Source organism: Chenopodium quinoa, unplaced genomic scaffold, assembly GCF_001683475.1.
Source record: "Chenopodium quinoa cultivar QQ74 unplaced genomic scaffold, ASM168347v1, whole genome shotgun sequence".
NCBI classification, from domain to species: Eukaryota; Viridiplantae; Streptophyta; class Magnoliopsida; order Caryophyllales; family Amaranthaceae; genus Chenopodium; species Chenopodium quinoa.
Genome location: NW_018744828.1, coordinates 1 through 130,593, shown reverse-complemented (window position 1 = coordinate 130,593; position 130,593 = coordinate 1). Strand labels below are relative to the sequence as shown.

The window sequence follows — 130,593 nt, the reverse complement described above, 5'->3', positions numbered from 1 at the left end:
GTTTTATGGCGCGCTCGGTAAAATATAGCTATAGAGGTAGTTGTTAGCTGTGATGGTGGTTGTTAGTTGTATGTGTAGCCGTTAGTTGTCAACTAGCAACTAGCTGCTAGCTGTGAAAATAAATAATTCAGTATGAGTGTTTGGTAAACTAGTTGTTAACTGTAAAATCTAATATATATATAGGCATTTTGCTTGTTTTGGTTTTGATTATGTACGTATGTGATGTTAGGGTGATTTGAAAACAAATTGCAATTGATTTGAACTTGATTTGAGCATGTTTGAGTATATAAGATTCAAATATTCGAAGGGAGGTTGCGGTCACCAACAGGGATAATGGGGAAAGGGATGGTCCACCGGCGGTGGAGGTAGGTCGCCGGAGGTGGGGGGATCTGGGCGGCGGGTCCGATGGGTGAGGGGGTTGCTTCCAAGGGAGGGGAAAACGGAGGAAGAAGGGGAAGGGGTGGTTAATTAGTTGGTGGTTGGGGTGGTGACTTTTTTATGTATAAATTAAATATAATTATTAAGTAATTGGGTGGGTTAGTGGTTAATTAGAAGAAATGGGAGGAAATTAGAGGCTAATTAAGTTAATTAGAGGATAATTAAGGAAATAGGTTTCCTCTCACAAAAAATGAACGTGGTGGTATTTTTTAACCAAAAAGCTTTTAAAAGGTTTTTTGTTTTCTTACAAAATGGTGCTTTTAAAAGTTTTTTTTTTTTTTACAAATTTGCCTTTTATTTGATTTTTTTTTGGGTAAATTTTATATATTGCATGCAGTTACTAGTGTAGCTCACTTGCTTTATCATTCTCTCTCCTCTGCTAAATACTACCTCCATTTTTTTAGTTGGCACATTTTGACTTTGTGCACTATTCACAGAACTTACTTTGACTTTTTCTTTGTGATTTAATGTTAGATAAAGACATAGTTGTGTGAGGTCTTGTTAGTTTCGTCTCAACATCTAGTTTCCGAGTATAAAAATTTTATAATTTTTGCTCTTACGCAATTAAAGATATTTATATTTAAAAGTATACGTTGGCAAACTTTCCTAAATGACATGTGTCAACTAATGTCAACTAAATATAAACGGATGAAATATTTAAATTTTCTCTACTAGGCTTGTAATAACTACTTACTCACCATTAAGTATAGACTTGGTGCACTTAGCGTTGATTACAAGGGTTGGTCAAAGGGAGGTATGTCCAAAATATCTTTAGCGGATCATCAAGGTCAAGTGGATTGAGTAAATTAGAATAACCACCCCAAGCCTACTATTTATTATTTATAATTAGTGGCAATAACAATTTCAATTACATCCACATGTCCATCTTCCCAAACTCTAGTTAAGTGATCTATTGGGCTAAGATGAGCTATTAGACGTGTCGTTATTATACTCGTAGAAAAAAAAAATTATATGCACAGCTTAATTATATTAGCCTTAAAGGCACCTAATTAATGTGAGAGGGTGTAAATGGTTGATACCAAAATTAGTTATTTCCCTACCTTACAAAAAGTAGAAAATAACTCTTAGGAATAGTGTGCTATCAACTATGCCCTCAAAAATATGTACAAAATTATGTACAAAAATGTATATTTACTTTTTTATCCTCATTAATGTGTTTACTCTCATTAATATATTTAATTGGTTTTTTTTCATTAAACATACCATCAATTACTACAAAGTTTTTTTTTAACAAAAACTTGTAATGCCTTTATTTTAAATAAAAAAATTATAATGTTTTTACTTCATATGTTATTATTATTATTTAAAAAGGAAAAAAAATGTATGTACGAAGACTTTGTTTATTATCACGAGATGAATTGTTTTTACTCCTTCGTGGTTGCTCTTCTTATTTACAATTTTGTTGTCCTTTAATTACAAATATTGTTATGGTTTATTAGCTTTTCAATTGTAATTATTTGATGGCACGCACATAAACAACGTGGAATTTAAATGATATTCATATTAAATAATGATATTTGAGCAGATGTTATCAAGAGGTATAAATAACTTTAAAATCCTAAAATCGAGGGAAATCGATCATAGAAAAAAAATATATATTAAATATGGAGAGAATTTAAAAGGAAAAATATAACTAAGTGGTTATTGCTTTAGTATTAGCTATAGATATAGATATTAGATGGTCGTAGAACATTGAACTTACATTATTAAGTTTTTAGCTACAACGAACATTTCACATATTATTAGTCCGTATGACCAAACTCACAAAAAAATCATTTGAAGAAAAATACGTTAAGTATTATTGAATCATGCAAATCAATTAAAAGTTCTAAAGTAGCTTAAGATATGAAGGGATGCAAATCAATTAAATATTATTTAATAATAATTTTGAAATAACACTGTCAAACTTTTAAGGGTTTTAACAAATAATTGTCATTAAAGATTTTGGCGGCTTTTTTTTATACTTCTACAAAACCATTACATAGGCACATAAACCAAATCGTACGTATTAAAATTACCAGGTCTACCACCCAAACCAAAGGTGTAACTACGCACTAATACAACTTCTATGCAAGAGCTAACTCTTTCGCGCGCATCGCGCGCGTAGGGTACCCTAGTTTTAATGAAAATAGAATAAATAAATAAATAACTCTTTATAAATCGATGAAAGTGTATATAAATATTCGTTAATGAATTCTTGTATAACTACAATTTCATCAAAAAATATTTGAAAATTAAGATGTCTCAAGTCAAGACTCACAGTAAGGCATAATTGAGGGTGCTCACTCAATTTCCGGCCTATCTTTCTTCCACTCAATTTACAGCCTTTCTTCCTTTCTTTTAGCTTTTACATCTAGTAGAAAAGATAATCAAAGAAAAACTCTCATTACCTCTTTGTCAACGGCAAAAAAACTTTTCTTGAATTCTGTAACACCCCCAAATCTCCTTCTACGGAAATATTAGTATGATACATATAATTATACCGTAGAGATAGACTTGAGCGTATTACCCCCGCGTGATTACGCAAGGCTACTCAAAATACTTAACTCAACAACAAAACTTGCAGCGGAAACTCAACTTTCTTTTATTAATACTTATAAAAATAGTAACATGGTTATGAGTGCTCAAAAATAAAGACAATACCAACATTCCTAAACTAGATGAAACAAATCCCAGGACTCCCATATGCTCATTCATGACTCGACCTGAAAATAGTCAACACTGCTTAACATTGCGATAAACAGGGCGAACCAAAACAAATAAGAAATACGGATTAGCAAATTATGCTAAGTACGATAAGTGCAAGATAGTGTAAATTCAATTTATTTGCAAACATGCTTTTAAAACCAATTCCAATAAATTCAAAACTCATTATTCCAAAACCGATTCCAATGATTTATATTCAAAATAATAGTTAATAAAACTAATTCCTTTATTAAGAACCAATTTCTTTTAATCCAATTCCTCACCCAAGTGTGCACACCCCCAAGCTAGTCTCTTTATATTACAATTCAAGGTTATTCTCGAGGAAAGACCCGATCATACAAAGTCCAAGGCCTTATCAATAAACCAAATCCGCATAGTGGGATTACTAACATGCTTATAAAGCATTTATAATAATAATTCAATGGTTCAATATTTAATATCCAATATTTCCAATATAATTAAAAAATCCTTTTTTAATTAATTCCACATGCTTTCAAATTAAAATCAAACCTTGTAAATAAATACTTGAGAATAAAATCTCATATTAATAACTTTTCAAAATCAAACTATCAATTTAATTCATTCACCAATCAAATCATGTAAAACATGTTATTCAAACCAATCACTTTCAAAGATATCTAGCCATCTAAACGTACTTTGATGCTTGCTAGAAAAACCACACAAAAAGAATCTAAAGAACTAGTACTAACTGTTGCCACTCCCAAACATTTAGTAGTTGGTAGGGCTCGAACTTATGTCACAAGGTGAGTTCCCCACCAACTCCACCAAACTTGCTTATATATATATATGTATATAATTCACCACAAAGTAGATGTATACGACGGGAAGGCGGAGGTCGATTTGACTGATTTCGCCGGCAAAGATGAAGACGAAGATGACGACGGAGGTCTGGGTTGGTTTTCAAGGAGAAAATGGAGGAGAGGAGAGGAGAGAGAAAATAAAGAAAAAATTGTGATTGTCTTCACCGTGCGGGGCATGCGGCCAGCCACATATAAAATTTTGTGCTATTGTTGGCAAAACCGCTACTTCGGTTTAATAAAACCGCTACTTCACCTAAAACCCTTCCTTGTGGTAGCGTTTTATCCCAAAACCGCTACTTGAATGGCGGTTTCCTCATTATTCCTCGTCAATTTTATTCACTGTTGAACTTCTCATTTTTATTTCTTCCTTACTCTCTGCCATTGAAGCGTACTCTGAATTCTCCATTGAAGCGGCTTCTGAGCTTTCTCTCCGCCATTTAAGCAGCTTCTGAGGTAATAAGCTTGTTTCTTTTCTTAACCTTCGAATACAAATTTCGCAATCTAGGGTTTCAATTATCAGTATAGTCAATTTAGGGTTCTTTTATGATGGATTTAACTATTGATTGTTAATGCTGAATTTATGATGATTTTAACGAGCAATGCTGTTGCTGGAATATTGCTATGTTGAAGCTAAGGGATATTTATGTGATTTTTCGAGCCTAATTTGATAATTGAGTCAAATTGATTGCAGGAATTTGTTTATAACCCTTTGATGCTAGGACGGAACTATGAAAATGGATCTTTTTTCCCGGGAACGGCCTCCCATCGTGCCCTGGCTCAGGGACAGGCCTGCCAAGAAATCGGATACATACACATTGATCAAAACGAATTTTCATATAGGAAGTGAGATATTTTGGCCCTATTCTTTTCATTTTTAAATATATGTTATGTTTATGAAGGTCCATAATTTAGAGTATCATCGCGATTTGGTAGATTAGACATTTATCAAGCAATTCTTGTTTGGTTCCATGAATTATATAGATTATTTATTGAACAAAGGAATCTGTAATTTGGCTTATTAATAGATTGGATTCCAAGCAACGTGGTTTTCGACCTTTCTGGTATAACCTGTTCAGTCACCTCTTCATTTTACATACCTCCACACTGCATGGTTTATCAGCTCACCCTCCACCTCCACCTCCACCTCCACATGCCTTATTGCCTTTGGAATGCGACAATCCCCAATGATTGCTTACTTGGGTATATTCATCGGTCTATTTGTTTTACTAGCTATTAACTTTTTATTTCAGCTGGTAATGGTTAGCTATTATGGGGTAGTTGTCACTTGTTAATGGTTTATCTAATAGGTTGATCAAAAGTGTTAAGCAAGACTAGTAAGTAGTACGTAGTAAAAATATGTGAAGGAAATGATTGATTTTCTAGCCTTGTCCGCGTAGATGTGTCTCATATATTCAGAAACGCGGTGGCTTTAGCTGTGAGTAGTTGCCATGGCCCATGATAGAGAATTAGAGAATGGTTTGTTGGAGGAGAGACGGAGACAGTTTTATGGAGAATCATATCTATTCTCATTAGGGTACTTTTATAATGAGACATCAATATGCAATCTTCAAGTTACTGAAGTATTATACTAAATATAAATTGTTTCATAGGGGATTAATAAATACTACAATTTTGACTTTTTTTGAGGGAGTAAACTTGTTGGACTACTACAAGTAGGCTTAGAAGAAACCCTCTCCAACTGAACCCTTTTTTTTTTTTTTTTTTTTTCACATAATAATAAAGCCGAAATGCACCCTGAACTATTACATCACCCAAATGAAATATAAAAATCTGAATTTCTTTATCCTCTTTGATCCCATCGCTACCTAATTTACCCCACCCCCTCATGAACTGAAAGGAGAATTATACAAGTGAATTGGTACTTTTTTTGGTCCAATAAAATTAATTGGGTAGTGAATTACAAACCCGTACTGATTCTCATACTGATGAATTAGGTAACACTGCTATGATCACATGTGTTGCTCTACTAGTTTACCTATGGGAAATGCAAGATGATTCTAGTCTTTGGATTGAGGATTGTATACTCGTATAGTGAGATGGAAAAGAATGTTGCTGATAGAGTGATAGGTATTACTTATATTAAAGAAACACGGTTGAAGAAGTCCAGTGATTTTCGAAAAGTTTATTTAGTAATTATGTTTTAACTGGTGCTCCTTGTTAAAAGCATTTAGCATGCTTTGCTGCAGCTCATTTGTTAATTTGGAGATGACGTGAGTATGGTGAGAAGTAAGGACTTTTATAAAGGTGATGTGATTTCTCTTCTTCAGTCGTAGTTTAGGCTTTTCAAACTTTGATTTGATCAACAAAAGTATCCTAAGGACAAAAGTAAGGCTTTTATCTAGAGAGGTGAATAAAGATAGACATATTGACTGTTGCATGAGATTTGGAAGTATCTATTATTGAAAAGGGTTATCACTGCAGATTTCTGGGGATAAAGAGCTCTAATCTGAACTTCTGAAGTCCAAATTCTTCTGGTGTGATCTTGTCTTATTGGTCCTTGAATAAGTGTACTCTATGCCATGTTCACTGAGCTTAGTACTTAACAAGAAGTCTTTTGCCGAGATTCCTAGTTATATAAATGTTGCAATCCCTTAAAGTAGATTTTATAATTCCTCCTAGTAAGGGCATCTGGCTACCTCCTATTATATCCAAACCATCTTATCTTAGTCTCTCTCTCTCTCTCTCTCTCTCTCTCTTCTTGTTTTTTTTTTTTTTTTTTTTTTTTTTTTTTTTTTTTTTCCATCGCTTCTTAAGTATTTACTTTTTTTCTTATCAACTACATCAATTTGACCTCCCATTTGTTCCTATCAACGACCATGTCTTTGACGAGTAGACGTAGACTTATTATTATTTCAATTCTTCTTGGGTTCATCATTTCTTCCCTTGCAATCCTTTCACCTTTACTTATTATAATCATTTCCTCCAACTTACAAAGCAAGAGAAAAGGGGAAATATCATGCTCGAATCCTAATTTTTATTTATTTCTATATAGGGCCATGTTTTATGTAAACTTTAGCAAGGCTAGATCCCTTTTCGTCTGACTTTGCCTCTTCTCTTCTTAACCTATACATACCATCTTAGTCTCATTTATAGCATCATTTCATCTATAGAAGCTATTCCCACCTTATCTCTTATCCTTTTATTCTTGACTCCATCTCTTAATGCATGTTCTCACATGAGCTTGATCGTAATGAGTCTGAGCTGCACCCATGATTTTTAATGGCATTTATTATGGTTGAGTACCTATTAGGCATTCTCCATAGGAGGCACCCAATTTACAATGGATAACAGATTAATCTATCTCTCCATTACATATTTAACCCCAAATATATGAGACACTGTACTTTCATTTTATTACCTTCTCCAGTAATATCTTAAGGTCTGCGGTATCCCACATGTCCTCTAACTTACTCTAAGTTCTTTTTAATTCTTCAAAACAAGAAATCCATTGATTTTAAGGTTTCCCTCCTAATTTTATAACTTGTCATTGGCGCCTTCTTTAGTCTTGGAATCTCATACACTGAAACTGTAATCAGAAAATAACGTACACCATGGTAATGCTCCTTGGAGGCTTGGATTGTTGTTCTTAAGCTTGTTATTATTGTAAAAAGAACTTAAAGTAGGTCCTATCAGTCTATCACTGTGCTTATCTGGGCTGATGTGTCTATATTTAGTCCGATTAAGAAGCTTTGACATCTTTACTTGATGTGAAGCTCATCTAGAGCTGTACCTTTTCCATCTTTGATGCATCTCACCTGATCAGGTTTAATGATTTCACCGTAGCCCTCACTAATCTAAATTGTGTGCCTTTCTTTCTTTTTGTCCAATTATTGGTATAACAGTTAATATGCCCTTATTTTGTCTGATACAATTGTTTTCTTCACCCTTTTGTTAGCAATCCTGTACTTGTTCTTGTTTGCTACACTTTTTTTTTAAGAAAAAAAAGATATGTTGTTACCTAAGACGTTGTATGCCTCCCTCCTTGATATTTTGCCCTGAACTTCTTACCGCCTAAAATGATTTGGACGAACAGTATCAAGTATCTTGGGTTGTATCACCTCTTTGAAGGAGCCAAGGAGGGACACTTGTAGAATTGTTTAATATGCTAGAAGAGAAAAGTATGGACTATAATATGCTTGTTAGTAGAATGTATAAGTTTTATGCTTTCCAATGCATTGAACATTTAGCACCAATTTTCATCTATCACTAGGCAAATTCACACTGGAACTGTTTACTTATCTATAATAGTATATTGGTAATTGGTAGATTGGGTGTTTCTTAGAATTAGAAGAAAATGTTACTCCCTATAGAAATGGAAAATAGAAATGTTTATTATAGAATTCTAATTTGTTTTGTTTGCCGCAGATATATCCTCAGATTTGACTGTGATCTCGCTATATCTGCAGCTGATTCTATATCTTTTGAGGGCAATGTTTCAACTTTTCATTAATCATTACAATGAATTGAATAGTGATAACTTAGCTGATTATTGCACATGACTCTCTCCATTCTTACTTTTTTTTTTGAGTGCTTTTGATTAGTAGTTTGGTTAGTTGCCTTTGATCAAGAGTTCAACATAAAAACCTTCTGCAATTAAGGCTGCATTTGTTTACCTTTACCTTCCTTTACCTCATCCGAGGGTTGGGGTCTTGTTAGAGACATAAGAGTGATGAACTGATATGGTATTATGGATTTTGAATGGTTTGTTAAAGTGCATTTTGGCTCCCTCCTATAAGAATCAATTTTAATTATGTAGTGACGGGTGCTCCTTGCTAGATGGTTACTCACTTCATGACTATTTTATGGTCTATATTTGTCTTTCATCTAAGTAAAAGTGGAAAAATCTTTAGTTTATTGTGGTGTGAAGCTGTGAGGAGAAGAAATAAGGATGTAATGATAGGAACAGAATTACAAACTGCATATTAACAACCTTACTTGTTTATCACTTGTCTAAAGTTGCAAGTTTTAAATTCCTCTCTAATCATTCTCACTTGTTGGCGACCTGTCAATTTGATACTCGTAGACATCCCTTTTCATGTTCAACAAAGTGCAATTGTTACAGAAAAATTTGTTCTCTTTATCTATAATGTATTTCGATTGAATGGCAGGTACTTTGACCTCTATAGTTGTGAATTTAGTGATTAATTGTTGTATTTTCAATTGTAATTTGTATGGATAACTTTGTTGTTTGAACTTATTGGATCCTCTTTGACCATGCTCGTGGTGGTGGTACCTACTGTTTGCTTATCTCGTTGCTATTGTCATTTTTGGTATTGTTATCCATGTGTTTGTGTTCGTATTTTGTGACAATCAATTTTTACCATTAACATTTTATATGTTTTTCAGGCACAAGAAGCAGAAAGAGGAAGATATTGTCATTTGTGAATGCAAATTCAATCCTAGTGACCCTGAGAGTGCTTGTGGTGATGGATGTCTGAATGTACATACCAGTACAGAGTGCACTCCTGGTTATTGCCCTTGTGGTGTAGTTTGTAAGAATCAGGTGATTTGCCGTGCTTCCCATCGTCATCTATTATGTCATTAGGATGTTTGTTTGTGATATCTTTACTTCTCCGTTCCAAATTGGGCTTCTAAAATAAGCATATCTGCTCACCTGGAACAAAGAAAGAGTTTGAAAAAGTAGGGAAGGAAATACTCTGGCTGATTGTACAGATAAATTTTATTTAAATCATAATGGCACTAATGACGGGCGCACTTCCCCTTGGTGCCATTGTATTGGAGTTTCTGAGTTACATTTTATGATGTAAAGCGTTGCTGAGATGCTCTAATTTATCCCCTTACCATCCCTTCACATAGTTTCTTAGAAATTGTCATGTAGTGAACTTTCTTTTGTTGGGTATTATGCAGTCAGCTTTTACCATTGCTTACAACAAGTCTCTTTAAGAATTATCTGTGCTATGCATGCCCAAAATACAAAATTCTGTTTCCTCTCTCAATTCCTGATATGCATTTGCTTTACAGAAATTTCAGAAATGTGAATATGCAAAAACCAAGTTATTCACAACCAATGGTCGTGGATGGGGTCTTCTTGCTGATGAAGAAATTAAGGTATTGGTCATTTAAAAGCTTAAACAACTTTCCATCATTTTACTTTTGACTTACTCAGTTACTTAAGTTACTTTACCAACACTGTATGATCGGGTTCTGATGGCCAGTGTGTCCTTTTCTACGTGTAACTCTTGAAAGTGTTCCTACCTAAGAATGAGGTTGCTCTACTGCTTTTGATGACCTGACACTTTTTATTATGTCTTTCTATATTGATTTTTTAAAGTGAATTTATGACGGAACTCAATATCTGTATAATTAATCCATGAAATTAAATGTATGTGGATAACCCTTTAAAATTAAATGTATGTGCAGTTTTTCTTACTTGCGTTAGTTATTTGTTTTACTTTGGTGTCAATGAAGTGCCACCAGAATCTCATTTTTCACAATCTATTTCATTTTTCAATCCATCTAACTCCTTGGCTCAATACCTCAGGCTGGACAGTTCATCATTGAATATTGTGGTGAAGTAATCTCATGGAAAGAAGCTAAGAGTAGAGCTCAAGCTTATGAAACCCAAGGTATGTTGTTTGTCTTTGGCTTTGGTAAATTTGAATTTAAGTTCCTTGAAAACCTGCTGTTGTTGGTTGGAGGTTGCTTAATAAAACTTGGAATTTTTCTCACGTCAAGGTCTCAAGGATGCATACATTATATCTCTTAATGCCTTCGAATCTATTGATGCAACTAGGAAGGGAAGCCTCGCTAGATTCATCAATCATTCATGGTGAGACTTACGCATAGTTTTATGACTTGTACAATCCAAGTATAATCCTCTCACTGCATTCTCTCTTTTACTTTGATTTCACAGTCATCCAAATTGTGAAACAAGGAAGTGGACAGTGTTGGGGGAAATAAGGGTTGGCATATTTGCTAAGCATGATATTTCAGTTGGAACAGAACTAGCATATGATTACAACTTTGAATGGTATGGTGGTGCAAAGGTGCGGTGTCTCTGTGGTGCTGCTAGTTGTTCTGGATTTCTCGGGGCAAAATCTCGTGGTTTCCAGGTAAATTAAGTGATGATTGGGAGGTTATGAGTGCTATATTCATGTGTCGCAAGCATAAGCTGTTTTCATGGTATTATAACTTCAGATATATTTTAAAAGAATGCTTAAAATGCAGTACATAAATAATTTCAACAAAATGGGATGTTTCAGATCTCTTGAATGGATATAGGCAAGTTTTTTGTTGTAGGATATGTAATTCGTATCAGCTAGCCACAAATAATCTAGTAACTTGGCTCCGTATAATCTATCTTGGTAAATTCACCCATATCAGGCAATGCCTGGACGTAATTAGGATGGGTTTCTTCTACTGTTAATTCTGAAATAAAAGGGGGCGGAGTTTTTCCACTGCAGATACTGCTCTGTTGGTGATTGCATTTCTGCAAGATGCAATATATGTCAATGTAGTCATCACCTGTTTTGTGTTTTTGCGATTTATATTACTTCCAATGAAAAGTTTCTTATATTGCTGTATTAAGCTAATTTTTTCACTCTTTTATTCACACAGGAAGACACGTATCTGTGGGAAGATGATGATGACAGGTAACATCTGATTACAGACACTAACGGTCTTGTGTGCAGCTTTCAACTGTCTTTTTTTTTTTTTTTTTTTTTTTTTTTTTATTTATTTTCTATTTTTTATGTAGCTTATATCTAATCTGAAAATCTTTGTTGACAAAACTGTTTTCCAGTGATCTTGCTCAATCTGTTTCTCATTTTTTCTTTTTAGTTTGAAGCTTCTACTCAACATTTTAATCAACTACTGCTATCTTTTTCTCTCCTTAATGTCCCCCAGGACTTAAATAGGCATAAAAGACTTCATATGATTTTTCCTAATTTATTTTTCATGCTGACATTTCTTTAGAGCTAGGTTTTCTGGAATATTCCATACTTAAGCTGATTAATACCTATAGTTTATTGTCGGAGCCCCTCCCTAGGCATGCAATTATGGCTCTTATCTTTTTGTGTAGGTCTATCGTCTATGTCTTCTATCTAGTAATTTACTTGTGCTGTTTTCCCTTTCTTTTCCTCTCTGGCAATATGATAGTTATATATTGTCAAATCATGTATATGGACATTAACATGTCAGCTTTTTTTTTTTCCACAGATACTCCGTTGAGAAAATTCCTCTGTATGACTCAGCTGAAGATGAAGCTTCAATGCAAACGGTTACAAGTACAAACTCCTCCAAAATTGAATTTATGATGGATGCCGATCATACAATTGATTCTACTCTGCTGAATATTGATCCACTTGCTTCTATTCCAGCAAATGGTCTTGCATCCATCTCCCGAAATTATCCTCTAGCTAAGAAAAAGCTAAAACGTTTGCCCAAGGGAAAGTCTAAAATTTTGGCACAAAAGGAATTTAATGCTAAGTATGTTGTCTCCCTTCTAGAAGCAAAAGAAGCACAACAAGAGATCCTGATGTATGAGGTATAAATTGGAGACCTGACTGGCTTTTTCATAAATTTTCAGTTTTCCTTAGCTGCATCTGACTGGTCTAATAGGCTTTAGTTTTAACACATTCTTTTAATTTTTCTTAGTCTCATGCTGGTTTCCTATCATATCCGTCTATGATGTTAAGTGAAGTGTTTTTACCTTTCTTGTGCAAGTGTATTCTAGGTGCCTACGTGCTTTTGCAGTATTTACTAGGTCTAAGTAGTTCATATGTATCTCCATTGGAGTATTGTTAAATTTTTGGCTACAATAATCGAACGTACTACTGCCTTGTTTTTGTGTACGATTACACTAATTCAGCCTTTTCATACCCTTTGTAAACAAATTGTCTTTTGTGGGCCATTTACAAAAAAATCTTTGTACTGATTTAAATTGGTTGGGGGTGACCGGGTGAGTGGTGATGCCCTTCATCCTGACTACCCAACCTTACGTGAATGTAGACTGAGTTGTCACTGTTGCTTTGCTTTATCAGGGCTGCATAACCAATGGTTAATACCACATTATGTGGGTTCAGTCTTTGACTTTATTGATGTTACATGGTTTTGCAGCCTTTTTTCACCTTCTTTTTGGGATTATATGGCGGTAAATCTGGCAAGTGTAGATTAGTAGTCTTCCGGGTTCCTTATTAGGTTATTTTTAGTGGTTCTAGCTGTTTCTTGTACAATTTCTGATGACTGTGCACTCCCAATGCAGCTTAGTGCTAGCATCCTCAACCTACGTTTCCAAATTTAGCAATTACAGTTGTATGTTCTGTTCCTGAAATTCCAGCTTATAAAAATTTGAGTTGTCATAACTAGCTGCAGACAGATTTTTTCCGGGCTTTTTGTCTCACTTTTTATTGTGCAGGAAATGAAAACTGATGCAAGCTCCAATCTTGAATCTTTGTACAATGAAATAAGACCCGCTATTGAAGAGCATGAAAGAGATACACAAGATAGTGTACCAACAAGTGTAGCAGAGAAGTGGATAGATGCAAGCTGTGTAAAATTGAAATCCGAATTTGATCTGTATTTCTCTGTCATTAAGAATGTCGTGTGCGCTCCAAAGAACTCTCGTGACGTCAGGCAACCAGGTAATGATATGGATAATGGAGTTATGCTGTTGACTAATCAATGATATCATGCATACTGTTAATCTAACCTGTAGTTTCAATTGTTTCACATTAAGGTTGTAAAAATGAGAAGCGAATAGGAATAGGTTTGCCAACTGTTGTAGTTGTAGGCAACCTCATTTTTATCTGTTGGGAGTAGACACTAGACAAATGTACATTGCAATTATTCTTGTCCTGCAGAATGTTTTTTTTTTTTTCAAGAAAAAAAGTAGAGGTTAGGAGTACAAGATGTAAGATTTGTAATTATATGTGCGAAGAATTAGTAAATTTACCAATTTGCTTGATTGTTCAAGTTTTGAAACGATAACTCCAATTAATGATTACTCGTTCATTGGATTTAAAAAGAAGTTACATTATACTCCCTCCGTTTCTTTTTTAGTAGAATTTTCTGGGCTTTTGTAATTTTTAGTAGTATTTTTTTTTTAATTTTCCAGGAATTTATCTGTGTTGAATTTTATGCTTATTTAGAATTTTCTGGGCTTCTATTGTCGTACTTGTGCTGACTTTTCTAACTGAAAAGGATTTTGTTTTGGCTTGGGAGCTTGTGAATGTTGTGATGTTCACTACTTTGGATGTCTGAAATCAGATTAGATTCCTTACAAATTGTTATTCAATATTCACAGTACCTTTCAATTGATATACTTTTTCTATAATTTAGTAGAACAATTGTGTTTAATTGTGTTATTGTTAGATGATTGGAGCAGCTATATTGCTATAAGAATTAATGAAACAAGTCGTATTGAAATATAATACTTCGTGTTCATGTTGATCATCGATAATGACCTTGAATATGAATCGAACCTAATGAAGCCGTATCAACCTAAAATTAGAATTGGATTACTCCTTTTCACCTCTCTGAACAAGGACGATAAATAGACTGAGCCTTTACAAATGTACTTCACTACTTAGTATGTTATAACCACATATGTAGCTGATGATATTAGACTGTTAGTTAATTTACAAGATCTCTTGGATATTATGTATGATAATAATGATACTTTTAGCTTTATTGTTGCTAGATTATTGGTATTGGACGCTTGTGTTATTGCGCCCTTAACATGTACTACGTAATAATGGCCATTGTATTTGAGTAAATCCAAGTTACTCACTTTGAGTAACATGAATTGTTACTCAAAGGGCATGTTAGTAATTTTCAGTGGCATTAGTAAGGGCAAATTAGGACAATTTTTTTTGTACTCAAATTGAGTAGAAACAGTGGTGTGGAAGAAGCAACTTCAATGGAGCTCAAGACCGGCCTTCAATGGGGAAATTTAGTGGAAGAAGACGACACCCCTACCATTTGGGGTTAACCTTCTCTAGTGACTTAGGAGGAAGAAGACCATGACAACAACTCCGATTGTGGCTCTCCGGTTTCTTTCGATTGCTTTTGCTTTCTCTCTCCTTGACCAGTGCTTTAGAATACTATTATTTTTGTATTTCAAAGCAAGATCACATTGCCATTTGAGTAACAACCTTTGTTACTTTTTATTTTTGAAGACATCAGCCTTTGTTACTCATTATGAGTAACCAGGATGAACTCACTTTATTTTCCTCTTTTAGAATAAGAGTTTAAACACGGTTTTTAACCAACTCAAAAACAAACATAAATAAACTTGTAAATTAAAACAATTGAGTTGTTTGTGTATGAGTGTGTGTGAGCTAAGAACACGTAAATATTCAAGGTAGACTCAACTTTTTTCTTTTGACGAATTTTTATTCAACCACATTTATTTATTAGTGAATTAATTAGTGAATAAATAATGACCGAACTTTTTACAAATATATTGACTGATAGACAACCTTACACGTAGCCGAAGAACAAACAAAGAAATGGTCCAAACTATTGCTTAAAAGTTACTCGTACTCTACCAAGGGAAAGAGTAGAATTGGAAGACCACCCTTAAATTCTCACTTCGTTTGTCTTCATTTGCAAAAGGTACAACACTGACCGTTGACTTGTTGACTTAAAAAGTCAAAGTTATCACCTTCCTCGAACCTACCTTTCTTTTACTATGATCACTCCATTGATTGAAAACATTCTCACTCACACAATATTAATCCTATTATTAGCTTCCATTTTTTAATTTCTCCTCAAAAATGGATCAACGTCTTGAATTCTTCATTGCAGGACTAGGTTGCTTCATTCTTCTTATGTCTCTCCCCCTCCTCCTCATGATCCTATGTGCTAAATGCAAACCAAACCACCACCGCCGCCATCGTAGCCAGCTCCCCGTGTCGCGTTCTACCTTGCCACCCGTCGATGGTTCGCCCTATATCTCCACCTCCTTTGATCCGGTTCTTTGCCACCTCTCCATGCCTGAGCTCTTCGAAGCTACGAACGGGTTTGATCCTAAGCTCATCATAGGGGATGGTAGTTTTGGCCTTGTTTATAAAGCTAAGCTACCCTCCGGTGTCACTGTCGCGGTTAAGAAGCTAGGGGAGGATGCTTTCCAAGGGCTTCGTGAGTTTAGGGCGGAGATGGAAACCTTGGGGAGACTTCGTCACCAGAATATTGTAAAGATTTTAGGTTATTGCGTGTCGGGTTCAGATCGGGTTCTTATTTATGAGTTTGTTGAAAAAGGGAGTTTGGACCAATGGTTACAAGACATGTCATCGTTGTCATTTAATTCTTGGTGGGTCCCTTTGTCTTGGGATTTGAGGGTTAAGATTATTAAAGGGGTGGCTGATGGGCTTGCTTTTTTACATGGACGGGATGTTGCAGTTGTACATAGAGATATTAAGGCTAGTAATGTGTTATTAGATAATGAATTTGAGGCTCATATTGCCGATTTTGGTTTGGCTAGGAGGATTGAAGGGGCTAACTCCCATGTTTCCACCCAAGCCGCCGGGACCATGGGTTATATGCCTCCAGAGTACCTATGGGGTTACCCGAATGCTAGTGTGAAAGGTGATGTGTATAGCTTCGGAGTTTTAATGTTCGAGGTGGCTACAGGGAAGCGGCCTAATTTGCCCGTTCGGGACGACGGATGTGAAATTTGGATGTTGGAGTGGGCTAAGAAAAAAATAGGTGAAAGAAAACATGTTGATGTATTAGACATTAGTGTACCTAGGAAAGACTTGAGAGAAGATGAGGTTTATGAATTTTTTAAGATTGCCAATTTGTGCACTAACCAAAGGCCTAACGAACGTCCTTCTATGTGCAATGTTGTGGAAATGTTAAATCATATTAGTGTAGATTCTCAAAAAGTGTAAGATTATATGTAGTTTTGAAAAAATAAAAATTATTTTAATAGAATTCAAGTTGCTTAAAGAAGAAACATAATGAATAATGAAGTATACATTTACAATAAAAAATGATATGTAGTTATTTTTGTGATCTGACTTGAATACCTTTAAATGATGTAATCTGTATCAGTGTATGATATGATTATATCCTATTGAAAATTTGTAAAAAAAATTGCATTAATATTTCAATTTCTCAAGGTAAGTAACCTAGATATTGTCTTTATGTTTGGTTTGTAATTGTATGTGAGTTACGATAACTTATCCGTGTTCACATGGTTTGCTTTAAAATAAAAAACTGGAAGGGAGAATATATTTAAAGGAGGTGGTTTTATTTTATTTATTTTATTATTTTTTAATAAAAAAACCAAAAAAGCATTATCAATGAAATTAAGGGATCAAACATCCATGAGTACATACGGATCAACCTCTTGGGAATAGTGATTCACCCAAGTTTGTTTAGCATAAAAAAGAATGAATTTAGCATGATTATGAGCAACACAAATTTTATCTTGCCTAACATGGGACTAAGAAACATATTTATAACTGATACTCCCTCCTCCCTTTATTAGAAATCTATTTCTCACTTCAAAAAAAAAAAAAAAAACTATTTCTAACATATTTATTATCACATAATAGAGAGAAATATGCTTCTAATTTAAAGATAGAAGGAGTACATAAAAAAAGAATTTCCCAAATATAGTGTCAATGTCAGTTGCAAATTTCACCTCCTTAATTCGATAAGCGCTCAATGACAAACTTGCAATCTGATTCATTTCCTCCATAGGTGAGGTATTTTAAATGACACTAAGTTCTCTCGGTCTCTCCTAAAGACCGAAATATTGAAAAGTAATCTATATGATTCAGAATAATTGGCTCATTTTGAGGCTCATTTTGACTAAACATATAGACAATAATATATGAAAAATATACATTAGTAAAAATTATCTAAAGCTAATAGTATTAAAATGGATAAAGTATACTAATTAATGAATAATCTAAAATGGCTCAATTATCTTGGAACAAAGTAATCCTCCCACCGTCTCATATAGTAACTATTTCAACTAGCATAGTTTTATATTATTTATCCCTGTTTCATACTATTTGTAACGATTAGATTTTTTTTCTTTACTTTATGTCAAATCGTTGCAAATTATATGAAACATAGATAGTACTTATTTTTTTTTAATTGTGAAACATTACGCACAACGAACAATAAATCTCATTGATACAAAATACTACAACAAAACATAGAATTATGAGACATTATTAAGTCATCTTAATACAAATATTATTTTTTATTTTTTTTATTTTTAATAATATTAATTTTTAATAATTTTTTGTTACTCATATTAAATAATGGTCAATGGCCTTATTTGGCAAATGGCTGTTGGCGGTTGGCTGTTTATTGGTTCACTTGGCTTGTTTGACCAGTTGGAATGTTTGGCTGTTTATAATGGCTTTTGAAATTGGCTGTATAAGCTGGGTGTTTATAAAAGTGTTTGATAAATTAATTGTTGGTTGTTGGCTGTTTATTTGATAATTTGTAGGCCAACAAGCCAAAAGCCAACAAAAAAACTACTCAAAGCAGCTTTTCCATTTTGGCTTAAAAGTCAGGTTTTTCGCTAACTAAAAAACCAATTACCAAACACATTTTTTGACTCTTTGACTACTTAAAAAAGCCAAAAGCTAAAAGCCAAAAGCTAACAAAAAAGTCATTAAAAAGCCAATTACCAAACATGGCCAATATTAATATGAAATCGGTATTACAATAATGGGACGAAAGAGATTTTATTAGTCATTAGGTTATAGCCTATTTGTGACATATAAATACGTTGTTGGTAATTCCCCACATTCTCTTTGGCCGAACTCTCTCGACCTCTTCTCCTACTGAAGAGAGTTCTCTGAAATCTCCATTGAAGCGGCTTTTGAGCTCCTTAGGTAGGATTTCTTTTAATTTTAATTTTATCAATAGTCGAATATCAATTTTTCAAATTAGGGTTTAGTATCACTCTGTTTCTAATTTAATTGTAATTGCTGTCAATTTAGGGTTTATCTAAGGTTTATTATTGAACTATTGATTATAATTCTTGAAGGAAGTTCTGACTGATTATAAAGAGAAAATTTGTTGTTTGAATGTTCGTATGTGCAATTTACTTTGATATGAATTGAAATTCTTTATGTGATTCTTCGAGCTTAATTTGTTAATTGAGTCAAATTTGGTTGCTATTGTGTTGTAAAGTTTAGCCTAAATCATATAGAGCTGAGCCAAGATGAGCTTACTCGTATTCGGGTTTTGCTTGAAGCTTTAGCATTTTTAATGAACAAGAGGTCAAAATTATTGAACCATTTCATCAATTAAGCCTAATTTCACAGGCTTTTGTTGAAATTCCTTTTATGTTATGATCAAAGCTTTGAAATTGGGCCTTTTCTCTATGTGCAAAGGGCGGCCGTCTCTCTGTCCCTGGGATGGGGTAAAAAAATGTGAAGGGGGACAGAAATGCAAATCGAAGAATCATAAAACAATATAAGGGGTGTACTGGGTTCGTGAAGAGCTTATGTTCATGATGGTAGTTTGAGGTCCGAGTCCTCCTAGAAGCAATAGTTTTGTAAGTGTTTACTTATTTGCAAATTGCGAAGGATACTACAATGATAAATTTACCTTTAGGAAGTATATGTATTCGTGGTATTACAATGGAAATTGAGCTCGGAGTTTGAGGGTGTTTGAGTTCTAGAGAGTACCCGTGACACTTTCGGTCTAGGTACATGAGTACATCCAAGGTTAATTTTTGATTGGCCTAAAATGGACTCTGCAATCTTATGTTTATCAATCTGCAGTATTTTTTTTTTTTTCGTTGTGTTTTGGTTGTTGTTACAAAGTTTTATTGCGTAGTAAATGACTGGGATGTGGTAAGAACTGAGTTAAATCTGAAATAAGGAAATTGTACTTCAGTTCTGCTTCCTGAATTGGGATCTTGTGTATAGGGTTGGATTGTACACTCTTGAACAAATGTATACTTGTGATGTGTGTTTGGATGAAGGCTGTTTTTAAGAGTACACTTACAACACCATTAGTTTATAAGAGAATTAGGTTGAGATTTAGAAGATGTAACTATCTTAAGATCAAATGAGCGAGATTATGTAATTGAAGAGGGTAGCTTTGAAGATATGAAATCACTTGCCTGTCCTGTTACTTTTGTGTATAAAAATTGTTCATATAATGCTTTTGAAGCTTTTCTTCTTTTGCTGGTCGATACCATTTGGTATATTGGAATGTTCAAGAGAGCTAGTTAGGATAACACTAGAAATGTATTCCATCTTTTGCTTTAATGATAGATTTCAGTGTTGGAATATCAATTTGTGCCTTGTTATAATAATTATTATTTTTAGGCAAAATTTGTGAGTGATAATTAACAAGTAAATGGTTTTATGATATGTTTTTTTCCAGTTTGTCTCTGGAGCAGTTGAAATAAAACGAAAATCAAACATGAATGCCATGGAAGTTGAGACATCAAACTCAGCATCCGCTTCTCTTCCATCAAAGCCCAAATTTGGGGCTTTGAGGGCTCATGAAATGTCTGATGGTCACCTACAATTCAGAAAGGTGAGTGTTCCTCCTCATCGTTACACACCCTTGAAAAAAGTGTGGTTGGAAATCTACAACCCCATTTACGAGCAGATGAAAATTGACGTAAGGATGAATCTTAAAGATCGCAAGGTTGAGCTGAAGACAAGGGCTGACACCCCTGATGTAAGTAATCTGCAGAAGTGCGCTGATTTCGTACATGCCTTCATGCTTGGGTTTGATGTTACGGATGCAATTGCCCTTTTGAGAGTAGATGAACTTTATGTAGAATCATTCGAGATCAAGGATGTTAAAACACTTAAAGGTGACCACAAGTCTCGTGCTATTGGAAGGCTTTCTGGAAAAGGAGGTAAAACAAAGTTTGCCATTGAAAATTCTACAAGGACTCGCATTGTAATTGCAGACTCAAAGATTCACATTTTGGGGTCTTGTACAAACATTAAGGTAGCGAGGAGCTCACTCTGCAGCCTAATATTAGGGTCACCAGCTGGAAAGGTTTATTCGAAGCTTAGAGCAGTCACTGCACGACTGGCAGAGAGATTTTGAGATTTCATACATCAATTTTTGCAAGGATAGGCTGCATTTTTGTTTTGGAGCGTGAGCTTGTCTCCTGTCCAACCTTTGGAAGGGGAGGCGAACTACAGCATGTTGAGGATTGTATTATGATGATAATCTTACCGCTCAAAGCCTTGTTATGTTATGTTATTTAACTTGATTATAAGTATTATTGACTACAGTAGAGATGATTTTGTGGTGTTGGAATATTTATTTGTTAACTATTTTTAAATATGAAATCATTCTTGTTACCTAGGCTATGCATGATTTTGATTTGGTTATTTTTACTTGGTGTATTTGAGATTATAGATTCAGGTACTCGTTTCTTTGGCCGCTTAACTTCACTTTTAATTCTACTAGATAGATGCAAAGATTGCTCTGTTTCGTGTTGTGACTTATATATGTCCATGTGCACCAGAGTTGTCTAAGCTTGACACTAACTTAGCCCACTAGTAATGATACATGTTGCAATTTTCAGAAGGGCAGCCCAGCATAGTCTGAGCCATATCACGCAATTAAGTTTAGCACCTGAGCCATGAGCCATGCAATATTTCGGGTTGCCTCACCTTGTGCCATTGCTATATATACTTTGGACGATGGTAACAAATCTTACAATCTTATAATGATATAATACGGCAAGATATTACATTTATCAACAATTTTATTTAACAAATATTAAAATACATGTGAATGAGAAATTTTATAAAAGCATAGTATTTAAACCAAATCCAACGTTTTTTTAAGCATATAAATCATCATCGTCATTTACGGTTGCAGAAGTCTGATTGGCATCAAAGCGAAATTCAGACCCAAATCCTCGAGAGTGCTGCAAGGTTTGAGCAAATGACTGATACTTTTGTATGTCAGCATCACTAACACTCCTACGTGCATATTTCATCGACGCTTCAAAATGTGATGCCTTGATTTCGGACTCTTCACTTTCTTCTTCCATTGAGTTAGGATTCTCAATTCTTTTTTTCTCCTTCTCAATGTCCTACCAAAAAAAAAATGATTTAGTTCACAAACTTGTAGTCTTAATGTCTTATACATGTTATGCCAGCCTAAGACACAAAAGTTAACTAAGTTTTATGTGACAGATAGTTAGACGACAACTTAAGACTCAATTGTGAAGTTGAGAGTTAAAAATTAGCAACATACCTTCTCAATATTTTCTCTGATTGCGTATTTGCAAGCACGTTGGCAGATTTCGGTAATGTCTGCACCACTGAAACCATTTGTATACTGCGCTAAAGCAGCAAGGTTAACATCCTTGGAAACTGGTGATTTCCTCAAACAAGACTTGAAAATTTGAAGGCGGGAATCCTGATCAGGAAGAGGAATGTAGATCAACTGATCAAGCCTTCCGGGTCTTAGTAATGCAGGGTCAATAATATCTGGCCTGTTTGTTGCTCCTATGACAAAAACTGTTTTCTTCGCATTCATCCCATCCATCTCGGTTAGCAATTGGTTCAACACTCTATCAGCAGCTCCACCAGCATCTCCAGATGAGCTGCCACGCTGAAATTTTTTCAAACAAAAAACATTAGCTTAATAAGAACATTGATATATAATAATTAAGCCTGCAACAAAACAACAATTCCATAATGGACATTAATCCCTCACCTGTGTAGCGATGGAGTCAAGTTCGTCGAAGAATAGAACACAAGGTGCTGATTGACGAGCCTTGTCAAAAATTTCCCTAACATTTGCCTCACTTTCTCCAAACCACATGGTCAGCAACTCGGGTCCCTTGACACTGATGAAATTGGCTTGACATTCATTAGCAATCGCCTTTGCAAGCAATGTTTTACCACAACCGGGAGGACCATAGAAAAGAACACCTTTGGAAGGTGACATTCCAAACTTCTCAAACTTTTCTGGGTGCTCCACAGGATATTGCACAGTCTGCAAACAGAAACATGAAGGTGTAAATATCCAATAAGAAAAAGAAGACATTGACTTGCAATATGCCAAAATCTTGTATGAATAAAATACCTCTTGAAGCTCTCTTTTGACAGTTTCCAATCCACCAATATCGTCCCATGAAACATTGGGAACCTCCACAACCTGCCACACACAAAAATTGATCAGATTTTACAATTTCAGAAGACAACAAAATAAAAGCAACAGAAAAGACTTCCCAAATTTCACAATACAGTATTCCAAGGTCAATTCAAGTAGTATGATTTCAGGAAATTTAAAAGCGAAACTTACTGTTTCACGCAGGGCTGATGGGTTGGAAGCTTGCAGAGCAGCTTGAAAGTGCTCATTCGTGACAGCCATAGAGTTGAGTACCTCAGCATCGATTGTCTCGTCTTCTAAGTCAATGACATCCATTTTCTCCCTAATACACTGAAGAGCTCCTTCTGTGCAAAGAGCAGCAAGGTCTGCACCAACATAGCCATGGGTTTCGTTGGATATTTTTTCAAGATCAACCTGAAAACAAATTAAGCAAATATAAGTTGATGCACAATGAACTAACTACTCTGGTATTCAAACCTCAAAAGTGGCTTAATGCAACATCAAAAATACAACAAAATACACAACTTACATCTTCTGCAAGTTTCATGTTCTTAGTATGGATGCGAAGAACTTCCAGCCTCCCAACTTGATCAGGAACTCCAATGTCAATCTCACGATCAAACCTTCCGAATCTTCTAAGAGCAGGATCAATACTGTTAGGACGATTAGTAGCACCCATGACAATAACATGAGCACGGCTCTTAAGACCATCCATCAACGTCAACAGTTGAGAAACAATGCGCCTTTCAACTTCACCATTTGTCTTGTCTCTTTTAGGAGCAATTGAATCAATCTCATCAATAAAAATGATAGCAGGGGCATTCTTCTCAGCTTCTTCGAATGCCTTCCTCAGATTGCTCTCACTCTCTCCAGCCATTTTCGACATGATCTCCGGTCCATTAATCAAGAAAAAGAATGCTCCAGTTTCATTAGCAACAGCTTTGGCAATAAGGGTTTTACCAGTACCAGGAGGTCCATACAGCAGAATTCCCTTAGGTGGTTTAACACCGATAGCAGAAAAGAGCTTAGGATGTCTAAGAGGAAGTTCAACAAGCTCGCGAATCTGAGCCATTTGTTTCCTTACACCACCAACATCATCATAACCAACTTCATTTAGTCTCTCCTCATCCTCGCGCCTAACTGGTTCACCATCACAAAATATCTCGGTATCAGGAGAAACAATACAGTATTCTGCAGGAACAGTCTCAACCACTTTAAACTCAACACTTCGCATTCCTCCCCTGACTAAGAATAGATCACCTTTCCTAATCGGACGATAAACATCTATGAAATAAGCTGTTTAAAGCACAAACAAAACCAAAAAAAGGTCAAAATCCATTAGAATAAACAACACAACTACACAACATAAGAGATAACTATAACTATGATTTTTGTGCATTGTTGCATAAACTTACGCTTCAAATAAGCATCAAACAGGTTGCCTGTTACACCTTCAATAGTATCATCGACTGGTAAAATATGAACTTTTTCACCATATTTTACATCTGATATCTCATGGACAGAAACAACATCTCCAAGGCGAACACGAAGATTTGTCCTCACAACTTTATTCATCCTAATCTTGCATTCTTCACACCCTTCATCTCCCTGTATAATGCATATTGTATTCTTCCTTACCTTACCCTGTACCAAAAAATATAATTTTTCAGAACTAAAACTTATATAACAAGAAACAGTCCAACATACAAATCGACCGAAAATTACCTTAATTAACACTGTATCTCCTTGAAACAAGTTGAGTGTATCCATGATAGCAGGGTTAATAAAAACCAATGAGTTATCATCAACGGTTGCTTCATCAACGATCAAACGATTCGGAGCCTTTTTTCGTTCAAGGATTGCAGTAGAGTATTTGTCACTTTTCCTGTAACAAAATCAAATGTACATAAATACACTACTTTGTAATATATATTGCAACTTAAAACATTGGAGATCATAATATATAGGAAAATTTGATAATTACCACCAACTATTGTTGCCAAAATTGAAAATACCACCTCAAGTTTTTTTTTTTTTTTTTTTTTTTAATTTTACCACCTATTTCCAAAAGTTTTCAAATTCCCACCTTTTTGCCGCATGGCGTCATCATGAGACCCACACTTTCGTTTTCCCTCTTTCTTCCCTCGATTTCCCCTTTTCTTCTACTCCCTTCTTTCAATTTCATCTCTCAAATTTGATTTCAAATACAAAAATTTCGCAAATTAGGTTATAATTTCTACAATCTAACCTACAACGAACTGAATAGAGTAGTTTAATTAGGGTTTGGGTAATTAATTTGGGGGCTTTGCTAAATTCGAAAAATTAGGGTTTAGGAATTCATTAATTGGATGAATAACTTGACAATTAAACATGTAATTAGGGTAAAAACATAATTTAAATGGGCAATTAAACATGTAATTCATAAAATGTTAGTGTTTTCGCCCCAATTACATGTAAAATTAGGGTTTATGAATTCATTAATCACCACTACAATGTTAGTGTTTTCGCCCCAATTACAAGTTTAAATTATGTTTTCCCCCAATTACATGTTTAATTGTCCAATTTATCAATTCATAAACCCTAATTTTTTGAATTGAGCAAAACCCCCAAATTGATTACCCAAACCCTAATTAAACTACTTAATTCAGTTCGTTGTAGGTTAGATTGTAGCAATTATAAGCTAATTTGCGAAAATTTTGTATTTGAAATCAAATTTAAAGATGAAATTGGAAGGAAATCGTGGGAAGAAAGAGGGAAATCGGCATGATGACGTCATGTCGCACAAAAGGTGGGAATTTGAAAACTTTTGGAAAAAACTAGGTGGTAAAATTTTTAAAAAAAACTTGATGTGGTATTTTCAATTTTGACAACAATAGTTGGTGGTAATTATCAAATTTTCCTAATACATAATTACTAACTGTAACTGAATTATAAACATAGAATCTCAAAGTAATGCTAGTCCAAAAAAACATACTACAAAGTACCATATAGTTAGTACCACATAATTAGTAAATTCACATTAATCATTTAATTATGCAAAAATTATATGTATAAAGAACCAATAAAACTGACCATAGTATAGCAAATTTTAGAAATTACTCAACTTTAAAGTCCTTAAAAAAAAAAAGTTAACAATTTTGGAAAGACTAATGTACATGTACATGAACTCAGTCGATTAAAAAAAATAAAGAAAAAAAAGAAAGAAAGAAAAAAGACTTCCAATTAATATCAGATTATTCTGAAGCAAAATTTAATGCTGAAAATTATTTGCATAATCATCAATTAACCTATACTAAAAGCGAACCTAAAGTGACACTTGTCATGATGCTATAAAAAATTTTCCCACCTTTTTTTCTTTCCTTTTTTTTTGGCCAAATTTTAATAACTTCCATTTTATAACCTACCATGATACTTATTTCCATTTTGACAACACATTTAATCCAATCATACTCCATTAATTTTTTTTTTCAAAGTATATTTTATATACTATAAATATTTTAGTTACAAATATACTAACATAATTTAAAATTAAGGTATTGACATATATCATCATCTAAGATTATCATAATAATATTATAATTTTTTTTTCCTCCGACTTCAAATTTATTTTCATTAAAATAGGAACAACAATTTTGGTAGGATAATTTGTATAAATCTTACAAATATACATAACGTTTATAAGAACAGCTTAACAAAATCATTTTATTATATTATACTCCTCCATTTTTTTATAAGTTATAGTTGGATTTGCACATTTGTTGAGACACAACTTTAACCATCAACATCTTTAATTAGAGACTATTGTTTTGTTACAAATATTTTTTTTTGGATAAATTTGTTGAATTAACACCATTCTTTATAAATTTTGTTGTAAAGTTTAATTATGACCGTGCATGGCACGGGATTTAACCTAGTAATCCTATAAAATCTAATGATAATCATCACACAAAATCAAAGCGTAAATTCAGTTTTTTTTTTTTTTTTTTTTTTGGCAAAAATCCAACATAAAAACCCCATAACTATAGCAAATCATACATCATTATTTAAATAAAACACCCACAAATTACATCCGTCAACTATATTGAATTAAGATCATATTAACACAAAATAACAAGTAAACATTAGAATAATTTCGAGAGTAAGAAATCGTACAAAGAAGGTTGGGCATGATCAGAAGAAGTAGGATTAGCCATTGAGGTTGTGAGTATTGTTGTTTTACGAAGAATTGAGAGAAATATAAGAGTTCTTAGAATTTAGTACAAGAACTTCAATGAAAAAAAAAACCAGTAGTGAAATTGAGGAAAACTGAGGTTAATAGAGGGGTATATATAGGTTATTGAGGTCGGTTGGTTATTTCCTATTACTGATCACTTTGGATTAAGTATTTTAGTTTAAGTCAACTTACAATTCTTAATTGGATTGAAACACATTTACCCTTTTCTTGTTTCTTTAATTTTATCTGTTTGTGATGTTAACGCATATTAGGAAACTTTTATTAAACTCTAGAAAGTCGTATAAAGGTTTCCTAAATTATAATTATAACAACTATATTTAAATTTATATCCTATCATATAATAAATAAAATAACAAATTTATCTTTTTTTTTTTTTTTTTTTTGACATCATGATAATATCAAATTTATCACATAATACAAATATTTGTTTCAAAAAATTCAAAGAAACCGTACATGGATTTCATCTAGTGACATACTATACGAGAATAATAAGACACATCATCGGTTGTATGAGACAGGGTAGAAGCTAGACATAAAATAATTTGTTGTTTGGACTACAAATCTATTATTCCTTGAATTTTGTTCCAGCTCACTTCGTTGCAAGTAAAAAAACAAATGTACATGTTGATGTCATATGAAGAATCAACATTTTCTATTTGCATTACATGAATGCCAAAGGCGATTTAGCAAAATTGTACCAGTAGAATGTGGCGATTTAGCAAAGTTAAGAAAGACAATTAAGAAGGTTCAAAGTTTCAAACCTTTCAAACAAACATATTGAATGAAATGGCAAAGAAGCTTCATGAAAGTAGCCTAGATACAACACAGAATCCTTACCCCAATTCCATTCAAACCCCTCAACAAGGTCGAAGACAGCCAGAAAGCAGAGAATGTAAACAGCTAAGAGCCCAAGGAAGCAATTTAGAAATTTATGCAAGTAAAATCCCATATACTGTGACAAAAATGGATCAGAATCCCCTAACTGATGCCTATGCACTTTCTGATAGCCTACAGATCTTCAACGGTATCTCTTCAGAGAATCGGCAGTCTACTTGGATCTTGCATCAGTCCAAGCTTTAGCAATGGCTTTCTTCAGTTCCTCATCCCCATCCTTGTACATATTCTGCAAAATTGAGGAAGTACATGTTAATGCAAATATCAAAGCCTATGAACTTCAGAAATAATTCGAAGTCATTCCTGTAATCTCACTAAATCAAGCCCAGAACAACAGTATAGCTTGCAGGATTGCCCATTAATCAACACCATAATATACAACAATGTAAAGATTAGAATATACATTCATCAGATCCATTATGCCAGCCATAGGATCCTTTTCGTTGATTAGATTCGGCTTCAGCTGCACAAAACAAAATAAATAAATAAGAAAACCACACATAACAATACTTGAATATTAAAACTTTAACATGTGATTGGAAATCATTTTCATAAAATTGATTTTAAACTTTCACCACCATTGTAATTTGAGTTTCTTAGTCAACAAATAATATTTCACAGCCCAAATGGCATGCAATATAAAATGAGGATAATCATAATATGTTTACTTATAGTTTGACAAGGGAAGTCTCATGCCACATTGATTATAGCATGTGTACCCCCAGAGTATTTCAAGTTCATCGTGGATATTGATCACCACTTAAAAGTTAAAACCACTACTAAAGTACTCCATAGTAATGAAATTTTATTCATACATGGTTAGGGAAGGAGCAACATACCATGAATTGTATGATATAAGTTATTTACAAAGATATAATTAATACTGTCTATTAAACAAGTCAAAAGGCTAATATGAGACAGTACAAAAGTCAGCTTAAAAATTTTAGACAGTCGCCTATGATTTTGGAGCATAAAATTATGGCCTAATATTTTGGGATGGAGGGAGTAAATTACATCATAGTAACAAAAAATTACCTTGTCCTCCTTGTAATGCAGATCTTGCCATTTCCCTTTCAAAGCTTTAACCAAATGTACAATTACCCTTGTGGGCTTGACTTTGACCTTGATTTGGACTGGAACAATATCTTTACTCAATTTGGGTATGGCAAATTGATAATTTTTCCCCTGAACATCATGAAACTTGAACTCAATAGAATTTGGGTTTATGTTTTTCTCCATCTTTTCTTGTTGCACTCCCTTTAGAGACAGATGTATCTGCAAGATGCAGATATGAATATCAGTATCCAGATTTAGAAAGATCAATAGGTGTAACGGAGCTAAAAATTTTGTAATTACTCTTCATCTACGAGACCTAGGTAAGGACTACTAATAAATAAAGAGCGCAAAGCTGGGCTATTATGAGGTGGCATAAGGTTGATAAAAAAATTTCTACCTTGAGAACAAAGTGCAGATCCTCACCTTTACTTTATCATTGTCCTGTTCCCAGCTAAAAGATGGAAGAGTAGAATAAGTCTGTGTTGGAGAGTAAGGAACCTTTGTCGTTGCCACAGGAATTGGAGTATGATGCAGGGGAGCTGAAGAAGAAGCCTTTTCTTTTGATAACTATGCACGAAAAATGTCATAGACAATCAGAATCAAAATAAAGATCTAATGATTGTAGAACCAACAGTAAATGAAGCAAATTACCTTAAAATGATGATTTAGCTATCTGATAATTTGAGATTTGTACTCATGATTTCCCAAGAAGGTCATTTAAACTGTGTATAAGGTAAATATCAAGATGAAAGACATAAAGTAGATAATGATAGCCCCTGAATTCCTGAAAGCAATCTTATAATTCGACCTTTCGAATGCTACTGCCCAATCACACATTGGCCTTCAGCTACCCAGAAAATGGCTAAACTCAATACATGATAATGATAGAACAAATATACACTCTTCAACAGTCAAGTATGGGTAACAAGCAGTAACTAAGTTCACAACACTTAAATCCATACTCCATACTTTGCCAATGCTTGCAACAGCTGAAAGAAAGCACTCATAGCCAGATATATTCTCAAACTTCAATTCTATATGTAGAATTCTGTAGCATACTCGGATTCATCATATTACATCAAGTATCCATGTCGAATCAGGGATATAGGTAGGAAACTTTGTTCCTTCATTTTTTACCAAAATCATGAATTCTTCACACAAAATAGTCGGACACTTGACATGTACCCATGTTAGACATGGGTACTTGAGTTTGAGCAAAATTGCCCAGCCTGTAACACTATACAAATATCAAAATTAGATTCTTATACATTATTGTGTGGACATGGATTAGCACACAGTTTGAACTAAGAGAAAGGCCCAAATGATACCATATTAACATAATGATGTTTACAAGAAATCTATCATTGAATAACATTTCAATAAGAATGGAGGAAGTAAAAAGCCAATTAACATGTTTAACAAGTAAATAATCCATGATGCAAGCTTTTAGCAACCGCATGCTTCCCGCAATGACTAAGTTAACTGTCAAGGAGTCCCTACTACTATGGTCCTCTTAAGATAGTCATGGTTAGGCCATCCTATTTCCCAAGTTCCCTCGAAAGCACACATCCCATGGCCACAGGTATCCATGGTTCCCACCAATGTAGGATCCATAGCCGGTGTTGACTAAGCCATGCTCGTTCTTTCATGGGGCGGTCTCCATAGTCTCCACCATGAGAGATGACAGATATAGTATCATGAAGCACTTCCTTGGCATTCAAGTAATGAAAACCCAAGGAAATAATATTCGTGAACCAAAAGAAATATGTCTTAAATATCCTAATGAAAATATCCATGTGAATTAGAAATACTACGTAAAACATATATTGGAGTTTTGTTTGTTCCATCAATTCACCCAGTAATCTAACATTTAAAATTGTGAAGAGGATCTGACAGAGTGACACAATATGGCCTATATCCAATTCCACAAGAAAAACAGAATTGAGGGATCAAGTGGAAGGAAATGAAGAATTGTTTGACTACTATAGCAATGTTTGGGTTTGCACAGCTACATACTTTTTTCCCATATACAAATATATTCTCAAGATGTTCTAATAACCAGCAGACTTTGGCACTTTCTTTGACTAAGTCGAATACATGTCAGCCACCAAAGCTGTCTCGGACTGTGGTTAAGAAAAACACTTATTGATATCATGATCTGGGTGAACAGCAACTTAAATAAACTAAGGTGTTTTTTTTTTTCGGACGTGATTTGGACATAATTTATATGAAACTCAGTTACCAGAGCAGAAATAAGACTTAAGTTTGATAACAATTACATTGTAAGAGGAAAATTGCAACGTACAAAGTAACATATGGTATTCCAAATTGTAGAAAAAGCAAAGTGATTATAGGAAAGAATATCCTAAAGACTGAAAATATGTCACTTCAATATGCCCAATCAAATCTAAAAGCATTCTTTATTACAAGATTATTTATAATAGGTGCTTCATTCAACTCTACTTGTCTCCACGAATGTCTCCAAACGACAAAAGCCGTCAATAAGGTGTTCAGGTTTAAACTTACTAAGGACAGTGTGGTGTTGTCTAAATTTTAATTTTCTAATCTGTTACGCTTAATATAGTCTGACTAAACTTTAACCACTATTTTACAATAATGTACAATAAATTACATTAATATGTGGGAACTTATTATTCAAATCAATTTGCACGATGTATATTTATTTAGAGAGCCACAAGGGCAGGGATGAGAATCGACCCCCGGACCTAATCACTTGAGCTATCCCTCACTCTAAAAACATCATCAATATGCAATTAGAGATATATAGTAATAAGTTAATGAATATTAATAGTTCTTGACTGATCAGATTAAAATATTTATGGTCTGGTTCGATTTTGACAAAAATAAGTATGGAGTAATAACAATTTCTTAACCATTAGGTTAACCATCTAAATTCATCATTTATAATTGACCATTCAAATTTAGCAGCATTTCAAATCAGTAACAAGGCATTTAAACTGTTCATCTATACAAACTAAAAATTGAATATTATATCAATAACAAATCTTAATATATGAACAAAAGCATAGAGAAGTTCACAATCATTTTCTTGAATTTTTCCTCAAAAGCAAGAATTGATTCCATCAAATTATATTTAAACTTCAAAATTTATCTGAGCTTGAATTGCATTCATCTTTAAAACTGAAAGCAATTATCATTGCAATTGTAATTTATATACATGTAAACAGCAAAATCAGGACAAAATATATGAAAAATTGAAATTGAAATTTCAAACACAATACTCAGACACAAACAATTATTTAATTGTATTTCTTTCAAAAAGAAAAATCACCAATTCAAACACAATAACCCTAGATATCAAAATTTACTTCATATAACATATAAACAGAAATTTGTTAAAAAGAAAGATGAAGAAGAACCTTTTCTAGGTTGCGAAGCTCTTCCAAGTCCGGTGAAATATCATCCGCCATTTTTGCTAAATTCTTCTCTCAAAAAATTCAGGGTTAATTTGAAATGAGAAAATTGATTGACTTAGAAGATGATGAGTAGAGTATCAGTTTGAAGTTTAGAGCGTAGGTTCTAGAGAGTTCTTAAGAAGATGATACTATTCAGTGGGGCGGGTCAAGTAGGAGACCCGCCCCATCCCGTCATGGTGGTGGTGGGACGGGGATGGGTCTCGGTTTGGCAGGTGGTGGGACGGGGATGGGGATAAAAACCATACCCGTCATGGGTGATGGGGCGGGGGTGGATTTTAAGTTGTACCCGCCTCATTCCCGCCCCACCCGCCCCACCCGCCCCACTTCGTACCCGCCCCATCTCCACCTCATACCTACATCTATATATCTTTTAAAGTAAAATTACATACTTTTATTCTATTTATAAAATAATTACATAAAATACAATATTAATTATAATACTTTGTACGACACTTATATTATAACACAAAAATGTGTATAGAATGTTTTATTTTATAATTCGTATTAATTATGTAAGATTGTGTATTTGAGATACGGATATTAGGTGGATTTTGGGTGGGAATTAGGCGGATCTTTGGTGGGGATTAGGTGGGGATGGATATCCAAGTGGGGGGTGGGGCGGGGATAGTTTTGGAGTTGTACCCGGTGGGGCGGGGATGGGGATGAAAATTGGACCCGCCGCGGGGATGAGGATGGGGATGGGAATGAAAATATTAGGTGGGGATGGGGATGGGAAGACCAACATCCGCCCCGCCCCGCCCCGCCCCATTGACATCCCTACTCATGAATCATGATAGTATGATACGTAGTACAATATTGGATTTTGGTGTATGTGTTGCACTGCTCCATAGTTATCATGTGTACCAATGTACCATGCATCACTAATGCTCCCTCTCTGTTTCCAAATTTTAAGAAAATTTATAGGTTACTAGTATAATAATAAAAAATATTGTTGGTAAGAGAGAGAAATAATATAAAGTGGTATAAGTGTATAACTGTATAAGTGGGATTGGTAAAAAAGAAAAATAATAAAATATTTGTAAAAGTGAGGTTAGTGGAAGAGAGAAATTATAAAATAACTAATTTAAGCTCGTGTCATGCACAATAGGTAGTCTATTTTTTGTAGAAATATCTAATAAATAAAATTTGATAAGACATACACAATTACCCATCAAATATAGAAATTATAATGTCATAATCTATATTAATAGGCAAGCATAAAATTAAATAAAAATGGATTTTTTGGACTGCCTAAATCTGAGAATTTTTTTTTAAAAAAATTGGTTTGATCTAGTCTAGCTAGGGGCCATATTAGTAAATACTTATTATAAATAAACTTTTAATTAATAAAAATAAAAAATTAACCAAGCAACATATGATATTTGACTTTTTCGTAATATTAGACTAAAATTAATTGATATTTTACCTTTTTCCTAGAATTAGACATATGATATAATTGTCAAACACAACATTTATTTTATAGTTATACTATACTCTACAATTCCTTAATTTGTAATACTATATACGTAGTAGTAAAATCTCAAAAACAAAATTATAATTAATTTGAATTTATAGTCATATTGAAATTGAATTAAAATATTAGCTAGAGGAATTGAAAAAAAAAAATTAAGTATTTTTATTAAAGTAATTATTTCTTCAACATCTCATACAAAATTATCTTATAAAGCGTTATATATAATTGTATATTCCCTTTAACATGCAATATGGCGATCAACAATAAACAATAGAATAAACAGTATTATCTTTAGTCAAATCAAAGTATAATAACCTTAATCATGATACTAGCAATAAAAATAATAAGAGTAAGTAATTAAATAAACTACTCACGTTCCACGCTTCTTTAAATTGCGACATCATGAATAAAACGTTAGTAATTTCAAAGAATAATAAATCAAATTGAAATTAAATTAAAGTAGAGTTGATTTGGTCTAAACTCTCAATCATTTCTATCTTTCACGCCTTGGTTTAATTTATGTACGGAACTTTAGATATTGTATGAACTCTGGGGAGTGCTTAAGGGAGGAATAGTGTGATTAGGAAAATAGGTTTAAGGCTTAGAATAAAAGAGAGGGTGGTCATGATGTGTGTTGGTGCCCCGAAATTGTGAAATCAGCCTTGTATTTATAGATGAAATGTGAGGGGTGGTACAAAACCCTAGAAGTGAGGCGCCGCAGAATAATAAATTATCGTGACACGGCATAGCTACCGTGGCACGGTAAAACTACTATTGCACGATACCTATAATTCTATTAGTTCTGAAGGTCAAAACGGGTAAAAAGATAAAACTGGGTCAACCAAATTGTTGTGGCATGGCAATGTTTGCTGCGGCACAACAATGTCTGCAATGGGGCGACATATTATATTTCTGGAATTCCGTTCAAATTCATTTTTATCTTTTATTTTACGTTAAGTACGGGATAATTAGGTGCCATTTCAGCTATTCCAGGCCTATTTTAAGTTTAGGATTTTAATATTTATTAATCGAGCTCAAATAATAAATAAAGGAAATGGATTATAAAAAGGTTTAGGCTTGATAGGCGTGTCGCGTACCTAACAAAAATAAACCTAACTAGACCACTACTATGTAGACGGGCAAGCAAGGGTCGGATCCCAAGAGACTATGGTTCAACTAATTAAATAGACTCGAGCAATTACTAAGCAAGTAAACAAATCAAATGAATGAGAATCAATAACTAAAGAACTAAGTAAAACGATTAAATCAAAACAATATGACAAATCAATGCTAAAAACATCCAAGATCAAGCTTCACCACGAATACAATTAATGCAATAGTCATTCTACCCCTAACACATAATTTAATTGATTAAAGAGGAAAAGTAATCCATGAATAATACCAATGGTCTCTCTCGAGTTATCAATGGCTTCTCTAATCACAATCAAGCCTACTTCCGTGGAATCATGTAAATTAAAGACCTTGAGCACATTACTCTAACTTCCTAATCATCCATTCAACTACTCCCGTGATGAACTTCAAACCCTTAATTGATTCATTCAAATCCGTCAAAACCCAACTCCTGTTGCGATTAGAACAAAGGATTAATAACAATACCAATTATCCCTAATCTAGTATTGGCGTAAGCATAATCAATTAAGCATATAAATTACAATTATTATTAGAGAATTTAAAGAATTAAATCATGCATTAATCATATTCGGGATCCGCTAGATCTTGGAATAAAGAAACTACTCACACATATTAACGAAAGCAAAAACAATATTCAATGAAGAAAACATAATTAATAAGCAATTAAGAGTAAGAGAAGAAATAAAGATGAATACCAATTGCTTGAATGAAGAAAAGTACCAATTGTTGATGAGTAAAGAGTAAAACTTGAAAGTGGAATGTAATATAGATCTAGAGAGAATATTAGGGTTCTAATGAAGGTTTTAAAGCTAGAAAATAATAACTAAGTATGTTAAGTCGGGGTTTACAAAGGGTATTTATATCCCTTAATTAAGAAAACCCGAAAAAAATAGGAAAACGCGGTCTTCGACACTCCGCCCGGTCTGACCGGGCAAAGCCGCCCGGTCGGGCGCGAGAAGCAAATTCGCCCAGTGCTTCTTTATCTAGCTTCCTCGCACAATACTTTGTCCGCCCGGTCCGGGCGGATGGAAGTTGAACATCTTCACACTTCCATCTCTTGTGACTTCTCTTCTTTAATTTCCTTCTTCGCCCTGGCTGCCAGGGCAATGTTGCCCTCCAGGGCGGACACGGGTAAAATTCTCCTCCATCATAATAAGCTTTCGTGGCTATCCAAAACAAGTCCAAATCATCCGGAAATCTTCATATGCCTACAAAATCAATCAAATAGACCAAGCCACACTAGAGAGGAGGATATTAGCGAGAAATAGCTCCGTAGAGCTTAGAAATCATACGAACATAGCTATAAAATGAGGGTAAAATATGGTATAGAATGTGTACATCAAGGCTATAAGGAAGAATTGGACCATGCTTTAATTTGACTAAATACTTGGATTAATTTGTAGACTGTGTTTGACTGAATATGGATTTTAAGCACTTTCGAGATTAAATACTTAACCCGATTAATAATGGCGGTGAAAAATTATTCATCATCGGGTTTGATTTTGTGGAGACATTTTTAGGTACCTACAAGTATTTAAGGCAAAACCAATTTAAGAACGACACATGTCATTTTTTGATTGGAAATTTCCTACCTTTTAAAAACTCTCTTTTTTGTTAAATCTTCATTTTTTTCCTATTCTATATTGCATTTAACATTTTTTTTTATTATTTACACTACGTATAAAGGTGATGATATATTAAAATATACTGTCATTCAACTTTATATACTACCTCCGGTCCAAATTACTCACAACTTTGGGGTATTATTTGTGAGATATAAAATATTCCAAAGTTGCGAGTAATTTGAACCGGAGGTAGTATTTTTTTGATAGTTTTTTTTAAAGGTGATATATTAGAATATACAGTCATTCAACTTTATATATATTTTTTGATAGTTTTTTTTTTTGCTCCAACCGGGATTGACACTTAGCTTAGTATGTGTTTATTGATTTTAATAACATTGATATTTAATAACTATAAATATAAATTAATCCTTAACTATTGCTAAAAAATCACTTAAATTTGTTGTGCCAAATAGGGACGGATGGGTATATATAAGTACGTTGCATGTGTAATAATCAACACAACTAGTGAGTATGTAGCTCGAGCGTTGCCCGGATTGCTATTGTTATAGACGTGCAATCGATAAATTTTATTACAGGCTTTTTAAACTGACATTGTCATTGGCAAACCAAAATTGAGTTATTCTTTTGAGTAATTTTTTCCTTTTTTTTTTAATGGTTCCTATGGTTTGCATTTATATATATATAATTTTTTTACATATTAATAATATGGATTTTTTGACTTTTACCAACAAAAAAGTCCCGAAAATTGTTTTTTACAACCAAAAATTTTAAAAGTTTTATTTTACCACCCAATTTTTTTTTTCTAAAAACTGTTTTTTTACCACCTTCCGTCAAGAAAACTGTTAAATTTAATTGTTTTTAAAAAATCTTTGATTTTCGTGCTCAAAACATGTTCATAGGTTTAGGGGGACATTTTGGGCCTACGGGTCCAATTTGAGGTCATAATTGACAAAAAAAATATTGAAAATGCCTCGTTTTACGTTTTCATGCAAATTGAGGTATTTTTAAACATGCAAAAAGAATCATTATTTGTCAATTTTAACCTCAAATTGGATCTTAAGGGCCAAAATACCCCTCAAACCCCTAAAGACCATGTGTTTGGCACGAAAATTGAAATTTTAAAAAATTCCATTAGGTTTTTGACGGTAGGTGGTAAAAAAAATTTAAAATTTTTTTTGTTTGTAATATAAAACTTTTAATTAAAATTTTTGACAGTAAAAAAACAATTTTGTGATATATATATATATTTTTTTGTGGTACAAGTCAAAGAATCCTAATAATATATTATAGTTGATTATTGGCTTAGATGATTAAATAGTCATCTTTGTTATATAATTATTAGATTGGATTGCTTTTCATCTCTCCTCGTTATTTTTTGAAGGGGCTTCCATCGGTTTTAACCGGTGGAAAGCCCTCGGTGGAAAGCCCTGACCAATCCTTGTCTTTTTAATAGTTTTTTTTAAGGTTTATGATAAATTGATAATGCTTCCTCCTTTTGGGAGTTGAGGAACTTTTCTCCCTCGAAAGAAGGGTTTTCGATCTCCCTCGAAAGACAAGGGTTTTTCAACCTCCTTTGAAAGACAAGGTTTATCTCCTCATTTTGGGGGAGAATTTTCTTAGGTTTGAACTCCTGAAATTAGATCTAATTGATTGTCGTAAATTTATTTCGTTGGTGAAACATTACGCAAGATCGTTAGGGTTATCAAACTTTCAAATACAGTTGGATGAATCAGAAGGAAAATATCCTCATGGCTACAAAGAATTGTTAAATTGTCTCTCTAATAAGGCTGTATTTACCAGCGATATAAGCGCGAGATGTTCCACAGTGCAAGTTCTACTCAACGATCGTAGTTTTTATAAATGAAATTTTTATTTGACTCAATATTTTTGTATTTATTAAAGTCAAATCTCTTTTGTAGATATCATATGACTTTTTTATTAATGATTTTTTTATTTTTTACTATTAAAAAAATTGTTTCAATAGAAAACATAGCTTTATTATTATTATTATTATTATTATTATTATTGTCATTATTATTATTATTATTATTTATTATTATTATTATTATTATTATTGTTGTTGTTGTTATTATTATTATTATTATTATACTATTATTATTATTATTATTATTATTATTACAAATTATTACTAAACTAACATTGTAATTCATAATAAGATAAAGTAAAATCGTGTGTTGCACGGGACTTAAGCTAGTTTATATGCATTTGTAATATAATTTCGTTATTTTAATATGGAAAATTTGCAAATTGCAGCCACTTAAAGTTAATATTTTTCAAATTGCAGCCATTTAAAAAAAAATTGCAAACTACAGCCTAAAAGTTGTTACTACCTCTGTTTAATATTATTTGCAACGATTTGTTATAAATTAGAGAGGAAAAATGTCTAATCGTTGCAAATAATACGAAACAGAAGTAGTATAAATTGTAAATTGCAACCTAATTCAATTTTCTCATCGGTTTACGTGTCCAAAAATGTTCGTTTAAGGTTTTAGGGGAATTTTAGCTTTTAATGTTCCGAATTGAGCTCGAAATCGGCAAAAAAATAACGTAAGTGTCTTGTTTTGCGTAACAAAAATGTATTGATTTGAGGGCAACTATTTTTTCCTGTAAAAACGAGGCAGTTACGTTAATTTTTTACCAATTCCAAGCTCAATTTAGATCTTGAAGGAATAAAATGTTAGCTTAAACCTTGATCGAACATTTTCGACATGAAAACCGAAGAAAAAATTGAATTGAGTTGTAATTTACAATTTATAACAACTTTTGGGCTGCAATTTGCAATTTTTTTTTTACAAATAGTTGTAATTTTACAAAATACTAGTTTTAAATGACTTCAATTTACAAATTTTCCTTTTAATATACAAAAATGGACTCCCCAATGCCCATAAATACAGTCGTGGATTTGAGTATTTGATTCAGATGATTAATATAGGGTTAAATATTCCTCAAAAAACACAAAAAAAAAAAAAAAAAAAAAAAAAAAACAAAAAAACAAAAACAATAAATAAATTATTGTGTCATTGGTCTTAGAAATTATTGTCTTTGGGTAATGTGCTTTTGGGCTTAGAAATTATTGTCAAGTTGTCAACTAGTTTGTTTGGGCTTGAAGTATTGTTTAAGGCGTAATTCAATTTGGATTTTAATACTTGTATTGGGCCTTATTTTAGGGTGTCTTAGCTTTAAATTTGGTTTTGAAATATTGCTTACAGTCTGATCTATTTTCTACTAAATCCAATTTGATTGTGAATCTTTGCTATGCCAATTACTTTTACCTAATGGCCCTTAAAACTAAATCACTAATTTTAACATTGGCTTACCATTTATTATTTTTTATTTTAATTTATTTTTTCCCTTATGCAATAGTGTAAATATATGGTTATTGTTTAATTATATAAAGTCAAATTAAAAAATTTAGGGCTTGTTCACATTTACTGAACTGGACTGAACTGATTGGAGCTGAACTGAACTGATTGGAGCTGAATTTCATGATGTACTTGCTAGTGGGCGCATGTTCTTAAATTGGCTTTAAGAACTGAACTGAACTGATTGGAGCTGAACTGAACTGAACTGAACTTAACTTAACTTAAGTGAAATTAAGTAAATGTGAACAGACCTTTAGTCAAAACTAAATTAGAGCATAACATTTTCAAGTGAATAGTACAAGTTCTTAGAATCTAAACCATCTATTTTTATGCAATGTAATTGGAATAGGTTAAGGTTTAACTTTGAGACACCTTAAGTCACGAAGCTCATGATTCATAAAAACCTTGGAAAAGTATAAAAGTATAAGGTGGTAAAAACTAAAGGTAATAATTTTTTGAACTCTTTCATTCCCTTTTTCCAAATTCATTGCATATTCAGTGTTCTTTTCTTAAGTCATTGAGTAATAAGACTTCGATCTAATCATTATATAATAATGGTAGAATTAATCAATTCGTAATTTAAAGTCAAGAAATCATTAATTAAAACAAGTACACCCATAATAAAAGATAGATGAAAAATAAAAATTGGTAATAAAATTAGCTGCCTCAAATCCTACCTGTCATAATCTTCAAGGATAAATTGCAGAAAAACTTGTAAGAACCTGGTTCACAATAATATTATTGTGGACCCGAAGTTACACATGTGCGTAACTGGTTTTGTATTGAATATAGTGACCCTAATATTAAATATAGTAACCTTAATTTTAACATAGTAACCTTTAATAAAATATGTGTTATTTTTAGTATTGTTGCAAAACCTGAAGTATGATGTTATGATCCTAATTTTAACCTACCGACCTATATTATTCATATTGACCCGTATTTTAAAATTTTCATTTAAAATTTTTTATCGCTTATGACCTTTATAAAAACAATCATTTTTATTTTAACATAATGACCATTATTTTAACATAGTGACCTTTTTTTTTTAATTAATAAAATGACCATAGTATCTCTATTATAAGTGGTCCACAATAAATTAGTGTGAACCAGGTCTATTTAAGAGTTTAGCCATTTTTCTAACAGTTAGTTGATTATTTAAACAACATACAAAGTATAAATAATTGTCCGAGCCAAATTCTTGACGTGGTCGATTATTATCAAAAACCTAATCTTACTACAACCTATCATCTTCTTGATTAAGATTTAAAGTTAAAATCATTTAATTAACCATATCAATACATGTCACATTGTCACATCCATGGTTTCAAGAAAATACACTAACCTGTTTTTGTACTAATCTTGTGACTCGTTTACACACTATCACTAGTTCAATACCGGTTTTAATTGTTTAATTATATTAACTCATGTTTTAATATTTTAAACTAGTGTTAAGTCCGGGCGATGCCTCGAATTACTACATTATTTCCATGATAAAAACCTTATTAATATTTAATATTTTTTAAATGACATGTAATATGGTAATAGCCTTGTGACTCATACATCGAAGTTTAAACTTGAGGTCATGATTTCAAATCTTGTAAGAACTTTTAGACAGGAAGTAAAAATCGGATTAAATGAGGAGAGCTTCACGTGACACCTAAACTTCTTTAAGAACGCCTTTTAATATATAGAATAGATGTTTCTTACCTCTTCTTGTGGAGCTAGATTTTTTTGATTATTTTCTTACTTTCACTCTTTCTCAAAAGTCAAATCATCAATCATCAATTAACCAATACTAAAAGCGAACCTAAAATGACACTTGTCACAATCTCATTAACAATTTTCCCGCTCATTTTACTTTCCGTTTTTACGCAGAATCTTTAAGGAAATCATTTTATAATAATTTAAAATATCTTTCTTCCAATTAAAATTCTTAACAATAATAATTCTCCATATAAACCCAACTAATATATTTTTACATATAAGTAGTCTTTTATTTGGTATTATTTTTGTAAAAAAAAGAGGTAATTATAATTAAACAATACTGCTATATATTATTTTAGTTTTCAATAATACTATTAACTTTTTTTATTTCTTTCAATTTTGTTACTTTTGCAATAATGTTTAATTCAATTAAAAATAAAATCATTTTGTTAAGATATATATATATATATATATATATACATACATACTTACTCTTAAAATTCGTATCAATACTAACACAGCATGTGCGGCTACTATCCTTAGAATTTTTTTACAAAAAATAAAAATTGTAAAGTCCTCTTTTTTTTTTTAATCAAGTTTAAGTGTCACTAATCTTGACATTGATAGAGTTACTTATATTTATTTTTGAATTAGTATTATGAGTTTATTTATTTATTTATTTATTTTTTGTGTATAAAATTCAATACAACAACTCTTTATAAAATTTAATAATAACCCTGCATTGCACGGGACTTAAACTAGTTAACTATATAATTGGTTGATCATTTAAGTCAATAGAGTAAAACTCAAGTTAATAAAGAAAATTATGAACAATAGTTTAAATTTGATTAATTAATATCTCGATTTTGTACTTCTTTGTTTACACTTTAATTTTGGTCATCAGTATTTGAAAACTTGATAAGATATTATCGCAATACAAATGACTAGAATTTGTTATATACACCCGGGTGCACGGTGCACCTAAAGTTGTTTGCTCATTTCGATGATTATTGTTCATTTTATCATTCAATGAGCAAACAAATACCCTTGGATGCATCGTGCACCCGGGTGTATATAACACTCTCTCACAAATGACAAAACGTGCAATACCATATGAGAACATATTGGATATGTCAAATTGTGTATTGTAAAAACTATTAACTCAATTATAATATTTCTTATGTAATACTTTCTCTATTTCAAATTTGGTGACATAATATTTTTAATCACATTTACTAATGCATAAATTTAATCGTAAATACTTAATTTATCAACAATTAAAAAATAAGTATAAAAAATGATATTTTGAAAATACACATTAAAAGGATTCCAATAACGATTTCACGTGAATATGTTTTTATTTTAAAATTTTTATAATATTGATAAATTACAAAAACTAGACAAAGCAAAGTTTGTAAATAATTAAAAGTCAAATCGTGTCATATAATTTAAAGATTTAAACAGATGAAGTACATGGTAAGAAAAATTGTGTATTAGAGAATGTGAAACCAAAATGGAAAAAACAAAAGTTCTCCGCATTATAGACAATGAATTTTCGTTTTAAAAGTCAAATGTAACATGAATATCTTGCATTAATATGCTTCTAGATAGTACTCCAATATTCCTTAAATTGTACTGCATCCAACTTGAATAGTTTAACATTCAAAATATGGAGTTCTAATTAAGCTTAAGTGATTAAATTAGAGTAAAATTTTGTTGAATATATATGCACTCCATATATTTTAATTTTGATGGCTTATCATTTGCTTGTGCTTATTGCTAGAGAAAATTCAATATAGCAATGGAACGAAGAAGATGAATAAATCGTTTTGAAAATGTAAAAATTGATTAATAATTGTGAAAGAAGACCAAAAACGACCAAAAGCTTATGGAAGTACTTTTTTTTTTTTTTTTTTTTTTTTTTTTTTTTTTTTTTTTTTTTTTTTTTTTGAAAAGAAGCTTATGGAAGTACTTGATTACTCTAGTTTATTTCTTTTGGTATATCCCAATTTTACTTCATGAAACCGATTAATATATATATATATATATATTTTTTTTTTGACAGGAAAAGCATGAAACCGATTAATATTAATAACTCTCCATTTGTCTCTAAAAATGCTTTTTATGAACAATAATGATTATCTCATAAAAAATGGTAAAAAGCATAAAGAAATTTTGTAGGTGAGAAATTATAAACTAATCATAAATTCATAATGGGTTATATTATTATATTTATGAATTAAAATAATATAATTACTATTTAAAAATGATTTTTCACACATCAAACTTCTTGTTACTTATTTAAATACTTTGTAATTTTTACAGATTGTAAGTTATCTGTAATTTTTGTCTAGATTTTTTTTTTAAGTTAAATAAAACTCGCCATAAATTACAACATGAAAATATGAAATAAATTATTGCATACTTAACTACTTATGTAAAGTTAAGAATGACATATTTCATCATTTTTTATTCCATTGTTTATTGTATGATGTCAAAGCAAACGAAAAATCACTAACTATTACACTACATAGTAGTCACCTAAAGTGTTCGTTTTATTGTATGATAAAAATATTATAAATATAATTAATTAAATAATTTGAATGGCCATCAGTTGGTCAGATAAACGTGTTTTTATAACTTTTTGCTTTGCATAATTTATTTTACAACGAACACTTGTTAACTTGTTGCAAAATTTTATTTTATTTGATAATTTTAATTTTAGTGGATAATGATATGATCATTACCAAATTCCTCAAATTTTCAAATGTTAAGAGGAATTTAAGCGGTACACCCGGAAAGAACGAACATTAGCCATGCCATGTTTATGGTTTTCCTACTCTCTACTCTCTAGTTGAGCTAAAAACACTATTTGACCAATTAGAGACAATTAGTGAATAATTATGTAGACATAATATTTTATATCAACAATATAACTGAATTTTAAACTAAAAAAAAGAAATTTAAAATAATTTTGGTGGGCCCGTACATGCCACCCAAGCACCCCTATAGATCAGTGCATTGGAGATAATAGGATTTACACAAATTATTATATGTGGTTGGTCACACCATATAATCAAATATCATAGGAGTTTCTTCGTTAGTGTTATCGGAATTACTTCATCGGTGTTATGGGGTTACTTCATCGGTGTAGGCCCTCCGCATACCTGCGATAAAAATTCCACTTGAAGGTGGGGAGTAGATGAGTTTTTTATCCATAATAATAATGTTTGTGTCACGTTGGCTAATGATTGAGACCTAGGAATATTTTATACTCTATCAATAATTCGCTAAATTTATTTATCTTAGAATAATAATATTTTTTTCTTTGGAAGATCATTCTCTTTCTTGAAAATCTAATTTGTTGAATAAGATTATCCGCTAAATTTGAAAAACTATAATGTTTGTTGAGCTCAGAGGATCAAGTTACACGAACATGTAGCAGGAGGGAAGAAATCACGGAAAGTAGGTGAATCAATTTACGCTGTTGTTTGAAAACTTAAACTCTTTTACTCCCCAAAAAACGTTTCTTATAGTACGTAATAGTGTAATACGGAGTATATATGAGGTTATGACTATGAGCCTATGAACACCTACAACTTTATCTTATACTCCGTAACTAGGATCATGATGCACATCGTGTTTTGAATGAACATATAGTTCAAAATATGAACATTTATTTGTATAATTACCAACATTTCCGTCATATTAGTTTGTATAGTTCAAAATTTGGACATTCAGTTCATTTTTTTAAATCACTTCATCAATGAAAATGAACACATGTTTTAAAGTTTATGAGCAATAATTGAACATAGATATATGTTCTTACTACCTCCGTTAAATGTTGTTATGTGCAACTTTAGAATATTTATATCTCACAATTAATACCCTAAAGTTGCAGATAAACAATTAACTGACGTAGTATTTTAGAACTATATACGTACATATTTGTAATCATTTGGGACAATGGTGTGCTTGTAGGCGTATGATATATGATCCTATATATAGAAATTAGAAATGTGTTAGAAAATATACAAAAAACACAATGGAGATTTAAAGCATAATATACACAATCCTCCAAAACCAAAAACAAGGTTCACAAAAGTTCATGGTTTAACACAACGTTCCGCAAGCAAAATTTCAATTTAGGTCTCATTTCTCTTAGATTGAATTAATCTAACTTAATAAACTAAATCGAACTTTAATACTACTTCCGTTTTTTTATTTAACACATTTTGACTTTAGCACTATTCACACACTTCCCTTTGACCGTGTTTTGTGATTTATACGTAATGAAAAATATAGTCATGTGAGATCTTGTTAGATTCGTCACGATATATAATTTCAAAATATCGACTTTTTATAATTTTTACTTTTCAATAACTAATGTATTAACGAATATGTGTATTGACAAACGTAACTAAAGAAACGTGTCAACTGAAAGAAACGGAGGAGGTATAATTAAATTCAAAAATTATTGCTGATGGTGTTGTTGTTAATTTCAATTTCATAAACTAAAATCTTGAAAAATAAGTCCGAAGAGCAGGACTTAACAAACAATTAAATTCAAATTTTACAAAACAATAAAAGTTACAAAAAAAAATAAAAAATAAAAAAAATTCATACTCCGTATTTTTAGTGTTGAGTCATATATATTCAAATCCCAATTTAAATCTTAGAATCATACGATTTTTGATTCATGTATGTCCATACGATTCGATTTACGATACTACTAGATTTTCCACATTTCTCTTACCTAGCGAAAACCCTACAAGTTTAAAGCATGCTTCTACAAGTTTATTTATAAACTAGAACCGTGCATCGCACGGGCTTATATCTAGTTATAATTTAATTTGCGCATATGAAATGGTACTTTATCGAAAATAAAACTCTAAATTAACAATTTTATCCTAAAATTCTATCCAAATTTGATTGAAAAAAGAACTCTAAATTAACTTTTTATCCTACAAATTAAATTCTATATAACTCTATCCTACGTGGCGCGACACTTAGTGAAAAGTTGGAACGCCGCCAAGTGTCGTTGTCTCGTTGCCTGGCTAAAAGTTTAGCTTTATATATTAGTTATATGATATATATTGTCCATTATTTGTTGTTTAGTAGGCAAACAACTATTTTCTATTAATAATTGGGTATTAACTTGTAATTTAAATATATTCGATTGAATTTACATATGACGTCTTGATTATACATGTCCATAGAATCTTACAATTCTACGATTCGATTTTGAAAGCCCCTAGAATCTCGATCTTGAGTGAGCCATAAAAGGCAAAGATATAGACATAATTCAATCACTTCTTTTATTTTTTTAATTTTCTTTCTTTATTTATTTATTATAATAAGATTGAGTTATTGACAAAAAATCATAAGACCTATATTAAGAGATTTAGTTTTATAACATACATAACAATTCAATTAAATCAATTTTTTTTTTTTTTTTTTTTTTTTTTTTCTGCAAAGCCAAGATCATGTTTGCATACCAAACCTTTTTCATACCCTCTTTTAATTTTATATCATGTTTTACAATCTTGTTCAATAAAGAGGGGGTTTATCAATCTATGCAATTGTGAAGATAAATTCCATAGCATATAATTTATCCAATTGTAATTAAATGATTAATTTCTCTTTTAATTTGCATAAATCTTTACCCAAATACAATTTGTACTATATATGGAGTATATACAAAACTCAAATTATTGAAGTTGAACAAATTACACCACAAGAGAACTTATTACACTTAAACAATCATGTTAGCTTCTTCTGTTTTCTTTATACTGCAAAAATCCATTGGAACCTTCAAAACATTTACATAACCTCATTTCTTAATTTTTTTAAAAATATTTTTTTATTTTGATTTCTTAATTTATTAAGTTATCAATATTACTCGCGCATGATTGTGCATACATAAGTTGCTTAAATTGGAAGTTACAAAAAAGATTGAATAAGGCTAAGCATTTATTAAAGCCCTAATGTCTTCTCACCAAAAACATGAAAAAAACCAAGTCGTGTGTCTGCCATACGTCTATACGCATTACGGCATTAGTGTATAATTTTGACCTAATGCAAAGGATAATAGGATGAAAAATATAGCTCCTAAATCCTCGCGCAAGTTAACTAGCTAAAGTCACCAATAATGTAGAATACAGACAAACTATACACTTAGTCAATATCAAAATTTCCAACAACCACCCAAATTTTATTAGTAGAAAAAAATGATTTATTTACGTTAATGTTCAAAATGATTTATTTACGTTAATGTTCAAAATGATTTCTTATAAATATGGTCCCATGCAATGAACCATATCTCACAAGTCTAAAACAACTAACTAGGGTTATACAAGAGAAAAAAGAGATCATAAAAACAAGGAAATATTTTACATTACCACCTAAAAATGTAACCATTTTTAAGTAACCACCCATTAAATTTTTTATTTTAAATTACCACCCCTTAAATTAAATAAATGCTTAGATTACCACCCATTTCAAAAATTCGGTGGATTTTTCGTATGTGGGCCCCACCTAACACTTATTTTGACCCTTTTGACTGATTTTTTCCCCACAATTTCTCTCTTTAAAACACTCTCCTAACTCTAATTCACATTTTTTCTCTTTGAAATTTGGTTGAATTTGGGGATGGAAATGTGAATTAAAGTATAGAGAGCGTTTTTAAGGAGAAAAATCGGGGAAAAAATAAGTCAAAATGGTTTAAATAAGTGTTAGGTGGGGCCTACAAACGGAAAATCCACCGGATTTTTGAAATGGGTGGTAATCTGAGCATTTATTTAATTTAAGGGGTGGTAATTTAGAATAAAAAATTAAACGGGTGGTTAGTTCGAAAATGGTTACATTTTTGGGTGGTAATTTAAAAATTAACCTAAAAACAATGGCCTCTTCAAAAATTGTCCCACTTTTTCTAGTATTGTCATCCTTAATAATAGGAATCTCAAAGGGTCAAAGTAGTGTACCAGTTGTGCCTGGACTTTCATACACATTTTACTCTTCTAAATGTCCTAGTTTGGATTCCATCATTAGAAATCATCTTTCACAAGTTCTTCAAAGTGATATAACCCAAGCCGCCGGCTTGCTCCGCCTTCATTTTCATGATTGCTTTGTTCAGGTAAATACTTATTTATAGAAATTCAAAAACTATGCATATATCTTGTTGATTTTTCCTTCCCAATTATGAGCTTTATGGCAGAGACAACTTACTAATTACGAAGTATAATTTTAGCATATCTTGGTTATATATTATTAAATTATTGTTAATCTTGACTTTTCATTAATTATTAATATGTATATTGTAAGGGATGTGATGGTTCCGTATTGCTAGATGGATCAGCCAGTGGTCCAAGTGAGAAGGATGCTCCTCCAAACTTGACGCTTAGGTCTCAAGCATTTAAAATTATAAATGATCTTCGTGCGCTTGTGCATCAGCAGTGTGGACGAGTTGTGTCTTGTGCTGATATAACTGCCCTTGCAGCTCGTGATTCTGTTTTTCTGGTATCATTACTTTTATACCCCTTTGGTTCATTGAATTAGGTTATAAATGTTTCTATGCTTTCAAAATATATGACTATTTATTTTGAAACCTACATTTGATCTTAATTTCAATAATCAACTAACTTTATTTACCTATATAATATTGTTCTTAACCTACTTTTACATTGTCTATTAAAATAATTGACTCATTTCTACTTTCAATTTAATATATATGTGCCCTAAGTCTAGGAGGGCAATTATTTGAGGACGTAGGAAGTACAAGATTCCTGATTCGTAGATTATTCAACAAATTATAAATAAATTCCATACTTAACGTTAAATACGTGACATAATAATAATTTATTCATATTCAATTTTTTTATTAAGGCTTTTATTTTTGTACTAAAAGATGTCTTAAATGCTGCTATGTACGGAGCACTTTGTATATTTTTACAACTTAAGGCTTGTTCACATTACTAAGCCGAGTTGAACTGAATTGAAATGAATATTTTATGAGAGAAGGAAATTACGAGTTGAACTGAACTTATTAGAGCTGAACTGAATTTATTGGAGCTGAATTGAACTGAAATTAATCTAAAGTAACAGACCCTTAACACGTGCCCCCGCGATAACACCACATAAAATAGACAAATAGAAAAAAAAGGTTATCCATTTATCATCAATCGCTTTCCAACTTTCTCATCAAGAAATTAATAAGTAGGTGTTTGTTACTAATATGGAATATATATGAGTACATCAATGTCAAAATTTTGATAATATACATTCATTTAGGTTTGTTTGTTTATTTATTTATTCTATTTTATTTACTTAGATAAAATAAAAGTTGTTTTAAGTACATATCCATTATACTTTACAGTTATTTGCATGGTTAATATGGAATTACTTGGTCACGTTCCTTTACTATTATTACACTTTACACGATTTTGAGTTTGCGAATATGCATGCAAGGTTGATATGGAATTTCGTGCTTGCGTTCCTTTACTATTTATTAGTCTATTATTACACTTTACACAGTTTGTGTTGATGGAGAATATTTCCGTATATTATTACTCTTATGCATGTTTGGGTTGTACACCAACATATATTGCTTAATGGTAGAATATTAGACATGATTGGTTTCAAAAAAGAATACACATGATAGAAACCTACATATATACACAATTCTACGTATAGAAGCGTAAGACAACCATAGACCATAGTACTATTATTATCCTTACTCCTTAACTCCTTATTACCAACTAGTACAAAACAAGTAGTACTTTTGTTATGTGATTTTTTTTTTTAGGATGTAATACTTTAATTTGCAATTTATATACCAAATAGGACAACATCAAACATTTATAGTACATATTTTAATTAAATGAATTAACCGGTAATTTTATTCAACTTTTTCCCTTAGGAAAATGTTCTAAAGGCGCTAATAGCAATAAACAATAAATTGGTGCTACATTTTCAGACGTGTTGGTGAATACGAAAATTGTGTCTAGTTAAAACATATGTAGTCGGATACAGAACATACCATCCATAAATTTTACGGAGTACTACGTATTAATGTATTTGCTTGTTTTGCTGAATACCTTGCCATCTTGCCAACTCATATGTAGGAGGGATATACGCGGTCATACGGGTACCCAAGAGTCAACATTTAGATAATAAAATCATTGCTTGTTTTAAAGTCAACTAGCTCAAATGATTTCTAGTGTGAAAACAATTGGCTTATCCTGAGAAGTAGAGGCCGGACTTACGATTAAAGAAATAAAGTGTAGAAAAACAATAACTATAAATCCAACAAAACTTTAAATTCTAATACTTCAATGTACGATTTAAATAGTACAAACCAATGGAATATTAGAAACTTTTTTTATTTAATTTATTATTCTTTTTTTTTTTTTGTTTAATGATTTTGCCTTGCCGTCCTATTATAGTTAATTATATATTGTATTATATTCACATATTCTTACTTTGTTACATAAATTGCTAAATTTTAGGCAGGTGGACCATTCTATGGGATACCCTTAGGAAGAAGGGACGGACTAAACTTTGCTACAAGAAATGAAACGCTAGCCAACCTACCACCTCCCTTTTTCAACACTACACAACTCCTCAGCTCCTTTGCTACCAAAAACCTAAATGCCACGGACCTCGTCGCCTTATCCGGTAGCCACACCATCGGTATCAGCCATTGCACCTCTTTCACTAATAGACTCTACCCTACTCAAGACCCTACCATGGCCCAAACCTTTGCTAACAACCTTAAACTCACGTGTCCAACTTCTAACACTGATAACATTACAAATTTGGACATTCATACTCCTAACATTTTCGACAACAAGTATTATGTTAATCTTATGAACCGCCAAGGCTTGTTCACTTCCGATCAAGATTTGTTTACTGATTCAAGGACTAAGGGAATAGTCACAAGTTTTGCGGTTAACCAAACCTTGTTCTTTCAAAAGTTCATAGACGCGATGGTTAAAATGAGCCAACTTAATGTTTTAAAGGGGTCACAAGGGGAAATTCGCTCCAATTGCTCCGCAAGAAATGCTAATAGTAACGTGGATCTCAAGTCTATGGTGGATGTGGATCAAGAACAAGGAAGATTGTCACAATATTAAGTAACATTTGTACTTCAAGTGGAGTATTTGGAGTTTTACTATATTTATTTATGTATGTTTGCCCAATCTCTTACGTGTAAGGTGTGACGATGCCTAGATGTGTGTCTTTGGAATGTTTTCTATATATAAAATGCATGAATAAATGAGATTTAATCTCAATGAATGAATTCCATGCTCATATTGCTCAAGTAGTGTATTTAAAATATGTTTCTCGTATCATAGGGTAACTTGTTAAGTTTCTTTGTTCCCATTTTAGTATTAATTTTCTTGTAAGGTTCTGACTTAGTACATTTGTACTATTTTTCACATATGCTACCTTAATTACAAAGAATATTTGTTGGTTTTAACTTAAGTGGAATAAAATCATCACATGGGTTCACATTAAATCCGCGTCTTGTTACCTTGATGATTCAATATTATAATATCCCATTTTATCAATTAACAGTCCTAATTTATTTTTTTTTCTATATCTATCAATTACATATTACAAAAGGCAAAATCCAGAGGGACACTTGACAACGTTATATTAAAAATTTTCCCTCCAAAAAAAATTTGCCAAAAAAAATAAAAATCTTAAAGGATTTTATCAAGATTATCACGTTCGCTTTATATAAAATCTAAAGCTATCTAAAATATCAAATAATTTATTATAACTATTCTTTTTTTTTTTTTAAATAAATATGCTTTATTTGTACTCTTAAATAATTGGTGTGTCGAATACTTATTTTTTTAAAACTGTTTATATAATTTTGTTGTAATGAAAAGTATTTAATAATCGTGCATCTGATACACGAGGTTTAAATTAGTTATGTGGATATATCTGTAGATCGTAGTGAGTGTGAATCGTGTAGTCATTGCTTTATCTAATGAAACACCATGATCAATGAAGTCTGTACCCAAATGGTAGAGTGAAGAGAACAAAGTCAAGATTAGGAATCACACAATTATATAACAAATTGCCATTTGGTGTTCTAAGCATCACTGACAATCCTTCTTTTCACTACAAATAATTAAGAAATTTGTCTTAGACCATGATCACTTCACCTTATTACAATAATATTCAACAAAATAATTTATGTTTACAAAAAATAAATTCAGTTTAGTAAAAATAACTAGTAAAATTCATTAGTTTTAAAGAACAAACATAATAAAGAACCAGTTAATATAAATTTAGTCTGTAAAAAAAAAAATTATTCAGCAAAAGAAAAATGCCTTTGTCAAAAAAAAAAAAAAAAAGAAAAATGGCAAGTCATGTTATCTTTATCTAATGTACAAGATTGAATTATAATCTTAGATATACATGCTATACAATAATAATACATTCAACTTGTTCCCAAAATCCCAATAAATAATTGACTTTCATGGTCAAACTACATCAACTTTGACAATTGATTTCTTTATTAATTTAATTTTTTAATCAATATACTAAATCTGTATCACATGATCTTATTAGCTAATTTGACTAAAATTTGACTTTAATTCTTAATGAAAAAAAATGTTAAAAATGAAGTCTTATTAGTTTTTTAAAAATGTGTATTTTCCAAACACATAATTTTCATAATTTTTGTAATTACAAAATTAAAGATATTTAGCAAAACAAATTTGCATATAAAATGATAAGGTTTGATTTGAAATTATTTTTTCTAATGATAAGGTTTGATTAGAAATTATTTTTTCTGATATGATCTAAACTAAACAATAAAGTAATGAAATAAGGTGAATAAAAAATATAAAGCCAAAAAATATAGTGAATTGTTAAACACCGCCAACAAAAATGATTACCACCGCCAACATTCGGTGTGAATGGACAATCGTACCCGTATTACTTCACCACCCCTTATCCTCCCGGCGACCCACAACCCCTTCCGATTGGCGATGACCGCCACCACCCTGATCGACGACCCACCATACCCTCCTCTACGACGACCCACGACCTTCCCTCGCCGGCGGAAAGGTAGTGGTTTAATATATATATATTTTTTATTTCAGGCAACCGCGGTAATCGGAGCCCAAAACCGGTTGCCGTGCGCGATAACCGAAGCCAAAAACCGGTTACCGTGCATGGTGACCTTTTGGGCTCCGGTTAGCATGGAATCAGTTAAGGTGCACGGTAACCGGTTTTGGGCTCCGGTTACCATGCATGGTAACCCGTTTTGGTCTCCGGTTACCACGCATGGTAACCGGTTTTGGGCTCCGGTTACCGTGCACCTTAACTGATTCCATGGTAACCGGAGCCCAAAACTGGTTGTCCTGCCCAGTAACCGGTTTTGAGCTCCGGTTGGTACAGTTGTCAAGGAAAAAAAAAACCCCACCACCTTTCCGCCAAAGAGGGAAGGTGGTGGGTCATCTTTGAGGGGGATGTGGTGGGTCGCTGGTCAGGGTGGTGGTGGTTAACGCCGATCAGGGTGGTTGTGGTGGTGGTGGTCGTCGGCCAGTGTGGTGGTGGTGTTAGTCGTCAATTGGGGTGGTGGTGTCAAGGTGTTAGTGATTGGTGGCAAGAGGGAAGATAGTGGTGACGTACTAAGGGTATGGTTGTCAATTTACACTAAATGTTGGCGATTTTGATCATTTTGAATGGCGGTATTTAACACTCCCCAAAATATATGCTCACTTTAATTATTTACTTTATTTTTTCTTGCACCTACACTTTAACTTTTTAAACTTTCTAACTGTGTCCATTGTTTTCTTACACTCACTCACCGCATCATCAAACTTAGTCTCTGTAATCGTCATATATTCTATGTATGGGGTGCTAAATACCGCCATCTAAAATGACCAAAACCGCAAACTTTTAATGTGAATGGTAACTGGAGTCCAAAACCGATTACCGTGCGTGGTAATCGGTTAAGGTGCACGGTAACCGGAGCCCAAAATCGGTTGTCGTGCGTGGTAATCAGAGCCCAAACCTGTTACCATCCATGGTAACCGGTTTTGGGCTCCAGTTACCATGCACGGTAACCGGTTTTAGGCTTTGGTTACCACGCACGGTAATCGGTTTTGGGATCCGGTTACCACGGTCGCCTGAAATAAAAAAAAAAAACAACTAACTTCCCACCGGCCAGGGAAGGTGGTGGGTTGTCATAGAGGGGGGGGGGGTGGGTCGTTGGTTAAACGGATTGTGGGTCGCCTATTGGAAGGGGTTGTGGGTTGCCGGGAGGATGAAGGGATGGTGAAATAGTAAGGGTACGATTGTCCATTCACACCAAATATTGGCGGTGGTGATACAGTTTTATTGGCGGTGTTTAGTAATTATATATATATATTTATATTTTCGAAAAAGTAATTAAAACAATTGAGGAGAAAATTTTAACCTGATATAAGTAGATGCGAAGATGCGTTACCCCTAGATCGGGGAGGTGTAGGTTATTAAAAAAAATAAGAAAAAGAAAGTTACACTCATATAAGGGAAATTGTTGGCAATAACTCTTAAGTTAAAAAAAAAAACCTATAATGGAAAGAGCAATATCCGTCAATTTCAATTTGTTTATCTAGGGGTATAATTGTCTTTTCAAGTACTAGTGGAGGGGTATATGCGTCTTTTCATGTACTAGTTGAGGGTTACATGTGTAATTTACTTACCAAACAGTAAAAGTAAAAAGCAAACAGTAATTAGCTAGACAGCTCACCAAAAGTACTGAATAAATGACCCTGATTTTTCAATATATTTACAAAAATGCCATCAGATTAACAAAAATTCGTTTATCTGACAGATTAACTTGTATTTTCCATAATGGAAATACCCTTAGCTTAGTGAATCCTTTCCAACTCCAAAATTTCATTACAATATCTTTTTTGAGTAAAACTAACACTAAGGGGTAAATTTAAATATACAAGAGTTTTTAATAAGACCATGTCATTATTGCTAAGACTATCGTTTTCTTATATATTAAATAGAAACTAGAAGAGACTTATTTTTTTTTTTGACGAGATAGCAGAAAGAGACTTAAACATAAAGAAAATGTTCTTCTAAATTAAATACAATGATGATCATATAATATTCTTATGATCATGTAACCAAACCTATGACAAATGAATGCTATACACTAACTCGAGACAATGATTTTTTTTTTTCTCTGTTTTTGAAAGAGAGATTGATAATGACTTTTTGATTAGGTTATCTACAAAATACATATAACAAAAAGCAATTTGGAATTTTTTGTACTATCTCTGTTTCATATTATGTGTAACGAACAATTGAACTTTTTATATCTCACAAAAAATATCCAAAAATTGCACCTATTGTGTGTAAAGGAGGTAGAGTCTGTTCTCCTCAGCTTATTTTCAGTTCAGTTCCTAATTTCCTTCTCTCATAAAATATCCAGTTTCAGTTTCACTTCAATTCAGCTCAATTCAGTAAATCTGAACAGACCCGTAGTAGATGATAATTTATAAATGATGGCTTTCAATCAATATTTTTTTAACACATAAAAGACGATATTATTTATTACTTAAAGCGTTTACAATAAACACACACAACCTCCTTCCGTAAGCAAAATTAGAGGTGTGCTTAATAGCTAAAACTAAAACATAAGACCTCAAAACAGCAACAAAATAAGAGGTCATCCAACTTAAAGTATTAAAAGGATTTCAATCAATAAATTGTTAAATTGTCTATTCCCTTCCTCTTAAAAAATTGATAACAAAATTATCAAGCTTGTGTCTGCCATACGTAAGAATTTTGACCAAATGCCAAGGCAGACAAAAAAAATGGCTCAACCTGTGTCATTCATGCATGTGGAAATGTGGAATATATTTAGCAAGACAAACGGATAATTTTAGTCAATTTCCCTATTTCAACTAACCCATTACAAATAATACACCAAACAATCAAGACTACTACTCTTTTGTTCTTTATTTTTGTCCCACCTAGAATCTTAAATTTGAAGGTAAAAAAATATTAATATCAACTACTTCGTATATTGGATAAATATAAGTAAAAACAAATATTGATGTATGAGCTTGTTATTAGATTGGTCGATGCTATTTTTTAATCCTTTTAAAAATAATTGATGAAATATTTATGTTGAAACCTGTGTACTCCCTTTGTTCTAAAATATCTTATATAGTCAATATTGCATACATGCTAATGAAATACTTTGATTTTATTTTTTATATATTAAATATTTAAAAATTATTTTAAAATTATGTTATGAAGTTTTTATATTAATACTTATTTATCTAATAACTTATTTTATGCTATAGTATGTTTTTATTACGTTAGTAAAAAAATTATGGTCAAAGCTAATACATAAATAGTAAAAAAAAAATTCAATGTCCTTGATATTCTGGGACGGAAGGAGTATATAACAAATGGAGCTTAGCAAACTAAAAGAAAAGGTGAAGTACGTTTTTTTTAAATACTCTCAGGTGGAAGGTGCATTTAAAGTATATTCTGTTCATTTAATTATTATTATTTTTTTTTGCTCATTCCTAAGTTTTTAAATGAGCAAAAATTTTATCAAATGAGCAAAAAAAACTATTATTCACCTTTTCTACCTCTATGTGTACCCGAGTAAGGAGTACAGTCCCTAGAGTAGTTTATTACTCCGTATTATATATACTTCCTCATTTTTCTTTTAGATGCAACACATCCTTTACCACGGTAATTAAGAAAGGTGGGGTTTACATGATATAATAAACTTTAAAATAGGATGAGTGACTATTAGGAGTGTAATTTAGTGGGCTACGTGCCTTAAATAAGGGATATAGTATAGTTTTTCCCTAAAGTAACTTTCTTTTTATAGTGTGTTGCAAGTATTGTGACATTTCCTTTTTAGAGAAGTGTTGCAAGTAAAAGAAAACGGAGGAAGTATATTTTTTGGTGCACTAGCTATTATTATAATATTATTATATCACCAATAATATATTTTCTCCGCTTCTCTACCTCTTGTTTTTCATTATATATTGGCTTATGCAAATATGCAATGGACAATGTTTCCAAGTCTACCTAAAACAACTTTATAGATGGCAGCCTTAAAGTTTTTGCCTCTATTCCTAGTTGTATCATCTTTGGTAATAGGAGTCTCTAAGGGTCAGAGTACAATACCAGTTGTGCCTGGTCTTTCATACACATTTTATTCATCTAGTTGTCCTGGTTTAGATTTCATTATTAGAGCTCATCTTTGGCAAGTGTTTCAAAGTGATATAACTCAAGCTGCCGGCTTGCTCCGCCTTCACTTCCATGATTGCTTCGTTCAGGTATATATCTACGTCCATCTAAATTTAATTGTCACGTAGCACTAGTTGATGATACAATCAAAGAGTGTCAATTATTGTCACTACGTACAAGAGTACAAATATATGACAAGTAAATGTTAGAATAGCGTTATAGGCTTGATGGTCAAGCTAGCTAACTGATAAGGTCTACTCTATATAGATAAAATTCATCATGCATATTTTAATGAGGATGTTATTACTTTGTTTTTAAGGGATGTGATGGTTCAGTGTTGTTGGATGGATCAACCAGTGGTCCAAGTGAGAAGGATGCACCTCCAAACTTGACGCTCAGGGCTCAGGCATTTAAGATCATAAACGACCTCCGTGCCCTTGTGCATCAACAATGTGGCCGGATTGTCTCTTGTGCTGATATCACTGCCCTTGCTGCTCGTGAATCCGTATTTCTGGTATTTTTATTATCTTTTTTATTAGAATAAGAAACTAAAATTTTAGCCATTCAATAATACGTAATCCCTCAAAATCTATTTTTATGCCTCATTTGACTTTACAAAGTCTTCAAGATGCATCTTAAAACGTTTTCACATAATTCCATTTCTTTACACAAAATGGTTATAAAACTTTATATTAATAAAATATATAATGAGACGAATTTAGCAAGATTCTAAAGATTATTTATCACTTATAAATTAATAAATTGATGTGAACTAATAGTACGTAAAAGTTTTTGAAATTTAAACCAATACTTTACAATGGGGTTAAAAATACGGACAAAGGGAGTTATCAGCTAATAAAGTAATTGTAAAATGGTAGGGATCAATTAGCTGAGGTAGTATGTAAGGCTGGTTTCCCAAGAGACAAGATAAGATAATTAGTTCTGTATATGAAAATGAAATTACATAAATTATTTGAATGGACGTTGTATTAGTAAGAGTCTTAGAGAGGCTGTCCCCAAGACCATATATTAATGTGAAATCATTGATTTTGTGTGACAAGATTTGAATAAAAGTACAGTGTTTTAGTACTGGCGGCTAATCTAGAACTTGGAAAAATTATAAAGATCGAAGAAAAAAAATTATGACTTTATTATTTCAAATCTAACCTCTTTTTTCTTGATTTTATTGGAATAGTTTGATAAATAATTTCTTTACAAGAACCTTTTTTTTTTTTTATTAAAATTTATTAATTTGCAAACACAGCTTTTTGACATAAATTATGAGAAAGAGCTTAAATAATATTAATGAACAAATTTTTGTAAATAAATAAATAAATAAAATGTTAACAGACAAATTAATCAATATAATCACGTAATACCTAACAATTTCCTACTCTAATCGCCTCCTAAAATTACATAAAAAATTAGCTCTTGAAAATCGTGTCTTGAATCTATATTTATATTTTTATGATTTATCTAATATAATGTATGTAGAATTTTGATCTCACACTAAAATACTTTGCTTGTGATTTTTCAGTCAGGTGGACCATTCTACTGGATTCCCTTAGGAAGAAGGGATGGCCTTAACTTTGCTACACTTAACGAAACCCTAGCCAATCTACCACCCCCCTCTTTTAACACTGACCAACTCCTCAACTCCCTATCCAACAAAAACTTGAACGCCACGGACCTCGTGGCCCTCTCCGGAGGCCACACCATCGGGCGCAGCCATTGCTCCTCATTCGCTGATAGACTCTACCAGTGGCGGAGCCAGGATTTACAAATTGGGGGGACGGATTATGGATATAATATAATTAGACAAAAATCTTAACCAAAAAAAAAAAACAGGAACATTAATCTCATTCCAACTACTTGATCATCTACCTATCATCTTAGCATAAATGTGAATTAAACTAAAGTAAACTCAATACACAAATTCAGATTAACAACCTATACATTCGAATTTTACTACAAGTCATTTTGCAAACAATCAAAAATACCTAAAATTTCTATAAATTTAAACAAAAAATTAAAAATCAAAGCATCCCTCAAAAATACGATAAACCCATATCAAATTAACAAACACCCAAAAAAAATTAGGTTATTAGGGTTTATAGAAAACAAACTTTTAGAAGATCTGAGGGTTTTGAGAACAGCCTTGTAACCAAGAGTGTGCTTTCCACTCTTCATAACAAGAGCCAATCTGTTGTTGATGCTCTCATGAGTCTTCTTTTGCAATTCAACCCAACATTCAAGTTTCAAATCTTAAGAGAAATACTAGGCAATGCAGATTTAAAATGTTGCTCTAGACATGATAATATATTAAAACCCGGGTACAAAACTCAATATTGATGAAAAAATTATTAAAAACTATGCAGTATATATAATGACAAACATGCAGTAAATATACCTACATAAACCTCTTATTTCTCGATCTCTTTCTTTATGATGGGAAATTCTTCAAATGATGCTTAACTGATGAAATTCACAAAAATAACAAATCAGTCTTTTCTTTTAGAGAACCCCATATTAATCTACAAAAATGTTATAATTTTAATTTTTTGGGTACATTTACCGATTTTCAGTAAATTAGATGGGTTCGTTGACAAATTAAAAGGGCAAATTCAGCGAAACACGAATTTTGAGCAGAGAACTTTACCTAATTGCGAGGATGAAAGCTTCGGCACATTATATGGTTCGCTGATTGAAATTCGACATACCTATTTCACCAAATTGGAACGAATTTGTAGTTTAGGGTTTTTCAAGCAAAATTTCGACATTGATATTGACAGAACTATTTCACCAAAATTTCGAAATTAATATTGATATACCTGTTTCACCTGAGAAGCTGATTCATTGCAGAATGGAAGGCTCAGAAGCCGCTTCAATGGAGAATTTAAAGTACGGCTTCAATGAATAATTCAAGGTACGACTTTATGGAGAGGAGGGAGGAGCGAGGTTGAAGAAGAGAAATGAACGAGCGTCGAGCGGCTTGCAGAAGAGAAATGAACGGGCCACCTTTTTTTTTTTTTTCTTTTTTTCTTTTTTTTCTTTTCTTTTTTATTTAATTTTTTTTTTTGAAAATGGGGGGACAAGTGTCCCCACTCGTCCCCTTCTAGCTCCGCCCCTGGACTCTACCCTCAAGACCCTACCATGGACCAAACCTTCGCTAAAAACCTTAAACTCACGTGTCCAACAAACACAACTGATAACACCACGAATTTGGACATTCGTACACCTAATGTCTTTGACAATAAGTATTATGTTGACCTAATGAACCGCCAAGGCTTGTTCACTTCCGATCAAGATTTGTATGCTAATTCTAAGACGAGGGATATTGTCACAAGTTTTGCTATCAACCAAAATTTGTTCTTTGAAAAGTTTATAGATGCAATGGTTAAAATGGGACAACTTCATGTATTGACGGGGTCACAAGGGGAAATTCGCGCTAATTGCTCAGCAAGAAATGCTAATAAGTATGATGAGGACATTAAATCAATGGTGGAAGTTGATCAAGAACAAGGAAAATTGTCACAATTTTAAGGAACAAACATTGTACTAAAACTTCAAGAGATATGTATATGTTTGACTAGTCTCCTACACGTAAGGTCGATGTTTTAATGCGTGTGTTTAGTATCTTATAATAAGGTGAGGTATGATGTCAATGAACTTGTTTGGAGCGTTTTTTCTTGACTTGTTGTATCATTGGGTACTTATTGAATGGTTTCTTCCTACGTTTTTTATGAAAAATAATACTCCTGTTTTTAAATGATTGCATCTAAATAATGGATTAGTTGAAAAGATGGGTATGGAACCAGATTATTTAGATTAAAGTTAAGCATTGTTATAATCAAGGTTATTAGGATTGGGATTCTAATTAGGATTGTCATTGAGGGACGTGTTAGTTGAGACGAATACTACAAGAGGGGGGTGAATTGTATGTGAGTTTCTAGTGGCTACTTTTCACGAAATATAAAACAGAATGTAAAGGAACTTGTAATGCACACAAAATTTTACGAGGAAACCTTTCAGGGCCCAATTGGAAGTAAAACCTCGACCTTTATAAGGGATTTCCAAAACCAAATCACTCTACTATAATAGGGCAAACACATAAGTTACAACCTATTATACTCAGACCTTTACTCACAAATTCCAGACTGAACTTGTACTTCTTGAGTACTACACTAGAAGCTTACACAACTGTATGCAAAGATGTCTTTCACACACTCACCAAAGAACCCAACCAATACCAAATACTTGACTCCTAGTATATGAAAGGCAAGCTATGCATGAAACCCGAAACTAATATGACAAAGTTATAAGCTTGACAAACTTACACAATTAAGCACAATTCGATCTCTTCACGCATAAACTCACAGAAAATAATGAAATGAGATTTCTACTATTTATACAAGGCTAGCTCGTATAGAAAGTAAGGTTTTCAAAAGATAAGTGTGTTAAATTAACAAAATCCCAAAACACGGTTTTAAGTAAAAATATTTCAAAGAAAATCTTTTTAGAAAACTTATCAAGAATAGGTTCGTTATCAATCGAATAATATCATTTGATAATCAGTTTTTAAGAAGTAAATCTTTTTAGAAAATCTTTTCGTAAAAACTTATCCTTTTTAAACACTAGTAGAAAAAGGTAAAAAGGCACCATTCAATGGCTACCGATTTTTATCAACCGGTGGGAAAAAAGGGGAAAAATAGGCGGGGATAGTATTGCCAACCGGTTCAAACCGAATCGGTGGGGAATATATTATTCCCACCGGTTCAAAATTGGTGGCTTTCTTATATAAAAAAAAAATCGGCCTTTTTTAATTATAAAACACACCCCTTTTCTTCCTTTCTATATATAACCCCCTTTTCCAAACCCTAACTCCTTCATCTTCTCTCCTCCCTCATTCTCTCTTCTCTCGTCCCCTCTAATCTCACTCCTTCAATTCATTCCTCTGATCTCGCTCCTCCTTCATTCAATTCTCTCTTCTCTCGTCCCCTCCTGCCTCCTCTTCACCTCTTTTGACCACCAACCACCGCCACCACCACTTAAATTCGCCGCAACAACACCAAATTTGAGGGTTTCAGGTCAAATTCAAGATAATTTCAGGGGGTTTTGGTGAAATTCGTGGTAATTTCTCTTTTTTCTTACTTTTATTTTGATTTTTTTTGGTGGAATTCGTGGTTATGGTGGCGGTTTTTGGTGGTGGTTGTGGTTATGGCGGTGGGTGGGTTTAATTATTCGAGGTTAGGGTTTAATTTCAGAGTTTAATTCGAAGTTAGGGTTTAATTAATCGATTTTGTGATTTTCAAAGTTTTTAAAATCGATTTTAATTCGATTTTTATTTGATTTTAATCAATTTTAATTCCTTCTGGGCTTAATTCGATCTCCTTCTGGGTTTAATTCAATTTTAATTCTAGGTTTTTTTTTTTGAATTTTTTTATGAGATCTTTAAAATCAATTTCTGGGTTTTTTTTTCTGGCTTTTTAATGAAATTTCTGGGTTTTGTTTTTATTTTTGTGGGTTTCTTTTATTTTCGCAGGTTCTGGGTACATGCATAGTCGATTTATTTATTTTCCAGCTTATGGGTACATGAGTAGTCGGTTTATGGGTTTATTTCGCAGCTTATTTATTTTAGTCGATTTATTTTTTTGTTATAATTGATGCAGGTATATTGTTTTACATGCTAAATCGAAGAATCAAGATGCAGGAGTTGTTTTGTTTTTTATTTTTTTATTTTTTTTTATTTTGATGTTGTAATTATTTATTTTGATTTATATTGTAATTTTTTTGATTTATATTTTAATTTTTTTATTTATATGTTGTAATTATTAGATTTTTTTTTATTATATGTTGTAAGTTTGCGATTATATTGAATGATATTGTTCGATTTATATTTTGATGTTGGAATTTTTTTTTGATTTAATTGTTCGATATTTCAAGTGAATAAAACAAATATATATATATATATTATATATATATATATATATATATATATATATATATGTATATATTCATGGAGTATTGCCACTGGTTAACCGGTGGCATTAAATTTAATATAAAAAAAGCAGGAAGTGATTATTGCCACTGGTAAACCGGTGGCAATAATATATAATGCCACCGATTAACCGGTAGGAATAATAGTTTTTGCAACCGATTTTGAACCGATGACTTTTAAAGAAGGTATTGCCACCCCCCAAATATAATGCCCATCGGTTTAAAACCGGTGGCATAAGGGAATCACTACAAGAAAAAAACGTAATTACGACGGAAAAAATCCGTCGGAAAAATCTTGTTTTCTGTCGAAAAACCCTTGGGTTTTCCGACGGAAATTCCGTTGGAACCGGTTGTCACAATACAGTTTGTAGGAAAATCAACCTTTTTCGATGGAATTTCCGTCAGAACCACTTTTCCGACGGAATTTCCGAAGGAAATCGATCCGTCGAAAGAGGTTTTCTTGTACGAAAAAGTCCGTCGGAAATTTTCGACGGACTGTAATCCGTCGGAAATTCCCGACGCAAATTCCGTCGGAAACTTCAAGGAAAAAAGTAAAAAAAAAAACACTGCGCCACCGCTTCCAGCCACCGCCGCCACTACGTCTAACCAATTCACTCGCCTTGACCCCACCTGTCGCACCTCCTCATACCACCTAAAACCGAACCCACCCACCACCTAAACCCTCCAGTCGTACCACCTTAACTCGAACCCACACACCAGTTTAACCCACCAGTCGCACCTACCCACCCACAACCTTAACCCACCAGTCGCACCCACCTAACCCGAACCACCCACCCACCAGCGCACCCACCTAACCCTAAGGTCCCTAACCCACCCAACTACTTCATATCTACCATCTAAACCCACCTAATCCGAACCCACCGACCTTAAACCACCCAACTAACCCAGATCTATCACCTAAACCCACCCAAATAAAATAAAGAACTACCACCATAACGCTACATATTCCGACCAACTATCTACCAAAAACTACCGCCCAAAACCACAACCAAACCTAAAATTCGAATTAAAAAAAAAATACCTTTAAAATCGAATTTTGCTTTGAATTTCACCTCGAATTTGGTTTAATAACCATTAATTTTTTGAGAGCACCACACTTCCACCATTAATTTATCTGTAAAGACGCCGGATCATTATTTGTGACTCAAACTCTTGCCGCCGACAAAGAAAAGAAAGAAAGGAAAGGGGAAAAGGAAATAGAAGATAGAGAAAGGAGGAGAAGTGGAGAGAGAAGGAGAAGAAAGGAGAAGCAGGAACGAATGTGAAAAGGAGAAGAGGAGAGAGAAGGAGAAGATAGGAGGAGCAGGAACGAGAAAAGAAAAGGAGGAGAGGAGAGAGAAAGAGAAGAATAAGAGGAGAGAAGTAGGAAGGCGGAAATAAGATGGAGTAGGGTTTGGTGAAAAGAGTTTTATTTTTTTTAAAATAAAATTATGACGAAAAATTCCATCGAAAATTTCCGACGGATTGTAAATCCGTAGAAAACTATAAATTTTGACGGAAAATTCCATCGGAAAAATTCGACGGACTGTAAATCCGTAGAAAACTATAAATTTCGACGGAAAATTCCGTCAGAAATCACATATATTCCGATGGAATTTATTTTCTTCGAAAATTTCCGACGGATTTTCGACGGAAATTTTTAATTCGTCGGAAATATCCGAAGGAAAATAAATCTGTCGGAAATATTGATTTTTCCGACGGAATTTCATGTCCGTCGGAACCAGCCCGTCGCAATTTGCCTGTTTTCTAGTAGTGAGTTTTGAACCGGTGGTTTTTTGCATTTTTCTACTAGTGAAATTTTCGTATTTTAATTAAGCTTGCCAAGCTCTTTACCAAGATTCTAATAAGTTTAATTCGTTAACCTAATTAATATATTTACAGCAAATCTAAAAGATAAAATCTTAACTAAATTGCTTCACCAATATTCTATATTCTTAGGATACTTGGGCTTCACACAGTCCAGGACTAAGTTCCTGCTGTCGCTTGCACTCCAGTTCTAAACTAGAACTTCGCAGGCCAAGTTCTTCCATAACTTGCTATCATCAACGCAGACCAAGTCAACACCTCAACTTGCTATCTTTGAGTTCCTATTAGGGAATGATGTGTCTATTTTATATAGTATTTTATCCTCGTCCCTTGGTCATAATTAGTAGTGTTTTTGGCTCTTTAGAGCCACTTTTATTACTAATTGGTGTTTTCTAGTGTTTTCGTAGATTTGGTTGACTTTTGTAGGGATTTACATTTTTGGAGTATTTTCCCGAGATATATTGGAGCAATCATGAGCACTAGAGAAGCACGACCAGATTTTATAGCCCAGGGCCGGTTAGAGCTATCGAACCAGTGATTAAAGGCTCGGTATATGTGATACCGGGGCATTTGGACCGAGTATTCAAGACCCAAAGAGGAAACCTTGATTGGCCCGAAGAATTAGAGCCCAATCGTAGTCCAATTAGTGGCCCAAGAGAGCCGCCCTGCCAAAGAGGCTGGCGCTCGGAGGCGCGCCCGGCCGGGCGTGAGAAGCAAAGGTCGGTGCCCGGTGACGCGCCCGGCCGGGCGCGAGATTCAACCTGAAGAGCAAAAAGGCGCGCCCGATCAGGCGGTGCCTCGCCCGATCGGGTGCGTGTTATTGTTAGGAGACGATTAGCGTCGTTTTAGTTTGTTTTAGTTTAGGATTGTACGGAGTATAAATACTCCTTCGTAATACGATTTTAGGATCTTTTTTTATCTCACACTTTACTCTTTCTTTACTCTCTTAATTGTTTCTTAGATTTTCTCTCTCTTATACTTTTGTTCTTAATCCATTCTTAATTCTAGATTTGTTTGGTAACTATTTCTATTCCCTTAACCTTAGTTGTTTATTTTCTTCCTTTGATCATGTCTTGCTTTATGGCTTTGATTAGTTTAGTTTCTATTATGAGTGAGTCGTTTTCTTTCTAGGGTTTGTGGGGATCCATAAATAATATGAAGGGGTGATTTATTGTTGTTAATTATCAATGCTAGATTAATTTCCTATTGATTGATTTAATGCTCTGTGACTAGATTAGGCCTGATCTTTTATGCATGAGTTTGACAATATTGATTCGAGATTCGACAGATGAGAATTAATGTTTAGGTCTAGTTTCAATAGGCAAGTTAATTTATAAATGGTTAAGTCGAGATTCGAAAGATGAGATTTAATACCGGTAAATTAATTGTGTGATTATAATACGTAGCGAAAGCCCTTTATAATCTGATTGATGTATGCATTGATGAATGATTGTTATATTCTACCCCGAAATATTATTTATTGGTGAACCTATGCCCTAGATCCTTTTATATATTATTTTCTCCTTATTCTTGATCTCCGTAGTTTAGTTTATTATTCAAACTTATATATTATTTACCTAATAATCTAGATTATATTAGTTAATTAGGAATAGAAAGACTCGTTTCTATGTGGATTCAACCCTACTTCCCTATCTGCATTAGTTAGAGGATTTAGGAATTACTTTTGTAAATAGTAGAAATGGGCCGAATTTAATTTTTAGGTTAAACAATAGGAATATTAGTTTAACATTTGTGGAATTTTGTAAATTATTTGAATTAAATTCTGAGTTACCTCACCAATGGCATGCAGACTATAAAATGGGTGATATATATCATGCTTTGACTGGTTTGCCTACTCCCGACCCCCAACATGCTAGCACCAAACCTATTCATCACCTTGTCCCGAAAATATGGCAAAGATTTGCGGGTTTGTTTTTTTTAGGTAGGAACGAGCCCCATAACGCCCAAACTAACGAGCTAGCTGTCATAGGTCACTATGTGTCTGGGTTTGGGAAATTGAACATAGGTAAGTACATTATTCACCATCTGAGAAGACATGCCACGGCCAGTACCACATCTCGCACCCCCATCCGTATAGGAGGCCTTATCACTCGAATAGCAGTGAAAAGGCCGGTTTTGTAGAGGATGGACCCCACCAACTGACCAACTGTGGACAAAATACCTATATGACTGCTAGGTATTTTGAGGAGTTGGGGTCGGTACGACCGGATAGTAAGCAGACACCCTTTTGGTGTATTAGGACTGGGAGCGAGCAGCCTTTGCCCATTTTTCCCCTACCTAGTCCTGAGTTGACCGCCTTTCCCCCAGGGAAACCATCCTACACGTATGACCTTTTAGTTGCCAACGCTAGGGGACAAGCACCACCACCCCAGCCTCAGCCTCAGCCCGAGGTGGCGTTTTCTCCACCTCGCATGTCTCACTCCGTCCCTCATGTTGACTCTGACCTAGTTTGGGACCTTCAGAGTATAGGTCAAGCCTTAGGACGTATCGAGCATTCTCATACTGACCTTAGGAGGATGGTAGGCTCTATAGACCAGAGGTTAGGATACCTGGAGAGGAACCAGGGTAGAGCTCTCTACCCTATGTACGATGATTATGCTCGACGGGGCAACATTCTCGACGATGCTATTTACCCTGACTGGTTTCAGCCTCTACCCCAGGGATACGATAGGGATCCCACTACCCGTGGTATTTACACTGACTATTCTGCCTTCCATGGGTACGGCCGGGACATTCCTTTCAGGGTACCGGCGGGGGGGACTTTTCAGGCTGATTATTTTGGTGGTAGCTCTTCTGGTGCAGGTAGTGCAGGTGGCAGTGGTGGTGCAGGGTTCGGCTCGATGGATGAGGATGATCAGGACTAGCTATGCTGGGCTAGTTCCCGAGCCAATGAGGACATTGTCTGATTCTGGCTTGGGGGAGATTTTGGATTTGGTATCTTTCTTTTTCTCTTTTCTTTTATTTTTGGTGTGTTTTCTTAGTTTAGATTTATTGCTTTCTAGGTTAATTTTATTGCTTTCTTATATATGAAAATTACAAAAAAATTGAAAAATAAAAAAAATCCAAAAATACGTTCCAATGAATTGTAAATCATGCTTCCCTGTTCCACTTACCTGAGAAAATTGTTTTGATTCTTGGTATATGATGATAAATATTGTGGATTAGTTGATCATGATTTAATGTTTGATTGCCTTGGAACCTTAACATGCGTCAATTTTGCCCAACTACTTGCGAATATAGTGCTTGACTAGTTGATTTGATTAGGAATGTGTGTTAGTTCCTGGTATCTCAATGAATTTGAGTATTGATTTACAACTATTAGTAATGTTTTTATGATACATTATTATGCACATTGAGGAGGACGAAGGCATTTGTTCTTTTAGGTAGCCTCCAGATGATTGTAGATACATTTGTTCCCTTCTTGCTACCCATGTTGTTGCCTTGACTTTTTGTTGTTTATTAGCCACGTTACAAGCCTATTTTGCCCCAAGCCTATTTTGCCCCATTGGTAACTAGTCCCAAGCTTGGCTTGGGGGATCTATTAGTGAGTGAGGTGAGGGAGTTTGTAGTGTGCTTCTTATTTGCACAATTTGGGTGGGTTTTTGAGAAGTTGTTTTGTTCTTGATCATGTTTATTTTTGATGATTTTGAAAGTTATATTTTCTTGAAAAAAATAAATCATGATGTTATGAAAAAAAAGAGAAGTTCAAGAAAAAAAAAAGTGAACTTCAAAAGAAAACAAAAAGAAAGAAAAAAATGTTCAATGTTCAAATGTTCTAGTTGGAGGTTGATCAAAAAAGAAAAAAATGGAGCTTCTATGAAAAATTCAAGTTTGGAAATAAAGTTTGTTTATTCACTCAACTTCTTCATTATTATATTTTTATGAGTGAAATTGTAAGTGTTGGGATTGTTTATATTGTTTGGAGTTGTATTTGGTGGATTCTTGTTGGAGTTAGTTATGTTGTTGGAGATGTATGATCATCATTTATTTTTGATCATGGGTTTTACTAGGATTTGCTCCCTTAAGCATAGCTTTTCTCTCACTTGTTCCCAAATGATTCCTACCCTTTACCTTAGCCTTACATTACAAGCTTTAAAGACCTTCCGACCTTTGTGCATAGAGTTGTATGAATGTGAAAGTGTTGTTTATCAATGCAAGTTATGATTTGACATATTTCGAGTCGACTAGTAGGTTGAGCGTTCATTGTTTTATACACACGAGAGTGTGAGTTGGGAGGGCATTGTTCACATAAAAGGGTTGGTTGGATAGCGATCGAGTACATCTTTTACTCGCCACAAAAATGAGAGTTGAGTGTGTGAGCACTAGTCTTGAATTCTATATGCTCTTGTGGTTTGCTCTATTTGACAATTGTTAGGGAGGAAAGGTAATTGGATGGATTTGATTGGTTGATTTTGAAGCATGTTTATTTAATTTACCCTGAATCGTTTGTACTTGATTTTTACTTTTTGGAATGAAGCATATTTATTGATTCATTGATGAGATCTTTGCTTAGGGACAAGAAAAGGTTTGGCTTGGGGGAGTTTGATGTGTCTATTTTATATAGTATTTTACCCCCGTCCCTTGGTTATAATTAGTAGTGTTTTTGGCTCTTTAGAGCCACTTTTATTACTAATTGGTGTTTTCTAGTGTTTTCGTAGATTTGGTTGACTTTTGCAGGGATTTACACTTTTGAAGTATTTTCCCGAGATATATTGGAGCAATCACGAGCACTGGAGAAGCACGACCAGATTTTATAGCCCATGGCCGGTTAGAGCTATCGAACCGGTGATTAAGGGATCGGTATATGTGATACCGGGGCATTTGGATCGAGTATTCAAGACCCAAAGAGGAAACCCAGATTGTCCTGAAGAATTGGAGCCCAATCGTAGTCCAATTAGTGGCTCGAGAGAGTTGCCCGGCCAAAGAGGCTGGCGCCCGGAGGCGCGCCCTGTCGGGCGGGAGAAGCAAAGGTCGGAGCCCGGTGACGGGCCTGGCCGGGCGCGAGATTCAACCTGAAGAGCAAGAAGGCGTGCCCGATCGGGCGGTGCCTCGCCTGATCGGGTGCGTGTTATTGTTAGGAGACGATTAGCGTCGTTTTTGTTTGTTTTAGTTTAGGATTTGTACGGAGTATAAATACTCCTCCGTAATACGATTTTAGGATCTTTTTTATCTTACACTTAACTCTTTCTTTACTCTCTTAATTGTTTTCTTAGATTTTCTCTCTCTTATACTTTTGTTCTTAATCCATTCTTAATTCCAGATTTGTTTGGTAACTATTTCTATTCCCTTAATCTTAGTTGTTTATTTTCTTCCTTTGATCATGTCTTGTTTTATGGCTTTGATTAGTTTAGTTTCTATTATGAGTGAGTAGTTTTCTTTCTAGGGTTTGTGGGGATCCATAAATAATATGAAGGGGTAATTTATTGTTGTTAATTATCAATGCTAGATTAATTTCCTATTGATTGATTTACTGCTCTGTGACTAGATTAGGCCTGATCTTTTATGCATGAGTTTGACAATATTGATTCGAGATTCGACAGATGAGAATTAATGTTTAGGTCTAGTTTCAATAGGCAGGTTAATTTATAAATGGTTAAGTCGAGATTCGAAAGATGAGATTTAATACCGGTAAATTAATTGTGTGATTATAATACGTAGCGAAAGCCCTTTATAATCTGATTGATGTATGCATTGATAAATGATTATTATATTCTACCCTGAAATATTATTTATTGGTGAACCTATGCCCTAGATCCTTTTATATATTATTTTCTCCTTATTCTTGATCTCCGTAGTTTAGTTTTTTATTCAAACTTATATATTGGTTACCTAATAATCTAGATTATATTAGTTAATTAGGAATAGAAAGACTCGTTTCACTGTGGATTCGACCCTACTTCCCTATCTGCATTAGTTAGAGGATTTAGGAATTACTTTTGATTTGGGGATACGACTTTACCCTGTCAGGGAACGTTCCTGTTAGGAAACTTAGATAGTTCTTGTTAGAGAACTCTTCTTCTATCTTGTTTAACCTTTCTTTGGAATCTCTTCATGTCTTCTTAGATTAGACTAATCTTCCATTTCCAAAGTCTACTTCACCTATTCTAGTAACACACTTAGAAAAACCTTTATTAGTCGAAGTTTGCTTGAGTTTAAGTTCATCATCATCAAAACCTTTAAGCTTGAACAATTTCCCCCTTTTTGATGATGTCAAACTTAAGCAAACTTCTAAGAAAAGTTATAACAATAGAAGGACGTATTTTTGTATTTTAGTTTATTGACTAAAATTAAACACACAACTAAAAACAAACAAAAATAAGAAAAGCATTAAAATAGAAAATAAATTAAATTAAACTAAGCTATTGGCATCAATATCATAAGAAATTCTGATACTTTCTCCACTGGAACCCAGAACTTCAGCCTTTAAGTTTGTTTTCTCTTTTCCCCCTTTTGGCATTATAAAAATGTCCTGTATTTTCAAGTTATTGGGCATCTAGCCACAGCCCCACAAGCAATTCATCGAGTGTCGGAAACTGAAGGCAGCGCTGACTAGTTCCCTTCAATTAGTTCCACTTTCTTGCATATACTTTCATAACATACAACAATTCACATGTATAGGATAAGTTCCAAACATCCATTAAAACCAAAAGAGGTTAACATCCTGCCAAACTTGTTCAAAATTATTACAGACCAAAATATTTTTCAAAACAAAACAAAAGTAATTGTTCAAAAACTAAAACTGAAAGTGTTCATAATAAATAGCAGAAATGAAAAGGATGGGCTGGATTAGACTAGATAGGCTGGATTGGAGATAGACTGGGCTAAGTCTGTAGGAGCTCAAGAATCTTCTTGTTGTCCTCTTAGGTTTGTTTCATGTGTGCCTCCAGCTTGGTTTCTAGGTCCTTGATAGCCATCTAGAACTCTACCTTCTGTCCCCTTAGGCTCTTCTCAAGACCCTGAACTGTCTTCTCCAGCTGCTGAATCTGCCTGTAGCTTCCTTAAGCTGCTTCTCAGTTATCTCTTCCCTGTTAGAAAGCTTAGCTACCTGCCTTGCTAGCACATTGTCCTCATCATCATTTAATTCCAAAGGCTTCTCCATGCTGGTTTGAGGTGCAGCATTAGAAGCCAGCCTTCTGCTTTTTCTCACAGACCCCTCAGGTACTTCTTTTTCTTTCTTCTTCTTATTGGCCGCCTTTTTCTCTTCTACCTTTCTGATTGTCCCATTCACTACTTCCAGGCTTGTACTAGTAGTGTCTCTCCATCGATCACATTCTTTGGTTTTTCCTCTAATCCTCCATAGATTCCTTTGAGCTTCACCCCTAGTGACTCAAAGACAATCGAAAGCACAACCCCATAGCCTACTTTTTTTCTTGTCAGAAACACAGTGTGCTAGATGTTGATACATCAGAGAAGGAAAATTTATCTTGATTTTCTTTTCCAGACAGAAGATAACAACCATATCCATTAAACATGCTTCATTCTTTTTCAGAGTCCTACGCAGAATTGTTTTTATAACCAAATTAAACAACAATTTATTTAAAGGGCTAAGATCATTGTGATTCATAATATTCTTTCCCCTTTTTCTTCCCAAATATTCAACAATATCACCACCTAGGTAATCACCAACCTTCACTATAGACTTTCCCTTTATATACATCTCAAAACCCTTAGTAGGAACTTTCAGAACTTCTCCCAATTTTTCAACATTAAACTCAATTTTCTTTTTGTTTATCACGCTAGAAAATATTCCTTGTTTAACTGAGAACTTGCTACAAAATTCATTCATGCCAGCAGGGTATATCAAATTCTTAGAAGAATTAGACAAAAAGTGTTCCCAACCCTGAAAGCGAATCAGATCTAGAAATTCCAAAAACCTAGACTACCTACACCAAGACAAATCAAGTCCGTGACCAACAACATACCTATCAGCACTTGCCGTGAGTTCTAATTGCTCATCTTCCTCTTCTTCCTCTATATCCTCTTCGTCCTCTTCTTCCTTTTCTTCCTCAACCCCTTTCGACAAAATACTCGACTTCTTTGATGTGATCCTCAAGTGTTTTTTCCTTTGCTTTCTTTTCCTTCCAATATTTCAGACATTGAAGCACATCTGAAGTTGAGAATTCCCTCTCATCTTTGTTCTCTTTCTTTTCCATCTCTTTCTTCGAGGTTAAAGAAGTTGACTTAGGTTATTCTGAGGTTTTGGTTCTAATGGGTGAAGAATTGCACTTCACCATTGTTAAGGGAGAGGTTTCTTCTTGGACGAATTTTTCGGAGTGATGAGAGTGGTCTGATGAATTGAGTTCAGTAACAATTGCCATGGTGTTTCAAGTTTTTGGGGGTTTTTAAGAATGTTTCATAATTTTACAGAGCGGGTTAATGTGATTTGACAGTGGAGTGATAAGGTGGGTAAAAGATGCCTTTTATAATTAATGAAGCGGTGTGAGAGAACTAAAGGGGCACACTGTTTATCATTCATTGAATATGTTCAATTTATTTTCCAAAATTAAGCAAGATGTTTTTGCCAAAAATCCTTTTATTTCCAAATTCAATTAATTTCCAAAATTACACTTTTTTTTACAGAAAACATATTTAATTTGGAACACGCTTTCTACATGCATACAATGTACATTAGTACTCATACATTTAATTCAGTGTTTTTGCGAACTAACCTCTTGGAGCTCTCCAACGGTGACACTTCAGCTATGTTTAGCACACCATAATTGTGCTAAATGTTATTTTTGCTCTATTTACACTATTTTTTATTTTTCCATATCTTGGAACTTCAGAAGCAATCAATTCAGCTTGATCATCCCAAGTTCCAATCTTAATTTCTCAAATCTTCCTCTGTTCAAGGGATTGGTATGAATATCAACAATTTGATTTTCAGTTTGACAAAATTCTAACTTAATATTCCCTTTCCACATTATCTCTTAAAAAGTGATGCCTAATGTGGATGTGTTTTCCCTTTGAGTGTTGAACTGGATCCTTAGAAATACATATAACACTGGTATTATCATAATAAATAGGAACACATTAAAAAATAATTCCAAAATCTCTAACCTGTTGCTTTATCTATAAAATTTGTGAACAATGCAACATGCTGCTGCTACATACTCAGCTTCAGCTGTAGATAATATAGCTGTGTTTTGCTTCTTGGAACCCCAAGAAATTAAATAAGGTCCTAAAAACTGTAACATACTTGAAGTAATCTTTCTATTAACCAAATCACCTGCATAATCAACATCAGTAAATCCATTTAAATCAAATGAATCACTTCTAGGATAGAAAAGATTCAAGTCATCAGTTCCTTTCAAATATCGAAGGATTCTCTTTACTGCTATCAAGTGGGACTCCTTTGGATTTGCTTGGAACCTGGCACATAGACCTACACTAAAAGATATGTTAGGTCTACTAGGTGTTAAGTAAAGTAGAGAGCCAATCATACCTCGATACATAGTTTGATCTATGCAAGTTCAATATGGATCTTCATCTAGCTTGGTTACAACACCCATAAGAGTTCTATTGGTTTTAGCATTATCTAGCTTGAATTTCTTGAAGAGTTCCTTGATATATTTTTGTTGATGGAACATGATTCCTTCTTCAGTTTGCTTGATTTGCAAACCGAGGAAGAAGTTTAACTCACCCATCATACTCATTTCAAATTCTCTATTCATTAGGTCAGCAAAATACTTACACAAAGTTTCGTTAGTTGCACCAAACAAAATATCATCAACATAGATCTGTACAACTAAGATATCAGTTTCATTTGATTTCAAAAAACAACGTTTTGTCAATTTTACCACGTTTAAACTCATTTTTCAAAAGGAACTTTGATAACCTTTCCTATCATGCTCTAGGAACTTGCTTCAACCCATAAAGGGCCTTGTCAAGCTTGTAGACATGATTTGGGAACTCTAGATTTTCAAATCCAGGAGGTTGTTCCACATAGACTCCCTTTGTCACCTCTAATTTTTTTTTACCTTGGCTCGCCCAATGATCACCTCTATCTTTGTCAAACACAAATATTTTCTTTTGTGGAACATAGGTTTCCTTTTCAAACACATTCAACCTTTTGAGTAACTATCAAAAATAACATATACTTTAATGTAGTATCATGTTGGTTTTGTAAGGACTTAATGTGTTTTGTAATGCTATATTTTTTGTCAAACATAAACATATTCATTTGTAAAACACCAATATGTGCTTTTTAAAGCACTAATATATTCTTTTTCATACACTAGTATGTTCTTTTTTGCACCCATGTTCTTAGAAACTCGCCGCTCATGTTCTTTAGAATATGTCAAATGTTCTTTCCGGATTCATGATACAATCGGGTGTACTATACTATTTTAAGTGATTTATATGTATTTTTTTTTTGAGAAAAAGCTAGAAGTTCCTATTTTTTTTGGCAAACAAACCGAACTAGATTAATTAAGCATCATAAAGTTAATGGCCAAGGCCATGTTACAAAAGCAACCCCCCATAACTAAGGTAGTTGATGCTGTAGTGGGATGGCCTCCCCTACAAGTAGTTGTTCAGAAGTTAACAAGCTAGAAGTTTCATTAATCAAGTTTTTGACAAATTGTCCATAAGTACATAAGGTGCAATTTCGGGAGGACAATGATTCCCATAAGTACTTGCTCAATTCCGAACGGAACTAACCTAGCTAAATGATGGGCAACAACATTCCCATCTGTACGAACATGTAACCAAGAGACATAATCAAAATGCTTAGAGGAAAACATAATGTCATCCAAAACAGTATCAAGATCCGAAAGAAAAATAACAGACTTAGAGAGTCGATTAATGACTATTTGACTATCCGATTCCACCACCAAATTCTTACCCCATACTTGTGAGCTAACTTGAGGCCAAAAAGAATTGCTCTGCCTTCAGCAACCTCAGGGGGCCAGCCACCTGTAGCTCTGCGAACACTTGCAAACATCACTTCACCATTGGCATTTCTTGCCACGGCTCCTAATCCAATCCACCCCTGTTCTCGTAAACTTGTATCACCATTGACCTTGATGAAGCCATCAGGTGGGGGGCTCCAGATTTTCGGACTGCTTCTCCTTCTAACCCCCACTCCACCATATATCTTCTTGATGTACTTGAGACAATCATCTATGATTTTCTGAATACGTTCTTTGATTATCAAGTGTGGCACCTCCTTAGCATTGAAAATTTTATCGTTGTGCCTACTCCATATAAACCACAACAATGCAGCACCTCTCAAGCACTTCTTTGGATCAATTTCCTGCCAACGCACAAGAATCTCTTTGAAGTCTTCATTCGGGTCAGGAGGGACAAGCACTTCACGTACAATCAATTTTCCTCCACAGATCTTTCACGGCATGACAAGAGAAGAAAGCATGGTGCATTGATTCACACATCGATGGACACCATGGGCACGAGTTTTGCTCTGCCATATGTCTATAGTGAAGGAGCTCTTTCGTGGGGAGGGATTTGGTGCACGCTCTCCATAGAAACTGTTTGATTTTGGGGATGGTTTTGAGATTCCAAATCAGAACCCAAGCCTCGTGGTAGTCGTCAAGGTTGCAGGACTTACCAAGAAGGTAAGCTGTTTTGACAAAGTATAACCCGTCATTAGAAAAAGCCCAGGTTAGCTGATCCTTTTGACCGTGGAGACTGATAGGGATGCGCATAATACACTCCATATCCATGGCTTCAAAATTTGCTGCTAAGACCTCATAATTCCAATTCCCATTCGATCTCCTCATCAATGAGGTCACTGACATAAGAAAGATTGTCAACTCTAGGGGATGTGATAAATTTCCCATGTGCATCCGCCACCCAAGGAGCCGAATATATGTCAATTGATTTCCCATTACCCACCCTCCATATAAGGCCCTCTTTCACAAGTGCCTTAGCACTCAGATACTACGCCATAAATAGCTTCCATTCAAACCAAGAGAGGCCTCAAGAAAATCGCAATGAGGGTAATATTTACCTTTCATAACTCGGCTAAGAAAAGAGTCTGGGGCTGATATGAGTCTCCATGCTTGTTTACCAAGCAATGCATCGTTAAAAACTGCCATATCTCGGAAACCAAGCCCTCCGAGGCACTTTGGTTTGCACAATCGATCCCAACTTAGCCAATGAACTTTGCGTCGATTTTCTGTATGACCCCACCAAAATTTTGCAACCATGGACTTGATTTCTTCAATTACACTTGAGGGAATTTTGTAGACTCCCATAAGGTAAGTGGGGATGGCCTGTATGACTGATTTGACAAGGACTTCTTTAGCTGCACGTGACATCAATTTCTCCTTCCACCCGTTCAGATTCTTCCAAATCCTGTCTTTCAAAGCAGCAAAAATCATTCTTTTCGATCTCCCCAAAATGGTAGGAATTCCCAGATACTTCTCATGTTCAGACACTAATCTCATTCCCAGAAATTGTCTCAACTCTTCTTGTTTCAACTCACACACACCTTTGCTAAAAGAGACCTCTAAAATTAGTTATACAAGAGAATTCCTGTTCGAAACATATGACAATCAAGTGTGAGATGTGTCCATACCATATGTTACCCACAAAGTTTCATACTTCCTTGGTTGTAATATATTTGCAACTAAATTATATTTTATATATTAAATATCTATAATTATATAAGAGTAAACATTATAAAAAGTTGATATTGTGAAACTATTTTATGAGACGGATATAATAAGATCCCTTATAACTGTATTTTACTTAATATATAAAACGTAATATATGATCGAATAAGAGTGATGATTAGTGCAATAGTCCCATTGTTATAATATTATTGGAATGGAGGAAGCATGTGGCTGGCCACACTATGTGGCCAGAGTTAGTTATTCAAGATTACTCGATCGGTCAAAGATTTAGTTTTTCAGGCTTACTTGATCGGACAAAGATTACCCGGTCAATAAAGGGTTATTTGATCAGGGGCTATTCGACTAGGGCTAGGGTTACTCGATCAGTTAAAAGTTACTTGATTGGTCAGGGAGTACGCGATCAGTCAGCCATACATAAAGCGTGTTGTATGGTCCAATGAATTAATTCGTTACATCCAAGAATATTATCTTATTAAAAATCTCCCTTATCGGATTACATTTTGGTGGAAGACGATCAATTTGAACCTCTTAAAGTCGCCTTATTAATTTGATTCATGCATAAGGTCATGAAGTACTCCGTATAAGAGATATTAGACGCATACGTATGACTTAAATTTCATGTCAGAAATACATTTATACCAAAATCTTGTATGGTAGTACACGTGTCATTAACTCTTTCAAAAAAAAAAAGAAAAAGAAAAAAAGTACAAGTGTCACTAACAAAACTTAATTATTTTTAACCATAAGATAGTATGTGAGTCCAGATTCACAATAAGATGAAAATAAGTTATTAGACATTTAAAAAAAAAAAATTAAATATCTCGACTTTGAAATTTGAATACTATCTCCGGTTGTATTATACGCAACTTTGGAATTTTTTATATTTCACAAACACTAAAATTGCATATAATACGAACTGGAATTAGTATATATTTTTGGACATTTTAAATAACTTGTTGGAATTGCCTAAAAAAAAAACTAAAAACTTATCCATACAAACTATTGGACATATTTATCCATTTTTGGGTAGATAGATTTATGGTTAACTGGACACATCTAATTTGCAAGTAGTCACTAAACGTGTTACACACAATCCAATCATTGCATATATACAATATACTTCCTCCGTTTTATTAATATTGCACTTTTTGCACTATTCATCACTTTTATTTGACCATATAATATGAGTTATACGTTAAGCAAAATATAGTCAAGTAGGATATTGTTAGATTCGTCTCATAAAATACTTTCACAATATCAACTTTTTATAATTTTTACTCTTACACAATTATAGATATTTAGTAAATAAAATGTGTTTTGAGATGCGTAATTTACTCCTTGTTGCAATATTAATAAAACGGAGGAAGTAGTAGAAGTACTTTACGTAAGTTATATGAGTTTAATTATGACAAAATTTATAAGAGGAAGATAAACCTTAGCTAAGCACCAACATGCATGTGGGATAAATATGATTCACAAACTTAGTCAATTCTAAAATATCAATCAATTAAGTTAATAAAAATAAAACTAACAAAATTCACTAACTTCTTATCTATATTTTCCCTCCTATAAATAAGGCTATGAAATGCATGGGAAATTTCTCCAAGATAAAAATAATAATTAGAGTTTAAAAGTGAGAAAATAATAATATGTTGATCTTTAAAAAATTCTCTTTATTCTTAGTTGTTATATCTTTGGTGGTAGGAGTATCAAAGTGTCTTCATAGCTCAGTTCCAGTTGTGCCTGGTTTATCATACTCATATTATCAAAATAGTTGCCCTGATTTGGAATACATTATTAGGGATCATCTTTGGGAGGTTTTTAATCGTGATATAACGCAAGCAGCTGCTTTACTCCGTCCTCATTTCCATGATTGCTTTGTTCAGGTATTATTATGATATTATTAAGAATTTTATTTTAAGCGGATTTAAAAATAAAACATTGTTAGGGGTGTCAATCGGGTTTTCGGTTCAGTTTTGGGTTCGGTTTATCAATTTTCGGTTTGTAACAGGTCGGTTTTTAACGGGTTGGAATTGTTAACGAGTCAGTTCGGGTCGGTTTTAAATAATTTCGGTTCGGTTCAGTTTGGTTTATTTTTGTTACAGTTTCTTTTTGGGTCGGATTCTAATCGGGTCGGGTTCTAATTGGTTCGGGTCATAATCAGTTCGGGTTAAATTTGGTCGGTTTAAAAACGGGGTTTGTCAGTTTAAAGCGGGTTTTGGGTCAACACATACATATCGGGTCCTAATCGGATCGGGTTGTAATCGGTTTGGGTTGTAATCAGTTCGAGTTGAACTTATTCGGTTTGACAACTAGTTTTTCCATTTTTAAATGGGTTTCGTTAACGTATATCGTCTAGTATATCCTCAATATTCTTTAATAGTTATTCAGTAGATCATACAGAGTATTAATTAGTTGTTTAACTTTATGTCCCTTTTTGTATAATGATTTTAAGGATAAAATAATAATAACAAACCTAGAGTTAGGTTTTGATTTAGATTTTTAATTTTTTTTTATACAATATATATAGTGTTCAATAAGCCATTACTCGTTAGAGGACGATAATATTGTAGCATAAGAGTTTTAATGACATCAAAATTCCAAACCTTTTCAATATGCATACTTTATAATTCAAATTAAACCCTTTTGTTTTACTATTGATAAAATATACCCAAAAAAAAAGAAAAAAAATTATACGGTCATAACGGGTTACGGACTTACGGATTATAAACGGTTCGGTTATAACCGATTATGGCTTGTAAACGGTTCGATCATAACTTATTACGGGTTATAAATGGTTCAATCCTAACCAGTTACAGGTTGTAAACGATTTGGGTTTATCGGGTTGGGTCGGGTTGCTATCGGGTTCAAAAGTACTCGGTTCGGGTTGTTCTCGATTTCGGGTTGTATCAGTTCGGCTTGATATTGGGTACAGTTCATTAACGATTTTCAAACATTCGGATCGATTCAGTTTCAGGTTTTAAAAAATCGGGTCAGGTCGGTTTACGGTTTTTAAATAAAAGGTTCTTAGCGGTTCGGTTCCTTTTTGAAACAATTCAAAACGGTTCGGATTCACCAGTTCGGGTCGATTTTTTGATAGCTCTAAACACTGTGTATCAACATATATATATATATTTGTTGAAACATCTGAGCATCAATATATTTAATTATGCACCTTTAAAAATTATACACTTTTGATATTATAAAGATACACATTGAGATGTATCTAAAAATACTGCATGACTATGCTATTTGTATATATTAATGAGAATTTTTAATCAAAGTTTTTTATAAATTAATCATGTAAATAAAAAGAAGTAAGAACAGTGATGTGCTTGTTTTCCATGGGGGAATGAATTAACAAACTAAAAACGCATTAGACTATCTGTCAAAAAAATAAAAATAAAAAAACATTAGACTAGATAAACTCAAGAGTTCTCTACTTCTCTAGGCTAAAGAGGGAAAAATTTAAGTTCGTTTATTTTTAGGAATAATCTATATCTCTATATCTATATCTATACTTAGTTGGTATTTAAAAACACAAACCACAAATTTTTCATATGACACATGGCATCACAATTCACAAGTCACTCATCACCCATATGCCACATGTCACCCCCCTTAATATTTTATGTTTTAGTCTTTATGTATTTTATAACTTGCAAATTCAAGTAAGAAAATGAAGTGTTTCATTTCCACCATAATAAAATAATGTTCAATTAATTAGTATACATTACATAACATATGAATTATTATAAAAATATCTTTTCATCTACTAGACTTTAAATATAATTTAAACTAATATGTCATTTCATATACCACATTCTTCATGTATATACATCTAACTAAATTCCTTTATGTTCTTTCAAAGTTCTACCATCACTCTTTTTTTTCTTTTAAGTTTTAGAAATGAAACAATTACTTTGTAGAAAAGCATACCTACATATGAATATAATTAACCCAAGTAACAACTCGTGCATTGAACGGGCCAAAAAACTAGTTTTAGTTAATTAAGGGTGGATTGTATTAACATAATTTTGTACTTTTAACTATTGTACTAATAACATTGGATTAAATCTAATTAAATAAATTGAATTTCACTTTATGTTTAAACGTGACTACAAGAAAAGAGCCCATTAACGACGGATATTGTCATTGTAAACCTGTCATAAATATCATTTATGGTAGGATTAATTTTTATCGTGAGCCCGTCCTGAAAGGCGGCCGTCTAGATTACTTTTTTGTCGCAAAAATTACGACAAGAAAAAAATCCGGCTGCAAAAGCCAATCATAGGTAGATTGTTTGTTTGAGATTCTAGTTGAATCATAATAGAGTTGGGAAGGGTCGTTTGTATGAAACTAGGTATGTGTTATGATGGGCTAAAAGATTGTCATTAAAAGTTTTATATTAGGGATAGGATTTGTCTCCGCCATTAATGGGTTCAGGGCCTCAGCAATGATTTTAGGGGCCCTGTTCCAAATCGAAAAAGGGGGCTTTAATAATATGAAAATTATACAATTTTTTTTATCTATAATTTTGGCAATGCACAATTTTCCTATACATACATTGCAAAATGAAAATGCTTTCATATAACAATGACACATTCAATTACGCAAAATTAAATTTGAATATTTTATTCATGTTGATAATAGTAACTAAATACAACTCAAGGCTCATATTAACTTAAGCTAGATTAACTTCTATTTGTTTAAAAAGTGATATTCTTTTAACGCTCTTTGAGGCAAAATCATCAATCAAGTCTTCATATTCCACTTTCTCTAGAAGTTCATTATCAATTGCTATCATCGCCAATACATTAACAAAGATATGACTTCAATAGCTTTTAACTTGGAAAAACTCCTTTTTACAGTTGCAACTGTCAACTAAATGCTACATGCAATAATTAGCATTAGGAAAATAGCCCACATCATTCAAAAACCTCAAAATATAGGTCCTTTTATCTCATCATGCAAAATTTCTTTAAGCAACTTTAACTCCGCAAATAATTCATTCCCATTAATATCTGATTGTTCATTAGACATAAGTGCATTTTCAAATTTCAAACAAGAGCAGTTCAAACTTAATTCATCCAATGACTAGATTTTGATAGTGTGATAGGCTAGCTGCATCAACCTTGGTTAGGCATGATTAGCCTTAAAACCTTTTATTTTATTTTATTTATTTATTTATTTTAATGTGAAGCTAAGTAAATTTAATAATATTAAAATGCATGCTTTATATCATCGTTTTGATGTATTAAATTATGATAGAGTATATAATATATTTCTGGGCCTCAACCATTAGCTTAAATTTTTGGTTGAGTTGGTCCATGGTATCGGAGCCAGCGTGACTCAAAGGTCACGGGTTCGAATCTCATCCACCCCCACTTTCAAGTGGAATATTAAGCGCTGGGTATGAGGAGGGCCCATGCTGCAACCACACTTCTAGCCCAAACGGGCTCTCGTGTGAGGGGGAGTTATAGAGTATAAAACATATTTCTGGGCCACAACCATCAGTTTAAGCTTTTGGTTGAGTTGGTCCTTTAACAAATTATAATGTTAAACTACCTCCGTTTCATATGCATTTTCTCGTCACAAACCAATTAAGAAATTAGAACTCAAAAATAAAAAACACATTTTTGGCATATAAAATAAAAAACACACCTCCAAATTTGACGCTAAGACTTGAGGCATTTAGACTCATAAATGAACTTCGTGCTCATGTGCATTACTATTGTGGACGAGTGGTATCTTGTGCTGATATCCTTACCTTTGCAGCTCGTGAGTCTGTTTATCAGGTATTAATATTTTCTACTCCTTTTAAACTAACCATGTCAATTGCAAATTAGTTTATAAATATTTATATTCTAGGTTTGCCATTTCATAATTAGACCACTAGTTTTGTCAATTTTGTATCTATTAATAATTAATATAAAATACATATTGACAAAAATCCTCTAATATTTTTGTAGTACTTATGTATGTGAATAATGAAATAATGAAGTGAAATAACTAATATTTGTAAAGTATAATTACTGTTTATTTCCCTTAATTCTATTCATACTTATATTTTCTTTTAGAAAGAAAGCTACTAATTCGAATTGGAAAAATGGAAAATAAAAATCCAACCTTTTGGAGGTCTGACAATAAAAATCCAACCTTCGTTTAATCTCACAAAAATCCAACCTTTATACCCCACCTTCTTTGACAGATCCATTTGACCTTTAACCTGTTAAGCAGGTTAAAATTATTTTTTTTTAATTCTCACTTTCCTTCTCACTCCTCTTCTTTCTCTCTCCTCTCTACACCACCACCAGTCCACCACCTTTGCCACCACTTACCTCCCCATCCCTCTTCTATGCCCACCATAACCACCACCCCAGCATCTCCCTCACCCAACCTCACCCATACCCAGTATCGAAACCACCAACCCCACCTAGGCTCGAAATTCACAAATCAAAGATTAATCAGGCAACCAAATCGAAGATTGAATCGAAAAACCCTCAAAATGAAGACGGTGAAGTGCGTGTTGGGATGGACGGCGGAGCTTAGACTACAATTTCAGGTGGTGCGATTTTGGGGGTTGAGTAGGGACTGATTGCCGCTTCAATTGGGTCAGTTATTGTTGGTGGTGGTGGGTGGTAGGCTAGACGGGCTAGGCGAATTGAGGCTGCGTTTTTTGTGGTTAGTTGTTGTGCGTGTGATGTAGTGGCACAGGGGATTTGCAGGGGCAACGGTGTTGGCCGGAAATTGGTGGAGCTGATGGTTGTTGGTTTTGTCGAGGGGGGGGAAGAGATGGGTTTGCTGGGTTCCTGTGCGAGACGGGTTTGCTTGGTTCCGATGCGTGGTGGCCGGAGGGCGGTGGGGAGGGTGGGGCTGGTTTTTGGTGGGTTTTATCGAATAGGGTGTTTGGTGTGGTGGTTAGGGTTTAGATTCGTAGGGGGTTTTGGTGGTTGGGGAGGTTGCGGCAAGGGGTGGGGGGTGGGGGGAGATCGTCGGAAGCCGACGACCCCGATGGTGGGGCTGGTTGGGGCTGGGGGGAAGTTGTCGGAGAGTGGGGGAGGTGGCTGGGGTGGTGCGGGGGCTGGGGAAGGTGGCTGGTGGTGGGGTTTTTTTTTCTGTGTTTTTTTCTTTTAATATTTTTTTAATAATTAAAAAAATAATTGACCAATTGATGACTGACACGTGTCACATAACTTACAAAAATCGGTCATCAACAGGTAATGGATCTGTAGGAGAAGGTGGGGTGCAAAGGTTGGATTTTTGTGAGATTAATTAAATGTTGGATTTTTTTTTGTCAGACCTCGCAAAGGTTGGATTTTTAGATTCCATTTTTCCATTCGAATTAAGTGTTTTTTTTTGGACGAAAAATATAATTAAGTTTATGAAATTTATTTTTACATGTAAGTTGTGACTTGTGACAAAAGTTGATTTGTGAATAACATAAGAAATTTAAAAATAGCAAGTATTAAGAGTTGAATGATATATAATGCTTCTCTGTATAACTATGTGGCCTATGATAAAATGTTGTAAATTTAGTACTCCGTATAAATAAAATAAAAGATTGTTTATTTATGTATTTAATTTTTCTCATCCACACCATATAATTTTTAAAGTCATAACAACTGTTTCATCCAATGACAAAAATAAAAAAATACTATGTACAACTCTTAACGTTAATTTTAAAATGGTAGTCATCTTATTACTACCTGAGTTAATATTTTTTTGAGGAAAATCTGAGTTTATTTTATTCAATTTAATAATTTAATTAATTTTGTTAAGTTGTCGCCTGAGTATTAGCCATTTTTAGATAGTAAATTTTCTTATTTTTTACTCGTTGATAGTTTAGGTCACGGTCATACAAGAAGATGTATCTAAGCTCTCAATGTAAATTACTTTTCAAAAAAACAAAAAAAAAAAAAATAAATAAAAATAAAATAACGCTTTTGTCTTTATTTCCTCGTAGTAATTAATTTATCAAATCCTTGAAATTATTACTTTTAAATCTGATTTTCTAGGTAGGTGGACCATTCTACTATGTTCCCTTAGGAAGAAAGGATGGCCTAAGCTTTGCTTCAAGAAACGATACCCTAGCCAATCTACCACCACCCTTTTTCAACACTACACAACTTATCACCTCCTTCGCCGCCAAACGGTTGAACACCACGGATCTCGTGGCCCTCTCGGGAGCCCACACGATCGGACTCGCCCATTGCAACTCCTTCACCAATAGACTCTACCCTACTCAAGACCCTACCATGGACCAAACATTTGCTAACAACCTTAAACTCATTTGCCCTACAAGTACCACTAATCGGACTACAAATTTGGACATTCGTTCTCCTAATGAATTCGATAACAAGTATTTTGTCAACCTTATGAACCGTCAAGGCTTATTCACGTCCGATCAAGATTTGTATACTGATTCTAGGACAAGGGGCATTGTGTCAAACGCGGGTCTGGGCCGCACCCGCAAACTAAGAGAGAAAGTCCACTTCACAAGTCCAAGGAGGTTCCATCTCAAAACCATATGGCTATAGGAGGAGTAGCCCCTTAACCTTATAAAGTGTTTAACTCTCTCTTCTTCAACCAATGTGGGACACTTACATGTGGTGACACTTGAGAGGTTTATTCTTCAACACTCCCCCTCACATGTAAGGTCCCTTTTAACTTTGTCTCATGTGATTTTTCGGGTTAGAGTGCTTCTTCACTCCCCCTCACACGGACCTACTCTTGGCCCAGTGAACTTTAGCCATTTAAGGTCCCATATCGTGGGCCTGACTCTGATACCATGTCAGTGGACCATCTCATAAATAATTTATCATGGTATCAAGAGCAAGTTAAATCTTGAGACCGTTCACACAAATACTCCCCTTGCCGGTGGGTTAGAATATTAAACCCACCGGTGGGATTCATAAATTTGCTTCCGCTATGCAATAGTATTGCTCTTTGAAATTTCTATTTTTTGATTTAATCTTTTTTTTTATGGAATATCCATGTGATACATGGGTTATTATTGATGTATGTGATCAATATGAATGATCATATGTGATTTGGTTAGGTTGCAGTGTTGGAGTGTGCTTCCTCCATTATTGCATCTCCATGAAGATGAAGAAAAGCCACGTTTTGGCGTATTGTTTATTATTTTTTTTTAAAAAAAAAAATTGCAAAAGATCACGGACACCAGCGAAGGGTCTGGGCCGCACCCGCAAACTAAGAGAGAGAGTCCACTTCACAAGTCCAAGGAGGTTCCATCCCAAAACCATATGGCTATAGGAGGAGTAGCCCCTTAGCCTTATAAAGTGTTTAACTCTCTCTTCTTCAACCAATGTGGGACACTTACATATGGTGACACTTGAGAGGTTTATTCTTCAACACATTGTCACGAGTTTTGCTACGAACCAAGACTTGTTCTATGAAAAATTCATTGATGCAATGGTGAAAATGGGCCAAATTAGTGTATTGACGGGGACAAAAGGCGAAATTCGTGCAAATTATTCTGCGAGGAATACTCGGATTAATATTGATCTCGAATCTATGGTGAAAGAGGATGAGGATCAAGAACAAGAACAATTGTCACAATTTTAAGGATTATGTACGTAAAACATCTTCTAAGTCGAGTTAGATTGTAACAATATTTAGTATGTTTGGACGTTTGGTCAGCTTGTTACGTAAAGTTTAAAGATCAATGACATGTCATACGTGTTATGTAATGGAGTAAATGGAATTTTGTCTTAAGGAATTCGATACTCTAAATAAAGGATTGAATCATGTTATACCAATCTTCACTTCTTTCAGTTCTTTTTTGCTTGTCTCGTTTGTCTTTTTGCACAATAATATAATGTGTTCTTTGTATATTTGTCACCAATACTTTCAACAACAGATGATGAAAAAAATATGTATATCATATGGTTGAAATTTTTAAACCGTAAATTGATATTAATTTAACAAAATTCTACATGAATAAGTTTTTTAAAAAATTATCATCGCAGATTTTTCATAGACAAAATTTCTCTCTTTTAATGAAAGATTTCAATTAGGATAATAAAAAAAAAAAAAAAAAGAATAAAGAGAGTAGTATACTAGGATCATTACTTGTGTATTAGCCTTGTTATATATTAAACTTAATAAGAATCATCAAGGCTTACTAATTTACTATTAACCAAATTACTAAAACTATTTGTCCATGAAACCAAGTATTACATGCATAATTTAAAAAATCACATATCTTATCGGCAACTTAGTCATCATATTGATTAAAATTCTATTAATACTGTCTTCATTTCATGCATAATGAACCATAATTTATCTTTTAATAATGGCATATTGGCATAGGTTCAATAATAATATATGTCCGGTGTATTTGTATTTTTTCAAGTTAATTAAACCATTGAATTTGGATATAAATTCATATGTCATTTTGTTTTATTATCCATAGGTTGTACTCCGTATAAAAGTAAAATTAATAATAATTACGGAAAAACAAAATCAAAAAATTGTTTCTTTTGGACAAAATAAAAGGCTGAAAATTGAACCAGGCTTTGAAAAGGCTTTAAAAAGTTAAGTTCAAACCATTAAGACTGATCTATTGGTCCACCTAAATGGACAATTCCTTTGCTTTGACGCAACTAGTATTGAATTATGATGTGGTCTACTCATTTGATTTTCCCATGTATAATTGTATTTATCTGAACTTGCTGAAATTTATTTAAATCTATTAGACCATATTAGAATTTATATTTTCGTATATGAATGAAATAAAATAACTATCTCAAAACTTATTATTTCCAAAACAAATGAAGACGCGATAAACACAATATGATGGCCTTACTAGTCTTGGAGATGTAACAACCTTTGGCATATTAATGACTTTTCTATAAAAGCTCAAGTTGGCATGAAGCTGCAACAATAATTATAAAAACTTATACTTCGTACTAGCTAAGGTATAATTATTTTCGTTAAATTATGCCCCAATGAGTATTATAAACAAGCTACTGTATGTGTTTTAGTCATTAAATATAGATTTGTTTAAACAAGGTCCTCAGTTGACAACGAAAACTAGTTCACACATTAGATAAATTACAATAAGCTCTAAGTATTAATTTCATAAGTTTGAATCAAGGATTAGAGTTAAAGATATAGTAATGCAAATTGTTCTTTTTTATTAGGTGATTATGTGATTTACTTGCTCCCGCTTAGATATTAGAAACCTTACTAGTAATACAATTGACACGTATGTGGTCACCACCATTTAATCTCAAATTTTAAATAATAATTTTTAAAAAAATTGTCAACTAAAATAAACAGCGGCGGAACCAGAATTTTCAAGTGAGGGGGGCCAAGATCATATCTATCAATCTATGTATGTGTAATTTTGCAAATCGCGACTATTATTGAGTTTGTTGATTACATTTACTATAAAAATATAAAATAAAAATAAAACTACAAAATGTTAGTTGCTAGGTTTGAACTCTTGACCTCTAGCCCACAATCACATGGCAAAAACCAACTCTTCTACACTACAACTTATAATCAGTATAAGCTAAATTTAATATTTATCTTGAGCCAAGGGGGATGCCATGGCCCACCCCAACCCTGGCTCCGCCCCTGAAAATAATGTTTAATTAGTTCACCAATTTTGATTTGAATTATTCAGATTTCTAATCTGATCTAATCTTATTGATTTTCCGAGCTGGTTAAATTTTGATATTATTAATTAAATTCAATTTGTGCTCTGGATTGGATTATTTGGATCTAATATTCTTTGAAATTTATATAATATACTTAAATATGTTGAATTGGATAGATCAAATCCTAAATAAAATGATATACTACATCTACGTCCGGTCCAAATTACTCGCAACTTTGGGATATTTTATATCTCACAAATAATACCCCAAATGAGTAATTTGTACCGGAGGTAGTACATATCCAAAAGACTTTAAGAGATTTGTTTTAAAAAAAATGATCTTAAGAGATAATATACAAAATTTGAAATCAAATTCCGTCTGCATTAGTGCTGTAGATACCTTGTTCTACAGTTAAATAAAAAATATATAGTTACAAACACTAATACTACGTATTAGTTATCAGTTAAGCTAAGCTTGATCAACTTAAAATATGTGCAAGAAATGTGGGTATAGTTAAAATGCATGTGCTTTCACCTGGCCATACGTGGTCATTGACCAAACTACGAGGAAGATAAAATTAACATCGGAAATCCTCTATATTCTAACGTATACTGACAAGCTCAAAGATTATTCAATCTCAACTAATCATTAAAATAACCCATCAAATGATCCACGATTTCACACCAAATTGGCATTACCTTATTATTTTTTCCTATAAATTGTCAAACATAATGCTACAAAATTCATAACCAAATTATTTCGTTGAAAAACATATCATAAAAACAATGGGCTCTTCTAAATTTATTTCACTTTCCTTAGTTTTGTTTTCTTTGGTTGTAGGAATATGTAAGGGTCAAAGCACAATACCAGTTGTGCCTGGACTTTCATACTCGTTTTATTCATCTAGTTGCCCGGATTTGGAGTTCATTGTTAGAACTCATCTTTGGGAAGTTTTTAACAATGATATTACACAAGCCGCGGGTTTGCTCCGTCTTCATTTCCATGATTGTTTTGTTCAGGTAATATATATCGTTAACTATTGTTTTCTTTACTTACCCGTTTGGCTAGATGTAAAAGCGAAATAAATGTAATAGATATGCACATGAGTAGTAGAGCGGGTATGAATTTAGATTTATACCCTCTTATGTTGTTTTGTATGTTAATATAAGAGAATTTTTTGCCTCTAATAACTTTAGTCATATATGAGGGAATAGCTGATATATACCAATTAAACTTTAATCTAATTTTTTATTTGCTGGTAACTTAGGTATCAATAAATCTATTGATATTATGGTACTGATATCATCTAAGCAAAATTTAATATCATCAAGTACTATTAGAGTTTTCATTGACTCAAACTATTAAATGCGAAGGATTTCTAGTTGAATATGTACCTACAAGCCTACTAGGCCATTACTATGAGTATTGTATAGTCGTGTATGTAGATTGTGTAGTACGAAGTATTATATATTTATATGTGCCTCAAATCCTCCAATTCATGCTCCCTTTTACCTAATATGAAGTATCTTACTTACCTATCTATCTTGGAATTTTGTGTTGCCATAACTCTCACGTGTTTAGATTCTCCTTGATCTTCTCCTATGTAGCAAAATTGATAATTTTAAGGAAGCCTAACTCACCATGATTATTCATATTGCCCGTCAAATTTATGTTTTAGGGATGTGATGGATCGGTATTGCTGGTTGGATCGGCCAGTGGTCCAGATGAGCAAGATGCACCTCCAAACTTGACATTGCGAGCTGAGGCATTTAAAATCATAGAAGATCTTCGTGCTCTTGTGCATAATGCTTGTGGCCCAATAGTCTCTTGTTCAGACATTGTAGCCCTTGCTGCTCGTGAATCTGTATTTTTGGTACGTTTATTTCTTGTTTTTGGTATGTTTAAAGATAAAATCTATACTAATATATTAAAAGGTGTAACTAAGAACGTCTATGTGCCACGTATACCACGCCACATCACTTTCTCCATCTTTCATTATGCCACATCATCACTACTTAATCAACTAGAATATTGCTTCATATAAAAAAACGATGATAAGGGGATTCGAACATCCAACCTTTTATAAAAAAAAAGATAATTACTTAACCATCTAAGCCAATCATAAACTATGATATAAACATGAAAATAAATGTATATAATTGATAATCACAAGATCTAATTAAAATAGCAACCGGTGCAACGCCCGAGCTACACACTAGTTAAAGTTTATTTAAACGGTTCATATATTTTAAACGCATATTGTCTAATTAATAATTTATGAATTAATTAATAATATATATATATATATATATATATATATATATTCCTTATCTTTAAGCTTTCTCCAAGTCAATTTTTTCATGTAACAATTTCTCATTATTTGTCATGTATATTTTTACAGCCAGATGGACCATTCTACGAAATTCCCTTAGGAAGAAGGGACAGTCTTAACTTTGCAACAACACCTGTAACACTAGCAAACCTACCACCACCTACATTCAACACCACAAGCCTCCTCAAGGCCTTCACAGACAAAAACTTGACTACAACCGATCTTGTGGCCCTCTCGGGTGGCCACACCATTGGTCGCGGTCATTGCACCTCCTTCGCCAACAGACTTTACCCTACTCCAGACCCTACCATGGACCAAACCTTCGTTAAAAACCTTAAGCTCACATGTCCAACCAACACTACTGATAACACCACGAATTTGGACATTCGTAGTCCTAACTTGTTTGACAACAAGTACTTTGTCGATCTCATGAACCGCCAAGGGTTGTTCACGTCCGATCAAGATTTGTACACTGATTCTAGGACAAGGAGCATTGTAACAAGTTTTGCTGTCAATCAAACCCTATTTTTCGAAAAATTCGTGGAAGGGATGATCAAAATGGGACAACTCGAAGTATTGACGGGTTCACAAGGGGAGATTCGCACGAATTGCTCCGTTAGAAATGTTGATAATATTGGCTTGGCGTCTGTGGTTAAGGAGCAACACAAACAAGGAATGTTGTCCCAATATTGAGGAATTATGCGTTTATTTTGAAGTGGAATAAATGAAGTTTGTGCTAATTGTATTGTGCATTTGTACGAGTGATGATACTTTGTACGTAACTTTTGTATGATTGAGATGGTATTTGATCCAACTTTCATGTATTCGAGTGTTACTACTTTTGTTTTCATTGGAAGAATGAAAGGTGTATTTGAATGTTTGAAAATATGCCCCACTTGGTTGGATTAATTAGCTGTTGCAAAACGAGTAAAACACTCTATAATGCTAAGGGGTTATCCCTTGTATTAGCATTATAGAGTAAAACACTCTATAATGCTAAGGGGTTATCCCTTATATAGTTATATTGGCATATGGTTTTTGGAGTATGGAACCTCCTTTGGAGTTTGGCCTTGTGAAGTAGATTGATTGTGGGTGCAGCTTATACCTCGGCATGTAATTGACAAATTTTAAATGTATAAGGTAAATATGTCATTTTGAAATTTCCCTAAAATTAATAAATTTGATATTTGAAATCACGCGTTAAAATGAATACTACCTCCGTTACATATTAGTTGCAACTTTCAGGTTGACACGGATTCTAAGACAAAATTTCATAATATTGGATTAATGAATTAAAGAAGGGGTAATTAAGCAAGGTAGGAGAGAGAAAGTGTATGTGATTAATAAATTACCCACCACCATCAACAACACTCACCCCACCATCGTCGGCCAGCAGTAGCCATGGCCACCACCGACGACCAACAGCAGACATCCCACAATTGTCGGCCAGCAACAACCATCCCACCACTGTTGGCCAGAAGCAACCACCACACCACTGTCGGCCAGCAACAGCCACCCCAAAACACCCACCTTACACCCCTTTTAACCCAAACCACTCTAAAACCACCCCTTTTCAACCCAAACCGCCCTGAAACCACCCAATCTCAACCTGAACCACCGTAAAACCACTCCCTCTCCACCTCAACAACCCCCAAATCACCCCTTCTTAGGTCAAACAACCCCGAAACCAATTCATGTTAGCTCAAACCACCTTATAACTACCCTTTCTCAACGCAAACCACCTCAAAACCGTACCCACTTACCGCAAACCACCCTAGAACAACCACCCTCACTCACTCCTAAAAACCACCAACATTCAACCTAAATCGCCTCAAAACTGACCCTGAACCACACCGAAACCACCCTCACTCACCCTAATCAACCTAGAAAATGCCTCGAGCCACCCCAAAATATCCTACCAACCCCACAAATCAGTAGATCTAAACAATTGTTTTTCAAAAAAAAAAGGAAGGGAGAGAAAACGGAACACCACAGGAGGAGTCGGAGCCGAGGAGGCGACGAGTTTGACAGTGGTGATGAGTATCGACGACGTTCGTTGAAGGTGGTGGTTAGATGTAGCGACGGCAACGGTAAAGGTGGTGCAGTGGTGGTCTAATTATTTTGTGGGAGATGAATGATTTTTTATGATTGTTGATTTAATTGGGTAACACTATTATGTTAAATAAGTTAGATTAAAAATTTAATGAAATCTGATTTAGGAAGCTAATTGTGTTTATGAAATCTTTAGTAAGGGTGTTTTTGTACTTTCATTGAAAAAAATTTACTATAAAGGGAAAAAATTGGAAAGTTGCAACTAATATGTATAAACCCTTTTTGGCAAAAGTTGCAACTAATATGTAACGAAGGTAGTATAACAAAACTTGATCACTTGATAATTTTTTTTATATAAATTAATTATGTACAAACACAGTTAAAAGTCAAGCACATCATACTTCCTTCGTTCTAAATTATATGACATAGTTAGACTTTATGCACTATTCACATAACGTGCATTGACTTCGTTTTGTGATTTTGTGTTGACAAAAAGTATATTCATGTGAGGTCTTATTCTCAACATCTATCTTTTAAATATCAAATTTAATTTTATGATTTTGCTAATAAAAATCAAGGATATTTGTAATAAAAATTATGCATTGACAAACATATATGACTAAATAAAACGTCACTTAAAGGATATGCATTGACAAATATATATAAATAAAATGAGTCAATTAATATGAAATGGAAAACGCTAAGTATTAAACAATAAACATATTGGACACTAGAGCTATAGCTGCCACGTCAGCTTGAGGTTGTTAGAGTTAGTTACAGGCTACTGCAAGTTGCCTAAAATCAGTTATAACTAATTCTGTTATTCCTGTATTTACTTCTAGATTTCTCTAGAATATTCTATGTTATAGCTGTAGTATAAAAACCCAAAGATGATGTAAAGTTATTCATTCACAAAAATACAGAATATTGTGATTGCTTTTTCTCCAAGTTTCTCTCTAAATTTTCTCTATAATTGTTCATACATTTTCTTCCAGAAATTGTTCTGTTGTATCAGAGCTATAAGATCTGACATGTGATTTTTCTTGATTGATTTCCGCATTGATTTGTGTTCATTGTTCTTGATTCTTGATCTGGTTACTGTTTGATTGATTTGTGCAAGTTCTTTGTTCTGATCTTCAAAGTTGTTCTGATTTTCCTGATAATCTCAGTTTATCCAGTGAATTTCTTTGGATCTGATTGTTTCTGCATCATCTGGTTTAATAAATTACTTGAACATCTGAAGTTATGACAACAAGCAATCTTCTTCCTAATCAGGATCCAACTAGCATCTATTACATTTATCCTTCGGATGCAGATGTTGTTCAACTTGTATCCTACAAGTTCAATGGTGAGGGATTCACTAGCTGGAAAATGTTCAATGCTGCTTACTCTTTCAGCAAAGTACAAGTTAGGGTTTGTCAATGGAGCTATCTCCAAGCCTACTGCTCGAACTGTTGAAGGTAAGGCTTGGGAGAGGTGCAATGATCTGGTATGTTCATTGATTTTGTTCAATTTGGATGAAACAATTGCAAAAAGTGTGATGTTCTTGAAATCTGTTGAAGAAATCTAGACTGATCTTGAGGAGAGATTTGGTTTTGCTTCCATGGCACAAATCTACTCACTAGAACATAAGCTTGTTGATATTAGTCAAGGTGATAAGTCTATTTCTGAGTTTTTCGTTGATATTAAGTCAATTTGGGATGCAATTGAGGAAGCTCATCCTCTACCTTACTGCACTTGCAACTTGACTAAGAAGATTTATCAGCCCCAACAAGAAAAAATGGTGTTACAGTTCATGATGAAGCTTAATGAACAGTATGCAATTATCAGAGGAAATATACTGATGATGCAGACTTTACCAAAGGTAACAGAAGCATTTCGATTATTTGCCCAAGAAGAAAGGCATAAAGAAATTTCTCAGGCTGCTGAACACAATGAGTCATTGGCTTTTGCTGCTGAAAAGAGGAAATTTAATTCTGATTTTGGTCGAAATAAGTCTTACAGACCTCATAATCAGGGTCAACAAAGAGTGTTTCACACTAATTCTTACTTAGGAAATGCTGGAGAAAATGGTTCTAATTCAGGAAATACTTACAGGAAATCAGGCTTTAAACCTGGTGCTAATTACTTCTGCACTCATTGTCAGATTCCAGGGCACAGTGTTGACAGATGCTTTGAGCTTAAAGGTTCTCCTCCTGGTTCAAAGGTTTCAAAGGAAATCGTGTTGCAACTGTTTCTGATTACTCTGGCAATGATGGTTCTAACTCAACTAGACCTATTTCAGTTGAGCAATATCAGCAGTTCATGGAGTATTTGGCTAAGCAAAATCAGAGTTCTCAGAACACTGAACCAGAACAATAGAATAGCCTGGCCATGATGGCACGTAACATTTTCTTACTATCTCAATATAATCATAAGTGGTTGCTAGATAGTGGTGCTTCATATCACTTTTGTTATGATTTGTCTCAGTTTTCTGAGTTTCATCTAGTATGAGGTGGTGATAATCATATTACCATACCAGATGGTAGTAAGATTGCTGTTAAACACATAGGGTCTGTTGTACTAAATGAATTGATAACTCTAAACAATGTGATGCATGTTACTGAGTTCTAGTATAATCTGATTTCTGTTCATAAATTGTGTAAGGACCTTAGTTGTGAACTGCATTTTACTCATGAAAAATGCTTTGTTTATTCTCAGAAAGGGACATTGATTCCTCTAGGTAGTGTGAAGTTTGGATTATGTAATGTGAGAGAACAGTTACAATCAAGTTCAAGAGAGTCACATGCTCATGTTTGCAATTCACGTTGCCTGTCTGCTGTTGATGATGCAGAACTTTGGCATTTGAGACTAGGTCATCTTCCTTTTAGTCAAATAAAATCCATTGTTCTAAATTGTAATGTGTCTATTTGTTTACAGAACACAATTTGTCAAGTCTGTCCCCTTGCAAAACAGACTAGATTAGCTTTTCATACTAGCAGTATTCAGACTAGTTCTGTCTTTGAGTTGTTGCACATTGATGTATGGGGTCCTCATTCTGTTAAGACTCCTACTGGCTGTAATCAGTTTCTAACTATAGTTGATGACTATAGTAGATTTACTTGGATTCATATGTTAAAGAATAAAAGTGATTCTGTTTTGGTAATGAAAATTTTTATGAAAATGGTGCATAATCAATTTGGTGTTACTGTGAAGTGTGTAAGGTCTGATAATGCTAGGGAACTTTGTGATGGTGATATGAAGAAGATGTTTCTTGAAAATGGGATTTTAAATCAGACTAGTTGCAGTGATACTCCACAGCAAAATGGAGTGGTTGAGAGGAAACACAAACATCTCTTAGAAACAGCTAGAAGTCTTTATATTCAATCTAGAGTCCCTGATAGATTTTAGGGTGAAAGTGTGTTATGTGCAGCTTACCTGATTAACAGAATGCCTCTCAAAGTGTTAAATCTAGAAACACCTTATTCTAGGTTATATAAGAGACAAGATGATCTATCTCATTTGAGAACATTTGGATGCCTATGTTATGTATCCACTTCTAAGGTTGGCGGAACCAAGTTAGCAAGACAGTAGAGCAAAACCCTGTGTTTTTATAGGGTATTCAAGTTCTCAGAAAGGCCATAAGGTTTTGAATTTGGATACTAACAAAATGTTTGTATCTAGGGATATTAAGTTTCATGAAAAACACTTTCCATTTCATCTATATAATAAAAAATAGTCACATTCCTCAAACTATTCAAATGCCATTTATCTTCCTGTTACCTTACCTGTTTCTACTCATTTTGATTTCTCTGATCTTTCCTATTTTCCTTCACATGATACTACTCCTCCTTCTCCTGATTCTCATTTTCAACTAGATTATTTTTCTTCTTTTTCTACTCCTTCTCCACCTTCTCATTCTCCTTCAATCTCCTCCACTCACAGTAATACACCCAATCATACTATTCCTCCAATTATACCTGTTCCTTTTTCCAATCCTGATGCTCTTATCGATTTGAGTATAGACTCCACTGAACAGCTTAGAAAGTCTTCTAGACCACATAAACCTCCAACCTACCTTGACAAATATCTTTGTTATCATGTAGATTCTTCTCATGTTCACACTAATTGTGAGAAACATTGGTGCAATTTTGTGTCTTACACTGGTTTCCCAACTGCTTTCAAGGCTTTTCTGTCTGCTTCTTGTGATATTAAGGAACCTCTGAGCTATAATAAGGCTTCTTTGGATCCACTTTGGGTAGAGGCTATGAACAAGGAGATTTTGGCCCTTGAATAGAGCAATACTTAGGAATTGGTTGACTTAGCAGCTGGGAAGAAAGCTATAGGTTGCAAATGGGTTTATCAGGTGAAATTGAAATATGATGGTACTCTTGAAAGATGTAAAGCACGAGTGGTAGCAAAAGGGTTCACTCAGAAATATGGGATTGATTATGAAGAAACTTTTAGCCTAGTTGTGAAAATGATTACTATAAGATGCTTGATTGTTGTTGCTGCAAGCAAAGGATGGCCCTTATTTCAATTGGATGTAAACAATGCTTTTTTACATGGAAATTTGAAAGAAGTGGTGTATATGAGAGTGCCTGAGGGTGTATCTAATCCAGAGAAGAAGGTGTGCAGACTTGTTAAGTCTATCTATGGTTTAAAGCAGGCTTCAAGGCAATGGCATGAGAAGCTGATGAGTGCTTTGGAATCCCAGGGGTTCAGGCAGTGTAAACATGATTACAGTTTGTTTATACACAAACATGATCAACATATTAACATAGCAACAATTTATGTTGATGATGTGATCCTTACAGGGACTAATGTTTCTAAATTGGAAGCTCTGAAGGTGCACAAAAAGTTCAGCATTAAGGATCTTGGCAAGTTAAGCTATTTTCTTGGCATTAAGGTGGGGTATACAGATGCTGGTATTATTCTTAGCCACAAGAAGTTCACAAAGGAACTTTTAAGTGACTGTGGTTTTGATGTTAGTAAGAAAGCAGTCACACCCTTGCCTTTAAATGTGAATTTTTCAGCATTAGATGGCCTGGTGTTCCTTACTCCAAAAAATACAGATCTTTAGTTGGAAAATTGAATTTTTTGACTAATACTAGGCCTAATCTGTCTTACTTAGTTCAGGCCCTAAGTCAATTTTTGCAATTACCTAGATCTACTCATGTTGAAGCTTTTGGTGCATACATTGAGGTATTTGGCTCATACAGAAGGTCAGGGCATCTTATTGAGGGCTTCAGATCAGTTATGCTTACAACCATTCTCTAACTCAGATTGGGGTGCTTGCCCTGATTCCAGGAGATCAGTTTCAGGTTATATTCTACTGTTGGGTGGATCTCCTATTTCATGAAAATCTAAGAAGCAAGGAACAACTTCTAAATCTTCAGCAGAATCTGAATACAGGGCTATGGCTGCTGCATCATTAGAAGTTCAATGGATTGTGTGGCTACTTGAGGACTTAGGAGTTACAAATCAGAAGCCTGTGACTTTGCATTGTGACAGTCAATCAGCTTTATATATAGCCAATAATCCTATGTTCCATGAAAGAACCAAGCATATTGAAATTGATTGTCATTTTACCGGAGATAAGGTGCTTGAAGGGTTACTACAGCTCACATACTTGCCTACACAACATCAGTTAGCAAATGTCTTCACCAAGTCCTTACCATCTGCTCAGTTACGACATTTATTGTCCAAGCTTGGACTGTCTGAGGCTCATCCAGCTCCCAGCTTGAGGGGGGATATTGGACACTAGAGCTATAGCTGCCACGTCAGCTTGAGGTCGTTAGAGTTAGTTACAGGCTACTGCAAGTTGCCTAAAATCAGTTATAAGTAATTCTGTTATTCCTGTATTTACTTCTAGATTTCTCTAGAATATTTTGTGTTAAAGCTATAGTATAAAAACCCAAAGATGATGTAAAGTTATTCATTCACAAAAATCAGAAAATTCTGATTGCTTTTTCTCCAAGTTTCTCTCTAAATTTTCTCTGTAATTGTTCATACATTTTCTTCCAGAAATTGTTCTGTTCTTCCAGATTTTGTGTTTGTGTAAATAATAAACATGACCAGACTTTAGAAAATTTAAACATAATACTTATTTTATGCGAAGAGAACAAAGCCACCCAAATTGAGGAAGGGTCACATTCCTGTCATGATCAATTGATCATATGCTTACATTAATCTAATTAAAGTTGAATTATATGTTTAATCAAGGGACCACATGACATATATCATATATATATATTTTTAAAATTAAATTTTATAAAAGGAAATTTTGTGAAAAACTACCTATTATAGTCTAGAATTTGCGAGAAACTACCTATTAAAAAAAATGTTGTAATTGACTACCTAATTTTCGAAAAATGTTGTAATTTACTACCTTACTCCGGATTATGAAGGAGTTTGACCAAAGCTCTTCGGTGTTGACTTGGTCACGTGACCATCACGTGACACTTAATGACCATTTTCTTTCACCAAGTGTCACGTGACCAAATCAATGCTGGAGAATTTTGGTCAAACTTCTTCATAATCCAGCGTAAAGGTAGTAAATTACAACATTTTAAAAATATTAGGTAGTTAATTACAACATTTTTTTAAATAGGTAGTTTCTCGCAAATTCTGGATTATAATAGGTAGTTTTTCACAAAATTTCCTTTATAAAATATCCAGTGCAAGAATTTAATAATTTTGATGCATATTCAATGGGAGAGGACCACAACGAATCATAAGACAATATACAAAAGCTACCTTTTCTTTTGTCTAGGAAAGAATTTTAGTTGGATTAATGTAGTACCTTGTTTGCTCTCAAAAAAAAATGTAGTAACTTGTTAATCATATCCCTCGGATTTTCGGACAAACTTTATCTTAGTACATTGCATGTTAATTATTTGCTACTTGCTACCTAACTTTATCTTAATACATGTTGAATGTTGATTATTTGCTACTTGCTAGCTATTCTTTTGGTCAATAATAAATAAAGGAACATAATTCAACTTGGGTTATAAAAAGAAAAAACATTTCAAAAAGCATGTGCCCACCATACGCACCATTGTACCGTCGTCTCTGACCCCGATCTAGAAGTACTTTAGTAGTAGGGGATGCTTTTAACAAGCCGCCGGTGACATAAGCTCCCTTTTCGTATTTCTCTTTTTGATTGGATTTACTTGCCCTATTATCGTTTATTTACAATATAATACTGATAGATTAACATTTAGTATTAAAATTTAAGAATTGATCGATTTGTAAAGTAATAAGTAAGTTATGTTTGGGGATATTTGCGGAATTTATTAAAAGAATATATTGATTGATATGAGAAATTTGTGTTATACCAATTATCACGTACTTACAACGTCTGCACGTATGTAAAAACTATACGATCTTTACTCTTTTTATTATGTTAACTAGCTTTTAACAAGAGTTAAGCTGGGAATATTCTTATTAGTATAAGGTTTTTTGTGTATGTTTTAAATATATTAAAATTTAAATTACACTCTCACCCCCAACCTTCCTCACTTAAGATTTTCTTATGTATTAATTTACCTCCCAATATCATTACTCATCAGGCAGAAAAATCCTTTTTTTTTTTTTTTTTTTTTTTTTTTTTTTTTTTTTACAACGAGAATAATCTTTTTTAGGGTTGAAAAGAAGCAGATACATTATATGTAATCATGACATACATTTTCATTTTTTTCACCTAACCCGTCACTAAGCATAACAATTGCATTAAAATACTATTAATCGAATATATAAATCCATCACCTTTTTAATTTCATACAGGAAAAAAAAAAAAAAAGAACTATCCACTTTAATTTTGATTATATATTGGCCTTAGAAGTTGGCAATATATTCTACCAAGTGATAAAAAATAACAACTATCATAAACATTATTCAAAGAAATAATGGCTTCTCACTTAACCTTATTGGCCATAGTTGTATTTTCATCCTTGGTTGTAGGAAGTTTAAGTAGTAGTGTACCAGTTGCGCCTGGGCTATCACTCTCGTTTTACTCTTCCAATTGCCCGAAACTCGAATCCATTGTTAGAAATCATCTTAAGCAAGTTTTCAAGAAGGATATCACTCAAGCTGCTGGTTTGCTTCGCCTTCATTTTCATGACTGCTTTGTTCAGGTATCATCTTACAACATTTTATTACATAGATATTGTTCGTGCATGTAGAATATATGATATTGTAGTTAATTTTTAATCATCGGTATCATGTCATTCATGTGCGGTTGTGTTTTTCATTCGGGTGTTTAATTAAGCTGGGTTCGAGCTTGGGTTGGATCAGCTTAGATGAACTAAGACAAACTTATAGAAAAGATTAAAATTTGAGCATATCATTAGACACTAGGGTTTTTGTATCACTCTTCAAGAGGATAAGAATTGTTATGCATTAATTTCAAATTATTAGTGTATTTAATTAACTATAAATGTACCTTTTTAATGGTTGATATATTTTTATGGAACACAAATTAGGGATGCGATGGATCTGTATTGTTGGATGGGTCAGCAAGTGGTCCAAGTGAACAAAACGCACCACCAAATTTGTCACTAAGGAAAGAAGCATTTAATATTATAAATGACCTTCGTGCCCTTGTCCAAAAAGCATGTGGCCAGGTTGTTTCTTGCGCAGATCTCACTGCCCTTGCAGCTCGTGATTCCGTTGTTCTGGTATAAACCTTATTCCATAAAATCTATTTACATTCTTTGTGTACAGATTTTAATTAATCAATGCCTTGACAAATGTTTCATTTGGTTTTTGTAGTCAGGTGGACCAAACTATAATATCCCATTTGGAAGAAGGGATAGCCTAAACTTTGCCACAAAAAATGTAACACTAGCCAATTTACCTAGTCCTTCTAGCAACACCACAACCATTCTCAACTCCCTCTCATCCAAAAGGTTTGATCCCACTGATGTCGTCGCCCTCTCCGGGGCACACACCATTGGTCGCAGCCATTGCTCCTCTTTCTCCAGTAGACTCTACCCGAAACAAGATGGGACTATGGATCCATCTTTTGCAAAGAACCTTAAAGTCACTTGTCCAACGTCAAACACCGATAATACCACAAATTTAGACATTCGTACTCCTAATGTATTTGACAATAAATACTACATCGACCTTGTTAATAGGCAAGGCTTGTTTACTTCCGATCAAGATTTGTTCATGGATTCAAGAACCAAAGGGATTGTCAATAGTTTTGCAAACAATCAAAGTTTGTTTTACGAAAAGTTCGTAAATGCGATGTTAAAAATGGGACAACTTGGTGTGTTGACGGGTAAACAAGGGGAGATTCGTGCAAATTGCTCCGCAAGGAATACTAAAAGTGTGGACTTGTGGTCTGTGGTTGAAGAGGGTGAACAAGGAAGATTATCACAATTTTAAGATATTTTTTTAATTACTAAGTTCTAAAATGGAATTGTGAGAAATTGCTTGTGCTAGTTATAAGTTTTGTATTTAGTCTCGGCTATAAGGCATCATGTCATGTTTGTAATGTTTGTTTAATACTCCGAACTCTATGATTATCAATATGGTGTGTTTAGCTTAGCAATTAACATTTGGAGTTATTGTGTTTGAGAATTGATTTGTAGGAAACTTAATGATTGTTAGTTGAGACGAACAATACAAGAGGGGGGTGAATTGTATGTGAGTTCCTAGTGCCTACTTTTGCGGAATTATAAAACAATGCATATAGGAACTTGCAAAAACACACAAATTTTACGAGGAAACCTTCCAGGGCCCAACTGGAAGTAAAACCTTGACCCTATCTTATGGATTTCAACCACAAAACAACTTCACTATAATAGGGCAAACACCAAGTTACAACCTACTATAATCAGACCTTTACTCACAAGTTCGAAAACGAACTTGCTACACGGTAGGACCCTATCCTACCCAATCTAAGTCCCACACCTAGATTTACTCGTACTCCCAAAGTACTAACTCACTCAGCTTCACACTAGAATCTTACACACTCTGTATGCAAATATAAAACACACAAACACCCAAATAACCCAACCAATACAAAGCATATGACACCTAGTATATGTTAGGCAAGTAATGCACGAAACCCGAAACTAATATGACAAGGTTAGAAGCTTGGCAAACTTACACAATTAAAGCTCTGTGATTTCTCCACGCATAAACTCACAAAAACCTAATGAAATGAGATCTCTACTATTCATACAAGTATAACTCGTATAGCAAGTAGGTTTTCTAAAAAATAAAGATGTTAACTTACCTTATCTAAAAAACACGGTATATGTAAATCAAATTTGAGAAAATCTTTTTCGAAAATAAGATAGAAACAAAGATATTAAATAGAATAAAATCTTTTTAACAAACTAATTTTAAGAAACAGATTTGAATAAAATCTTTTCATAAAATCTATCTTTTTATCTTTTCCAATTTTATCTTATTTGCCTAGCAACTTGTCACGCTTCTAATAGATTTTGTGCATACTATACTTAACATATTTAACAACAAATCTAAAAGATAAAATCTTAACTAAATGAGTTGTTGTGCCGATCTTTGCATAGTCAGAATACTTGGGCTTCACGTAGGCTAAGTTTCTTAAGAAACTTACTCTCTTCAATCGCAGTCGAGGCTGACACCTTAGCTTGCTGTTTTCAGGTTCTTGTTATGGAACATTCCTGTTAAGGAACTTAGTTCTTGTTAGAGAACTCTTCTTCTTCTCTGTTTTACTTTTATTTTAAAGGCTTCTTCATGTCTTCATAGCTTGAGTTACTTTTCCATCACCAAGATCTATTTCACCTGTACTAATCAAACACTCATATGCCTTTATTAGTTGAGTTTGCTTTAGTTTAAATTTATCATCATCAAAACCTTTAAGCTTCAACAATGATTAATGTAAACTATGGTCCCTATAGACCGGAATGTATTGCTAGAAAAGTATAAATATAAAAAATATATGCTAGTGTTTTGGTCCTAAAACAATCACTTAAGAAGGATTGATTTTTTTTAATTTAATTAGTTATGGATTGTTACTTATACAGTTATAGGCCTAGGGGTCGAGTACCCCTTATCATGTCGTGATCTGGCATAAAAATACACTCTTCACTTTATTTTATATTTTGTCATAGTCTTGGTTCTTGCATACTTTTCTAGGACTTATGGTTCTTATCTCTTTGTTGATGATTGATTATGTTGGAATATGACTCGAGAGTCAATAGAGAATGGGCATGTAAGCTAATCAATTGAATGAGTCAATTTCAATTGTACTAAGCATATTTCTTAAACTACTTTAAACTTTGAGATGACTCGAGTTGAAGATGATGAAATCTTGTTTCAAGAGCTTTCAAACAATACATACTTTATAAGCTTAATTCCGATAAGAAATGAGAAAGTTATAATTGTTTTCCTATGAGTTGTATGTGTTGATCCAAACTAGATAACACGTCCATGCCGCTGGAGTTCATGGTCGATGATCAATAGCTATTGGAATGATTAATCGACGTTGTCATGTCCATGCTAACATAATACTCATTCTAACCTGATATGTCAAGGGCACATAAATACCCATTTGGGCTTATTTTATTATTATTTATCCACAAATTGAGAGAAACACATGGAGAGGTGTAGAGCTCTTGTTTTTGTAACTCTTATTTTTTAGAGTGAAATTTAGCGAGAGATTACTCTAGTAAACACTAATTGAAATCAATACAACTTGAAAAGCTATGGGTGATCATTTAGCTTAAGCCTTTACGCCGTTAAGCCATTAGAAGACTTCATGTACATTTCTCAGCTCTTGCTTTCTCTATTATATAGTGAAGAAATACCTTTTGATGATTTTCCCACTAATGGAGTACGGATTAGGGGTCTAATCGACAAAACCTTGACAATTCTTGTGTACTATTGTTCCACACAAATCAAATACAATTCCGTCTAATACTTACTAGTTCCTTCATTAAATTTGGGATTCTAATTTTAGGAGTTGAGGGTAGACAGGGTTATCTCGTGTCCATTTATTGTAGGGTTTGTAATTGCTGAATTAAACTACATGCCCATGAAAAATACAACTGCTAATAAATGATGTATCCAAGTTTTTCGAGTTTGTAAACAGCTTAGTTGATGTTTGGAAACTATATATTTTTTTGGTGAAGTGAAAACTATATATTTGAACGAACTTGTTATTGTAAACCAAAAAGAACGTGCCTCATGGGTGCGAGAACAAAACCCTCCAATGCAATCTGCTTTCAAGGCCACTAGTTTTTCTAAATCCAGCTTTTCTTTTAGAATCCTCGAGTGGGCTGCCGGCAATCTGAGCAGGCCGCTTTCCTTCTTGGTCGCTGGCAAGTCCATTCCTGCAGAGCCGGCACCACCTGATTGCGAGGAGGCCTTCATTCTCGCAAGATGTAACTCGTGTAGACCTAGGTTAACACCGAACTATCTTTTACGCCGCCTAAGGAAGTGCATTTCTGGCGTCGGTGACCCAATTGACAGCCAATCCGCCGCTTTTTACTCCTATCATCGTTTTTGGGACCTTTCGGTCCTTTTGGGGGGGGGGGGGGGGGGAGGTGGTTGTTGTACTTGATAAGCTCCCCTTATCGTGTCAGCTTCTGTTTTGGTGGTAGGATCTCGCCCACCGCCTGTCTGCGTTTGTAGTCTAGGCTCTAGGTTTGCTGCCGGATGTCTTTCCCTTAGTTTTCTAGTTTTCTAATTTGCTTATCTACTTTGCTGCCAGTTTCTTTCGTGAAGTCTTTCATTAATTTCCTTTCCCTTTTCAAAAATCCTAGTATAGACTGCCGCAAATTACTTAGTGCCTTTATGCACACCCATTTGAACGATAATTTTAACGAAAGCATTGTCAACTTTGCAAAAAATAATTGCCCCTGTAACATTCTTAATCAAGAAAAAGACTTGAAGAAGGTAGGTAATACTTACTTCAAGAAAGGTGAATTTGTTCTTTCTAAGGCTAAGTATGACAAAGGCCTAAAACTTCTATGATTTTGTCAACCGAGAATTAAAATGAAGATGATTATGTCTTCCTACGGAACCTTGTCATATCATAATTCTTGAGTGAAACCTTGCAGCTTGTGCTCTGAATGAAAGTCCATAATTTTGAACAAACTAAGCAACTCTACTCATTAGTCATTGTGTTTGATGGTAACAATACTAAAGCCCTATTCATAAGGGCTTTAGCCTAAATCAAGCTATATCAACTCAAAGAGGCCCATGAAGATCATGGCAAAGTAGCTAAGTGTAGACACCCATTTGTGTCTCCCCAAAACCAAACCCAGTGATGAGTACCTTTCACGTCGAATCATAATCGAATGAAGCGAAAGTGTGGAAAGTCTAGTGTTGCGGAAAGTTTTATTTTCTTTTCTCTTCTCTCTGTTTTTGAAAACTTATTTTAAGAAAATAGGCAATCCAGTTTGGTTGGTCCTTGATATGGGTCCAATAGTAGTGTAGTTGGATGGGGCTTGCAAAGACCTTTCCAACGATATATTATAAGCCCAATTTCGATGAATATTGAGGAAGTTATGGCCAATTTACTAAACCGGGCCCGGTTTGAACTTTATATACGGCCCAATGATCTAGGGGAGAGCTTCATATGATTTATCATTCCTAATGCAATTAGGAATGGTTTTAGTCTTCTAGATTCTTCTAGAAGGTTCTTTTCATTCCTAATTTAATTAGCATTGATAAATTGACTTTTGTTGACTTTTCAGAGTTTTAATCAAAATCAAATAGCATTTTCGAGGAAATTATATGATTTTATCCTCCAGTACGGCAAACTTATCTGATTTTCGAAAACGCGTTAAAATCAGGCTTGGCGCCAAACCCAGGCCTTGGCACCTAGAACCAGGCCCGGCGCCAGGCGCTAGTGTTGGTACGGTGCTTGGCGCCAGTTAGCCAAGGGTGGCGCCAACTCTGTTTTCTGTGCTTCAGACTCTGTTTTGTTTATTTTATCTTTTTGACTGATTTTCTTTATAAATATCGTATTAAAAACTCCGTTTTCATTCACCAATTCTCCTCATTCACAAGTTTTCATCTACAATCATTAATTCTTTAGCATTCTTTAATTCATTCATCTTCTTTCTCTTTTTCAAACCTTGCTTTTACATACAAAATTCCGCAATTATTAGATCTAGAAACACCTAGCCATATTCGAAGTTGCCTTCGCCCTAGACGTGAAAGGTTTAATTTCTGAGGGTTTGGTCCCAAATCTCTCTTTCAATTATTTAATTTAATTGTTTGTTTATTATTTTCCTTGAAGTTACTAACGTGTGTATTTTGTTATTAGAAAGAGGTACGAGGCATCAAAGTAAATGCTTTAATGGTTTTAATTGATGTTATGATGTAGACATCATGTTTAGATTGTTATTATGATATTCCTAGTATCATGTCTAGGGTAATTTTAATATTAAATATGATTGTTACGATGCTTCCTATGTTCTTCCTAATATTTATTCATGATAGTATCATGTTAGGGCTAAAGATTTGATTTTCTTAGTGACATGCTAGGGTTTGTTATTAATCTTGTTAGTATCATGCCTAAGATCTTGCTATTTTTATTATGCTTTAACATGAACATGATAATGATTATAATTGTTATAATTTATGATTATAATTTTATTATTCATGATATTGTTTATTATTATTATGTTGCTTGATATTTATTTATTGCTTGATCACGCCTTTTATGCATGTTCAAAGGGAATTGGTACTTGTAATCACGCTTAATAAGATAATTAATAATCTTGTTAGGGTTAATTATGATTATAATTCAAGTGATCGCCAATAATAGATTTATATGTACATTAATATTCAACCAACATAGATTAAACAGGTTTAGGGTTAATCCTATTGATTGTATGTTAATTAGAAAGCGCACATGTATACGATCAGAATAAAGTAGAAGCCTATTATTAGGGCAGGTTCAATCTCTTTTAGGTTGGATTTGTACCTTCATCCCCGAACCCTTATTTGGTTCTAGACCTTATGGAGTTGACGATCTCTTGGATCGTTAAGGGGTGTAACCTTCACCTGTAAACGGTTTACAAGTTCCTAAAACTTGTTGGCGACTCTTTTGCTCTATCTTCTTCCCTTTTGGACGCCACCGTACTTTAGTGTATGATCACAGTGGGGTTCAAGCTAGTGGGATTTAAAGTCTTTAAATTATTCCCTACACTAAGGCTGAGCCTAAAAATCAAGACATCCTTCATGAGATGGAGAAGGTGGAAGGGTTGAGAAGAAAAGCTAGCAAGATTAAGGGAAAAAGGAGCAATGAGGAGTCCGACTTGTTCCACACCATCTTCAACAAAAAAGGGAAGATTAGCAATCCCTCAGTCAATCTAGACTTTGTTGGGTTGCCTAGTGTTATATTACGACCTTACCCACCATGGACGCTGCTAATGAGATGATGGTAGAAAGCCTTACCACTACATCCAATGTTCTTACCCCTTTGGAAAGGAGGACAATGATGCTACTAGTTCTCCAAACAAAGGGTTATGGACATGCTAAAGACAAGGGACCTTGGAAATTTCATATGTTCCTCAACGAATCAAGAAGTAATCAGTCCCTTAAGATTTTCAATTTGTTTTATTCAAATCTATGTCAAGAGAAAACCTTGAGTTTCTACAAACATTTTGTTGTATCATGGATGATTGTACGAGTACAGTGAATTGAAGGAAAAGACCACATATGATAAGCATTCTGAATCCAATATGGCAAAGGATCGGAATTCAAAGTTCTTGAAACCTCACTTACGCCCACTAGGATGGTGGGTCCAAAAAAGATGTGGCACAACAAAAAGAGCCAAAATGAAAAGGCCAAGCGAACTCTGAACTCCGCCACGATCATTGGACTTCCGAAAATCAACAGTGTTGCCGTTGAGAAGTTAGATGATCATATACCTACTAGCCTAACTTTTAGCTACAATAAGGGTTTGATTATCGAGGAGGGGAATGAGTTACCTGCAAGAGATTTAACTACCACTGTTTTCGATGAAATGAAATCTGTAGGTTCTAAAGATGAAGAGCCCATGAATCTTGAACCCGACCAAGTGCAATCCCCTCCACCACTCACCACCTTGATGTTCACTACCACGTCAAGAAAAAATGGAAGGTCAATTAGGGTAAGGGTGAAGAACAAGAAAGGTAAAAGGTATTCTAGTCATTTTTGCAAGATTATCAAGAAATGCAAGAAAACAAGTTTGGAGTAGCTTAGGGCCCCTTATTTGTATTGTCAAGCAGTTCATAGCGTCTGTAACCTCTATTTCCTTTTCAGCACTTATATTAGTTTGGTTAAGAGGTTTGAATTTTCTCGTTAGTGTCTTGAGTCAGTTGGAAGCTAGCAGTTTCCTTTTTGGACCATTGTCAAATATATATATATATATATATATATATATATATATATATATATATATATATATATATATATATATAAACGATTCTAATGCTATAACATGATTATAATTTTGGAAAATTTGTCTAGAAGGAACTTATATGTTCACTATTTTGTTTGGAAGGACCTTATATGGTCAAAGTGGTCTAAAAGAACCTTATAAGTTTGTTTTGTTGTCTAGAGGGACCTTGACACCGAATTCCGGCGTTTGACTTTTTTCTCCGGCATTGACATGCACGTTACTATGCCACGTGCATGTCACGTGACTTTAAAAATTAACACCTCTTAATTTTTTTTGTTTTCCCTCCATTTTTCTTTCTCTCTCTTCTAGTCCCCTAAATTTCTCTGTACTATGGTATTCTATGAGGAATATTCAATGAAAAACTGAAGATTCCCACCATTATTTCTCTCATCTACCAAATTGAATTCGAGTCACATAATTGATGACTTTGTTGGCCTAGGTACAAATATCTTCTTCTCTCTGCCTGGATTTTCATGAATCCATGAAGTCCTTTGCGCAAGAGGAATGCCACAATTGCACTTTGATAACTTCCATTTGGTCGAAAACATTCTTCAACAACCAACACAATATGATTTCAGACACAAATGAATTATAAACCCTAATTTTGCAAACAACTTAATTCAATCTTAAAAGATTGGGATTGGGGGAAAAAGAACCATAAACATTGGTCTTACCTGATGCGAAAAGGACTTAATCAAAAGATGGTTGTATGAGTTTCTTCGAAAACTTAGGGAACACAATGGGTTAGATGAATGAAATCTGGTTCGTGAGGAGAGAGAAAGAAATTGGGGAAAAATTCTGGGAAAATAAAGGGAATTGGAGGGAAAAGGGGAAAAATATAAGAGGAGAGGTGATTTTTAAAGTCACGTGGCGTAGTCAACGCCAGAGAAAAAAAGTCGAACGCCGGAATCTGGCATCAAGGTCCCTCTAGAGAACAAAACAAACTTATAAGGTCCGTTTAAACCACTTTGAACATATAAGGTTCTTTCAGACAAAATAGTGAACATATAAGTCCATTCTAGACAAATTTTCCTATAATTTTTAGATGTAATTATTAACATTGATCAAAACGAGTTATGTAAATAGTGTAAATGTTAAAGTGAGAAACTTTCAATATAATATTGGGTTACTAAAAGACAAACTCATAAAGATATTGATGTTAAATTATTTTCTTTATTATGAAATTTGTTATGCAGTTCATCTTAAATAAATTACAATTTTAAGAGAAGACCAAAAATAATTTAGTAGTTATAAATAAAATCAATGCGTGAATCCTACACCCAGGTGTACCATGCACATGGTACACCTGAATTTTAAATTTTAAATTTTAAAATTTTAATTTCATTTTCAAAATGTTATTATCCAAAATACTATATATATATATATATATATATATATATATATATATATATATTATATATATATATATATATATATATATATATATATATATATATACTCATATTTTTCACCAATCTTTCAAAAAAAATAAAATTAATTATAATATTTATTTTAATGATTGTTTTGTGTACTTTGAGGCTCTTTACATGACTATATAATGCTCTTTATAAAAAAAGTAATTTTTATTCTCTAAAATTGTTTCACCTAAAAATAACTTAAGATTTCGTTTTTAAATTTTGAATTTATTAAATTTTAGTTTTAAATTTATTTTTTTTAATTTGATTTCGTTCATATTTTTCACCTTTACTATATATAGTTACAATTTTCATTTTAGGGATGGTATATATAAATTTTTTGTGATGTTCTATATGTGATTTAATAATGTTCTCTATTAGAAAACATGATGTACTTTATAGTTGTTTGTAATGTACAATTATTTTTTAAAACTATATCTTTTTCCTTATGTCCATAATTATATCATATAATGATTTTTATTAGATTTTTTGATAGTTTATTTTAATTGTCCATTTTTTTATTGTAATTGCAATTTACTTTTATCGTCACATAATGTTCATTGCTTATTGTGAAATGTTCTTTGAATTTTGTCTTTGGATCGTGGTAGGTATATATATAAGTTATGTTCATTACATAATATTATCATTTTCTTTAATAATATTACTGATGTTCTTTAGATCTGAAAAACAATCATCAATAGAGGAGATCTCAAAAGAATATCGTCATCAACCTTCACGATCCTAATTTTTAAAATATATATACATAGATAGTGATTATTAATATTAAAATATATATATAGAATTAATAAATGATATATTATTTAAAAATACAGAATAAGTCAAAGAACATCGAAGCAAAAAACATAAAAGATAAAAGTAAAGAACATTCATATAATTATTCAATAACTATAATGACGAACATATGTACAATTTATAAAGAACACCATCTTCAACATTTGACAAAATATAAAGAACATCATCTTCAACCTTTGACAAAATAAAAGAACATCATCTTCAACCTTTGTCATATGGATCTCAAATTCATAACTATCAAAATTGAAAAAAAAACAGCGATATTTTACAATAATTGTGCAAAATAATAACGAAATATAATCAACCTAATAAGCAAAATCCTAAAATTAAAATATTAACAAATAAAATCAAATAACCTTCTCCGATCCATCGATTACAATGTTATCATAATTTACTCTGTATTTTTCTCTCTACAAAATTCTTTATAAACTTTATTGTCTCTTAATTCGAAATTGAAATACGGTAAAATTTAATTTTGAAAGTTATGTAAAAATGGAGAATATCACGTTGAATCCCATGAATTGTAGAAGACATTGATTTTTTTTTTTATTTTTAAATAACAAACTGACATCTTGTAAATGAAATGTTAAAAACACATCATTTAACACTAGGTGTACACCCTGGTGTACCGTACAATTCTCAAATAAAATGGATGAGACTAAACATAATGTATACAGAAATTTTTTACTTGTATATCATATATTCATATAGGATTCTTATCGGTTATGGATAAGCTCATGATTTCGTTAAAAGCTCGTGACATTTATGCCAGCAAACTAAAAGCATATGCAGTCACATTGATTGGCATCACCAAAGTGTTTTGAAAATGGTGAAGGGCTAATTAATTAGTTATGTGCACATGCGCCTTAATACCTTGGATCCGACACATGTACTCTACTGCTTTTATGGCCGACATTTGAGAATTTTGTTCGGAGATTCCAGATGCTTGTGCCAACCATAAGCACCAAATACACTACACTACATACATTACCTTATTCTCTGTATGATGCCTACGTATTAAATTAGTAATATTAGGGTCTTGTGTCTCAAGGTATTAGAAAACTAATTAGTGTGTGACATGGGTAATGCCCCATCTTGTTACTTTGAACCCTTATTATTGAATAGATAAATTCATTTTTTATTATTATTCCAGTTATTCATTACTTGTATTTGTTTATTTATATAATAATTTTTCATATTTATGGAACAACTATGGACTACTAATTATATAAACATGTCTTTTGTATATAATTTATAATTAATATAATGAAAATAGAGACATAATTATTAATAAAATATAATTTTTGTTAGGTCCACTAATTGAGAGAAATGAAGTAAATATTGTAAAACCTTTTCAAATAAGAAATGGAACAAGTATTTAAAAACACATGAAGTATATTACTACTCTGTAAAAAGAAACTACAGAGTAGTTAGGAATGCATGACAAAATCACGCGTCATTTGATGTAATTAATATACTCCCTCCGTCCCTTATTAATAGTCCATTTTGGGCAAATTTCACGGGAATTAATAAGCATAAATAAGAAGTAGTAAAAATAAATTGAAAAGATAAATTTACATTGGGTATGCAAAAAAGTAGAGAAATAAAGTAATAAAAGTATATGAAAAAATAAAATTTACACGGAAAAGATAAATTTGCACAAATAAAATTGCAAAGTTGAAGGAAATTTGGTTAATATTAATATTAATGGTTGTTAAAAAAGCAAATGGGTGAACATTTTAGGACTAAAATTTAGTCATAAGAGACTATCAATAAGGGACGGAAGGAATATGTTTATTTCCCTACCTTATCCCTACCTTATAAAAAGTAGAAGATAAATCTTAGGAATAGTGTGCTACCAACTATACCCTCAAAAATATGTACAAAAATGTGTATTTACTTTTTAACCCTCATTAATATGTTTACTCTCATTAAAATATTTAATGTTTTTTTTCATTAAATTTATCATCAATTAATTCAAAAGTTTTTTTAAAACAAAAAACTTGAATTTTTTTTTTTGAATAAAAAAATTCTAATGCTTTATACTTCATGTGTTTTCATTATTATTTAAAAAGAAAAAAAATTGTATGTACGAAGAGACTGTCTATCTTTACTCCTTCGTGGTTACTCTTCTTATTTACAATCTTGTTGTCCTTTAATTGCAACTATTGTTAAGGTTTATTAGTTTTGAAATGTACATTGCTTGATGGCACATAAACAACGTTATGGAATTTAAATAGAATTCATATTAAATTGTGATATTTGAGCAAATGCTATCAAGAGGTATAAAGAACTTAAAAATCCTAAAATCAAGGGAAATCGATGATAGGAAAAAAAAATGGTATAAATTAATTAATTATGGAGAGAACTTTAGAGGAAAAAATAACTAAGTGATTATTGCTTTAATATTAAATTTATATATAAATATTAGATGGTCGTAGAACATTAAAGAACTTACATTATTAAGTTTTTAGCTGCAACGAACATTTCACATATTATTACTCCGTATGACCAAAGCTCACAAAAAATTCATTTGAAGAAAAACACACTAGGTATTATTGAAACATGCAAATCAATTAAGAATTCTAAACTAACAATTGCCGCTTAAATTAGGAAGGGATGCAAATCAATTAAATATTATTTAATAATAATTTTGAGATAACACTATCAAACTTTTGAGGGTTTTAAAAATAATTGTCATAAAAGATTATGGTGGCTTTCTTATAATCCTACGAAGCCACCACATAGGCACATAAACCTAATAATAGTACATACTCCCTCCGTCCCTTAATATATACAATGTCTCTTTCTCTTTATTATGTGAGGAATAAATGCTCAAAAGAGACATTGTATTAAGAAACGGAGGGAATATTAAAATTACAAAGTCTACCACCGAAATCAAAAGTGAATACACACCAATACAACTTCTTTGCAAGAGCTAGTCCTTTATGCACCTCGCGCGTGTAGACCACCCTATTTACTTTAATAATTTCAATTCTTGTTCTCTTACCAAACTTGTTAGCTTTTGCCAAATTGCCATCAGTAAATGATTAAATACAATTATAGACTGAATACAATTATTGACTTAGTCAAGCCGCCAATAATTTTTTATCAATTAACTTTTTCCTTTTTCTTTCATTGTCATATTTTATGTACTCGTATTTATTATGGTATTACACTACTACACTAGTACTCGCTAGATAATATTGGCCAAGTTTCCTAACACTTTTACCATAATAATTGAGACATGTGCGATCATAAAAAATCTATTCGTTTTATTATTCTTTTACTACCTAAAGTAAGATGGGAAAAAATAATCCGTAATGAACAAAGACTAAATTTGTGTTAATTATTTTCTTTTCTTTTGATTTCGTCATTATAATGTGGTTATTTTTTTTTTCAATTTTTTTTAACAAACTATAACATTTTAAAGTTGTATTTCTCTTTTTTATATGCTTCTAACAAATTTCTATTATGACGCTGCTATTATTTTTATTATTTCTCTTTTCTCACGTCCCTTACTTTTTAATAAATTATTACCTCTATTATATTTTCTTATAATTTTACCCGATGACTCTGAATCTCTAACCCACCTACACCATAACATATTTAAGTCAATAAAATTACCAAACCCCATATATATATCAACTTTTATACTTTTTTTTAATGTATTAATTTGACTGGCATATTTGCCAAGAAGTATTTTTGACCACTAATATTTTTAATTGTCTATTAGTAAAAATTAAGTCAAACATGACATGCGAAAAGTGCAAAAGTCAAACAAATGCGGAGGGAGTAACACTTAAAAATATATGGCCGCAACATGTAGAAAATACTACATAGTACTTGTATTATTTCCTCCGTTTTTTTAGTTGTAATACTTTCCTATTTTGAAAATAGTTAATTATTTGCAACACTTTTCATTTTTGATAATTTTTTTCTCTCTATCCATCTCTTATCCACATGTATCCCTCTTATTTTTATCTCTATCTCTCTCCTCTTCAAAAATTGCGGAGACTGTGAAAATAAAAGTGTTGTAACTAAAAAACAGAAAAAATATTTATTTTCTAAAAAAAAATTCTCAAAAGTAGATAAAGACTTTTCAATCCTGACTATCATATTCAATAATGTCACCTAACCCATAATAAATACCCAAATAGTACATATAATAATATCAAGCCCAACCCAACACTTTTTTAGTTTATAAATATGCCTATAAATTTAGCATTCGATACTACCGAGCAACAACTACTACGTACTATAGTTAAGGCATTAAATTAGGTAACCAAAAAAACACAAAAAATGGGTTCCCAAATAAATTTATTGTTCTTAATAATAATGTCATCTTTGATAGTAGGAAGTTTAAGTAATGTACCAGTTGCACCTGGACTATCGTACTCATTCTATGGTTCAAAGTGCCCTCAATTAGAATCCATCGTTAGAAATCATCTTAAACAGGTTTTTCAGAAGGATATCACTCAGGCTGCTGGTTTGCTTCGCCTTCATTTTCATGATTGCTTTGTTCAGGTATATATTTGTTTATCGTCCGTGTGAATTTTTAGTTGTTGCGATGATTATTTGAATTATGTGTATCTGAGATTATTATTGTTATGTTGGTAAAACTATGGATTATTGGACGGTAAATTTCCTATTTACAATCCATTTGTATAATGAATATAATTGACTTTATTTATGAGTCATTATTATTATGAATTATGAAATTTGATTATGAGGCAATATTGTGCTCTCTGTAATTTTTTATTTTTTTATTTTTGATTTATAAAAAGCATGTTAATAGGTAATAATGACATAATCTATGAACAAACTACATCCGTATTTTTAAGTGAAATCTCGCGCAGTTTAGTGGGTAATGAACTTTAGGTATTTGTGTTGAGGTTGGTTTATTATATTTAATGGGTTATGAAATAATACTTTATACGAAGTAATATGTAAAATGAAATGATAATAATAATAATAAAAAAAAAGTGTTACTCATGTCATCATTAAAGTGTTATAAGTATTCATCAATATAAAAAAGTATGGAGTATTAATGTATTATAAGTAATTTAAAATAAATTAAAATTAACATAGTAAATATGGAGTACTTTTAAGACAAAAATATGGAGTACATTTTAATTATGTTTCAAGTGTGAAAAAGGGCTCCACTTTCACTAAATTATTCACTAAATTAACATAGGAAAATCGATTGAAAACGAATAACGTACGTGCTATTAAATTTGTCGTTGGTATACTTTTTAATTTGTGGTGGTGGGGCCCAAATTGGGGTTAGTGTTTGATTAACTAGGATTATGTTTCAACAAAGCCCAACCCAAAGGAAATTTCAACAAAGTTGCAACTGTTACGTGGAATTATTTTGTAGGGGCAATTGTCCCTTTTTTCTAGTTTTTTTGAGGAAAATAGGGTCCGTTGTACAAAACGATATGCTTTTAAAGACCAACTATTGGAAAAAATTGTCCTCTTTTTGTCGATGATTATTAATTAAATGATAATTACTAATAGTTATCACTAGAATTAGATAAAATATAAAAATAAATAAAAAGAAACATGGTATATTATTACTAATTTATTGTTTTCAATAAAGGGTTATTTGTTTAGATTAATCTAATCCTATTTACTATGGGGTACTTCAAATTAGTATAATTTATGTAAGTTCAAAATTACAGGGATGCGATGGGTCAGTATTGTTGGATGGGTCAGCAAGCGGTCCTAGCGAACAAGGTGCACCACCCAACTTGTCACTAAGAAAAGAGGCCTTTAAAATTATAAATGACATTCGTGCCCTTGTGCATAAGGCATGTGGACGAATTGTTTCTTGCGCAGATATCACTGCTCTTGCAGCTCGTGATTCCATTGTTCTGGTATACATCTATTATTATCCCCTTCAATTTACTATTTCCATATTTATATAATGTCAAAGCATTTCTCAAACTTGTCATTTGCTTTTGCAGTCTGGTGGACCAAATTACAACATCCCACTAGGAAGGAGGGACAGCCTTAACTTTGCAACAACACAAGTAACACTAGATAATCTACCGGCACCTTTTAGCAACGCCTCAACCATTCTAAAATCCCTTGCCAACAAAAGGTTTGATCCTACTGATGTCGTTGCCCTTTCCGGAGGCCACACCATTGGTCGCGGCCATTGCTCCTCCTTCACCGAGAGGCTCTACCCTACTCAAGATAAAACAATGGACCAAACTTTTGCTAAGAACCTTAAGGCCACTTGCCCGGCCAAAGACACTGATCGCACCACAAATTTGGACATCCGTACTCCTAATGTATTTGACAACAAATACTACGTAGACCTTATGAATCGCCAAGGCCTATTTACTTCGGATCAAGATTTGTACACTAATCCAATTACAAAGCCGATTGTCACAAGCTTCGCGACAAATCAAAATTTATTTTACGAAAAATTTGTTGTTGCAATGTTGAAAATGGGACAACTTGGTGTGTTGACGGGTACACAAGGTGAAATTCGTGCAAATTGCTCGGCAAGAAATGCTAAGAAGGTAGACATGTGGTCTATCATTGACAAGGGTATCACAATTATAAGTGATATGTAATTAACTAGCTATGTTTTGAGTTTATTGCAATAACTTGTGAGGTTTAATTAGATGTTTTGTCCTTAACTAAGGCTTCATACTTCTATGACAAATAAAATGTTTTGACTAGGTAAAATATTCGTGCAATTTTATCTAGATCTAGTAGCACGCTTAATTATACAAGTATTGTGTACTTGTACTTGATCTTTGTTTCTTTTATCAAATTGTCACTAATTTTAATTTTCTTTTATTTACTTTTAGCATTTGCATCTTGTTGTTTTCTGGTTGGAAATTATAAAATTTCTTCTTTAAGCATCATTGATCTAGCATGGATTTGGAACAATATTATACACATTTTTCTTACTAACTCTTGTCACCATTTCTACCAAATACTAATTGTCGACTTGTCGTATTGTTGTTTTTATCTTATCATTAATTTAAAATTTGCTAGCAATTTTTTTGTCCTTATTTATCTTTTAGAAATTGTACTTTCTTATTGCTATCCAAGGGACAGGAGGCTAAGATATTTCACAAACTTTTGTATGTGGTTGGCCACACCATGTCACCGTGTGACCCAATCATTATGAAGATTACTCTGTTAGTCCTATAGGGGTTACTCACTCGGTTATGAGTTACTAAGTCGTTTAGGAGTTACTCGGTTGATCAGGGGTCAATCGGTCAAGGGTTACTCACTCGGTCAGGAATTACTAAGTCAATCAAGGTTTTACTTAGTTAAGTGTTACTTGGTCGATTAGGGGTAGTTACTCGGTCAGACAGGGATTACTCGGTCAGAGATTACTCGTTGATGAAGGATTACTTGGTGTGTATTAGCTGGCCACACGGTATAACCTGCCCGGTTGCCCTAGACAAAAGTTGCTGAAAATACTTAGCTTGGAAAGCTCTCCAACTTTTAGCCCAGAGTTTATGAGTTAAATCTCATTATGCTTATCATAGAATAGATGAGTCTCTTCTTCCTAAGGTAAATGATGAGTCTTCTCAATACTTTCTCGTAACCACTATAAAAATATCTTCCTTTTTCTTTCATCTATTAGTACGTCTTTCTCTAAAATAGGGAGGTTATAGATTTCTGGTGGTTTTCCCGTGATAGGAATCTCTTAGATACATGAACCAGTGGCGATTCCAATATGGGTTCAGCTGAATCCATATTAGATTTGGGGAAAATTCATAATTTAGAGGGAAAGAAAAACTAAGTTAAATAATAAAAAAGCAGCTACTTGTACCATTATGCTTATCTGTGGTTCAGTGGTCAAGCATATATCATGCAAGGCTTCATTTATTGGTGACGCGGGATCATCTGAATTGATTAGAGCTGAACTGAACTAAACTGAACTGAAATTAAATAAATGTAAACAGGCCCTTACTCCGTTTTTTAAAAAAGATACACAACAAGCTAAGCTTATCAACTAATGCTAGTACTCACAATTTAAAATGCTTCTCTGTAAAGGTTTTTTTTATATTTTTTGGAAGCATGAACTTTCAATTCCTTAATGTTTGGACAGAAATTGCAATAGAGTTTTTTGTTGGGGATCGTTTTAGCAAGGTTAGAGTGCTAGGTAATCTGTCCCACGAAATTACATGCAAGTTTATCATAATAAAATTTTTTAAAATAATCCCTCTGTCCTAGTTTACTTGCAACAGTTTGACTGAACACGTTTGTCAATGCACAAGATTGACCGTCAATATCTTTTATTATATACATATATAAGCTATAAAAAGTTTATATTAAGAAACTATACATTAAAATAAGCCCAACAACATCTTACATGATTACATTGACTTCCATATAATAGCTAAAAAAGATGGTCAAAGTGAAATGTGTGAATAGTGCAAAAAGTCAAAATGTTGCGAGTAATTTGGGACGGATGAAGTATTATTTAGTGGCATTTTCGTAAATCAATAAAAAAAAAACTTTTTACGAGTATTAAAAGTGAGTCCACATATAATATATTGATTTATTTACGAAAATATCATTATATCTCAGTTTTGTTGTTTAATTTACGGAAATAATATCACCAGATAATCGATTTTTGTTCATCACAATGATAAAATGGGGCTTCCTTATCAGTCCCACCACTTTTTTTATTTTTATTTTTGCTTTTTTTACAAGCAAGGAATATCCCAAATCTATTTCCAACAGAGAATTAGTCATGTATGTTGACTCGAATGAACAATACAAGAGGGGGGGGGGGGTGAATTGTATTGTGGAGGAACTAGGTTAATTTTTGCGAAATTCTTAAATAAATTTAAACAAAAACTTTAAAGTGCAAGAGAGATTTTACGTGGAAAACTTCTTGGCCCTAATCAAGAAGAAAAACCACGACCACAAAGGATTTTAAACTCAACTCTTAATAATAATAGGGCAAACAACCTATTACAAATTAAGACTCTAAACTCAAGTTCCTCAACGAACTTAAGTTCCCCCTCAACTGATCCCTCAATCAGTTGAGCACTCTAATCTCTCTCTTTCTCCTTGCTTCACTCAAAGCAACTCAAAACACTCTAGAGTTTACCCAAACTCTACCCCAATACAACTCAAGATTAACACTACTAAGATGCTAAGTACAAAGACACTCAAGGACTTAAGTGGATTTTTGACCCTTTTAGAAAAGCTAAGTATTGTAATGCTCAAGTCACTTTTTTTTTCAAAACAGAAAACTAATCCTATTTATACAAGAGGAAAGCGGTTGAAACTTTTACGTTTGCTTCCAACTCCCACTATACCACAACTTCCATTAATTTAGGAAGTGCAGTTCGTGGAGGCTTGGGCAGCAAGCTAAATCACACAATAAGGAAGTGGTTCCTTTATTTTCTCAACCTCCTTGACTCAGTAAAAAGACGTTTACAAAACTAGTTTTACCAAGTCAGATTTTCCAAAATATTAGGATGAAATCAAAACAGAAAATCTTTAAAAATAAATAAGATAGTTTTTTCTTTAAAAGATAGATAAGATCAAAACAGAAAATCTTTAAAATAAATAAGATAGTTTTTCTTTAAAAGATAATTTTCCAAAAATAAAATTGATTCTTTTTAAACAAAGGAAAATAAAATCTTTATAAACTGAAATTAAATCCACTTAAAATCCTATCAATTAACAATGTACTTAGCAAATATACAAGAAGCCTAAAATAAACAATAAAGATACAATAGACTTCTTGGAACTCAGTGAAACTTCGACTCTGGAGCTTCAGTTCCTCACTCAAGGAACTTGATTTCTGATTGTCTTCTATGCTCGTCCATAGCTCAATCTTTAGACTTGTTCCATGCTCCATTCTGACTCTAGAACTTCGTTGCCAATAAGAAACTGTCAAATACATCAAAGCTAATAGACAAAGATTAAAGCCCTTATGGGTTTGCTTAGGTTCCTTGAGTCATCATCAAAACTTAAGATCAACAATATTCCCCCTTTTTGATGAATGACAAACCTAAGCAAACTCACAAAATAAAAAGTAAAAGACAACCAGAGAAAAAGAAACTTAAAATGAAAAATGAACTAGTTAAAATTAAACGAGGAACTGAATGAAATGAATAGTTATATACCTTCTATATTAAACGCATGGAGAGTTTGTCAACAGTTGAGTTTGCCTTCTTTTTCCCCCTTTTGGCGTTCATCAAAATTAATGCATACAAAGACATATATCTAAACACAGCACCATTATAATGGTTTGTGTCCAAAGCACAGAACAAAGCACATATAGGCAGAAGTAGTATGCAAATAGTCATAAAAGCAAGCAGGCAACATCCATATAAACAAACTGATGTTCCTCCAGAACATCAAAACAAAAGAAAATACCCTGTGTTAAGTGTTTACAAACCAAAAAGAAGCAAAAAGAAGCAAGTTCAAATCAGATCAAGTTCCAGAAAATAAAGATTAAAAACATCAAGCTTTAGGGGCAGAGGACTGGGTCTCTTCTTCAGCATCCTTCTCTGGCACCTCTTCAATGACCAAGTCCTCCAATTTCTTCAGCAAGTCAGCCTGCCCTTTGGAGAGAGTGGATGTGTTCTGATGCATTGCTGAGGTGAGCTCTGTGGAAGCTTTCACCAAGTCTAACACTACTTTCTCAAGAGCTTCAATCCTTAGAATCAACCCTGGTTGAGCATCAACTAGTTTGTACATCATCTCCTTAAGAGCCTTAAGTTCCAAGGTGGAATTCACATTGCTGTACCCAGCAAAACCTGAACCTGTAGGAAAAGTTTTTTCAACAGAAGCTTGAAGGATGCCCTGTTCCCCCTGAGAACCAGTTTTCTCTTCAAGAACACCTTGATCCTCTGGAGCACTGTTTCTCTCTTCACTCAGATCAACCACCGCAATAGACTCAGCCTTGTCCTTCCCTCTTGGCCTTATAGCCAACCTAGTACTCTTTCTCTTCCCAGAACTTTGAGTATCCTTCTGGTTAGACATCACAATCACCTCTTTCTTTTTCTGTTCACCTTCTTTCTCACTGTCTTCTTCCTCCAACCATTTATCCAACTCTTCATCTTCCTTCAAATTATTCTCATCCTGTTTAGGTTTAGAAAGGGATTTTGAGAGAAATTGAGTAGTTCCCTCAACAACAGTTAGGTTTCGGGCTTCAAGTGTTTTGGGTTGAACATAATGGTTGGACTTAAGCTTAAGGGATTCATAGTTAGTCATGGAAATTCCAAAACTTTCAAGAAGAGTGATTATTAGGTTTGCATATCCAACCTTTAAGTGATTGGCGAGACAATGGGTGAGATGCTGGATCATCAAAGAAGGAAAATTTATCTGAATTTTGTTTTCAAGACAATACATAAGCACAACATCAAGATGATTTGCCTCGTGCCTATGCTGGGTTCTAGGAATGATAGCTAGATGAACAAAATAAACAGCAGCTTTTGAATAGGAGAGAACATGTTATGTGATAGGCTTATCGCGTACCTAACAAAAATAACCTAACTATTCCTTCTAACTGTGTAGTAGGGCAAGTAAGGATCGAATCCCAAGAGACTATGGTTCATTCAATTAATCAGACTCAATTAATCACTAAGCACGTCACCAATCAATAATGGATGATAATAATCAACTAATATATTAAATAACACAATTAACTAGAGGAAATATTAATCAATAAACTAAAGCATCCAAGATCAAGCATTACCACGATTATGATTGATAAACTAATAAATCTACCCCCAATATATAAATCAATTGACAAGAAGAAAAGCAATCCCTAATAATAATACCAAAGGTCTCTTCCGAGTTATCAATGGCTTCCCAAATTAACTATCAAGCCTACTTCCGTGGAATCAAGCGAATAAGGGACATTAAACACCATGCCTAGATTCCTAATTATTCAATCATCTACTTCCGTGATGATCTTCAAACCCTTAATTGAAATAACCTAATCCCGTTAATACCCAACTTCCGTTGCAATAAGAACAAAGGGATGATAACAATACTAATTATCCCTAATCTAGTATTGGCATAAACACAATCAATTAAGCATGTCAATTGGGATTATTATTGGGGAATTTAAAGATCTACTTTATACATCAATCATAATCGGGCTTAGCAAGATCCCGGATTAAGGAAACTACTCACACATCATAATAAAATCAAAATCAAGATCTAATAGAGAACACATAATTAAAGAACTATAAAATAAATAAAAGAGATGGAAAGTAAGAAATACCAAATACTTCAATTGATGATCTTGAATTCTTGAGGAACAATTAATAAAACTAGGATTAAAGATTGAAATTGCTTAAGAAAATAAAACTAGGGTTCTTGAGAGTTTTCTAGGGCTTAAGGAGAAAACTAATGAAAAACTAACTGTCTAAAAGTTAATTACAAAAGGGTATTTATACCCCCAAAAGATAATATTTCGGAAAAATAAGAAAATACGCGTTCTTGAGCTTTGCCCGGTCTGACCGGGCGGACCTCGCCCGATCGGGCGGAGGAAGGCTGCGTAAAATACGACAGTTTTCCTTCTTTGCCCGGTCTGACCGGGCGAACCTCGCCCGGTCGGGCGCGCGTAACACGTTTCCAAAATTGCATCTCATAACTTGATTTCTTCATCGCCCGGTCTGACCGGGCGAAGCCTGCCCGATCGGGCATTCCACATAAATTTCAGTTCTTGGCTATCAACTCTTCCGAATCTACTAAAAACACGTCCCAATTGCCTAGAAACGCTTCATATTCCTGAAAAGCTTACTAAAACAATCGAATACACTAAAGAAGAGATTGTTAGCAAGAAATAGCTCCGTAGAGCTCAAAACCATGTAAAATCATGCAATCAAACCGGGGAAAACCATTGTATAAAACACGTATATCAAATTCCCCCAAGCTAAACCTTTGCTTGTCCCTAAGCAAAGCAATGAATAAATAAATCAATACTTCACCCCAAAAGTAACTCAAATCAATAAATACGATTAAAGGTAAACTCGACAGTTATGCATCAAAGTCAACCAATCAAATCCATCTAACTACTCATCCTGTCTGACAATGGTCAAATAGAGCAAACCACAAGAGCATATAGAATTCAAGACTAGTGTTCACACACTCAACTCTCATTTATGTGGCGAGTAAAGATATACTCGGTCGCTCTCCATCCAACTCCTTTAAATGTGAACAATGCCCTCCCAAGCTCACGCACTCGTGTGTTTTAAGAAACAAGCACTCAACCTAGCAGTCGACTCGAAATATATCAAATCATTCTTTGCATTGGAAAACAACTAATTTCACATTCACACAACTCTATGCACAAAGGTCAGAAGGTCTTCAAAGCTTGTAATGTAAGGCTAGGGTAAAAGGTGGGAAATATTTGGGAAAATGTAAGAGTAAAGCTATGCTTAAGGGAGCCAAAATCCTAATAAATAAAACCAAGGTCAAAACAAATTAATGACCAAATCATCTCCAACACAACTCAGCTCTACCAAAAATTCACCAAACATCCCAATTATATTAAAAATTTCCAACACTTAAAATTTCACTCATATATACAAAATATAAAATTATAGAACTTGAGTAAACAAACAAACTTTGAACTCTCTTTTTTTTTCCTTGAGCAGCCTTCAAATTAGAACACTTGAACATTGAAACAATTTTTTTTTCCTTTGCACTTTCTTTTTCTTTTTTTTATCTCACATTGGAATTTTTTTTTTTTTCTTTGCACAATAAATTTTCAATTTTTTTTTCAATCCACAACAATAAGAACAAATAAAAAACTTCTCAAATCCACCCAAAATTGTGCAAATTACATGCACACTACAACTCCCTCACCTCACTCACTATTAGCTCCCCCAAGCCAAGCTTGGGACTAGTAACCAATGGGGCTTAAATAGGCTTGTAATGTGGCAAAATAAACAATAAAAGGGCACAAGCAACAACATGGGTAGCAAGAAGGGAACAAATGTATCTAATATCGTCTGAAGGCCACCTAGAGGAACAAATGCCTTCGTCCTCCTCAATGTGCATATTAATGAGTCATGCAAACGTTACTCAAAGTTATAAACCAATACTCAACTTCATTGACATACCAGGAACTAACACACATTCCTAACCAAATCAACTAGTCAAGCACTATATTCACAAGTAGTTGGGCAAAATTGACTCATGGTAAGACATCCAAGCAATCAAACATCAAATCATGGCTAACCTATCCACAATACTCGTCATCATATACCAAGAATTAAAACAATTTTCATGAATGGGGCACAGGGAAGCATGATTTATTATTCATTGGATCGTATTTTTTGTATGTTTTTTTTCTTTTTCAAAGCAATAAAATCTAACCTAGAAAGCAATAAAATCTAGACTATGAAAGAAATAAAACTAAACTGAATACGTCAAAAAACAAAAAGAGAGAGAAAAGAAAGATACCTTAATCCAAAAATCTCCCCCAAGCCAAAATCAGACAATGTCCTCATTGTCTTAAAGGGAAGCTAGTAGTCAAGGCGACTACTACTTATCATCATCACCACAACAATGTCACCAAAGCCTCGAGGATTTCAATGCATCTCTTTGGAACAAATTTGGGCAAGAATGAAACAAAGTGTTAGTGGGAAAAATATAAAAATTGAGTTATGCGTACTATTCTGATCATAACTTTTTTTGTATAAATTATAATGCAGTGATTCTAATTGTGTTGGAAAGTAGACTTGAAGAGCTTTCCAACGATAGGTCACACGCAAAAATCCGATAAGAAACGTAAAAGTTACGGCCTGTTGAACTTGAGCAGTTTTGCTGATTCCGTACGCGCGCCCGATCGGGCGAGCTCTGCCCGAGCGAACCCGAGTACAATCCAGCTTTCTTCTCCTTTAAAATCGAAACCTTTCTAGATCAAAAACCTACACATATAGAAACTCCCACAAGAATAAAATATCCTCTCCTTACCTCTCTAAAATAAAACAAACGAAAACACAAAAATTAGAAAAGACTAAAATAAAAATAATGAAATACGGGTTGCCTCCCGTAAAGCGCTAGTTTATCAAGGTCTTAAGCTTGACCATTCTCCTTCCATCAGAAGAACTTAACGCCTTGAGTAACTTATCATACGCTCCTGCAAACATTTCATTAAGCACTATATAGGGCTCAATTGCAAGCACAGTAATCCTTACATAGAAAAGATTAGGAGCACACAAAGAAAACTCAAGGTAAAAAGAAAAATCAAAAGAAAAAGATGAAGATACACCACAACCTTCTGCTTCCTCCGCTAAAAATTTAGAATTAATAGAACGAACATGGAGGTAGTCTTGTTCTGTATCATCACCCAATAACGACTCTATTATTTACGCTCACGAATAAGTTCATTACCAAAGGAAAAAGAATTTTCAACCATTGGTTCTACAACCAATGACTTTTCAACCAATGGTTCTACAACTAATGATTCTTCTTCTATTGGAACCAATGATACCTCAACCACTGATTCTATAACCAATGACTCTTTAACCATCGGTTTTTCAACAAATGATTCTTCCTCCGACGTATTATACAAATTATGATAATATTCATCATGAATCCTCCAATAAATTTCATTTAGAACAAACTGTTTTTCAGAATAATCATATACGAATGGAAAGATTCTAAAATCATCCGGAGCTCGAACAAAATACTCACTATAAGGGCAATCAGGGTTTTCATGATAAAGATAATAACAAGGAACAATGGCCAGATGCAAGACGTGACAATAAATCATCCATCTCCAAGGCATGTAATATCATCAACTCATAAGATAAAAAGAAGTTAATAATAGCCAAAGCAACAAACCAAAAGCTTAGCAAAAAAAACGAATCACAAATAATTAGATGAAAACCGTTAGTTCCCCGGCAACGGCGCCAAAATTTGATAGGCTTATCGCGTACCTAACAAAAATAACCTAACTATTCCTTCTAACTGTGTAGTAGGGCAAGTAAGGATCGAATCCCAAGAGACTATGGTTCATTCAATTAATCAGACTCAATTAATCACTAAGCACGTCACCAATCAATAATGGGATGATAATAATCAACTAATATATTAAATAACACAATTAACTAGAGGAAATATTAATCAATAAACTAAAGCATCCAAGATCAAGCATTACCACGATTATGATTGATAAACTAATAAAATCTACCCCCAATATATAAATCAATTGACAAGAAGAAAAGCAATCCCTAATATAATACCAAAGGTCTCTTCCGAGTTATCAATGGCTTCCCAAATTAACTATCAAGCCTACTTCCGTGGAATCAAGCGAATAAGGGACATTAAACACCATGCCTAGATTCCTAATTATTCAATCATCTACTTCCGTGATGATCTTCAAACCCTTAATTGAAATAACCTAATCCCGTTAATACCCAACTTCCGTTGCAATAAGAACAAAGGGATGATAACAATACTAATTATCCCTAATCTAGTATTGGCATAAACACAATCAATTAAGCATGTCAATTGGGATTATTATTGGGGAATTTAAAGATCTACTTTATACATCAATCATAATCGGGCTTAGCAAGATCCCGGATTAAGGAAACTACTCACACATCATAATAAAATCAAAATCAAGATCTAATAGAGAACACATATTAAAGAACTATAAAATAAATAAAAGAGATGGAAAGTAAGAAATACCAAATACTTCAATTGATGATCTTGAATTCTTGAGGAACAATTAATAAAACTAGGATTAAAGATTGAAATTGCTTAAGAAAATAAAAACTAGGGTTCTTGAGAGTTTTCTAGGCTTAAGGAGAAAACTAATGAAAAACTAACTGTCTAAAAGTTAATTACAAAAGGGGTATTTATACCCCCAAAAGATAATATTTCGGAAAATAAGAAAATACGCGTTCTTGAGCTTTGCCCGGTCTGACCGGGCGGACCTCGCCCGATCGGGCGGAGGAAGGCTGCGTAAAATACGACAGTTTTCCTTCTTTGCCCGGTCTGACCGGGCGAACCTCGCCCGGTCGGGCGCGCGTAACACGTTTTCCAAAATTGCATCTCATAACTTGATTTCTTCATCGCCCGGTCTGACCGGGCGAAGCCTGCCCGATCGGGCATTCCACATAAATTTCAGTTCTTGGCTATCAACTCTTCCGAATCTACTAAAAACACGTCCAATTGCCTAGAAACGCTTCATATTCCTGAAAAGCTTACTAAAACAATCGAATACACTAAAGAAGAGATTGTTAGCAAGAAATAGCTCCGTAGAGCTCAAAACCATGTAAAATCATGCAATCAAACCGGGGAAAACCATTGTAT

General features: G+C 33.4%; 10 protein-coding genes, 1 long non-coding RNA gene and 2 pseudogenes across 13 annotated transcripts; 10 read left to right on the top strand and 3 right to left on the bottom strand.

The window, feature by feature from the left end:
* Window positions 1–4,255: 4,255 nt before the first annotated feature.
* LOC110704247 (histone-lysine N-methyltransferase ASHH1-like) lies at window positions 4,256–13,875 on the top strand. Of its 2 annotated transcripts, XM_021882036.1 has the most exons (11): window positions 4,256–4,439; window positions 4,678–4,829; window positions 9,354–9,510; window positions 9,990–10,076; window positions 10,510–10,594; window positions 10,704–10,797; window positions 10,882–11,080; window positions 11,586–11,620; window positions 12,186–12,253; window positions 12,347–12,513; window positions 13,384–13,875. In XM_021882036.1, exons 2-11 carry the CDS (start codon window positions 4,699–4,701, stop codon window positions 13,651–13,653), a joined length of 1,293 nt encoding a protein of 430 aa, XP_021737728.1. In that variant the 5' UTR covers window positions 4,256–4,439; window positions 4,678–4,698; the 3' UTR covers window positions 13,654–13,875. The 2 variants fall into 2 exon arrangements, with proteins under 2 accessions (XP_021737728.1, XP_021737727.1); XM_021882035.1 differs by having other exon boundaries at window positions 4,257–4,439; window positions 12,186–12,513.
* Window positions 13,876–14,624: 749 nt separating this feature from the next.
* LOC110704246 (leucine-rich repeat receptor protein kinase EMS1-like) lies at window positions 14,625–16,937 on the top strand. The gene has a single exon (XM_021882034.1). The coding sequence runs from the start codon at window positions 15,746–15,748 to the stop codon at window positions 16,859–16,861; it is 1,116 nt and encodes a 371-aa protein (XP_021737726.1). The 5' UTR covers window positions 14,625–15,745; the 3' UTR covers window positions 16,862–16,937.
* A 1,778-nt stretch (window positions 16,938–18,715) lies between these two features.
* On the top strand, window positions 18,716–21,291 carry LOC110704245 (annotated as a pseudogene).
* Window positions 21,292–21,707: 416 nt separating this feature from the next.
* LOC110704225 lies at window positions 21,708–28,237 on the bottom strand (annotated as a pseudogene).
* Window positions 27,897–32,896, bottom strand: LOC110704244 (calcyclin-binding protein-like). Its single transcript, XM_021882033.1, has 5 exons — window positions 32,640–32,896; window positions 29,662–29,805; window positions 29,218–29,457; window positions 28,586–28,645; window positions 27,897–28,411 (listed from the first exon to the last, which is right to left on the bottom strand). The coding sequence occupies exons 1-5, from the start codon at window positions 32,688–32,690 to the stop codon at window positions 28,337–28,339; spliced, it is 570 nt and encodes a 189-aa protein (XP_021737725.1). The 5' UTR covers window positions 32,691–32,896; the 3' UTR covers window positions 27,897–28,336.
* Window positions 32,897–48,344: 15,448 nt separating this feature from the next.
* LOC110704237 (peroxidase 12-like) lies at window positions 48,345–52,370 on the top strand. Its single transcript, XM_021882026.1, has 3 exons — window positions 48,345–49,133; window positions 49,322–49,516; window positions 51,505–52,370. The coding sequence occupies exons 1-3, from the start codon at window positions 48,855–48,857 to the stop codon at window positions 52,129–52,131; spliced, it is 1,101 nt and encodes a 366-aa protein (XP_021737718.1). The 5' UTR covers window positions 48,345–48,854; the 3' UTR covers window positions 52,132–52,370.
* A 4,990-nt stretch (window positions 52,371–57,360) lies between these two features.
* On the top strand, window positions 57,361–62,009 carry LOC110704242 (peroxidase 12-like). Its single transcript, XM_021882032.1, has 4 exons — window positions 57,361–58,329; window positions 58,560–58,754; window positions 59,778–59,991; window positions 61,371–62,009. The coding sequence occupies exons 1-4, from the start codon at window positions 58,096–58,098 to the stop codon at window positions 61,781–61,783; spliced, it is 1,056 nt and encodes a 351-aa protein (XP_021737724.1). The 5' UTR covers window positions 57,361–58,095; the 3' UTR covers window positions 61,784–62,009.
* LOC110704243 lies at window positions 60,296–61,265 on the bottom strand. Its single transcript, XR_002507887.1, has 2 exons — window positions 60,900–61,265; window positions 60,296–60,715 (listed from the first exon to the last, which is right to left on the bottom strand). It is a non-coding gene; the product is annotated as an uncharacterized LOC110704243 (long non-coding RNA).
* An 18,040-nt stretch (window positions 62,010–80,049) lies between the features above and the next one.
* On the top strand, window positions 80,050–88,466 carry LOC110704241 (peroxidase 12-like). 2 transcript variants are annotated; one of them, XR_002507886.1, is made up of 2 exons: window positions 80,050–84,482; window positions 87,746–88,466. XR_002507886.1 is itself a non-coding variant. In XM_021882031.1 (2 exons), exons 1-2 carry the CDS (start codon window positions 80,334–80,336, stop codon window positions 87,788–87,790), a joined length of 282 nt encoding a protein of 93 aa, XP_021737723.1. In that variant the 5' UTR covers window positions 80,051–80,333; the 3' UTR covers window positions 87,791–88,466. The 2 variants fall into 2 exon arrangements, 1 of the variants encoding a protein (XP_021737723.1); XM_021882031.1 differs by having other exon boundaries at window positions 80,051–80,570.
* Window positions 88,467–91,056: 2,590 nt separating this feature from the next.
* On the top strand, window positions 91,057–93,532 carry LOC110704240 (peroxidase 12-like). The gene is made up of 3 exons (XM_021882030.1): window positions 91,057–91,333; window positions 91,993–92,187; window positions 92,716–93,532. The coding sequence occupies exons 1-3, from the start codon at window positions 91,100–91,102 to the stop codon at window positions 93,337–93,339; spliced, it is 1,053 nt and encodes a 350-aa protein (XP_021737722.1). The 5' UTR covers window positions 91,057–91,099; the 3' UTR covers window positions 93,340–93,532.
* A 2,411-nt stretch (window positions 93,533–95,943) lies between these two features.
* On the top strand, window positions 95,944–99,760 carry LOC110704224. Its single transcript, XM_021882015.1, has 7 exons — window positions 95,944–96,046; window positions 96,096–96,187; window positions 96,269–97,007; window positions 97,127–97,185; window positions 97,345–98,070; window positions 98,417–98,935; window positions 99,044–99,760. The coding sequence occupies exons 1-7, from the start codon at window positions 95,944–95,946 to the stop codon at window positions 99,758–99,760; spliced, it is 2,955 nt and encodes a 984-aa protein (XP_021737707.1).
* A 2,724-nt stretch (window positions 99,761–102,484) lies between these two features.
* On the top strand, window positions 102,485–104,265 carry LOC110704239 (peroxidase 12-like). Its single transcript, XM_021882028.1, has 3 exons — window positions 102,485–102,815; window positions 103,164–103,358; window positions 103,453–104,265. The coding sequence occupies exons 1-3, from the start codon at window positions 102,588–102,590 to the stop codon at window positions 104,071–104,073; spliced, it is 1,044 nt and encodes a 347-aa protein (XP_021737720.1). The 5' UTR covers window positions 102,485–102,587; the 3' UTR covers window positions 104,074–104,265.
* A 13,262-nt stretch (window positions 104,266–117,527) lies between these two features.
* LOC110704238 (peroxidase 12-like) lies at window positions 117,528–120,123 on the top strand. Its single transcript, XM_021882027.1, has 3 exons — window positions 117,528–117,834; window positions 118,992–119,186; window positions 119,277–120,123. Exons 1-3 carry the CDS (start codon window positions 117,610–117,612, stop codon window positions 119,892–119,894), a joined length of 1,038 nt encoding a protein of 345 aa, XP_021737719.1. The 5' UTR covers window positions 117,528–117,609; the 3' UTR covers window positions 119,895–120,123.
* Window positions 120,124–130,593: the final 10,470 nt, after the last annotated feature.

Bases quoted from the DNA above. Each gene is read 5' to 3' on its own strand.
- LOC110704247 (XM_021882035.1), top strand. From the start codon at position 4,699: ATGCTAGGACGGAACTATGAAAATGGATCTTTTTTCCCGGGAACGGCC. The intron at 4,830-9,353 runs GTGAGATATTTT...TATGTTTTTCAG, and splicing joins AACGAATTTTCATATAGGAA to GCACAAGAAGCAGAAAGAGG. The intron at 10,595-10,703 runs GTATGTTGTTTG...TCTCACGTCAAG, and splicing joins TCAAGCTTATGAAACCCAAG to GTCTCAAGGATGCATACATT.
- LOC110704246 (XM_021882034.1), top strand. From the start codon at position 15,746: ATGGATCAACGTCTTGAATTCTTCATTGCAGGACTAGGTTGCTTCATT.
- LOC110704244 (XM_021882033.1), bottom strand. From the start codon at position 32,690: ATGGCGGATGATATTTCACCGGACTTGGAAGAGCTTCGCAACCTAGAA. The intron at 29,806-32,639 runs GTTCTTCTTCAT...TTTCGTGCATAG, and splicing joins AGCTTCGCAACCTAGAAAAG to TTATCAAAAGAAAAGGCTTC. The intron at 29,458-29,661 runs GTGAGGATCTGC...TGCATCTTGCAG, and splicing joins AGGACAATGATAAAGTAAAG to ATACATCTGTCTCTAAAGGG.
- LOC110704237 (XM_021882026.1), top strand. From the start codon at position 48,855: ATGGTTACATTTTTGGGTGGTAATTTAAAAATTAACCTAAAAACAATG. The intron at 49,134-49,321 runs GTAAATACTTAT...GTATATTGTAAG, and splicing joins TTCATGATTGCTTTGTTCAG to GGATGTGATGGTTCCGTATT. The intron at 49,517-51,504 runs GTATCATTACTT...GCTAAATTTTAG, and splicing joins CTCGTGATTCTGTTTTTCTG to GCAGGTGGACCATTCTATGG.
- LOC110704242 (XM_021882032.1), top strand. From the start codon at position 58,096: ATGGCAGCCTTAAAGTTTTTGCCTCTATTCCTAGTTGTATCATCTTTG. The intron at 58,330-58,559 runs GTATATATCTAC...TTTGTTTTTAAG, and splicing joins TCCATGATTGCTTCGTTCAG to GGATGTGATGGTTCAGTGTT. The intron at 58,755-59,777 runs GTATTTTTATTA...GTGATTTTTCAG, and splicing joins CTCGTGAATCCGTATTTCTG to TCAGGTGGACCATTCTACTG.
- LOC110704241 (XM_021882031.1), top strand. From the start codon at position 80,334: ATGTTGATCTTTAAAAAATTCTCTTTATTCTTAGTTGTTATATCTTTG. The intron at 80,571-87,745 runs GTATTATTATGA...TGATTTGGTTAG, and splicing joins TCCATGATTGCTTTGTTCAG to GTTGCAGTGTTGGAGTGTGC.
- LOC110704240 (XM_021882030.1), top strand. From the start codon at position 91,100: ATGGGCTCTTCTAAATTTATTTCACTTTCCTTAGTTTTGTTTTCTTTG. The intron at 91,334-91,992 runs GTAATATATATC...TTTATGTTTTAG, and splicing joins TCCATGATTGTTTTGTTCAG to GGATGTGATGGATCGGTATT. The intron at 92,188-92,715 runs GTACGTTTATTT...ATATTTTTACAG, and splicing joins CTCGTGAATCTGTATTTTTG to CCAGATGGACCATTCTACGA.
- LOC110704224 (XM_021882015.1), top strand. From the start codon at position 95,944: ATGACAACAAGCAATCTTCTTCCTAATCAGGATCCAACTAGCATCTAT. The intron at 98,071-98,416 runs GTCCCTGATAGA...AATAAAAAATAG, and splicing joins GTCTTTATATTCAATCTAGA to TCACATTCCTCAAACTATTC. The intron at 98,936-99,043 runs GTAGAGGCTATG...TGGGTTTATCAG, and splicing joins CTTCTTTGGATCCACTTTGG to GTGAAATTGAAATATGATGG.
- LOC110704239 (XM_021882028.1), top strand. From the start codon at position 102,588: ATGGCTTCTCACTTAACCTTATTGGCCATAGTTGTATTTTCATCCTTG. The intron at 102,816-103,163 runs GTATCATCTTAC...AACACAAATTAG, and splicing joins TTCATGACTGCTTTGTTCAG to GGATGCGATGGATCTGTATT. The intron at 103,359-103,452 runs GTATAAACCTTA...TGGTTTTTGTAG, and splicing joins CTCGTGATTCCGTTGTTCTG to TCAGGTGGACCAAACTATAA.
- LOC110704238 (XM_021882027.1), top strand. From the start codon at position 117,610: ATGGGTTCCCAAATAAATTTATTGTTCTTAATAATAATGTCATCTTTG. The intron at 117,835-118,991 runs GTATATATTTGT...TCAAAATTACAG, and splicing joins TTCATGATTGCTTTGTTCAG to GGATGCGATGGGTCAGTATT. The intron at 119,187-119,276 runs GTATACATCTAT...TTGCTTTTGCAG, and splicing joins CTCGTGATTCCATTGTTCTG to TCTGGTGGACCAAATTACAA.